The sequence below is a fragment of the Myotis nattereri genome (assembly GCF_964212035.1).
Source record: "Myotis nattereri genome assembly, chromosome: 9".
Classification (NCBI taxonomy): domain Eukaryota; kingdom Metazoa; phylum Chordata; class Mammalia; order Chiroptera; family Vespertilionidae; genus Myotis; species Myotis nattereri.
The window spans coordinates 76,040,992-76,178,105 of record NC_138084.1 but is presented as its reverse complement, the minus strand read 5'-3'; the positions used below and the strand labels follow the sequence as shown (position 1 = coordinate 76,178,105).

General features: G+C 43.1%; 4 protein-coding genes across 5 annotated transcripts; 3 read left to right on the top strand and 1 right to left on the bottom strand.

The window, feature by feature from the left end:
* Nucleotides 1-3,813: 3,813 nt before the first annotated feature.
* On the top strand, nt 3,814-8,078 carry TEX12 (testis expressed 12; the record flags this gene model as incomplete). The annotated part of the gene is made up of 4 exons (XM_081099516.1): nt 3,814-3,885; nt 4,647-4,758; nt 4,848-4,899; nt 7,934-8,078. Exons 1-4 carry the CDS (start codon nt 3,823-3,825, stop codon nt 8,076-8,078), a joined length of 372 nt encoding a protein of 123 aa, XP_080955642.1. The 5' UTR covers nt 3,814-3,822.
* Nucleotides 8,079-17,368: 9,290 nt separating this feature from the next.
* Nucleotides 17,369-66,021, top strand: BCO2 (beta-carotene oxygenase 2). Its single transcript, XM_081099517.1, has 11 exons — nt 17,369-17,568; nt 28,553-28,764; nt 28,940-29,055; nt 30,269-30,371; nt 44,817-44,945; nt 46,109-46,269; nt 47,503-47,670; nt 62,198-62,335; nt 62,923-63,105; nt 63,617-63,727; nt 64,801-66,021. Exons 1-11 carry the CDS (start codon nt 17,378-17,380, stop codon nt 64,912-64,914), a joined length of 1,626 nt encoding a protein of 541 aa, XP_080955643.1. The 5' UTR covers nt 17,369-17,377; the 3' UTR covers nt 64,915-66,021.
* Nucleotides 66,022-69,044: 3,023 nt separating this feature from the next.
* On the top strand, nt 69,045-77,101 carry PTS (6-pyruvoyltetrahydropterin synthase). 2 transcript variants are annotated; one of them, XM_081100409.1, is made up of 6 exons: nt 69,045-69,165; nt 71,202-71,281; nt 73,184-73,206; nt 73,571-73,627; nt 74,576-74,646; nt 75,604-77,101. In XM_081100409.1, exons 1-6 carry the CDS (start codon nt 69,083-69,085, stop codon nt 75,725-75,727), a joined length of 438 nt encoding a protein of 145 aa, XP_080956535.1. In that variant the 5' UTR covers nt 69,045-69,082; the 3' UTR covers nt 75,728-77,101. The 2 variants fall into 2 exon arrangements, with proteins under 2 accessions (XP_080956535.1, XP_080956536.1); XM_081100410.1 differs by lacking the exon at nt 73,184-73,206 and having other exon boundaries at nt 69,048-69,165; nt 75,604-77,095.
* A 7,652-nt stretch (nt 77,102-84,753) lies between these two features.
* PLET1 (placenta expressed transcript 1) lies at nt 84,754-96,526 on the bottom strand. The gene is made up of 4 exons (XM_081099885.1): nt 96,330-96,526; nt 91,693-91,915; nt 88,074-88,135; nt 84,754-85,698 (listed from the first exon to the last, which is right to left on the bottom strand). Exons 1-4 carry the CDS (start codon nt 96,499-96,501, stop codon nt 85,463-85,465), a joined length of 693 nt encoding a protein of 230 aa, XP_080956011.1. The 5' UTR covers nt 96,502-96,526; the 3' UTR covers nt 84,754-85,462.
* Between the last annotated feature and the right edge of the window lie 40,588 nt (nt 96,527-137,114).

The window sequence follows — 137,114 nt, the reverse complement described above, 5'->3', positions numbered from 1 at the left end:
CACTTTACCACAGATGGGGAAAATTTCAACGTAGGTGGTTATCAGCTCTCAGACGATGACTGGGATCCTTTCAAGACTGTCAGTGACTGCACCACACTTATGTAGCCTAGTTTTACTGAGTGACTGATATTTCACAATATTAGCAAATAAAGTTAGACACATTGAGTATGTGTGTTCTAGGAACTTATTTAAAACATTGTCTTTCCCACAGACAGCCAACAAACAAACATACACACGTAATACTGACAAGTCTGTATGACAACTACCATTTAAATAAGCCAAAGGGGGAAAACATTAAAATGTATGTGTTAAATATAATTTGCCAAGGTGTGTCAATTATTAACAAAAGTCGGGTCGGTATCCCCTCACAGAAAAGTATTTATTCAGGAAAAAGAAAGGTCACAATCCCAAACGCGCAGCCATGGCTCACCACGGAGCTTGTCACCCGGATGAAGAAGAGGAGATAGCCCTAGCCGGTTTGGCTCAGTGGATAGAGCCTCCGCCTGCGGACTGAAGGGTCCCAGGTTCCATTCCGACCAAGGGCACATGCCCAGGTTGTGGGCTCGATCCCCAGTAGCGGGCGTGCAGGAGGCAGCCGATCAATGATTCTCTTATCATTGATGTTTCTATGTCTCTCTCCCTCTTCCTTCCTCTCTGAAATCCATAAAGAAATATATATATATATATTTTTTTTTTTTAAAAAAAGAAGAGGAGGTACTTGACCGAGGGGAAGAGGAAGTCACGCGAGGGGCTGCCAGTGCCATGGAGTTCTGCGGTAAACAAACACAGCTCTTCCTGCAGGGCTTGTTGAAGACACAGGAGGCGAGGACTCCTCCTGCAAGTCCTCCCTGTGCCAGTCCAGGGTAAAGCGTGGGCCATAAATTTTGACAGGTGTAAGATCGGGCACCCGGAATTTATGGGGGGGAGGGTGTCAGTGACCTTTGTTTTACGAGCTGATATCCTTTTTTCCCCTTCCACATCAGCTAACTGGGCATGTTTAGAATGCCTATCTTTGAAATTGCAGGGCAAAGTCGCCACATTAAAGCGCCCAATAGACTAAGCTTCAAGGATGTGGGGCATGCATGCTACAAAACATATATTTTTGAAAGCTGTCAATTAAGTGAACTAAACTCGTTTACACACCAAGAAAGTGATTTCCGAAGATCCCGTGATTCTCGAAGTTCTGTTGCCCCAAAGAAAAAGGGGTCAAGGGATGAAGGCTCTGGTCAAGAAGTCTTGCTCGCAGCCAGGGGAACTCAGTATAAACCCTTCCGTCACCCCAACCACCTGGAATCGGATGTGGCGGTGGGTGTCCTGTTTTGTGCTCCTTTACTGCGACTCAGGCGGCTGGGCACAGTCTGGCCTGGTTCTGACAATTCTTCCATGTTTTTTGGGGGGAGAACAGTCTCAGATTTGTCTCTCTTCCTCACAGTGGAAAGCGGGCAGAGATCTTTGTTTTATGGAGAGTCCATGTCGAAGGGATGAGTGGGAGAGAAGCGGAGGGAAAAAGCCGCTTTCGGTGACTGAGCGCCCAGCCAGCGGGGCTCCAGAGGCGGTGGCTGCCGGTCACGTGACTGGCACGCGCTGACTGCCGGGAACGCCTAGCTCCCGCTGCCCACGGAGTCTGCGCACTCGCGCCCGGGGCTCTGGTTCCCGTGGTCTGGCAGCTGCTGGCGGGAGAGCAGCTGGCGCGGAGAGGTCCTGTGCACCCGGTGGACTGGTTTGGGCGGGGCTGGCGGGATGGCGGCCTGTGCTTGTGGGAGGGCAGGGGAGAGGGTGCGGGCCTCGCCAGGAGGGAGGGGAGAGGGGCGGCCTGAGGAGAAGAGGAGGCAGGGAAGACAGGGCGTGTGAGGCGGCCTTAGGCTGCGCAGCGGACCCAGGCCTCGAACGCCTGTCACCCGCCGAGGCCGTCCCTGTGTGGTGACAGGACATTTATTTTCTCCAGAAGGAGAATGACCTAGTTGTAAAGTTTTCAGTTGACAAGCGTGCGCGTGCAGTTACTCTGAGAGAGGAGAAGAGAGATGGAAGAGGAAAGGGCGGATAAAGGGGAAGGAGGAGGAGAACCACTGTCAGTGGGCTTCTGGGAGCCCTCAGACTCCCGGGCGGAGCCTGCGGGGCCGGTGGTATTTTCTGCGTGTTATTGTGGTGGCGCCGAGGCCTGTTAGCGGGAAGCTGGCAGGAAGCGGTGCCCCGGTGGTTTTTCTGCATGTTATTGTGGTGGCGCCGAGGCCTGTTGACCGGAGGCTGACAGGAACCGGGGCCCAGTGGTATTTTCTGCGTGTTATTGTGGTGGCGCCGAGGCCTGTTAGCGGGAAGCTGGCAGGAAGCGGTGCCCCGGTGGTATTATTTGCGTGTTGCGGAGGCGGCGCTGAGGCGAGGCTGGCAGGAACCGGAAGCTGGCAGGAAGCGGGGCCGGTGGTATTTTTTGCGTGTTGCTGAGGTGGCACCGAGGCCTGTTAGCGGGAAGCTGGCAGGAAGCGGTGCCCCGGTGGTATTTTTTGCGTGTTATTGTGGTGGCGCCGAGGCCTGTTAGCGGGAAGCTGGCAGGAAGCGGTGCCCCGGTGGTATTTTTTGCGTGTTGCAGAGGCGGCGCTGAGGCGAGGCTGGCAGGAACCGGAAGCTGGCAGGAAGTGGGGCTCGGTGGTATTTTCTGCGTGTTGCTGAGGTGGCACCGAGGCCTGTTAGCGGGAAGCTGGCAGGAAGCGGGGCTCGGTGGTATTTTCTGCGTGTTGCTGAGGTGGCACCGAGGCCTGTTAGCGGGAAGCTGGCAGGAACGGGAGCCCCGGTGGTATTTTCTACGTGTTGCTGAGGTGGCACCGAGTCCTGTTAGCGGGAAGCTGGCAGGAACGGGAGCCCCGGTGGTATTTTCTACGTGTTGCTGTGGTGGCGCCAAGGCCTGTTAACTGGAGGCTGGCAGGAAGGCGGCAGCATTGTAGGGAATTCACCGAACAGACATATTTATTACTAGTTGTTGCTGGCTTATATAAATGAAGATTATACGTGACTAGTCAAGCCGATTACAGTTAGCCACATCAGCATACTTTCTCGAAATCAAGCTAAATGCTGTACATTGATGACTTGAGATGTAGGGACTATACCATTTTAGGCTTCCAACAGTTTTTCTTTAGTCAACATAATCTTTCGGATTCGTAGGGAAATTATCTTCAGAACTAGTAGAAAAGTTACTTAGAGGTAAAATTTGATGCTCTATGAAAACAGAAGAAGACCATGGAAGTGACCTCAGGCTAGAAGAGATCTGGTCCAGTCCCAGTTTTACCTGGTTGAGGTTGGGCAGCTGTCTTCGCCCCGGTTTTCATGTCTGTCAGAGATGAGATAGACTCAGATGAGCAATGATATCTGCTTGGACACTGAGACATTGTGAAGGTAGAAGCATCTTAGATGAATCCGGAAACGAGGCGGAAGTGCCAGACACCAGTTTGGCTGACTGTACACAGAGGGAGTCAACGAAAATCAGGGGAATGGTAGGTTAGCCCCAGGTGATGTAGGACTTTGGATGGAATTTGAACTTATTCTGGAGCAGTGAGTACGCAAGCACACGTTTTTTGAGATAAGGGAATGCAGTAATTACTGTTTTGAAAGTTCAGGGAGTATGGTAATCAGTTTTGAAAGACTGCCCAAACAGCAGTTGGTAGGATGACTTAGAGAAAGGAGAGATTGTGAAGTTTAGGCAAGTGACCGGTAATGAGAGCCTAAATGAACAGTGGCAGTGGGTGGGAAGATTCAAGAGATCTGTGTGTGTAGCTTGGAGTTTGTACTTAAGTTTGGTGTTGCTCAAAATTTTGCAGCTCTTGCCTCCAGGTTATGATGGCAAATCACCTTGTAAAATCTGATACTAGAAATTGCAAGAGACCAAGAGAGTTGGAGGTAATCTCTATGCTCCCAGAGCCTTAATACTTTATTTTATATACTTCTCAAATATCTTCCATTTAAGAAAGTTCTGTTGATAAATGGAATTTAAGTTTTCGTATTCCCAGAGCTGGGATTGTCCCAGCAGGAACTATATTGGCTCCAGCTGCTTTTTTACTAAGTATATGGGGAAACCTCCAAGAAACTACCAGGAGATTTCTTCGTGGTAATTTGTATCTAGAGACACAAGTGGGTTCATATCTTTATGATATCTAGGACTTCAAATACTTATTTTGCTATAATAAGTAGGAGTACTGGAGTTGCTGATCTTTTAAAATTAGAACACTATTCTGCCTTTCTTCACTGCTGTTTCCACCAATTGATGTTTGCATTTGGGACATTGTTATCTTGCAAAAATTTTCAAGCATTTGGCTATTGTCTAAATGGAAAGTTTGCTATATAGCTATGGAAACATCTACTGGTTCAAGGTACAGGAAACTTTTTCATCAGGGGGTTAATAACATATTCAAAAAAGTAAAAATAAAATTTAGTATATTGAACCAGGTGCTTGTTGGGACTAAAAGTTTCCTTGGTAATAAAATTTCAAACTAATTAGCATTTAATTTCAAATATAATTAACCAATGACAAGAGCATATAGTTTCTAGCATGTTTTCTTTTTTTATGAAAGGTGTTTTATTTGCTTTTAAAAAAATAGAATGTATATATCCTAAGGATCCTGTTAACTGTTTACCTATTTTCTTTTACTTTCTTGTATTAGCCTCAAATGCCAGATAGTCCACAACTGTCTTCTCTTGGAAAATCAGATTCACCTTTCTCTGAAAGCTCTGGACTATTTGATAAAGATGAATCCCTGGAGAAAGATTTGAATGGTGTTGTATAAAATGCTTATATTTCTATATACTTATTTTTATAATACAGAAGCTTTGTTATATTTCGTAACTCAGTGTTTTTTTAATAGATATGAGCAAGGAAATTAATCTAATGTTGTCTACATATGCAAAGATTTTAAGGTAAGTACTTATATTTTTGAGTCTTGATCTTAGAAGTTTTCTTCAGGAAATTCCATATGGGAACTTTATGTTCAGTGACTGCAGAACCTATCCAGTTACTATAATTTTGGAATTTTTAAATTCGACCTCAATTTCTTATAATAATTTAGTTTGTTATTTTCAAAGAATAACCCCAACTTTTTTGTTGTCCTTAGTTCTCACCCAAGGGTATTTTTTCCATTGATTTTTAGAGAGAGTGGAAGAGAGGGAGAGAGGGGAGAGAAATAAGTGAGAAAAGAGAAACATTGATGTGAGAGAGATTCATGGGTTGGTTGCTTCCCGCATATGCCCTGACAGGCTGGGGGATCTAACCTGCAACCGAGGTGCGTGCATTGACCAGGAATCAAACCCTGAGACCCTTCAGTGCATGGGCTGACACTCTAACCACTGAGGACACTGGCAGGAGCCTAACTTTTTCACTAAGTATCCTGTTTTGCTATTACCACTACGAATACTAGGCTGGATATATTTTGGTTTCTAATTAAATGATATAACATTTAAAATTTTATGATAAAACCTCTTTGAGAAAACTACCATTTGGTGAAGTTAATGATAAAAATGGAGTGATATTAAAGATAAATAAATATATTTATGAAATATTTAAATACCCATATGTATTTGAAGGATGAATTTTAATATTTTATTGATCTGAGATTATCATGTTTTATAAGGTATTTTTTAATTTATGTATTTATTCATTTTTAAAAGATTTTTTAGAAAGCAAGGAAGGGAGAGGGAGAGAGAGAGAGGGGAATGTCAATGTGAGAGCAAAACATCAATCAACTGCCTCCTGTATGACCCCTACCAGGGATCAAGCCCGAAACCCTGGGCATGTGCCCTGACTGGGAATAGAACTGGCAACCCTTCACTGCATGGGATGGTGCCCAACCAACTGAGCCACACCAGCCAGGGCTGTAAGGTGTTTTTTTAAAAACTACTGGACAGTCATTGTATTTAAATAATGGTTGTGTGGCTGTTAAAATAATGTGTAATCATGTACCATATAATGTTTCGGTCAACAATAGATCATAAGTACGACAATGGTCCCATAAAATTCTAATGGAGCAGAATTTCCTGTAAGAAATGAAAGAATATGTGGCTCAGGAGGGATTATTTTTCCTCAGATGGGCCCAGTATCTGTGGGGCTTGGCAATAGATTCCCTGTCACTGACAGAACCTCAATTAAAAAAAAATCAATCCTTTTTTATTGATTAATTATGTGGAGAGAGATTGAGAGAGAGAGAGAGAGAAGAGAGAGGAGAGAAACATCGATTTGCTGTTCCACTTAGTTATGGTGATTCTTGTATGTGCCCTGACTGGGGATCAAACCCACAACCTTGGTATATGATCTAACCAGCTGAGCTACCAGACCAGGGCCATGGCGCCTCAATTTTGAGTGCACAGGTTATATCCCAATCAGTCAGGCACTGCCTGATTCAGCACAGAGGAGCCTGCTCCCCCTGTTCCAGCGCTACATATAGCGCTGGGTGCTATAGTCCTCCCAGATGTAGGTTTATAGTCTTCAGAGTACTTTGCTATAAATTCTTTGTTGGAAACCTAAGATCCTATAAAATGACACAGTTCTCTGGGAGCCATCTTAAATATTAAGTGCCACTGTCACGTTAGTGAAAATTTTCTGTGGCAGTATGGAGGCAGCCTATCCCTGTACTTTGGGAATATTTTCAGGTTATAATGATGTAAACATAGATAAACTTTGTCTTCCATCAATTCAGTGCCAAAGAGAGTTCTTTATGTCAGAAGAAGTCAATGGAACTAAAAATATTGAGTCCTCAGTTCTATATCCTCTCCATATTAAACATGCTCTTTTTTTTTTTTTTTTTTAATATAGTTCACTGAACCTTTACAGAGAGGAAGGGAGAGAGATAGAGAGCTAGAAACATCGATGAGAGAGAAACATCGATCAGCTGCCTCCTGCACATCTCCCACTGGGGATGTGCCCGCAACCCAGGTACATGCCCCTGACCGGAATCGAACCTGGGACCCTTCAGTCCGCAGGCCGACGCTCTATCCACTGAGCCAAACCGGCTTCGGCTAAACATGCTCTTTTAAAAACAAACAGAGTATCACAGAGTTCCTTAATATGACCACTACTCCAACATGCAGTTGCCCTGTGCTCCTGTATCATTCCATCTTGATTTTTTATTCTTGCTGACCCTCAGGCCACCTTTCAGTCCCTCCTGGTAGTCACTATTATGGTGATTTTTACACCTTGCCAAGCCAGTTTCTCCTTGATAATTTCAGTCAGTCCAGCCCACATTCCTGTTCATGGAGTAGCACTGGCAGCTTTCTTGTTCTGTTCCTGATCAGTAGCGGGGAGGGCTTGTGGGACAGTGTTTATAAAGCCTATAGTAGTGAATGCCCTAGGCCTCACATTCACTCACAACCACGCACGAGAGCAACTTTCAGTTCTGTAAACTCTGTTCATGGTAAGTGCTCTATACAGGTGTACCATTTTAAAATTTTTTATATGGTATATTTACCTTTTTAATGTTTAGATAAATGCTTACCTTTGTGTTATAATTCCCTATAGTATTCAGTACAGTAATATGCTGTACAGGCTTGTAGAGTAGGAGCAATAGAATATACTGCATAGCCTAGGTGTGTACTAGGCTATCTATTGTCTAGGTTTGTATAAGTGTACTCTGTGATGTTCACACATGATCAAATCACCTGAAGACACATTTCTGCAAACATATCCCTGTCGTTAAGTGAAGCATGACTGCATATAGTTTGATATTAGAATTATAATATATAAGGTACACATTCTGCTGTGTCAGGAGAATTTGAGTAGTCAAAAATATTTGTGAGATTAATATAACTTGTATCAAAGTGTTTGTAAATTATTGAAGCTTTCTGATGTTCAAAGCTATTTAAATGAAATAGCTAAAAAATATAGCATAAAAGAGAACATCATTTGATAGTGTTTTTGATGTTATAACTATTTAGTGTAACATTAACCTTTTTTCCCCATTAGTGAGAGAGCAGCAGTAGATGCTTCTTATATCGACGAGATAGAAGGACTCTTCAAAGAAGCCAATGCTATTGAAAACTTTCTAGTACAAAAAAGAGAGTTCCTGAGACAGAGATTTATAGTTATTGCAAATACACTACACAGTTAAAAGTTGTGTACTTAAAATAAGCTGATAATTTAAACCCATTATTGTTGTAAGGGAAGAATGACATTTGTGTTCTGAAAGCTGTAGAAAATGTATACCTTAAACATAGAAGGGGAAACACCTTGAATTTCTTTTCTAGACTTAAAGGGAGCTTTAAACTGGATATTAATATGTTTTCTTTTGAGGGTCAACTCTTTGGTGTAGTTTATAAAAGTGTAAGTTATTTAAATTATTATTGATTCTTTTTTTTTTTAAAAAAACTCCTAGTCTTCAACTTCTAAAAGAGGATGCAATGAGTTAATTTGATAATGTTTAACAATATTGTACTTTTTTGGGGAATATTTTATTTAAGTGGAAGATGGCATTGGAGATAGTTGTAAAATGTTTTTCATGGTTAGTATTATAAAAAAATTAAAACCTAAATGTGATTTGTCCAGTTTCTCAATATGTAGAAAACTATATGTGCTCTTGCTATTTAAAATAATCATTTGATTATTTCACTATTAGTTATTATACATGATTAATAAAAGTTTTTTTGTTTAAAATTATTTTCTTGTGCTAAAATAAAAACCAGAAATAACCAGACCTTATATGAGTTGGCTTTTTAAAAAAAGTAATTTTATTGATTTTTTACAGAGAGGAAGGAAGAGGGATAGAGAGTAAGAAACATCGATCAGCTGCCTCCTGCACACTCCCTACTGGGGATGTGCCCACAACCAAGGTACATGCCCTTGACAGGAATCGAACCTGGGACCCTTGAGTCTGCAGGCTGACACTCTATCCACTGAGCCAAACCGGTTAGGGCAAGTTGGCTTTTTTTATACAACCATATTGATGAATTGTACTTAGTAGAAGCATTAGCAATTGTGTGGTATGGGATAAAATTAGTGATCCAAATGTAAAGAGATTGGGTAAGCAACAAGGTGACTGTTGAGTCATTTCAATCCTATTATAATTCAGAAATTGAATTTGGACTAGCAGATCTCTAATACTTATCTAGCTAAAATAATTTCTCCCTTTATTGGAAGGTACTGCTATGATTTTAGTACAAATTTCTAATATGTTATATAATTATATGTCATGACTATATTAATCAGATTTTTAATAATCATAGCATACATTTTAAAAACATATAGATAATTTAATCTATTGTATATATACTTTGCTGATATATAAGCAATCACAAATTTGGACATATTTATAAACAATACCACAAGGAATTTGATATTTTTTAAGTGGTTAGCATGTTTACCTTGCTGCCTTGTAAATGTTAAAATAAACTCTCATTTCATGAAATGACTATTTGAAGGTATATATACTTACCATATAGCATAAATACTCATACAAGGAAGGATTAAAAACAGTAAGAACATTTTCTAAAAATATTGTTTATTATGAAGTGGGAAAATTTTTAGGTTTCTATAGGGGTACACTAATGGAGGTCAATGAAGTAACTAATAGAAATGGGATTTTTAAATATTAAATGCAGCCAGAAGACTATATTTGAATTATATGCCTTATCACCTGGATTTTGAGTTATTCTGTTACCTTATAGAGTTCTTGAATGTTCTAAATACAAAGATGACTATACTGGCCCATCATTAGAAGTCTTGAGTTATTTCTTTCCTAAGCATTTATTATTAATGTGAAAGCCAAGGCTAACAGAATGTTTCAGAACAGATTTCATAATATACTTGTTATATCTTGATGGTGTTACCATTCTTCAGCATCTGATTCTTCCCTGTGCAGGTTCAGAGTATTGATTTGATTATTTGGTATGATTAAGACTGAAACTGTAAGGACACATATGTAATACCCTAATAAAGAAAAAAAATAAAACGGGGGGAAAAAAAGACTGAAACTGATTTTTAGTGAAAAAATGTGTTTACTGGTCAGAACAAAAGGCAAAAGTTCCTGAATGCCTAATTAAGGCTTATTTTTTTTAATCAAATTTTGATGTCTTTGGTACCATCCACATAAACAAGAATAACTATCTCACCTCTGGAGATATGCTATTGTAGGCATACCATTGCCCTTTAATTTACACTTCTAATATTTCAATAAAATTTTGCAAGTTTATACTTTTCACTGATTATAAGCCAAAATATATATTGAATATCTTTGTGCATCATATTGTGCTAGGCACTGTGGGAAATACAGAATAGTTTAAGATACTTTTTTTTCTCCCTTCTGACAATTTTAACCACTCCTTTCTTGAAATACACTTACATACCTTTGCTGGGAAAACATGATATGTAAATGTTAAAAGTATCTCTGTGGCAGTGGTAGTAACTCCTAGTGGGAGCAGAGGGTCAGAGGGGTAGGTTTTGAAATAGGTTTTTGTAAAGGAAAGAAGGAGGATATTTCAGGCAGGGAAAAGTTTCTTCAAAGGCCCAGAAGAACAAAAATGTGGTATATTTAGAATTATTTTATTGGACTGAGAATTTACAAAGGGGAATAAAGTAGAAACTGCTAGAGAGTAGGGATTAAATTTTGTTTCTTGGTATCTTCAATTTGTAGCACAGTATTTGATACATTGGTGCTCAAAAATGTTTGTCAAATTAACAAAATTATGTATGGTTATAACTTTTTAAAAGGACATACCTTCACAGGGCTTTATTTATACTAGATCATGAGAAAATGCTTTGTAAATTAAATGAATACAAAAGAAAAGGAAGAATGAAATGCTAGAAAGGCAGAGAGACAAAGGATTAAAGGTAGGTTGTGGCCAGATTGTAGAGTCCCTTGTTGACAGATTACATTTGGACTTTATTCTCTAAGGAAAGAGGAGATCTGAATCTTTCAGAGGGGAGGAGTGGCTTAATGAAATCCATTCCTGGATCAACTGCTTAATTATAGTGCAAGGACAGATTTGAAAAGGAGAGTTAGGGAGGGAGACCAGTATTTCAAACAGCTGCTTAGTATAGATAGGTTGTTGGGATACTTGTCTTGGAATTGAGCGGAAGAGAGATTGCCTGTGTTTTGAAGCCTTGCCTCTGTCCCCTCCCCCCAACTTTCCCGCCTGTTCTGTCAGTGAGCCAGGGACAGTCCAGGAAGCGTATTTTGCCACACTGCTAATGAGAGAGGATTTGGAAACCACAGGATCTGCTGCTACTTAACAATATAAAAATATTTTTTCAACTCTCCGTTTCATCAGCAATCTTCCATTGCAGTGGGTTTCAGATCTGTGATAGTACATTGGAACCCAGGTAGGAGATTTACTGCCCCCTCCTCTTCCTTCCAGCAGGAACGTAGAATTCTGTGCCTTTTCTGAAGAATACTGGCAGCTTCTAAAGTTTTCCACTCTTTTTGGAGCAGATACAGGCAGCAAGTGCAGAGCTGCGAGTTAAGACAGAGTCAGGATTTGTTTACTTGTCAGGGAAACAGCCTTTCCATTTGTATGTTTTATACGACATATAGGGACAAGATTCAGGGTTTCAGGATTCTCTTGAATCTGTAATAGGAAGACTATTCACTATTTAGACCTTTCTCAATTGAAAATCACTGCTATATCCTCTAATGTAAATGTTTGGTTCTTTTATTTGCATTCTGGGGAATCCCTTAAAACCTTTGTTGTTGTTTTTTCTAGCTTTCTATTATAGCTACTATTGTTACATGCTTTTATTTATTGAAATTGGCTGATATAGAGCTATGAGAAATATTACTGATGTGCACTATACATTTTAAAATTATTTAATTCAATAATTTAATGCAAGGCAATGTGTAAGGTGTGGGGGTGAAGGCAAAACCAAGACCCTATACCAGGGTGGGCAACCCCTGGCACGCGTGCCAAACATGACACACCAGTAACTTTAGCTGGCACGCGAAACCCTCTCTTATAATCTTCCATTTACAATTTTTGTGAACATTTGAATGACTTAAATGTTAAATTACAAGGAACTGGCAAGACACTTGATGTTATGTTTGGTTACATAATGGCTTTTGAAAAGAAACTGGAAGTCTAAGAGGGATGTGGATGGTGAGAGATTTAGATATTTCCCAAACCTCAAGAGGCACATCAAAGACCTCCCAAAAGATGATAGAACAGATTGTCAAAGCCTTCAAAAGCTGTTTTTAAACATCATCGAGCCAACTATTGAGCAGTTCTTCTCAAGATTTGCAAAATTCAGAGAACTGGAAGAGACAGCAAAATTCATGAGGTTTCCAGACAGCATGAAACTGCAGGAACTAAACTTACAAATGTTTTCATGCATAGACATGGCTGACTTTGAAATGCAGTTGATTGAATTTCAGAGTAGCTCAATTTGGAAGCAGAAATTTATTGACCTTAGAGTTGACTTGGAAAACATTGAAAAAAAGCGATTAGAGACAGGAGTACCAGAGAGAAGTGTCGAAAATGAACTATTGAGGACTTGGAATGCCATTCCAGAAATTTTTTTCTGTTTAAAAAACTTTGCAGCAGCGTTACTCTCCATGTTTTCATCCACATACGCTTGTGAATCTTTGTTCTCAGTGATGAATTTTGTTAAGTCTCGTAATAGGAGTAGCCTGATGGATGAAAGTAGTAGCTCGTGCATATCTCTGAAGGTCACGAAATATAAACCTGATGTAAAATCTCTGTCATCAGTGATGCAGCAGCAAAAGTCCCACTGATAATATCAAACAGAGTCAGAAAGTTTTCTGTCGGACTATCAGTGTACATGTATACATTAAAAAATAAATGTATTTTTCATCATCATATACTGTGTTTTTATCGCTCGAATGAATTTTATTATTTCTTCAAGGTTCTTCACATACGTACACCTTAAGAGATATCAAGTAGGCGTAGCATGTTCTCAAAAAGTTAGGGTTGGCACGCAGACGAATTTTGAGTCAGAGATTTTGCTGGTTTTGGCATGCACTCACAAAAAGGTTGCCCACCCCTGCCCTGTACTCAAGGAGTACTGGCAGTAGAGGTTATAAAGTATGTTCATCTTTATTGCACAAAATAGGATATGATAGGTGCCATAAGAGCTAAAACAGATGGGATGTGAGGCCAGACTAAGGAGAATCAGTTCTTGCTATAGGAAATAAGAACGTTGTATTTATAAAACAGGTGACATGGGCACTGGATCATGAAGGATGAGTGAGGCAAGTGAATTTCACGTGAAGGATATGGGAAATACCCTAGGTGAAGAGAAGGGTACAGTTATGATGAGAAGAGAATGGGAATGGTCCAGATTGGCTGGGGTGGAAGGCATTAGTGAGAGGCAGAACTGGACAGGTAAGTTGCTGTGAGAGTATACAGTGCCTTCATCACAGTTTAGACTTTACTTGGTAGACAATGAGGAGTCATTTGTGAAAGTTTTATGGAACAATATGTGCTATAATAAAATCTGTATTTAGGAAGATTAAGTAGCAGTGCTTCCCAACCTTTCCCCCATCACAGCACACAGAAAATGATAAAATTTTTCTCACACTAGCGTAAATTGGATGGGAACTGCTTAGAGCAGGAGGCTACTGGCCTGGGGCCTTGGGCCATCCCAATAGATAAAGCAGCGGTTCTCAACCTGTGGGTCGCGACCCCTTTGGCAGTTGAATGACCCTTTCACAGGGGTCGCCTAAGACCATCCTGCATATCAGATATTTACATTATGATTCATGACAGTAGCAACATTACAGTTATGAAGTAGCAACGAAAATAATTTTATGATTGGGTCACAACATGAGGAACTGTATTTAAAGGGCCAGAAGGTTGAGAACCACTGGCCTACAGGGATCAAAAGGCCCACACATTAGGAAGCTCTGGTTTAGAAGATAGCTTCCTTATCTAGTTTGTCCTTTCAAGTAGGAGGCTGTGATAATATCCACCTAACAGGTGTGAGGGCCTAAATTAGGATAGTAAAGAAAGGAACTGACTGATAGGCAAGAAGAGTTGAAGCATCAGTGCTGATGAAGACAGGTTCAAGCCAGAAGAAAAATGTGTGAGGTTGCCCATGACGGCTGGACTGGTAAAAATTTTTGCGAAAGATTTGCTTCATGCACCTTGCAAACTTCTGAACCCTAGTAATTTATACTGACTGCCCTATATCATCCCCTTAGCATCCTCTTTCTAGCCCTATGTGGGTATAGTCAGCAGAATTTAACCACTTAGTGAATGTGAAAAGGAATTCAAGGCCCACAGAGAGTTTGCAGCTAGGTGATTTAGCAGATGGGAAATTGATTTGGTAGGAGGAAAGTGAAGAATTCTCTTTTGACATGTTGGGCCACTTGCAAAAAGTAATTGGTAAAATTAAGGGTCTAGATGAGACTTCCAAGGAAGACTGGTGAGATTAAAGAGTAAAGGTCCAAGATCAGACCTTAGGAATACATTCATGAGGTGATAAGGGGAAAAGGAGCTAATGAAGGGAATTAACATTTGAAAATTAGGACTGTCATTATATTTGGTTATGATTATAGACATGAATGGGAGGTATTATTTTCCATTTATCTCCATTATCCTTGTTTAGCATTAAAAATCCTATGGTTCAAAGTGATGAGTAACTTGTCCAAAGTGTCAGCTAGTGGTTATAAAGCTGGCATAAAGCAAACAAGAGGAAACAGGAATGTTTGAAAAGTGCAATGTCTGGGAAGGCAACATTTTAGAAAGGGGTTCATGGAGGTGTTGACCACAATAGCAAGTACCATAGCAAGTTTGAAGAGCATGCTATAGAATACAGAACATATAGACATTTAATATTTTCTAAAACATAAAATGTTTTAAATTCATGAATCTCTATTCAGACAAATGCCCTATCAGGGTATCCAATTTAATTCTACTTAAATACTAGGAGTAAAATACCTGATCTCAGGGAATTTATTTTAATCTAAGAGGAGAATAAGACAAGTATACATATATTAATAAAAATAGTAAGACAAATACTTGAGGGTTTCCTCCTCCAAGTTTTCAAAGCATCCTCTTTATACCTCTAATTTTGTGGTTCTCAAATTTTAGTATGCCTAAGATACCTGCTTACGCTACCCCAGAAATTCTGATTTGTTAGGTCCAAAGTGGAGTCCATGAATCTGCATGTTAGCCATAGAACCAGATATTTCTGTTTCAAATAGGCCTCAGATTATACTTTGAGAAATAGTGTTCAAACAAAACACTGATTGCAGTGTAAACGACCTCTTTGTATGTCTGTTTACTAGGTGGTGAGTTCCTTTACATCAGGGCTCTAGTACTTTTTTATCTCTCAGCAGTGCCCAACACTTTGTTGATTGATCATCAAAAGTTACATGAATAGTCCTGGTCAGGTTGGCTTAGTTGGTTGGAACATTGTCCTGTACACGAAAGATTGTGGGTTTGATTCCCAGTCAGGGCACATACCTGGTTTGTGGGTTCCATCCCTGGTCAGGGCAACTGATGTTTCTCTCTCTCCCTCCCTTCCTTCCTCTCTCTCTAAAAATCAATAAAACATATCTTGGGGTAAGGCTTAAAAAAAGCTACATGAATAATAGCTAACTTTTTAAAAAATATTTACAATTTCTAAAACTTTACATAACCTAATTCATTTATTATTTGTATCCTTAGGAGCAATAAGAATTATTATTATTCCCATCTTAGAAAGGAAAGAATAGCACAAAGAGGTTAATTATCTAGCTCAGGCTATTTATTTGGAAAATGATAGGCTAAGATTTGAACCCAAGCATTCTGGAGCCAGGCAGAGACTGGTTCCACACTCAAGTATTACAATATGCTGCCCTTTTTTTTTTTTTTTTTCTTCAAAGTGGTATTTAAAAATAGGCTTTGAGCAATAGATGAAATTTCCTTAGGGATAGATTATCGGGAAGGGCATTCAGGGTAAAAGTAAATTTTATTTTGGAAGTCAGGAACCAGTCGGGTTTAACTGAATTGTTACATATGGTGAAGCAGGTTTCATGTGCTTTAAACTAATTTTTAAAAATTCTTTATTGATTAAAGTATTACATATGCCTCCTTTTCCCCCCACTGACCTTTCCCCAGCCACTCCCACCCCCCAGCACATGTCCTCACCCCCTAGTGTCTGTGTCCATTGGTTATGCTTATATGCATGCATACAAATCCTTTGGTTGATCTCTTACCCACTCCCCTCAGCTTCCCCTGCCTTCCCTCTGAGGTTTGGTGGTCTGTTTGATGCTTCTCTGTCTCTGGATCTATTTTTGTTCATCAGTTTATGTTGAACAAAACTCACATATTCCACAAATGAGCGAGATCATGTGATATTTATCTTTCTTCTACTGGCTTATTTCGCTTAGCATAGTGCTCTCCAGGTCCATCCATGCTGATGCAAATGGTAAGAGCTCCTTCTTTTTTATAGCAGTGTAGTATTCCATTGTGTAGATGTACCACTGTTTTTAATCCACTCATCTGCTGATGGGCACTTAGGTTGTTTCCAGATCTTAGCTAGTGTAAATTGTGCTGCTATGAACATAGGGGGACATATATCCTTTCTGATAGGTGTTTCTGTAAACTAAATTTTTGAACGATTTGAAAGAAATGGGATAATAGATATAATACTGCAAAAGAGTTTGCTAAAAGAATGCAAATCTCACTTCAGAGGAATAGTGTCTGTATGTATATTCTAGTTTAGATTTTTATATCACTATTCCAGTTTCATGAAATAAAATAAAGGACTGTGTTTCCAAGTACATAGTTAGGTATATATTTGGCCACCCCTCTGTGTGAGGCAATGCTGCCTTGTGAACACTAAGTAAATATGAAATAATAGGAACAATTTTCAGCTCTTTGTTATATATTAATGATTTTTTCTCGTGGTTTACGAACTTTAGGTAATTTTAGACCAGATATCACTGCATAGTTTGTTTTATGACACCCTTCTCCTAGAAAATGCCATGTACATTTATGTGTACGTTAAAATAGAAGAAATTAAATTGTAGATCCTACTAAATGCTCCATAAATCCCTATGAATTTTTTGGGATCGCATTCTGATGTATATGAAGTACTGAGGTCAATATAATTATGATAATATTGAATAGTGGTCATTTTTATCATTATAATGAGGTTGCTATTAGTCCATCTTGGGTTAGATTCCGCCTTGTGAAAAGATGATCATTGTTCAACTATGACAAATGATAATAATTAAAGTCCTGAGTTAATTCTCAAGCAGATTTGTACTGCAAGAATACAAAAAGGATTGTCAAAAAATGGTGAATCAAAGAATTGAACTGAGAATGAGGAAGGAGAGGGAGGGATTTGGAGACTATATTTGGTGTTGGTTTTACATTTCCCTGACCAGGAGGGAGAAATAGGCATGTTTATAGAAGATTGGTAAATATTTGTTGTGCTTTTGATGTTCTCTTCACAGTTTTAAAGAAGTACATGGACAACAGTCATCAGACAAAAGCTGTTTCCTGTAAGCAGGAGGGTCTTCCCTGTATTGCGCCCCTAATAGCCACAGTGGAGGAGACTCCACAGACCATCTCTGCCCAAGTCCGAGGACATTTCCCCAAGTGGCTCAATGGCTCTCTACTTCGAATTGGACCTGGGAAGTTTGAGTTTGGGAAGGACAAGTAAGCCTTGATTTTTGGAAGAGTTTGGATTTCTTAGCATGAACTTGTTCTATGGAATATGCATTAATATCTGCTTCCTCTCTGAGGCTAACATTGCCATGCAATCTCTTTGGCTCCAGAAGAGGAAACCAGCCTATAGGGAAAGAAATGGAGACTTACTTCTGTTTAAAATGTTGACATTTTTACTCAGTAGGTATAACGAATTTGAAGTTCTCTGAAGGTTTATGCCAAAGGAGAAGTGTCAGAACTGTCTGTGCTGAGCTCTACTTCACCACAAGTTCCTGAAGGAAGGGGCAGTGTCTTCACTTCAGAAGTGCCCTCACCAATGCCTCCCAGACACGTTGGCTCTTTCAGTTCCTCAAATCAGGCATGTTTATTTTCGCTCAGGGTCTTTACTTTAGCTAGGCATATCTCTCTTCCAAAGTCTGATTCTTATCATTCAGATATCAGCTCAGATTTCATGTCCTTTGAGCCTTCCCTGATTTCCCAATCTAAAAAGGCTGTTTTTTATTATATAACCTATAACATAACAGGTATTTTAATTCTTTGCTTAGTACTACCAATGTTGTTTTTATTTGTTTATTATTGTTTGTTTCTCCACTAGAAAGTAAGTTCCATGAGGGCAGAGACTTTTTCTTGTTCACCCCATATGCCCAATATCTAGGATAGTGCCCTGAACTTAAATAGCTCTCAGTAAATATCCTATATAATAAAGAGGTAATATGCAAATTAACCTTCACGCCCTCACAAGATGGCTGCCTATGACCAGGCTGGCAGGGGGTTAGTGAGGGACAACCAAATGATTGAACAAGCAGGCTGTGTGGGGCGACCAGGCCAGCAGGGGGGTTAGTGAGGGGTGACCAGGCCAGCAGGAAGGGCAGTTGGGGGCAACCAGCTGGCATGGGGGCAGTAAAGGGTGACCAGGCTGGTGGGGAGGGGCAGTTGGGGGCGACCTGGCTGGCAGCAGGGTGTAGTTAGGGGTGACCAGGCTAGCAGGGGGGCAGTTAGGGGTGATCAGGCCAGCACGCAGAGGCAGTGAGGGGCAATCAGGCCAGAAGGGGCAATCAGGGGCAGTTAGGGTTGACCAGGCAGGCAAACAGGTAAGCGATTAGGAGCCAGTGGTCCAGGATTGTGAGAGGGATCCTGGATTGGAGAGGGTGCAGGCTGGGCTGAGGGGACAGGCCTCTAGTATATATATATCTCCTACATAATAAAGGGGTAATATGCAAATAGACCGAACGGCAGAACAACTGAACAACCAATCAAAGTGAAATATGCTAATGATATGCTAAGGCTGTTCAACTGCTCACTATGACATGCACTGATAACCAGGGGGCAGACAGTCAACTGGTTGACCAGTCGCTATGATGTGCACTGACCACCAGGGGACAGATGCTCCAACCGGTAGGTTAGCTTGCTTGGAATGACTTCAAGATCCATGATGAAGATAGTCAAGTCCAGTTCCTTGACCATCCCCACAGCAATGATTGTCCCCCTCTGTGATGCTACAACAATGCCACATAGTGAGGCTGTATCCTGGAACTTACTGCACAGAATTGCCCTGCCCTTGAAATCTTGAACTCTGAACGTTTACTCTCTGCTTAACACCCCAATCTCCACACACCTCCATTCCTATTAAACTTATGTTGAGGAGCATCAAGTTCTCTACTCTTCTCTGTCCTCTCAGTTTATCAGCTCTCCTTAATTTCTTCTATCTGGTGCAGATTCCACAATCAGTCACTTCAAATGTATTCTCACACCACCCTCACTTCCTGGTGATCACTGTATTTCCTCTGACCAATTCCAGTCCTAAGTTAGCCCATATTGGTTTCCTCCACTCACCCCCCAGGTCTGCTGAGACCTTCTAGAGCAGCGGTTCTCAACCTGTGGGTTGCGACCCCTTTGGGGGTCGAACGACCATTTCACAGGGGTTGCCTAAGACTATCAGAAAACACATATATAATTACATACTGTTTTTGTGATTAATCACTTTGCTTTAATTATGTTCAATTTGTTCAATGAAAATACATCCTGCATATCAGATATTTACATTACAATTCATAACAGTAGTAAAATTACAGTTATGAAGTATCAACAAAAATAACTTTATGGTTGGGGGTTACCACAACATGAGGAACTGTATTAAAGGGTCACGGCATTAGGAAGGTTGAGAACCACTGTTCTAGAGGAAATCACATAGCCTTGCTGATTGACTCAGTGGCACAATTATGATTTCCAGCCCTATTGAGTCCTTGGTGCCATCATTGTTCTTTCCAGTCTCCCACAGGGTTCCTTTCTAGAAGCCTCCTCCCGTTCCTTTCACTCTCAGCAGATAAACTGCCTACTTCATAATGAATGAAGGGGCATTTATTTAGATTTTGGGCTCCTTCAACTTCCTTCTTCCCCCTCTCCACATTCCCCAGGTCTGTACCTATTTGTAGGTATGTATTCCTGCCTCCTCACAATCAGAGCAGGAAGTGGCCTCTTCCTCTCTCCTGGAACCTTGCTGCATTGTTCACACCCCTCCCTTTGTATCTGTTCCTCCTTACTAACCCCACACCCCAGCCAACAAGTTTCCTGTCATCCTAAAACACCCTCATTCTCTATTCATCTTCCTCTCTAGCTACCCTTTCTCCTCCCCTCACTGCTGGTTATATGCTCTCTGAGGTCTTCTTAGTTCATTGACATCTGACTTTTAACCCCACCATGCTACAGCATCTGTTCTCAAAGGTTATCAAAACCTGTTAATTATTAAATGAAATGGGCTTCTTAGTCCTCAGCTGGACTGTTTACAGCATTTGACCTAACTGATCACCTGTCTTAAAATTCTCTCATCCCTGGATTCCCATATTTCCTCTACCCACTGGTTACATGTCCTAGAATCATTTTTTTGTTGCTCAATTCACTTCACTTGTTTCTTTACTGTTGCTATATCCCATCCTCTGCACTGAATTTTCACTTCTTTTCTCTCATTGTATGCTTTCTTTGGTATTGTAGAAATACTAAATTATTTGGAGTATGGTGCAGTGGGTTCAAATCCCATTTCACCAGTTATCAGTGCTATGACCTTGAGTAAGGTTTCCCATATGGAAAATGGGGATTAATATCAATTTTAATGGCTGGGTATGAAGAGTAAAGGAGACAGGCATGTATAAAGTCTCTTTTAGTAGCTGACAAAAATTGCCACTTAGTACATTGTTAATCTCTTCTTTCCTTTCCGTCTCCTCCCTTTCCTGCCAAATAACTTCTCATAGTTCACTTGTAAGCCCAGGATTTGGAGTCAACATTGAGTTCAGATTCTTGTCCTGACAGTTAGCAGCCTTGTGACTGGGGTTTTTGTTGTTTTGAACCTTGGTTTCCATGTGTATGACATGAGAAAGATAGTTTCTCACAGGATTAATGTGTGTGTGTGTGTGTGTGTGAAAGAGAGAGAGAGAGAGACAGAGAGAGAGAGAGAGAGGGGAGAGAGAGAGAGAAAACAAACAAATGAAAAGATGTGGTGAAGTCCTTAGCACAGTTCTGGTGTGTAGTCAGTGCTCAGTAGATGGTAGTTATTATATCTCACACCTATGGCTATACCTACCACACATACATACTCTCAAACATGTACCTCCCACCTCGCTCCCATCTCTTGTGCTCTAGACATGGATTTTGCCTTTTTTATGTTTTACAAAGAGCTCAGACTCTTATTCAAAACCAAACTATTTCTTTTTCCCAATACTTCCTCTTCACATATTCCCTTTCTCAGTTAATGTAGTGTCATCAGCCAGTCATTCAGGCATGACTTTTTGGAGCCTCTCTTTTTGTCACTGCCCACATCCTATCATTCGCCTCTGATTTGTTTCTGGAATTTGTGCTTTTCTAACTATGCTGCTTCAATTCAGGCTCCCATCTTCTCTCACGGGAGTTGTTGCCTCGTCTTCTCATTGGTTTCTGCAGATCTGGATGCTCCTCTTTCTACCCCATGTTCTCCTCTGTGTCTGGAGTGACTTTTCTAAGGTGCGAGTCTCACAGTTTCACTCTCCTGTTTCAAAGCTCCAGGCTTTGCTGCTGAAGATCTTAAGCCCTAAGTCTAAGTGCTGGTAGGTTTGTGCTGACCTATTTCTCTACCCTCATTGCCTGCCACTGATGGCTCTGCCCACACACTAATTTATTAACTGGCTATTCCTCCAAGATACCGCATGCCTTCACAGCTCTTTCCTTCCTTCCTTCCTTCCTTCCTTCCTTCCTTCCTTCCTTCCTTCCTTCCTTCCTTCCTCCCTCCCTCCCTCCCTCCCTCCCTCCCTCCCTCCCTCCCTCCCTCCCTCCCTCTCTCCCTCCTCCCGCTCTCGCTCTCCTGTCCCTAGGATGCCCTTCTCTTCTTCATGGCTTTGCAAACATCCTTAACAAACCAACCAAATGTTTTGAGCCTTTTGATCCCTCCTGACGCCGACATCCTTCCATCCTGTTGTTCCTTCTGTGCATGAATAGCATTTTTAACATTTCCCCATTGCTGCAGCAATCACTTTGTGCCATAGTTATTTATGTGCCTGTAAGCGCTGGGTTTGGAACAGTTCCTGCCTGTATTGGTTGATTTGAATAAATGAATGCATGAAAGGACAGGGTTTGCAGGGGCTTTGGGAGATGGAATCTAAAAAGTTGAGCACTTCTAGAGGAAATCATTATTAAATGTAAATATGGACGAGGAAAACAAATTTTACAAGCACAAGGATGAAAGAGATGTGGTTTAACAGCAGAATGTTTAAAAATTACTGAGGGATTTTGGTTGACAGCTCAATGTGGGTCAAAAATATGAGATTGTAACAAAGAAAACTAAGAAGGAAAGAAAAGAATATGAAATATGTTAAATGAGAAAGCTAAGTGTCTGGTTTTATACCCAAAATATTTTGATTCTATATATTGTGGTTTTAGAGGGATTTAGACCAGAATAGCAAGAATTATTGAAACTTTTGTTTTTAATGTTTTTGAAAAATATTGCCAAAATAGAAAAATTACTAGCTCACATGATAAAGAAAAAGGGAGAAAGCACAAATGCACAAAAATAAGAAATGACAATGAGAAAGAAACCGTTGAAACATTAAAAATTACAAAAGACTTTTCAGGCCTCTTTGCAAATACATATGAAAATCTTGATGAAATAGCTAGTTTCCCAGGGAAATACAGATGATCAAAATTGACAGAGACAGAAAATTCAAACCAATCAATTTTTGTAGAGGAAAAAGAGAAACTCATTAAGGAACTATTTCTCAAAAAAAGCACCAGGGAAATATTTCACAGGGAAATTCTCCTAAATCTTCAAATATTAGATAATCCCAGTGCTCCAAACATTACTTTAGAGAATTGAAAATGAAGGGAAACTACCCATTTGTTTTTATGGAGTAAGGATAATTTTGATGTCTATATACTATAAAGATGATGCAAAAAAGAAAACCATTGCCTGGTTGGTGTGGCTCAGTGGTTGAGCATCGACCTATGAACCAGGAGGTCATAGTTCGATTTGTGTCAGGGCACATATCCAGGTTGTGGGCTCAATCCCCAGTGTGGGATGTGCAGGAGGCAGCCAATTAATGATTCTCTCTTATCCTTGATGTTTCTATCTCTCTTTCCTTCTCTGAAATCAATAAAAATACATTAAGAAAGAAAACCATTATTTATTCATATTTTTATGAATATCCTTGAAAACATACAAAATATATAGTACTACCATAGTACTAATAAATATTTTATTAATAAACAGAATCCAACAATACATTACAAATATAATTCACTAGGTAGGATTAATTCTAAGAATGCAAGGTACATTATTATCTCTTATTATCATATCCCATATTATTAGAGATCCCTTAATATTATATGCCATATTAATAGGTTTCAGGAAAACTAATCATAGGATTAACTCCATAAATACTGACAAAATTTTTGTCAAAATTCAACATCCATTCCTTATAACAATACTCAAGAAAATAGAACTTGATGAATACTTTAACATATATCTATACACACATATTTTCATATATACATATGTTTATATAAGTATTGTGTGTATGGATATATATATATATATAGTCATATTACAAGTATTTTTCTAAGACAGGAACAAGGCAGGGATAGTCACTTCACTGATATTCTACCAGATGTAACCAATAAAATTAGACTATAGGAAATTGATTATAGGCACAAGGTTTAGTAAAATAAAATTATCTTTCTTTGTGGTTGATATCATGGGAAACCTGGAAAACCATAGAGCATCAATGACTAACTCAAACAATGAATGGTAAGGTAGCAGGATGTAAAATTAACATACTGAAATCAATAACTTTCATATACACAAACCATAGCAAGTTAGGGGACATATTGGTAAGAAAAAAAAACCTCAAATACAATAGCAACAAAAAACATTAAATACTTAAAAGTGAACTTAATAAGAAATGTGCAAATTAAAATACTTCTGAAGGACACAATTAAATGTAAAGATATCTTCTTTCCATTTTTATTTATATTTATTTATTTTTTAAAATTAAATCTTTATTGTTCAGATTATTACAGTTGTTCCTCTTTTTTCCCACCCGGTTCCCACCCCACCCTCTGCCCCTACCCGCCCCCCCCAACTGTCCTCATCCATAGGTGTACGATTTTTCTCCAGTCTCTTCCTGCGCCCCCACACTCCTTTCCCCTCCAAGAATAGTCTGTCCACTCCCTTTCTATGCCCCTGATTCTATTATATTCACCAGTTTATTCTGTTCATCAGATTATTTATTCACTTGATTTTTAGATTCACTTGTTGATAGATGTGTATTTGTTGTTCATAATTTGTATCTTTACCTTTTTCTTCTTCTTCCTCTTCTTAAAGGATATCTTTCAGCATTTCATATAAGACTGGTTTGGTGATGATGAACTCCTTTAGCTTTTTCTTATCTATGAAGCTCTTTATCTGACCTTCAATTCTGAATGATAGCTTTACTGGGTAAAGTAATCTTGGTTGTAGGTTCTTGCTGTTCATCACTTTGAATATTTCTTGCCACTCCCTTCTGGCCTGCATAGTTTCTGTTGAGAAATCAGCTGACAGTCGTATGGGTACTCCCTTGTAGGTAACTGACTGTTTTTCTCTCGCTGCTTTTAAGATTCTCTCTTTGTCTTTTGCTCTTGGCATTTTAATTATGATGTGTCTTGGTGTGGTCCTCTTTGGATTCCTTTTGTTTGGGGTTCTCTGCGCTTCCTGGACTTGTAAGTCTATTTCTTTCACCAGTTAGGGGAAGTTTTCTGTCATTATTTCTTCAAATAGGTTTTCAATATCTTGCTCTCTCTCTTCTTCTGGCACCCCCATAATTCGGATGTTGGTACGCTTGATGTTGTCCCAGAGGCTCCTTACACTATCTTCATATTTTTGGATTCTTTTTTCTTTTTGTTTTTCTGGTTGGGTGTTTTTTGCTTCTTCGTATTTCAAATCTTTGACTTGATTCTTGTGATCCTCTAGTCTGCTGTTGGGAGTCTGTATAATATTCTTTATTTCAGTCAGTGTATGCTTAATTTCTAGTTGATCTTTTTTCATAACCTTGAGGGTCTCACTAGATTTCTTGAGGGTCTCACTAAATTTATCAGTGGTTTCTAGAAAATTCTTGAAGAACCTTATAAGTGTGGTTTTGAACTCTATATCCAGTAGTTTGCTTTCCTCCATTTCTGTCATTTGTGACCTGTTTCTTTGTCTCCGCATTTTGGCTGCTTCCCTGTGTTGATAGAGTGGCTTTCTGTGCTAGGTGTCCTATAGGGCCCAGTGGCTCAGCCTCCCCAATTACCTGAGGTGAACACTCTTGGTGCACCCCTTTATGGGCTTTGTGCACAGTCTTGTTGTAGTTAAGCCTTGATTGCTATAGGTATCACTGGGAAGAATTGACCTCCAGGCCAATTGGCTGTGAGAATCAGCTGTGTCTGCAGTGGGAGAACTTCTGTCCTGGAGACACCCTTATGGGGCAAGACTTGCTTCAGTGGGGCTTTGGTACTCACTGAGTCTGCTCCCTGAGTGTGTCCCTTATGGATCTGAGGAGTTGTAATCTGGATGGCCCCACTCTGACCTCTGGGTACACTGGCTCTTGGATCTCTAAGGGGGTGCTAATTTAGCCTCTGTCTGAGGCTACCCAACAGGAGCTATGGAGAGATCTGCAGATTCCTCTTCTTTGTTTGGGGTTTGGAGGTGCCCAGATGAGGCCTAGCTGTGAAGCAGTGCAAGCTGCTGTGGGGCCTTTGGCCTTCTTTTGGAAGTTCTGGGTCTCTCTGACCCAGCTTCAGTTTGTTAGGTAATTTTCAGATTGCAAAGGGCCAGGCCTTTCAGATGCAAAAGACTCTGTGCACACCTTGGGTGGGGTGGGGTCTCAGGGGATCTACAGGGCGGAGCAAGCAGCTAGTACTGCTCCTCACTCCTACCCTAAGAGGCCCCACTTCTCAGTGTCCCGTGGTAAGCGCTGCAAGCACCTCTGAGAGAAAGCCGCCCTCGAGTTCCGCCCGCTGCCAGACAGTCCAGTTTCTCCCCGTATGAGTCTGGGTCCCCAGAGACTCACCTGGAACTGGAGTTCAGAGCAGTCGGGAGCTTGAGACTCCCTCCCGATTGAAAAAGACAACCGTGTCCTCAGTTGCCAGCCCTTTCCACGTGCACCTCCGTACCTCTGCACTTTACTTCCGTACCTCCTCTGAGTCTCAGTGTGCTTTTCTCTTTCCTCCTAGTTGTAGAATTTCCACTCAGCCAGCCTTCCTGTGGTTCTGGATGATGTCCGTTTTGTCTTTTAGTTGTATTTTTGAAGTGGTTGGATGAGGCAGCAATTTGCGGTGTTTACCTATGCTGCCATCTTGGTTTCTCCAGACATCTTCTGTCCTTGAATAGCATGATTCAACATCATAAAGATATCAGTTCTTCATAAATTAATTTTTAAAATTTGATATAATCTTAATAAAAATTCCAACAGTTTTTTAAGGAAGTAAACAAATTGATACTAAAGTTCATATGGAAAAATAAATATGCAAGAACATCAAGAAAACACTAACAAGAGAATTTTCAGTGGTGGAATTATCTCTACCAGACATTAAAATATACTATAAAGCCTCTATAATTAAAACATTGTGATATTGGTGCATGAATAGACAAATAGTGATTTAGACCAGAAAGCCCAGACATAGATCCAAGAACTTATGGAAATGTAGTTTATGATAAATATGGCATGTGAAATCATTGGGTAAAGAGGGCTTTGCTTCCCCCCCTTTCTTTCTTATATCCTATTTTTTTTTTATTGTGATAAACAACTCATAACACAAAATTTGCCACCTTAGCATTTTTAAGTGTACAGGTTAGTGTTAAATTTATTCACATCGTTGTGAAACTGATCTTCAGAACTTTTACATTTTGTAAAAATGGAAATTCTATACCCATTAAACAATAGCTACCCATTTCCCCCTGCCCCCAGCCCTTGGTACCAACCATTCTACTTTCTTTTTCTATGAATTTGACTACTTTAGATACCTCATATAACTCTTATTTCTCATTATTTGTCATTTTGTGAGTGTCTTGTTGAATTTAGCATAATGTCCTCAAGTTTCATCCATGTTGTAACATGTAAGAGAATTTCCTTCCTTTTACTTTTGTTTTATATTTTTATTTTTTGGAGAATTTCCTTCTTTTTAAAGGCTGAATAGTATTACATTGTATGTAAACATTTTGCTTATCCATTCATTCATTGATGGATACTTGGATTGCTTTCACCTTTAGGTTATTGTAAATAATGATACTGTAAACACTTTGAATCTCTTTGAATCCCTGCTTTCAGGACCATTGCCATTTAAGACAATGATGTTTGCCTTGCTTATCCATGCTGAAGACATTAAGAATTCAAATGGTCAAGCATATGAAAGAAAAGACTATATGATGTTAAACCCTTTTAAAAGCAAAACCACAAACTTTTCCTTAGAGTTTTTCAATGTTCCCTCTTTAAAATAGATAATTTCTAGTGTTTACTTTTGCATAATTTTGATAAATTTAAAGTACATGGACAATGTAATGCATGTAAGATAAGAAGATAAAGATTTCTAAAAGCTTAGAATCCCATTTGAATTTGAGAGATGTCAAGCATTCCATATCCTCTTATGCTCTTCTCTTGGCTATAGGGTGTAAAACAAAGAACCTCCACTGCTGAAAGCCTTTTTAAACTAAAGGATTCATCGGACCATTGCTAGTGAGAAAGACTAGGTGCTGGGGCGTGAAGTCTAAACAACCAGCACAGCTAGTGGGAAAGACAAGTATACCCGCTGTCCTGGCGTTGAAGGGCTTTTTATACATCAGGTAGGGGGAAGAAAGATGTACATTGGAAAGAATTTACGTTGGCTACAGACAAGGTGGGTTGGATATGATGAAGGAGGCTCAGTTCTGGGATAGATGCAGAGTCTGTTTGCTCCTTTGGGTCGGTTGTAGAAAGTTCCTGTGTAAGCAAGAAGCACAGGCTCCTCCAGTGGGCGATGCCTGGTAGTCTCTTTCAGATAGTGATGGGAATAGCCACCTGGAGGTTAATTCAAAGTTCCCACTTACACTCAGGAATGAAAGCAGTCTTTTGTTGGTTGTGCCCTGAAGTTAGCTGACTAACCCCTTCTCGTCTCTTCCTTCTACACTCTGGCCTGCTATAATTCAACTTAGAACATCTCAGAATTGTCTCCTTGTCAACGGTAAAGATCAGAATTATTTTAGGAGGCACCAGCTTAGGATTTTTCTTCAGCCTTCTGAAGTGTGAGGTTTTTGACAGAGGGTAAGGGTCAGGAGAAGGTAAGTTGCTCTGTCCTGTTGTACTCCAGGATGTACTCAAGCTATCATCCTTTAATTTCAGGTTCTCTGACTAATCGGGCTGTGCTGGGAACCCATTCCATTTCGTTATCTCTATATTTGAAATCTCTCATTCTGACCCCATGTTTTTCTTATTAACATTTGTTTTTCTATTTTTGCTCCCATTTGAAGGTACAATCACTGGTTTGATGGGATGGCGTTGCTTCACCAGTTTAGGATGGAGAAGGGCACCGTCACATATAGGAGCAAGTTTCTACAGAGTGATACATACAAGGCCAACAGTGCTCAGAATCGAATTGTGATCTCAGAATTTGGCACACTGGCTCTCCCTGATCCATGCAGGAATGTTTTTGAACGTTTCATGTCCAAATTTGAGCTACCTGGTAAGCAGCTATTACTTGGCCCAGAATTTGCAGGTGATAATGGTGCTTATTTAGATTGTTATGTGATATGACATTCTATATAGAGTTTGACATAGATTTTTCAGTGTGAGAGGATGTTTGCACTGCTTTCTCCCTCCTCTTGTGGTGCTTCAATAACTCTGGGGTTTGGTTTCAGCAATAACTGACAACACCAGTGTCAACTATGTGCGGTACAAGGGTGATTACTACCTGAGCACTGAGACCAACTTTATGAATAAAGTGGACATTGAAACCCTGGAAAAAACAGAAAAGGTAAAATGTAGGTTAAAAAATGAATAAAATGGACCCCCAAATTTCTTTTCATTCAAAATACTTTTCAGCATAGTAGATATCTGAATAAGAAATTGGAACCGTAGCCAAACATAACCAAATACCCACTGTGCACTCTCTGTCCTGATTAGAATGACCTTGGGTTGGTTTTCCATACTTTTAGACTTCTTTCTTAGTCCCTGCAGACTAGGGTAAGGGAGAAACAGAATAACATTTACGCCCTAGCTGGTTTGGCTTAGTGGATAAAGTGTCAGTCTGTGGACTTAAGGGTCCCGGGTTCTATTCCAGTCAAGGGTGCTTGGGTTGCGGGCTCGATCCCCAGTAGGGGGCATGCAGGAGGCAGCCTATCAGTGATTATCTCTCATCATTGCTGTTTCTCTCTCTCTCTCTCTCTCTCTCTCTCTCTCTCTCTCTCTCTCTCTCCCTTCCTCTCTGAAATAAAAAAATAAAAAATATAAAGAAAAACAAAACAAAACAAAAACGTTTACTGTGGTCAGCTCATGTTCTTCTTAGCTACAGGTAGAATTGGACTGGAGATTGTCTAGACCCATACTACTTTCACTTAACACATTAATTAAAAGTTAAATAAAAAATTGGACCAGATTTTTAATTTAACTTAATTTTTTAAATAAGAGAAAGCTTATTTAGAAAGTTACAGAGGTAGTAGAAGTGAGCCAATTGGGTGGCGTAGACTCAGGAAACAAGTTACAGAGACAGAAGAAGGGTCCTTGGAGCTTAGGAGAGAGAAAGGCAAAGGTAACTGCACCTGGGGGAAGACAAAGGGGAAGGGAAAGGAGTAGGGGTGTGTGTGTGTGTGTGTGTGTGTGTGTGTGTGAGAGAGAGAGAGAGAGAGAGAGAGAGAGAGAGAGAGAGAGACCAGAACTTTAATTTTAATTCTTACTCTTTGAGCTTTCCTGTGATCTTGGGGGGAAATTTACCCTTATTGGGTAATACTTTTTGTACATTTTTTATTTGTTAGTGGTGGGGTTTTTTTCTTTATTTTGGGGGTGTTTTGTTTATTTTTCTGTAGGAGGGAAAATGATTTTGATTTCTCAGAGGTGCGATATTAGGACTTAGGGCTATTGTTTTCATATCTTATTTTAAAAGTATTTGACACATCTCTACTGTTTACGCATCTAAATAGAGATCTGCCCATGTTAACATTTAAAATTTTCTGATGGTCTTCAATTTGCAGGTAGACTGGAGCAAATTCATTGCTGTGAATGGAGCAACTGCACATCCTCATTATGACCCAGACGGAACTGCATACAACATGGGGAACTCCTATGGGCCACATGGTAAAGTGGGATGGAAGTCTTTTTAAAAATAATTCGAAGTTAATATCTTCCTGGGGTTCCATTGTGGTTAAGATGTAAACCTATGAAACTTCATTTGAAAAGTTCAGAAAAAATCTTCGAAATGGCATTACTGAACTTAAAGTACATAATTTATCATTGAGTACGTACTCTGCGGTCCTTTTGCACATATGCTTAGCAGCTGATTTTCTATTTGACCTTCTCAGCATCACTCACATTTTTATGTTCCATTGTGCTTTTTGGCTCACAAGCATTGTAGGGATTTTCTGTATGTATTTCTCAAACTTGAATTTTGATAAAGTACCATATTGTAAGTATATGCAATTTAGAATTCTGCAGCAAAGATGTAGACAAGATACATTGTCTATCACATAGGAAGGAATTTATTTTTATAATGGGATTAATACAGTACAAAGTAAGTTAAAGTTACAGTGCAGTTGCATTTACAACCACATACATCACACCTCTTTCCTGGTCACCCACTTCCCCAACTGCCTACCTATCTGCTCCAGAAAGTTCTCATAGCTAATGATGATAGCTAACATTTACTGAATGCTTAGTATGTGCTGGCATTAAACATTTTTCTAGGTATTTTCTCATTTAATCCTTTAACACTTATCTGAGAAAGGTGTTATTATTTCTTTTTAAATATGTTTTTATTGACTTTTTAGAGAGAGAGGAGTGGAGAGGTTTAGAGAGATAAAAACATCAATGAAAGAGGAATATCATTGATTGGCTGCCTCCTGCACAGCCCCCACTGGGGATCGAGCCCACAACTGAAATATGTGCCCTTTACCAGATTCGAACCTGAGTCCCTTCAGTCCGCAGGCTGATGCTCTATCCACTGAGCCAAACCAACTAGGGCTTATTACTTCTTTTTATAGATAGTGGGCCTTGACAAGGTTTAAGATACTTGCTTAGGCAAGCTTCTAAGTGTCTAAAACCAGACTTGGCACCAAGTCTGAAACACACACACTCTAGACCACCTTAATAATTATTCACCTCTGAGTACAGAAGGGTCTCAGGACATGCAAATTCATGTTCCTATATCTGAGCACACATATCTGTGTTTGAATGAAACGTGTATTAGATATTTCTGACTAGCTTATCTGTCAATCAGTCTTCTATAACCTATAAAACTTTTGTATAGGTTAATGTGTAACTTTGGTAAACAATTGGCATTGTGAGTTGTTCATCTGTTCCTCTCCATATTTACACATGGGTTTATGTGAAGATGAATACTGCGGGCTTGTTTTTTACTGGCTCAAGTAGAGATGGGATACCCAGCTCTCTCTTCTTTATTATCTGACTTCAGGTAGGAATGTATTCTTCACAGTTGTAATAGGAAGCAGCAAACATCCCTTTTAAGTACCGTTTAACCATTCTGAATTATATATTCTAAAACAGTCGTTAGATCAGTCATTCTCAGCCTGTAGTATGTCTAAGAATCATCTGGAATGCTTCTTAGCAATGTAGGTTACTGAGCTTCATCTTCCGAGATAGTGGTTCAGTAGACCCAAAAAGGGGCCAAGAATTTAACAGCTCCTCATCTCTTGGTGCATTTTAACAAGGTTCCCGATGATTTTGGCTCAAGCAGCCCCTAGATCTTTGAGAAACCCTTCTGGCACTTACCAGACGCTATGCTTGTTACTTTGCCTCAGTTTGCTGTTTAAAGAGTCCTGAAGCATTCCCAGGTTAGATGAACTGTATTGGGCAAGTCATTCCTCTGCTGGGTGTTTCCTGGGTGTCTCTGCCTCGCTTATGCATGCCATCATGACTTGCAGATAGAACAGTTCATGACTAGTTGTGTTTAAATGTAGTGACTTGAGTAATCATTAATTATCCGAATGCCGAGACAGGAAATTGTTTTATCTTCCAATCTCAACTGAAACTAAATTTACTTTTTTTTTCTTAATTATTTGATTCAGTGAGAAGTTTAAGAACTGGCACTCAAGAGAAGGCGCGTGGGTGCGCGTCTGTGTGTGCGCATCTGTGTGTGCCCCTCGAGCAAAGGTGGAACCAGAGCCTGTCGCTGGCCCCCACCGAGCTGTGGCCGCTTAAAACTCTCAAGGCTCCACTTAGCCCCAGGAAGGTGACAATGTGGCTGCCTGTGTCGCCTCAGCCATACAGACGAAACTTGGCTCATTCAGTTTGTGGAGAGTGTTGACTGGAAGCTGATACAAAATTTTTCAACCAGGCAAGAATCATTAATGGGATCACCACACCCTCTGTCTGAGGAACAGCAGCTGTGTGTGAAGCCTCCCCCCACCAGCCAGAGGAGCCACCACAACTGTGAACCACACCCACCAGAGGAGCTGCTACCACAACTGCCTGAGGAGCAACCACAGCCCGAGGAGCTACTGCCACCCAAGGAGCAGCCACTGAATGACTCAACATCTAGATATGGCAGTACGATCAAACATGGGTAGACAAAGAAACCCCCAAAGGAAAGAAAAGGAGGACTTGCCAGAAAAGCTGCTAAGTGATACAGAGGCATGCAACATGACAGAAAAAGAATTCAGATTAAGGGTCCTAGAGTGCATAAACCAGATGGAGGAAAAAATCAACAACTTATGCAAGAAGCAAGAACAAACAGATGAAAAAAATCAATGAATTATGTAAGAACCAAGAAGAAATGAAGAGTGATATAGCTGCAATAAAAAACACCATTGAAAGTTTCAACAGTAGACTAGGAGAAGTGGAGGACCGAATTAGCGAATTAGAAGACAGGGAAACAAAACACACCCAAACTGAACAGCAATTGGAGAAAAAAAATTAAAAGACAGGAGGAGAGCCTAAGGGAGCTATGGAGCAACATGAAACAAAACAACATATGAATAATAGGGGTGCCAGAACAACAGAAAGAGGAACAAGGGTTAGAAAACCTATTTGAAGAAATAATATCAGAAAACTTCCCAGAGGTGGGGAAGAAAAAAATCACACAAGCACAGAGAGTCCCAAACAAGGTGAACCCAAAAAGACCCACACCAAGACACATCATGATTACCATGGCAAATGTTCAGGACAAAGAGAGAATCTTAAAGGCTGCAAGAGAGAGACGGAAAGTTACATTCAAGGGATCTCCCATTAGATTATCAAATGATTTCTCAACAGAAACACATCAGGCCAGAAAAGAATGGACAGAAATTTACAAAGTAATGCAAAGCAAAGGACTGAATCCAAGAATACTCCAAACAGCAAGGCTATTGTTCAAAATTGACGGGGAAATAAGAAGCTTCACAGACAAAAAAAGGCTAAGGGAGTTTACCACCACCAAGCCAGCAATGCAAGAAATGCTAAAGGGACTGGTGTAAAAAGAAGAAATAAAAAGCTCAGAAAGAAAACGGCCACAAAAAAATAGAAATGGCTACAAACAAGTACCTTTCAATAATAACTTTAAACGTAAAAGGACTAAATGCTCCAACCAAAAGACATCGAGTGGCTGAGTGGATAAAAAAACATGACCCATACATTTGCTGTCTACAAGAGACCCACCTCAGAAGAAGGGACTCACACAGACTGAAAGTGAAGGGATGGAAAAATATGTTTCAGGCAAATGGAAATGAAAAGAAAGCTGGGGTAGCAATACTTATATCGGACAAAATAGACGTCAAAGTGAAGGCCATAACAAGAGATAAGGAAGGCCACTTCATAATACTAAAGGGATCAATACAACAAGAAGATATAACCCTGATAAACATATATGCACCAATGCAAGAGCACCCAAATACATAAAAAAACTCCTGGAAGATATCAAAGGAGTGATCAACAACAATAAAATCATAGTAGGGGACTTTAATACATCGCTGACATCACTGGATAAATCCTCTAGACAAACAATCAGCAAAGAAACAGCAATCCTAAATGACTCACTAGATCAGATGGACTTAATTGACATCTTCAGAACACTTCACCCAAAGCCATGGAATATACATTCTTCACAAGGGCTCAAGGGACATATTCAAAAATAGACCACATATTGGGTCACAAACAAAGTCTCCCCAAATTCAAGAAGATTGAAATCATACCAAGCATCTTTTCAGACCATGATGGCATAATATTAGAAATAAACTATAATAAAAACAACCCAAAGTACTCAAACATTTGGAAGCTGAATAACATGTTATTAAATATTGATTGGGTTACCAATGAGATCAAAGAAGAAATTAAGAACATCCTGGAAACTAATGACAATGAAAACACAACAATCCAAAACCTATGGGACACAATGAAAGCAATCCTGAGAGGGAAGTTTATAGCTCTACAGGCCTATCTCAAAAAACAAGAAAAAATGATAGTAAATCATCTAACTCTACAACTCAAAGAATTAGAAAGAGAGCAACAAGAAAAACCCAGAGTGAGCAGAAGGAAGGAGATAATAAAGATTAGAGCAGAAATAAATGACAGAGACCAAAAAACCAATACAGAAAATCAATGAAACCTAGAGTTGGTTCTTTGAAAGGATAAACAAGATTGATGAACCTCTAGCCAGGCTCAACAAGAAGCAAAGAGAGAGGACCCAAAAAAACGAAATCAGAAATGATAGAGGCGAAATAACAACAGACCCCACAGAAATACAAATGATTGTTAAACAATACTATGGACAACTCTACTCCAACAAATTAGACAACCTGGAGGAAATGGACATATTCCTAGAAAAATACAACATTCCAAAACTCAATCAGGAAGAATCTAAAAATCTCAATAGGCCAATAACTAGGGAAGAAATTGAAGCAGCCATCAAAAAGCTTCCAGCAAACAAAAGCCCAGGACCAGACGGCTTCACAGGGGAGTTTTACCAAACATTCAAGGAAGAACTAAAACCTATCCTCCTCAGACTACTACAAAAAATCCAAGAGGAAGGAACACTTCCAAGCTCATTCTATGAAGCCAGCATCACCCTAATACCAAAACCAGGTAAAGACAACACAATGAAAGAGAATTAGAGGCCAATATCCCTCATGAACATAGATGCCAAAATCCTCAATAAAATCTTAACAAATCTGATCCAGCAGTACATCAGAAAGATCATACACCATGACCAAGTAGGATTTATCCCAGGGATGCAAGGATGGTACAATATCTGAAAATCAATAAACGTGATACATCACATAAACAAATTGAAAGAAAAAAAACCACATAGTCATATCAATTGATGCAGAAAAAGCATTTGACAAAATTCAACACCCATTTTTGATAAAAACTCTCAGCAAGGTGGGAATAGAAGGATCATACCTCAACATAATAAAAGCCATATATGACAAACCCACAGCCAACATCATACTCAATGGACAAAAACTAACACCATTTCCCCTAAGAACAGGAACAAGACACGGATGCCCACTCTCACCACTCCTGTTCGATATAGTACTGGAAGTATTAGCCATTGCAATTAAACAAGAAGAAGAAATAAAAGGCATCCAAATTGGAAAAGAAGAAGTAAAACTGTCCTTATTTGCAGATGACATGATATTATACATAAAAAACCCTAAAGACTACATCAAAAAACTATTAGATTTAATAAATGAATTCGGCAATGTAGCAGGATACAAAATTAACGCCAAGAAATCTATGGCATTTCTATACACCAATAGTGAACTTACAGAAAGAGAGACTAAAAAAACAATCCATTTACCATCGCACCAAAAAAATTAAGCTACCTAGGAATAAACTTAAACTAAGGAGGTAAAAGACCTCTACTCAGAAAACTACAGGACGTTGAAAAAAGAGGTAGAGGAAGACATAAACAGATGGAAGAACATATCATGTTCTTGGATTGGTAGAATCAACATCATTAAAATGTCCATACTACCCAAAGCAATCTATAAATTCAACGCACTTCCCATTAAAATACCAATGGCATATTTCACAGGCCTAGAATGAACTCTCCAAAAATTCATCTGGAATAAAAAAAGACCCTGAATAGCTGCAGCAATCCTGAGAAAGAACAAAGTAGGTGGGATCTCAATACCAGATATCAAGATGTATTACAAAGCCACTGTTCTCAAAACTGCCTGGTATTGGCACAAGAACAGACATATAGATCAATGGAATAGAATAGAGAGCCCAGAAATTGGCCCGAACCAATATGCTCAATTAATATTTGACAAAGTAGGCAAGAACATACAATGGAGTCAAGATAGTCTCTTCAATAAATGGTGTTGGGAAAATTGGACGGATACATGCAAGAAAATGAAACTAGACCACCAACTTACACCATACACAAAAATAAACTCAAAATGGATAAAGGACTTAAATGTATGACAGGAAACCATAAAAACTCTAGAAGAATCCAAAGGCAACAAAATCTCAGACATATGCTGAAGCAATTTCTTCACTGATACAGCTCCTAGGGCATTAGAAACTAAAGAGAAAATGAACAAATGGGACTACATCAAAATAAAAAGCTTTTGCACAGCAAAAGAAACCATCAACAAAACAACAAGAAAGCCTACTGTGTGGGACAACATATTTGCCAATGTTATATCTGATAAGGGCCTAATCTCCAAAATTTATAGGGAACTCATACAACTTAACAAAAGGAAGATAAACAATCCAATAAAAAAATGGGCAAAGGACCTAAATAGACACCTTTCAAAAGAGGACATTCAGAAAGCCAAGAGACATATGAAAACTTGCTCAAAGTCACTAATCATCCGAGAGATGCAAATCAAAACAACAATGAGGTACCATCTCACACCTGTCAGAATGGCTATCATCAACAAATCCACAAATGACAAGTGCTGGGGAGGATGTGGAGAAAAAGGAACACTTGTGCACTGCTGGTAGGAATGCAGACTGGTGCAGCCACTATGGAAGACAGTATGGAGTTTCCTCAAAAAACTACAAATGGAACTCCCATTTGACCCTGTGATCTCACTTCTAGGAATATATCCCAAGAAACCAGAAACACCAATCAGAAAGGATATATGCACCCCTATGTTCATAGCAGCACAATTCACCATAGCTAAGATCTGGAAACAGCCTAAGTGCCCATCAGTAGATGAATGGATTAGAAAACTGTGGTACATCTACACGATGGAATACTATGCTGCTGTAAAAAAGAAGGAACTCTTACCATTTGCAACAGCATGGATGGAACTGGAGAGCATTATGCTAAGTGAAATAAGCCAGTCAATGAAGGAAAAACACCACATGATCTCACTCACTCATCCTATCTAATAAAAGAGAAACATGGTAATTAGTGTACGACCGCTACCCTTCCCATTGGCTAATCAGGGCGATATGCAAATTAACTGCCAGCCAAGATGGCGGCCAGCAGCCAGGCAGCTGGAAGCTAACATGAGGCTTGCTTGCTTCAGTGATGGAGGACTCCAACGTTTCCGCCTGCCTTGCCGGCCTCTGAGCCTGCAGTTTGAAACATTGTAACAAATATAGAAGCTAAACAAAACCCCAGAAACCTGCTTTCAGCGAGTGGGATCTCAGAGCTGGAGTTGATACAGAGTTTCGATTATAGAACCCAAACAAACCAGATACCTGCTTTTAGCAGCAGAGGCCTCAGAGCTGGAGCCAGAGCTAAAGCATGCCCAGAATAAAAAAAAAAGGAAAAAAAGGAGCAGTTGGGAGCTTCAGTCACCTCTATCCTATATAGTAAAAGGATAATATGCCTCCCAGCACCAGGATCAGTGGAGCCGCGAGGCCTCCCGTCACTGGGTTCAGCGTGACGGGGCAGCGCCCAAACCCCCTGATCGGCCCTGCTCTGTGTGTGACAGGGTGCGGCGCCCCAATCCCCCCCAACGGGCCCTACTCTGTGTGTGATGGGGTAGAGCCATAACCTCCCCATCGGCCCTGCCCTGAGTGTGACAGTGGCAGCGCCCCAACCCCTTGATCGGCCCTGCTCTGTGCGTGACAGGGGGTGGTGCCACAACCTCCCCATCGACCCTGCCTTGAGTGTGACAGGGCGGTGCCCCAACCCCCCAATCGGCCCTACCCTGAGCATGACTGAGGGTGGCATCACAACCTCCCGATCTGCCCTGCTCTGTGCATGACAGGGGGCGGTGTCCCAACTCCCCAATCGGCCCTGCTCTGAGCCCGACCAGGGGCTGCACCTAGGGATTGGGCCTGCCCTCTGCCACCTGGGAGCAGGCCTAAGCCAGCAGGTCGTTATCTCCAGAAGGGCCCCAGACTGCGAGAGGGCACAGGCCATGCTGAGGGACCCCCCCTCCCCCCCGAGTGCACAAATTTTTGTGCACCGGGCCTCTAGTGGATAATAAAGACCATTATAAACTTATGAACAAAAATAGATACAGAGGCAGAGCTGCCTTGAACAGACTGTCAAACTACAGCGGGAAAGCCGGGGAAGGTTGAGTGGTGGGGGGTAAGAGATCAACCGAAGGACTTGTATGCATGTATATAAGCATAACCAATGGACATAAGACACTGGGGGGTAGGGGAAGCCGGGCTTTTTAAGGGCGGGGAAAAAAGGAGACATATGTAATACTCTTTGTAATACTTTAAGCAATAAAACAATAAAAAAAAAGAACTGGCACTCTATTGTACATATGATTGCAGGGAGTTCAACAACCTAAGACAGGGGTGGGCAACCTTTTTGTGAGTGCATGCCAAAACCAGCAAAATCTCTGACTCAAAATTCTTCTGCGTGCAAACCCTAATTTTTTGAAAACATGTTATGCCTACTTGATATCACTTAAGGTGTACGTATGTGAAGAAACTTGAAGAAATAATAAAATTCATTCGAGTGACAAAAACACAGTATATGATGATGAAAAATACATTTATTTTTTAATGTATACATGTACACTGATAGTCCGACAGAAAACTTTCTGACTCTGTTTGATATTATCAGTGGCACTTTTGCTGCTGCATCACTGATGACAGATTTTACATCAGGTTTATATTTCGTGACCTTCAGAGATATGCACGAGCTACTACTTTCATCCATCAGGCTACTCCTATTACGAGACTTAACAAAATTCATCACTGAGAACAAAGATTCACAAGCGTATGTGGATGAAAACATGGAGAGTAACGCTGCTGCAAAGTTTTTAAACAGAAAAAATTTTCTGGAATGGCATTCCAATTCCTCAATAGTTCGTTTTCGACACTTCTCTCTGGAACTCCTGTCTCTAATCGCTTTTTTTTCAATGTTTTTCAAGTCAACTCTAAGGTCAATAAATTTCTGCTTCCAAATTGAGCTACTCTGAAATTCAATCAACTGCATTTCGAAGTCAGCCATGTCTATGCATGAAAACATTTGTAAGTTTAGTTCCTGCAGTTTCATGCTGTCTGGAAACCTCATGAATTTTGCTATCTCTTCCAGTTCTCTGAATTTTGCAAATCTTGAGAAGAACTGCTCAATAGTTGACTCGATGATGTTTAAAAACAGCTTTTGAAGGCTTTGATAGTCTGTTCTGTCATCTTTTGGGAGGTCTTTGATGTGATGTGCCTCTTGAGGTTTGGGAAATATCTAAATCTCTCACCATCCACATCCCTCTTAAAGACTTCCAGTTTCTTTTCAAAAGCCTTTATGTAACCAAACATAACATCAAGTGTCTTGCCAGTTCCTTGTAACTTAACATTTAAGTCATTCAAATGTTCACAAAAATTGTAAATGGAAGATTATAAGAGAGGGTTTCGCGTGCCAGCAAAAGTTACTGGCATGCCATGTTTGGCACGCATGCTAAGGGTTGCCCACCCCTGACCTAGGATGTGTTTGGGGGAAATTTAGAGATTCAGGTTATATTAAAGTGCTTGTTTAGTGATTTCTAACTCTAGTAAGTAACAGGCTTTTAACTGTTTTAGCTTTTACAGATATTTCAAAAGATGTTTTAAAAATAACAAAAGTTTTCTAAAACATTAATCAATCCAACTAGTTCTTAATAATATTGTAAAATTATATGACACTAGAGGCCCAGTGCACAAATTCATGCACAGGTAGGGTCTGGCCGGCCCAACCCGATCAGTCCGTTAGGGCCGGGGTTGTCCAGCTGGCCCTGACCTCTGGTTGAACTCCTGGTCAAACCTAGTCGAACTCCCGGTCTAGGGGTCAATTTGCATATTAGCCTTTTATTATAAAGGATTATTATTATTATTACTTTTGTGTGTGAAAATAAAATTACATATTTCTTTTGGAGAGAAGGGTTTATGTAGGATAATTTATGCATCTGAATATAAACCTGTTATTTCTACAAAATAATTTAGAATTATGATATGATTTATTATTTGAATAGGTTTTGGCCAATAGTCAATAAAAGAGTGCTCTGTGGTTGTGAAGGGCCACAAAAACAAAGAAATAAAGACAACAACACAGAATAAAGAATAAAGTCAATGGAACTCTTGCAAAACATTAAGCAAATTTTAGTGTTCAAATAAAAAACTCTCCCTTTTTAAAAGTATCTATGATAACTGGGTAACTAATCAGGGTGCCTGGGATTAGACCTAATGCTTTGGTGAATCTAGGACAGAGACAAAGAGAGGGTATGGTGTATAATTTTTGTTATTTTGAACAAAAGAGAAAAAAGTGAACCTCTTTACTTGTGAAATTGTTCACTTTGTGTGTGAGGAAACGCCATAACTATAATCAATCAGAGCCTTTGTCCAAGTAAAAGATTATAGAGAATTATTGTCAGATGCTGAATTTTTCCTTCCAGAGGAATAACAACCCTATATAGACCTTGAAAATTTCAAGAGCAGTCTTCCAAAACCTCTATAAAATATTAAACTAATATACTTGCAATTTTAGTACAAATCAGGAAATGCAGAAATTGCAGTACTCATAATTATTATTAGCTAAGTTCACAGGGCACACATGTAGGACTTTTTATTCCAAAGCAGCCCAGTGTGAGGAGTTAATATTTCTTTGGGGACTGAATATTTGTACTTTCCATTTTTTCTGAACTAAGATTAGAAAACAAAAATAAGAGTTTGCATACTTCACTTAAAGTATAATATCTTAGAATTGCCAAGATGTTTGGCTGACTTCTGATTTTGTATCAATATTTAAGAGAAAGTATTAAATGAGATATCTTCTTGAGGCAAATTCAAAGACCGTGTCATGTACTAGGGCTTTTAACTTTTTTATATACTTATAATGCAGCAATTTTGTGACTAGTTTCCATAGCATGTTTCCATCAGCTAAAGAGAGAAAAATATTTAATTTCTAAGGGCAAATCTCCAGTTTTTCACTTTTTAAAAAAATTTTGTTTTATTGCTTAAAGTATTGCAAAGAGTATTACATATGTCTCCTTAGGATTATTATATTTGATTACTTAGTACTCTTGGAACTATAGAGCTTATCTTAATCCTTTTATAACTCATCAGTGTATAAAATCATGATGTTTTATATACAATGAGCTCTCAAAACACATCTATATACCCAACCTAGACCTCCCCAGTATTTTATATCTAACTAGAGGCCCGGTGCACAAATTTGTGCACAGTTGGGGTCCCAAAGGGGGGGGGGCAGCTGGGACACCATTGGTCCTCAGGGTGGGCTGTGGGATGTCCTTGTTGGCCTGGGATCTGGATCTGTCCCGCTGACTGGTTGTTGGAAGCTACCTGGCAGCCGCTTTTATATTATTTCTTCCTTGTGGAGTGTCTAGGGAGGGGAAGCAGTCACAGTGCCCAAGGCCAACTTCCAGGAGGCCGGCAGCACTGTCAGAATTGTGCTGGCAGCACTGTTCCGTTGGTACTTGGCCTGTTCTCTGGAGATTGGACCTGTTAGGACTACTGAGGGAGTGAGTGGCTGCCGCTGGGCTGGTGGGCCGCCAGGACAGGTCAGACAGCTGAGTGGTGTTCCCGCTGTGGGAGTGCACTGACCACCAGGGGGTAGCTTCTGCATTGAGCATCATAGTGACCAGTCATTCCGGTCATTCAGTCATTCGGTTGTTTGGTCGCTTAGGCTTTTAAATATATGTAGATTGTTTACTCACTGTTTTTACTAGATGTCTACTAGGCATTACCAAATTAACTTGTCTAAAACCAAACTCCTGATTTTTCCCCCTAAACTTTCTCTGCTTAAAATATTTCCCACCACCCTGGCTGGTATGGCTCATTTGATTGAGTGTTGTCTCATGCACCAAAAGGTTGCTGGTTCCATTCCCCATTAAGGCATATACTATATACCTAGGTTGCAGGCTTGATGCCGGGTAGAGGGCATGAAAGAGGCAGCCAGGGAATTGATACTTAGCTCTTGCATGCATGTTTCTCTCTACCTTTCCCTTCTTCTCTCTCTCTCTCAAAAAAAAAAAAAAAAAAAAAGCAATAAAAAAAACTTCGCAACTCAGTTGATGGTAACTCCATCTTTCCAGTTGCTCAAGATGATAACTTTGGAATCATCCTTCACACCTGTGTCTCTCACATCAACATCCAATAGGTCAAAAATTATTTCAGCAATGCCTTCAAAATATATTCCAAACCTGCCCGGCCAGAATGGCTCAATGGTTGAGTGTCAGCCTATGAACCAGGAGGTCATGGCTTGATTCCCGGTCAGGGCCCATGCTTGGGTTGTGGGCTTGATCTCCAGTGTGGAGTGTGGAGGAGGTAGCCCATCAATGATTATCTCTCTCATCATTGATGTTTCCATTTCTGTCTCCTCCTCCCTTCCTCTCTGAAATCTATAAAAATATTTATATATCTAAAATCCAATCACCTTATATCACCTTCACTTGCACAACTCTGGTCCACTTGCACAACTCTCTCATTTGAATTATTATAATAGTTTCTTAACTAGTCTCCTTGCTTCTGCCCTTACCCTGTTTAAGTTTATTTACTTTTTTAAAAAATTATTTTTAATCCTCACTGTAGAATATGTTTTTATTGATGTTAGAGAGTGAGGAAGGAAGAGGGAGAGAGAGAGAGAAACATTGATCAGCAGCCCTCATCTTTGAACCGACAGGGGATGGTACCCATCACCCTTTGGTGCCTGGGACAATGCTCCAACCAACTGAGCTACCTGGCCAGAGCCAGACAGTCATTTTTTTTTTTTAACTCACTCTACCTCATCTAGACTATTCTTGCTCACGATAACAGGCCACACTAGCCTCCTTGCTATTATGTACTTGAACACTGTAAACTAACTCCTGGCTGAGATTCTTTGCATTTGTTCTTCTCTCCTCTTGGAAGGCGTTTCTCCAAGATATCACCAAACTCTCTTCCTCACCTCCTTCATAATTTTATTCAAATGCCATTTTCTTATGAAGCCTTCCCAGACCACCATATTTAAAATTGTAAATAGTAGCACCCATCCTTGTACACTTACTCCAGATCCCCATTTTCTGGTTTATTTTCCATTACAGCTCTTATCATCATCTGAAGCATTATATTTTTATTAATGTATGATTTATTAGAATTTGAGCTTTATAAAAGAAGAGTCTTTTGTCAGTTTTGTACACTGGTATATACAAGTGTATAGAATAGGGTATTTATGACACGAAGAAGAGTGCCTGCAATATAATTGGCACTCAACAAATACTTGTTGAATAAACTAATAGAGAACTGTATGGTTATCTTGTTCCAAAAAAATTTTAGTGGTTGCAAAATACTACAAGTTACCCAAGTTCTTTAGGACCTACATTGGCAATTCTAATATTACCAGGAAGATCATTTAATATGACCTCAATATTTGTTCACTCATTGAATGATTTAACAAGCATGTTGTTAGTCAATCCACTAATAGCTATTTATAGTGTACTCACTAAATGTATGTCTTTGTTTGGTACTGAGGATGCAAAGGTGGAGCAAATAAATCTGCTCTTGAAAAGCTCTAGTTGTTTATCTGCTTCTCCCAGTAGAAGCAGACAAGCAAGTAGATAATTATAATACAGTGAGATAAGTGCTATGACTATATAAGAGATAATGAGGGCCTAGAGGAGGGGCACCAAATGACTTGGGTGGGGAAGACTCAGGGAAGGCTTCTTGAGTGGATGGGTACCTGAGTTGATTCTTGAAGTAGTAGTAATAGTCAGATGAATGATTGCATGAATGAATGTTGATGAGACGGGATGAGGTGGGGCCTAAAGCAACCCCAAGGACCCAGAGAACTGGAGGGAAGGATTTGGACATGGTTGCAACTAGAGATTATAGTTGCTGGGTTTGGGTAGTGGGGAGAGCGACGAATTGAATTTGATAGGATTCCTGTCTGCTAAGCTTATTTTTTTCCTATGAAGTAGAAAGTGAGTTCATTTTCAGGGTGTGAGAGGATAACTATTTGAGAATATTACAATATAATAAACTTGGTGGATTACTTTGGGTGTGGTGTTTGAAAATCTTAGCTAATGACTTTCATAAAGTTCATACGTTTTTGATATCTAAGTCTGTTTGAAATATGGGTGTCATGCACATTGCATAAATCTCTTAACTGCTCTTGCCTAGTCCATAAGTGCAAGGGTTATCTTTTATTCTTAGGATATATGTAAAATTGTTAAGACAGAATTTTCCATTTTCCAGGTTCTTGCTATAATATTATTCGGATTCCTCCAGAAAAGGGGGATCTTGGGGATACAATCCATGGAGCCCAAGTGATATGTTCGATTGCTTCTGCACAGAGTTTTAAACCTTCTTATTACCATAGTTTCGGTGAGTCCAAAGATGAAGCAAATTCCAATGGGGCCTGCTTTAGTGTTACAGTACCTGAGGCAAATACTATGTTAATACAGTTTATCAGAGTATAGTAACATTTTGAATCAAGGTTGCATTTTAAGGCCACTTAAATTTATTCTGGTTAGTAATATACTTCTTTCCCTAACCAACTGACTGCTTGAAAAGATAGTTATTTTAGTACAAGCAATCACTAAAAAATTAATTGACAACATCAAGAGTGAACCATAATGTAAACAATGAACTTTGGGTGATTATGATGAGTCAATGTAGGTTCATTTATAATAACAAAAACATAATATGCTAATTAGACCAGTCATCCTTCTGGATGAAGCCAGGGCTTCGAGGGAAGCCCGAGTCCTGGGTGCCAGAGGGAAGCCAGTGCTGGCAGCCAGGGGATGGAAGGCCTACTCTTGCACGAATTTTGTGCATCAGGTCTCTAGTCAATTATAAGAAATGTACTACTCTGGTGGGGGATGTTGATAATGCAGAGGCTATGCATGTGTGGGGGACAAGAGGTATATGGGAAATCTCTGTACTTTTCCCTCAGTTTTATTCCAAACCTAAAACTGTTCTAAAAAGTTGAAGTCTTAATTTAAAAAAACATTTGACCATAAAAAATTAATTGACAGGATTCAAAATTTTAGATAACTTTTAAGACCACAAATAAAGGTCTTGACTATATTTTGGGGGGAAATTCATATTCTATATAGATTGCTTTAGCTTTTTCTCAGAAGATTTATCTTCTGTATTCTAAACCTTTATAGACAATCTGCTCCTGGGTCCTTACCCCTGGTATAAATAGCAAAAGGATTATGGAATAAAAGTTCAGATCATAAATCACACTTTCATATTATGCTCCTTTACTTGTTCTTAAACCACAACAATTTTTTAAAAAAGAGAAAAAGAAAAAAAGTGAATATAGTGCACTCAACCAAACTATTCTAAGCACTTCCTTTTTTAAAGTAGGAACAGGAAATCTGTGTAACAAAGCTGGGAAACAGGGAAGAATTACTTTTGGCCCGCCTTTGTCTGGGTCAGCAGTCATGTGTGCCAGCATTCAGACATGTTCCCTTAACTGTCATGTTGCAGACAACTCTAGTTTACCAAATAACACTTTAATGTTTCCTGGAACCTTTTAGGAATGACGAAGAACTACATAATCTTCATTGAACAACCTCTAAAAATGAATCTGTGGAAAATAGTAACTTCTAAAATTCGGGGAAAGGCCTTCTCAGATGGAATAAGCTGGGAGCCCCAGTATAACACACGGTTTCATGTGGTGAATAAACACACTGGACAGGTGGAGTATTTTGAATATATTTATCATGAAAATTATTGGAAACAAAGGCACATTTCCACTTGCTTGAATTTTACTTTCATTGGGCATTACTTGCATGACTCTTAATCAAGGATAGTACCTTCTTTCATAGGTAGGACTAGCTACTTATTAATTAACACAGTGGATTTAGCATATTAGAACATTGTAGGAAATGGCTTTATCCTTTAAATTATCTGATTTAATTAAAATGGCATCTAGAAACCCTCTTAGCATGGACTTTTCCATATCATATTTGCAAAAGAGGATATTGTTCATGCAAAGTTCCTCTGTAACTTTTGCAATGATACTTTAATTAGTTGCTTTTACAACTTCTTGGTGCACAAATATGATAGTCCTACTAAAGTCTAATATCTTTCTATTAATAGCACTATTATATCTGTTTATTTTTCCCCTCTCTAAAGAGATAGTATCCTAAATTTACTGTACTGTCATTTTATTATGAAAATTCCATGTTAATAATGAATGATTTTTTCAAAGAATTAACCACTTAAATTTATCATGTTACTTAATAGCAGTGTTTTTTTTTATTTCCATGTCTTTTAAAAATATTCTTTATTGTTTAAAGTATTACATATAGTATTACATATGTCTCATTTTTTCCCCATTGACCTCTCCCTGGCCACTCTCACACCCCCACACATGTCCTCACCTAGCAGTGTTTTTTTTGTTGTTTTTTTTTTTTTAAAATGTTTTTATTGATTTGTAGAGAGAGAGGAAGGGAGAGGAAGAGAGAGAGAAACATCAATGTGAGAGCAGAACATCAATTGACTGCCTCCTGCCCGCTCCCTACCTGGGATTGAGCCTGCAACTTAGGCATGTGTCCTGACTGGGAATCAAACTGGCAACCTTTTGGTGCATGGGACGATGCCCAGACAACTGAGCCACACCAGCCAGGGCAGCAGTGTTTTCTATTTAACCATGTAGAGTTCAGGATCAAAACACTGGAGTTAGTGGTAATAGTCAATTGGTCTGTATTAAACAGCCCCAGTTTGTTGATTAATATGAGGTGAGATGGCTTAAGCAAGCAATGGTTAAATCAAAGCATATTTGCTTCTACATTGCAAATTTTACCTTTTGCACCTATTTGGCCTGTCACATAACAGGGAGAAATATTAATTCGAGCTTGGTGCATCTGTTCTCTAAAGAAAAAAAGAAAAGAAAAGGTCTCTTTCATTGTTTATATTTTCCCTGCAGCTTCTTCCAGGGATGTACTACAGTAAGCCTTTTGTTACTTTTCATCAAATCAATGCTTTTGAGGACCAGGACTGTGTTGTAATTGATTTGTGCTGTCAAGATAATGGAAGAAACCTAGAAGTTTACCAACTACAGAATCTTAGGAAAGCTGGGGAAGGGCTTGATCAGGTAAACATCTTTGATTTTCAGGTGTCATCAAAATAATTTTGAACTAATCAAGTCCTGGTTTTGGCTATGTAACCTTAGAAATAGCTATTTCTCTTATCTCTATGGCAAATATGGGAGGAGAATGGTTTAAAGGACACAGCTTTGTCACTTATTCATTTAATACTTGTAAATAATTTGAAGTACTTACTTAATACCTTATAGAAAGCACGTAAAAAAAACCCCAAGAGATGTTTTGAAGCTGTGATTAGTTGCTGATTACACTTGACCACTAAATGTATTTAATACTGGAAGGGACAGCAAAATGGACCATAACTTTAATTCTCTGATAAAGTGTATCAGTTCATCTACCCGAAGGATTTAACCTTTTTTTCTGGTATTAAATCCAATGTAAGATTTTTCCTGGGGTATGTACTACAAACTATTTTTAGCTAGAGTTTTTTTTTTAAATTTTGTTTTATTGCTTAAAGTATTACAAAGAGTATTACATATGTCTCCTTTCCCACAGCCCCCTTGACATTCCCACGGCCTCCCCTACCCCCCAGTGTCTTATGTCCATTGGTTATGCTTATATGCATGCATACAAGCCCTTCGGTTGTTCTCTTACCACCCCCCCAACCCTCCCCAGCCTTCCCGCTGTAGTTTGACAGTTTGTTCGATGCTGCTCTGCCTCTGTATCTATTTTTGTTCATCAGTTTATAATGGTCTTTATTATCCAGAAATGAGTGAGATCATGTGGTATTTTTCCTTCATTGACTGGCTTAATCACTTAGCATAATGCTCTCCAGTTCCATCCATGCCGTTGCAAATGGTAAGAGTTCCTTCTTTTTTGCAGCAGCATAGTATTCCATTGTGTAGATGTACCACAGTTTTCTAATCCATTCATCTGCTGATGGGCACTTAGGCTGTTTCCAGATCTTAGCTATGGTAAATTGTGCTGCTATGAACATAGGGGTGCATATATCCTTTCTGATTGGTGTTTCTGGTTTCTTGGGATATATTCCTAGAAGTGGGATCACAGGGTCAAATGGGAGTTCCATTTGTAGTTTTTTGAGGAAACTCCATACTGTCTTCCATAGTGGCTGCACCAGTCTGCATTCCCACCAGCAGTGCACGAGTGTTCCTTTTTCTCCACATCCTCTCCAGCACTTGTCGTTTGTTGATTTGTTGATGATAGCCAGTCTGACAGGTGTGAGATGGTACCTCATTGTTGTTTTGATTTGCATCTCTCGGATGATTAGTGACTTTGAGCATGTTTTCATATGTCTCTTGGCTTTCTGAATGTCCTCTTTTGAAAGGTGTCTATTTAGGTCCTTTGCCCATTTTTTTATTGGATTGTTTATCTTCCTTTTGTTAATTTGTATGAGTTCCTATAAATGTTGGAGATTAATAGCTAGAGTTTTATTTTGAAATCTTTTAAAAACATTGCTTTTAAAATTTACTTATACTTACTAATCTTATTTATGTTATTATAGCTGTTTGATAGGTCTTGAAAGCTGTAGTATAAGCCTGCTAACTCTTTTCTTTTTAAAAGGGTGCCTAAGTTTTTCTTGGCCTTTTGCATTTCCATAAATTCAATATATCAATCTTTTACTTTATGAATAAAACATTGTGTAACCTATTTCAGACATCTTCCTATGCTAAAGTCATAAAAATATTCTTTTATATTATTTTCCAGAGGAAGTTTTAATTCTAAAAATTAAGTATCCATATAGGTATTATTGCTCTGGACTCTATATTCAGTTCCACTGGTGTCTTGTGCCAGTACGACATTGTTCTAATTACTATCCCTGTATTAAAAAATCTTGATGTTTAGTAGATCAAGTCCTCCTAATTTTTTTCTGTAGTGAGTGTTATGGTCATTCCTGGCCCTTTACAATTTTGTGTAAATTTTAGAGTCAACTTCACACACACACACACACACACACACACACACACACACACCATAAAAACAAAAAACTTGTCAGATTTTAATGTATTTGTTGGTTTTCTTTTTCTTGCCTATTTACTGGACTTCTAGTACAGTGTTGAATGTAAGTGGCATCTTTATCTACTTCCCAGTTTAACAGGAAAACATTTCAACATTTTACCATTAAGAATGCTGTTTGCTGTAGATTAAAAAACACCTAATAGATTGGCTGGTTTGGCTCAGTGGCTGAGCATCGACCCATGAACCAGGAGGTCACTGCTTCAATTCCAGGTCAGGGCACATGCCCGGGTTTGGACTTGATCATCAGTCAGGGGCATGCAGGAGGCAGCCAATCAATGATGTTTCTCTATCACCAATGTTTCTCTCTCTCTCTCTCTCTCTCTCTCTCTCTCTCTCTCTCTCTCTCAATAAAATCACATTAAAAACACCCCAACACTAACAGACTTTGCTTTCTAGAGAAGTTTTAGGTTTAAAGGAAAATAAAAAAGAAAATACAGCGAGTTTTCCATATAATCCCTTCCTTTTATCTCCCCAGTTTCTCCTGTCATTAATATCTGCCTTGGTGTGGTTCGTTTTTTATAACTGATGAACTAATATTGATACTCTATTACTAAAGTCCATAGTTTACATTAGAGTCACTCTGTCTGCGGTGCATTCTATAGGTTTTGACAAATGCATATTGTCATGTATCCACCTTTATAGTATAATTTCAGCACCCTGAAATGACCGTATTCCACCTATTCTTTTTTTTAAATTTTAAATTCTTTATTGTTTAAAGTATTACATATAGTATTACAATGTCTTCTTTTTCCCCCATTGAGCTCTTCCCAGCCACCCCCACCCCCCAGCACATGCCCTCACCCCCCCCCCCTAGTGTCTGTGTCCATTGATTATGCTTATATGCATGCATACAAGTCCTTTGGTTGATCTCTTATCCCCCCACCCCCAAACCTATTCTTTTTTAAAAAATTATTATCGACGGTATTGCAGATATCTCCCATTTCCCCTCCTCTCTTTTCCCACCTCCACCCAGCCTTCCCTTTTTCCAGGTATTTCAAAATAATTTTTATTGTTATTCTACCTATTCTTACCTCCTCAGTTCCTTCACCCCTTGGCAACTACTAATCTTTTTACTGTCTCTATAGTTTTTCCTTTTCCAGAATGTCATATAGTTGGATTATACAGTATGTAGCCTTTTCAGACTGGCTTCTTTCACCTAACAGTATGCCTTTAAGGTTTCTCCATGTCTTTTAGCGGCTTCATAGCTAATTCCTTTTCATTGCTAAATAATATTCTAGTGTATGGATGTACCACACCTTGTCCATTTACCTGTGGAAAAAATATCTTGGTTGATTTCAATTTTTGGCACTTATGAATAAAATTGCTATAAACATTTATCTGCAGGTTTCAACTGTGTCTATTCTGCTCTTAAACCTAGCCACCAAGTTCTTCAACTCATTGCATTTTTCAGTTCTAGAATTTTGATTTTGTTTTCTTTGATAATTTCTAGTTCTGTGCTATAATTCTTGATGTAAAAGATTTTCCTTAAACATATTTAGAATAAAGTCTGATAAACTCTATTATCTGGATTCCCTGTGGCTTTGTTTCTATCATCTGTTGTTTACTCTTTTTTTTCTATCATGCTCTCTTGCTTTCTCATAGGTTGGTTAATTTTTATCATATACAGAATATTGTGTTTAAAAATTGTAGAAATATTTTGAGATCCAGGATTTTGTTATCTTCCTTTAGAGATTTTCATTTGTTTCTGGCAGATGGCTAGGGTACATTATCAATTCCAGATATTCTTTTTGTTTTAATTTTATTTTTTGATTATAGTTTACATTCAACACTTTTTTGTATTAGTTTCAGGAGTACAACACAGTGGATAGACATTCATATAGGTTACAAAGTGATCCCTCTGATAATTCAAGTGCCCACCTGGCACCATAGTTATTATAATACTAGAGGCCCAGTGCACGAAATTCCTGCACTGGTACGGTCCCTAATAGCTGCCGGCTGCTGGGCAGGTACTCCCTCCCTTCCCTTGGCTGGCCCCACCCCCTGGTCGAACTTCCAGAGGAACTCCTGGTCGAGGGGACAATTTGCATACTATGCTTTTATTATATAGGATTGTTAACTATATTCCCTGTGCCTTACCTGACATCATATACCTATTTTGTGGCTACCAATTAGTACTTCTTAATCTTATCACCCTTTTTTACCCCATCCTCAAAATGGCCTCCATTAGTTTGTTTTCTGTAACTATAAATCTGTTTCTCTTTTGTTTTTTAGATTCTACATATAAGTAATATCTTACAGTATTTGTCTCTGTCTGGCTTATTTCACTTAGTATAATACCTAGGTCCATCCATGCTATCACAAATGGTAAGATTTCATTATTTATTTATCTATTTATAAGATTTCATTATTTTTTCATGGCTGAGTAATATTTCATTATATATATACCATAACTTAAAAAATATTTTTATTGATTTTTAGAGAGAGGGGAAGGGAGAGAAAGAGAGAGAAAAACATTGATCGGCTGCCTCCTGCATGCCCCCTACTGGGTCATAAGGAAGTTCCATTTTCAATTTTTTGAGGAGCCGTCACACTTTTTTCCATAGTGGTTGTATCAAACTGCATTCCTACGAACAGTGCACTAGGGTTCTCTTTTCTCAACACCTTCACCAACATTTGTTGTGTGTTGATTTATGGATGATCACCATTCTGACAGGTGTGAGGTGATATCTCATTATCATTTTAATTTGCATTTCTCTGATGATTAGTGATGTTGAGAGCAACTTTCATATGTTTATTGGCCATCTGTGTGTCCTTTTGGAAGTGTCTATTCAGGTCTTCTGCCCATATTTTAATTGGGTTGTGTGTTTTTCTGGTTTGAGTTGTCTGAATTCTTTATATATTTTGGATACACTCTTAACCCCTTATCAAATGTTTTATTAGTGAATACCTTCTCCCATTTAGTAGGTTTTCTTTGTTTTGTTGTTAATTCTAGATATTCTTTTTTTAAAAAACAGCTTCATTCGAGGATAGGAAGGGGGGGGGGAGAGAGAGAGAGAGAGAGAGAGAGAGAGAGAGAGAGAGAGAGAGAGAGGAGAGAGAGAGAGAAGAGAGAGAGAGAGAGAGAGAGAGAGAGAGAGAGAGAGAGAGAAACATTTAATGGTTGCCTCCAGTATGCATTTCAACAGGAGTTCAAACCTGAAACCTAGGTATTTGCCCTGACCAGGAATTGAACCCAGAACTTTTTGGTGAAAGGGAAGATGTGCTAACCAACTGAACCACCTGGATAGGGCCCAGATATTCTTCTTCTTTTTTTTAAATCCTCACCTGAGGATATTTTTCCATTGATTTCTAGAGAGTGGAAAGGAGGGAGGGAGAAAAGGTGGGGAGAGAGAGAGAGAGAGAGAGAGAAACATCAATGTGAGAAAGACACATCAATTGGTTGCCTCCCGCATGCGCCTCTACTGGGGCTGGGGAACTTGCAACTGAGGTATGTTCCCTTGATGGGAATTGAACCCATACTCTTCAGTTCACAGGCTGATGCTCTAATCACTCAGCAAACCGACCAGGGCAGGCCCAGATATTCTTCTTTTTAAAAAATCTTTATTGATGAAAGTATTTCAGATGTCCCCCTTACCCCCCCCCCCCCATTTTCCCCTTCCATCCAGTTCCTGCCCCACCCCAGGCCTTTACCACCCTATTGTCTGTGTCCATAAGTAAGATCTTTGGTTAATCTCTTCCTGTATGCCTGCTCCCCTTCTCTCTGGGATTTGTCAGTCTGTCCCACGTGTCCATGCCTCTAATTCTGTTTTATTCACCAATTTATGTGTTCATTAAGTTTCTTGTTTGTTTATTCTGATTTTTAGATTCTATTGTTGATGGATATGTATTTGTTGCCATTTTATTTTTTATATTTCCCCCCTTTCCTCCTCCTCCTCCTCCTCCTCCTCCTCCTCCTCCTCCTCCTCCTCCTCCTCCTCCCCCTCCTCCTCCCCCTCCTCCTCCTCCTCTTCCTTTTTCTTCAATAATATGCTTCAACATTTCATGTAATGCTGGTTTGGTGGTGATGAACTCCTTTAGCTTTTTTGTTTTGTTTGTGAAGCTCTTTATCTGACCCTCCATTCTAAATGAGAGCTTGCTGGCTAGTATAATCTTTGTTGTAGATCCTTGCTATTCATCACTTTGAGTATTTCTTCCCGTTTCCTTCTGGCCTGCCAAGTTTCTGTTGAGAAATCAGCTGACAGTGATATGGGCGTTTCCTTGTATGCAACTGATTTTCTCTTGCTGCTTTTCAGATTCTCTCTGTCTTTAACCCTTGGAAGTTTATTTATTTATCTGTTTGTTTGTTTGTTTATTATTTATTTATTTATTTATTTGTTTATATCTTTATTGATTTCAGATAGGAAGGGAGAGGGAGAGAGAGATAGAAACATCAATGATGAGAGAGAATCATTGATTGGCTGCTTCCCACATGACCCCTACTGGGGATTGAGCCACAACCTGGGCATATGCCCTTGACCAGAATCTACCTGGGACCCATCAGTCTGCAGACTGACACTCTATCCACTGAGCCAAACTGGCTAGGGCTAACTTTGGCATTTTAATTATGATGTGTCTTACTGTGGGCCTCTTTGGGTTCCTCTTGTTTGGGACTCTCTGGGCTTCCTGGACTTGTAAGTCTATTCCTTTTACTAGGTAGGGGAAGTATTCTGTCATTATTTCTTCAAATAGGTTTTCAATAACTTGCTCTCTTTCTTCCCCTTCTGGCAACCTATAATGTGAATGTTGGTATGCTTGAAGTTGTCCCAGGGGCCCCTTACGCTTTCTTCATATTTATAAAAAGAATCCATTTTTAAAAAAATTCTTTATTGTTCAAAGTACAATACATATGTCTCCTTCCCCCCCCGCCCATTGACCTCTCCCAGCCTGCTCTCACCCCTCAGCACAGGCCCCTGCCCCCACTGTCTGTGTCCATTGGTTACGCTTATATGTATGCATACAAGTCCTTTGGTTGATCTCTCACCCCTTTTGCACCCCCCTCCCCCAATCCCCTGCTTTCCCTCTGTAGTTTGATAGTCTGTTCGATGCTTCTATGTCTCTGGATCTATTTTTGTTCATCAATTTATGTTGTTCATTATATTCCACAAATGAGTGAGATCATGTGATACTTATCTTTCTCCAACTGGCTTATTTCGCTTTAGCATAGTGCCCTCCAGATCCATCCATGCTGTTGTAAATGGTAAGGGTTCTTTCTTTTTTACAGCAGTGTAGTTGTCCATTCTGTAGATGTACCACCGTTTTTTAATCCACTCATCTGCTGATGGGCACTTAGGCTGTTTACAATAATTAAGATTTATTAGAACAAAGTAGGTGGGATCTCAATACCAGATATCAAGATGTATTACAAAGCCACTGTTCTCAAAACTGCCTGGTACTGGCACAAGAACAGGCATATATATCAATGGAATAGAACAGAGAGCCCAGAAATCGGCCGGAACCAATATGCTCAATTAATATTTGACAAAGGAGGCAAGAACATACAATGGAGTCAAGATAGTCTCTTCAATAAATGGTGTTGGGAAAATTGGACAGATATATGCAAGAAAATGAAACTAGACCACCAACTTACACCATACACAAAAATAAACTCAAAATGGATAAAGGACTTAAATGTACGACAGGAAACCATAAAAACTCTAGAAGAATCCAAAGGCAACAAAATCTCAGACATATGCCGAAGCAATTTCTTCACTGATACAGCTCCTAGGGCATTGGAAACTAAAGAGAAAATGAACAAATGGGACTACATCAAAATAAAAAGCTTCTGCACAGCAAAAGAAACCATCAACAAAACGACGAGAAAACCCACTACGTGGGAAAACATATTTGCCAATGTCATATCTGATAAGGGCCTAATCTCCAAAATTTATAGGGAACTCATACAACTTAACAAAAGGAAGATAAACAATCCAATAAAAAAATGGGCAAAGGACCTAAATAGACACCTTTCAAAAGAGGACATTCAGAAAGCCAAGAGACATATGAAAACATGCTCAAAGTCGCTAATCATCCGAGAGATGCAAATCAAAACAACAATGAGGTACCATCTCACACCTGTCAGACTGGCTATCATCAACAAATCAACAAACGACAAGTGCTGGAGAGGATGTGGAGAAAAAGGAACACTCGTGCACTGCTGGTGGGAATGCAGACTGGTGCAGCCACTATGGAAGACAGTATGGAGTTTCCTCAAAAAACTACAAATGGAACTCCCATTTGACCCTGTGATCCCACTTCTAGGAATATATCCCAAGAAACCAGAAACACCAATCAGAAAGGATATATGCACCCCTATGTTCATAGCAGCACAATTTACCATAGCTAAGATCTGGAAACAGCCTAAGTGCCCATCAGTAGATGAATGGATTAGAAAACTGTGATACATCTACACGATGGAATACTATGCTGCTGTAAAAAAGAAGGAACTCTTACCATTTGCAACGGCATGGATGGAACTGGAGAGCATTATGCTAAGTGAAATAAGCCAGTCAATGAAAGAAAAATACCACATGATCTCACTCATTCATGGATAATAGAGACCATTATAAACTTTTGAACAATAATAGATACAGAGGCAGAGCTGCCTCAAACAGATTGTCAAACTGCAGCGGGAAGGCCGGGGAGGGTTGGGGGGCAGGAGGGAGGGGGTTAAGAGATCAACCGAAGGACTTGTATGCATGCATATAAGCATAACCAATGGACATAAGACACTGGGGGGTAGGGGAGGCCAGGGAATTGTCAAGGGCGGGGGGAAAAAAGGACACATATGTAATACCCTTTGTAATACTTTAAGCAATAAAAAATAAAAAAAATAAAAATAAAAATAAAAAAAAAGATTTATTGTAAATTGTGCTGCTATGAACATAGGAGTGCACATATTCTTCCTGATTGGTGTTTCTGATTTCTTGGGATATATTCCTAGGAGTGGGATTACTGGGTCAAATTGGAGTTCTATTTTAATTTCTTGAGTAAACTCTATACTGTTTTCCACAGTGGCTGCACCAGTCTTTATTCCCACCAGCAGTCCACGAGGGTTCCTTTTTCTCCACATCCTCGCTACCGCTTTTGTTTGTTAATTTGTGATGATAGTCATTCTGACAGGTGTGAGATGATACCTCATTGTCGTTTTGATTTGCATTTCTCGGATAGTGACTTTAAGAATTTTTTCATGTGCCTCTTGGCCTCCTGTATGTCCACTTTTGAAAAGTGTCTATTTAGATCCTTTGTCCATTTTAAAATAGAGTTTTATTGATTTCAAAGAGGAAGGGTGAGGGAGAGAGAGATGGGAACATCAATGATGAGAGAGAAGCATTGGTTGGCTGCCTCCTGTTCACTGCACACGGGGGATCGAGCCCATAACCTAGGCCTGTGCCCTGACCAGGAATTTAACCTCCTGGTTCCTAGGTTGATGCTCAACCACTGAGCCACGCAGGCCGGGCTCTTTTGTCCATTTTTTGATTGGATTGTTTATCTTCCTTTTGTTAAGTTTTATGAGTTCCCTATAAATTTTGGAGATTAAACCCTTATCGGATGTAACGTTGGCAAATATGTTCTCCCATGTAGTGGGCTCTCTTGTTTAGTTGATGGTTTCTTTTGCTGTGCATAAGCTTTTTATTTTGATGTAGTCCCATTTGTTTATTTTCTCCATAGTTTCTTTTATCCTAGGACCATGGTCGGCAAACTGTGGCTCACGAGCCACATGCGGCTCTTTGGCCCCTTGAGTGTGTCTCTTCCTAAGCCTTAGGAGTACCCTAATTAAGTTAATAACAATGTACCTACCTATATAGTTTAAGTTTAAGAAATTTGGCTCTCAAAAGAAATTTCAATCGTTGTACTGTTGATATTTGGCTCTGTTGACTAATGAGTTTGCCGACCACTGTCTAGGAGAGTGATGGCGAACCTATGACACGCAAACTCATTTTTTTGGTTGATTTTTCTTTGTTAAATGACATTTAAATATATAAAACAAATATCAAAAATATAAATCTTTGTTTTACTATGATTGAAAATATAAAAAAATTTCTATATGTGACATGGCACCAGAGTTAAGTTAGGGTTTTTCAAAATGCTGACACACTGAGCTCAAAAGGTTCACCATCACTGGTCTAGGAGATGTATCGGTAAATTGGATTCTTTTTTCTTTTTGCTCTTCTGATTGGGTGCTTTTTGCTTCCTCATATTCCAAATCATTGATTTGATCCTCAGAGTTCTTTAGTCTATAGTTGAATCCCTGTAAATTGTTCTTTATTTCAGTTAGTGTATGCTTAATTTCTCACTGGTCCTTTTTCATGTCTTTAACATTTTCACTAAGAACCTTGGAAGTCTCATCAAGATCTCATCAAGATCCTTGATGAGACTTTCAACTATGGGTTTGAACTCTGTATCCAGTAGTTTTCTTTCTTCTATTTCTTTCATTTGTGACATGTTTTTTTGTCTCCCCATTTTGGCTGCTTCCCTGTGTTTGTTTCTATATACTAGGTAGAATTGCTGTGTCTCCTGGAATTGGTAGAGTGGCCTTGTGTAGTCGATGTCCTGTAGGGGCCAGTGGCTCAGCCTTGCCAGTCACCTGAGCTGGGCACTCTAAGTGCGTCCCTGTGTGGGCTGTGTGTACAGTCTTGTAGTTGAGCATTGATTGCTGTTGGTGTCTCTGGGAGGAGTTGACCTCCAGACCAATTATGTGAGGGCCAGCTGCAACTACAGTGGGAGAGCTGCTATGCAGGAGGTGAGGCCCAGCTGTGAAGCAAGGCAGGCTGGTGCTAGTGGGGATCTTGGGCCTTTTATTGATAGTTTGGTGCACGCTGACACAAGCTGCAGCTTGTTTGAGAGATTTAGCAAAGTCTGAAGCCTGAGCCAAGACAGGCCATTCATATGGAAAACCCACTGTAAACAGCTTGGGTGGGGCTGCAAATTGGATGGGACAGGTCTCAGGGAATCCCCAGGATGGAATAAACAGTGTGGGCCAGGCTGATGGAAACTCAGATATGGCTGCCAGTCAGCCCTGTGACAGGGGACGTCTCAGCACAGGAACAATGACCCTTACTAGCACCCCTGTCTAGGAGAAAGCTGCCACCAAGTTCCTGCCCTGATGCAAGACAGCTCACTTTCTCCCTGTATGTGACTGGGTCCCTCAGAGTCACCTGCTGGAGCTCAGTGGAAGTGAGTCTGAGTATGTTCATGTGTTGGTTCTTTAAAAGGAACATCTGGGTCTCCAGCAGCCTCTGTGTCTCTCAGCCACAATTCCTACTGGTTTTTACAGCCTGTAGTTAACGAGGACTTCTCTTCCCAGGTCTGGAACCCTGGTCTGGGGGTCTGGAGTGGGGCTGGGACCTCTTGTTCCTCATGGGCAGCCTCCATAGAGATGATCTCCCTCCCAATTAAAAAATGATACATGTGGGTGTTGGACCAGCCTATTTGGCACCTCTGCCCCTCCTACTCCTCTCAGTGTGCTTTCTTCTTTACTTCTCCAGTTGTAAGACTTCCATTCAGCCAGCTTTCAGGCAGTTCTGAATGATGGTGGTTCTGTATTTCAGTTGTAATTTTGATGTGGTTGTGGGAGGTGGCAAGTACAGGCATTTACCTACGCTGCCATCTTGGTTCTCTCTGGGTCTAGCCCAGCCGTGGGCAAACTACGGCCTGCGGGCCGGATCTGACCTGTTCGGCTGTTCTATCCGGCCTGCGGAGCCAAAAGAGCGGAGGGTTCTCTTGCTCTCCCCTCTGCTCCTTCACCAGCAGCAGTGTTAACATGGCAACATCGGGAAACACGACCGCAGCTCCTTCTTCTGAGTCCAGTTTAAGAACCCATTGTGGCCCTCGAGTCAAAAAGTTTGCCCACCCCTGGTCTAGAGAGTCTTAATCTTAATTTGAAGCATGATATAATCCCTGCAAGAGCCAGTGCATGGTAACTGGTGAAATCGGAATAAAGTTAGTAGATTATGTCAAAGCAAATTTCCCAGTTGTGATATTGTTCTGTAGTTATGTAAGACATTGTAATTGGTGAAAATGGATGAAGGATGCATTGTTTCTTTTTTCATGTGATAAAATATACATAACATAATATTTACTATTTTAACTGTTTTAGGTGTACAATTCAGTGGCATGAAGTATTTTAACAATGTTGTGCAACCATCACCACTATCCATTTCCAGAACTGTTTCATCATTGCAAACAGAAATTCTGTACCCCTTAAATAACAGCTCTCTGTTCCCCCCTCTCCCCTTCTACTTTTTGTTTATACAAATCTGCCTGTTTTAGTTACTTCATATAAGTGGAATCATACACGAATTATTCTTTTGTGTCTGGCTTATTTCATTTAGCATAACCTTTTCAAGGTCATCCATGTTGTAACATGTATCAGAATCTCATTCCTTTTAAAGGTTGAATAATATATATACACATACCACATTTTATTTAATCTGTTGGTGGACATTTGAGTTGTTTTTACTTTCTGGCTACTGTGAATAATACTGTTAAGAACATTGGAAAATAGTCCAGCTGGTGTGGTTCAATGGTTGAACATCGACCTATGAACCAGAAGGTCATGGATCGATTCCAGGTCAGGGCACATATCTGGGTTGTGTGCTTGATCCCCATTAGGGGGCAGGTGATCAATGATTCTCTTTCATCACTGATGTTTCTCTTTTTCCCTCTCCCTTCCTCTCTGAAATCAATAAAAATATATTTTTAAAAAGGAACATTGGCATACAAGTATCTATTTTAGCCCCTGTTTTCAATTCCCTTTGGTATTTACCTAGAATTGCTGGGTCATATGATAATTCTATGTTTAACTTTTTGAGGAACTGCCAAATGGTTTTCCATAGCAGCTGCACAATTTTACATTCCTACCAGCAATGTACAAGTGTTTCAATTTCTCCACGTTCTCACCAACACTATTATTTTTTTTTTTTACATTTTTATAATAGCCATTCTAATAAGTATGAAGTGTTATCTCATTGTGGCTTTGATACACATTTTCCTAATGACCAATTCTGTTGAGCATCTTTTCATGTATTTATTGCCCATTTGTTTATCTTTGGTGAAAGATATTTCTTTCAGTCCTTTGCCCATTTTAAAATCAATTGTTTTTCTGTATTCTTACAACTGCATGTGAATCTGCAATTATCTCAAAATAAAAAGTATGATAAAGAAATTGCTTGATTTTTCTCAGCCTTTAGCTGTCTTTTCCTAAAAGCATCTTATGCCCTTTGGGGAAAAAGTACCCCCAATATCTAGTTTATCTCCTCCCAAATCTCCACCCCATTTTTCTTCACTGCTTTTTAGCTCAACAGTGCCTTTAAGCAGCTGTTTTAAACATTTTTGTCCAGCTTTTCTGTCTCTCCACATGACCTCATCTACCATTATTGGGAGTCTCTTTTTGTTCAGTTATGGTTTTGTAAAAGAAAAAAATATTTAAATAAATTTAAAAGTAATAAAAAAAACCCCAAACTCTTCATGTAGTTTAAACATAACACTAAGTCTTTACTCAGTAAAAACATTTCTGCATGAGATGGAGATAATATGGACTAGGTATATGGGAGAAATGGCAGTTCGTTCTCCATCTTACAATATTTTATGGGAGAAAAATGTACTTAAAGCATTCTTACTACCAGAAAAAATACACTTATTTTATTAGAGTCTCTTACTTAAACATCACCTCTGCAGAGAGGCTATGTTGGGGGTCCCTCTTGATAATTCACTAGGAGGATTCACAGGCCCCCAAAAAATCAGCAAAAGAAAGAGGTGCAGGTGTGAAGTCTGGAGGAAACTGAATCCTTGGAGGCATGCATCTGGTTGTCCAGGGTTTTTTATTGGGTATCTTCACATAGACATATAGCCCCTCCATGGGCAATCTCAGTTACTGAAGCTCCAGACCCCACAGAGAAAGCAGGGGCTCGTTATAAATCACATTTCAGCATAAACTATCTGGATAAATAAGTACAGTGTGACCCAAGGCCTCAGGTATGCAACATACTTTTATCAGACAGGTCAGTCCAAGGAAGAGCTTGGCTCCCAGGTGCCAGACAAGGGCCAGACAGGAAAACGGGCCTTTCTTGAGAGTGTGCAGAGTCTGAGCAACCTATGCCTGCTATATTAACCCTTTTCCGCCCAGAAGTCTATCCTGACCAAACCTGAAGAAGGAAGCAGCCCTTGTTACTCGCTAGTTCTCCACCCTGCAATATGTTTCTTAATGGCATTTACCACTGTCAGAACCTGGGCTATATAATCGTTTGTTTATTTGACACTAATTAAACAACATATATTATTTACTATCATTCTTTCTCCACTAGACAATAAGTTCCATGAGGCCAGAGGCTTTGTTTTGTTCACTGCGGCATTCCCAGTGTCTAAAACGGTACCTGTAGTAGGTACTCAACAGGTATTTGTTGTATAAATAAATGAGTAAAAATGATCATGTGTGCAATTACTTAGGAATGACAATAATGTTGCCTGGATCTAAATTTTGGGACGTGCTGTCATTGTATGAATGACAAGTTCCTCATCCATTTACTTCTCTCTCCTGAACAGGTCTACAATTCAGTAGCCACATCTTTCCCTCGAAGGTTTGTTTTGCCCTTACGTGTCAGTTTGAACGCCCCTGAGGGAGAGAACCTCAGCCCGTTGTCCTACTCCTCGGCCAGTGCTGTGAAACAGGCTGATGGCAAGGTAGGCTCTGAGCAGATATTAGACGAAGACATTGGATGCTAGTGTCGTTTTTACTCACTGGCCATTTCCCACAGTGTTTGACGGACAGTAGGTTTCATAACATTCAGCTGAGCAGGCTCAGGTCCAGGTACATCGCTTGCACAAGAACCGCAGAATTCGGTTTGGGAGTGACCACTGTGTTTACTGCTCTCTTCTGTGTTTTGAAACAGATATACGCAACTTTCGAATGGTTGTAAAATATTTAAATATTTGAGGTTGGTATTGACCACCCCTGCCTTTTAGATAATTTGTGCTTATCACAGGCATCTTATTGGGTAGCTATCAATATCTTAGCTTTAGTAGAATAAAAAGCCCACTTGTACCTCCTATCAGCTTAGTCACAAAACCAGATAATCTTTTTATGCATTTTTACCCATGATGGAAAGGAGAACAATATAAAAAATTACATAGGACCTCCATTTTCAAGTCCTTTCAGAAACTCGTACAGAGTGTTATCTGCACCCCCCCCCCCCACCCCTCCAGACCTACACGGAAGAAAATAAGTGAGGATTAAGCAATCACTTACAAATCTTTTGGAACCTTTTCAGATTTGGTGCTCTTATGAAAATCTACACCCTGAGAACTTAGAACAGGAAGGAGGTGTTGAATTTCCCCAGATCAACTATGGCCAATTCTGTGGCAAAAAATATCGTTTCTTCTATGGCTGTGGCTTTCGGCATTTGGTAGGGGATTCTCTGATCAAGGTTGATGTGGTGAACAAGACACTAAAGGTAATGAAAATCTCTTTTGTTTTCTAAACCCTGAAAGGACCTGCTCTGCCCTTGGAATGAGTTTCTGTTTAGATTAAGGTAGCTTTTGAGCTTCTCTAATATTTAAGCGGCTCAGCTACTTACTTTTATTAAGTTTGAGAACCATGGAGTCACCTAGGTAGGGGTATGTTCCCTCCAGGGAATCTAAATGAGCCACAAACCCAGAAATAGAATCCTGAGCTTGATGTTATTTTGAGAGAAATCATGGGGCTAAGGTTGTTGGCATAACTATATTTCAGGTTGATGGGAAATTATAATTTCACAAATTGTGTTTGATGATGATAGAATGTGCAGCTGCAAAAGCTCCCTCTCTCATATATTCAACTCAGTAAGTCTGTTTTTGTGTGTGTTTTTTGTTGTTGTTGGAATATTATATTGACAGCCAAATTCATGCTGGGAGGGGAAAAAAGCTATTGAAAGCTTCCAGCTCATAACTAACCTTCTATCAAATACTTTTTTGGGGGAGTTACAGGTTTGGAGAGAAGATGACTTTTATCCTTCAGAACCTGTTTTTGTTCCAGTACCAGAGGCCAGTGAAGAAGATGGTGGGGTTATTCTTTCTGTAGTGATCACCCCCAACCAGGTAAATGTATTTCCCTGTCACCAATCAGAAAGAAAAGTAATTCTGGGCCTTTTGAGGGCTATATGAGGGATATATTCAGTGAAGCTGTCGATAGTGTATTTTTATTCCAGTGTGGCACCTTCTCTTTTCTTCCCGTCCTTACCATTTTTGTACCCTTTTATGATAATCCATACTTTTTATTGGTTTAAGTTTCTATTTGTAGAACTATGGTAATTTATATTCGCATAGGAATGCAGTTACAAACTACTTTCAGACATATTACTTTATTTACCCATTAAAACAACTTTGTGGGATACCATTTACATATGTGGCATTTGTAACTTAAGAAAGCTGAGAGAGATTTGTATCAGATCTCATCGTAGTAAAGCCAGTATGTAACCCCAGTCTTCTGACTTCCAGTCTAATATTCATACCATCTGTGCTGCCAGTTTCAATTGGGTGACCCTAAAGTCTAGTGTGGTGAAGCCCGGATCTGGTGTCTCAGTCATGTCTAACCTCTCCTCTGGGGCAATCTTGTGGCAAGCAGGCTCCCCTTGAATACCAGTTCTGATGAATCCATAGAGGCTTCCTGGGAGGTAGGACTCTAACCCTTTCAAAGGGCTTGGTGAGGAATGTTCTCTGATCAGTGAGTCAGGCCTGCCGTGGTTTAGGAGGGGTTAGTCCTAATACCATGTACTTGCCACTCCAGTATTCATACCAGGCAAGTCTCAGTCTGCCTTGCAGTGATATGTTTGGTCAGCTCCCAAGTAACACAAGATGGAGGGAGGCAATTCTAATTCGGAAGAAAGAATTTCTGTGAAACAGGTAAAAAGATCCTTAAACAATCACCTATGAAGGTGATTGATATAAACAATGTAATTTTTCCACTCTAGGTATGAGCTTCCCATTCACTCCAGTTCAGCAATTCAGCAAACATTTAGTGACTGGGCAGGCAAGGCGCTCTTCTAGGTACTGAGGATAGCTATGAGACGAGCAATACATGATCTCCCTCTTAGGAATTTTATAGCCTAGTGGAGGAGAGAGATATATTTTTAATAGAAATAAAGGAATTTTTAATATTGTTTCTTTTCTAGAATAAAAGCAACTTTCTCCTAGTCTTGGATGCCAAGAACTTTGAAGAACTGGGCCGAGCAGAGGTGCCTGTGCAAATGCCTTATGGGTTTCATGGCACCTTTATAGCCACCTGATGGAAGAACCACGCGGTCTGGGGACCAGGTTTAAAATGAACGTGCTCTGTACAAAAGGGAGACCGAAAAGGGCACCTTACTTTCCAAACCATAGACACCTGGTTTCTAAATTTCTATTTAAAAAAAGCATTTAAGAAATAATTATGGTTTTATATTTTCTTAGGACTCTTCCTTGAAAACACTGAGCAAGTGTTGATAACACTTTTTGAAGAGTTTTACATTTGTATTTACTTGATATATCTTCCTCTTGGCAACGAAAATGCATGAAAGGAAAACTAGAAGTGGGTCATCACCACCACCAGATAGGTAGGTGACAGAGACCCTCACACTTGGCAGAAGAAATCTGAATACTCATAGGTAGTGGGATATGAATATAAATCTGAAAAGCACCGGGTTTTTCTATCACGGCCTGCCTGTTACCACTGGCCCCAGGTGCTCAAACAGACAGGAAGCCAGCGGTGTCACCCTGATGGCTTCCTTTAGACTGGCTGCTTCTCTGCAGTCCACAGCAGATGCCACTGCACTTGGACCACCCGTGACCACCTCCCACCCTGCTCCTAGTTTGGCCTTGGCAGGGTGTTGTTTTGAAGTGTTACAGGATTCCACGGCAGGAGGAATGGGGGAAGCTGAGAGAGGAAAATTAGGACAAGGCCAAACATTGTGAGTAATTTGCAACTGGCCTGCAAACAACAAACTGGTATCTTCCCCAGGACACTCTGGGAGCAAACAGTTAAAGACCTCCCTGCTGAGAGAATGCAGAAAGGGAGAGGGAAAGGGAAAGGAAAAAATGGCACTTTCACTCCCGAAGCAAAGCCAGCAGTCTCAGGACTCAGCAAGAGAGACTTGCCAGGATCCTGGGAAGGCCACAACAGGAAAACCTTGAGACTTAACCCATGCCAAGATACTCAGCAACAGAGTCTTCTGAAACCTACAGACAGGAGGAGGGCATATTACTCCCGAACTTGCTCCAGACACTCGCTTTTCCGGATTCGCTGGTAAAGCCCATCTGTGCTCCAAGCCAAATGAGATAGAGTTGCTTGCTTTGCTTTGCTTTTTCAATAAAGGTGCATGCTTTAATCACTTTAATAAACTGGCTTTTCACAATGCAGTCAAGATCTCTCCTATGAACTCATTTACATGAGAAGACAAGGATCGAGGTTAGGGACAGCCCCCTCCCACTAGCTCAGGGGCTGTCCTGTCTGATAACACCTTTCTGGAGTCAGTGAGAGGTGCCTTAACAGAAGGACATTGCTAAAATCAGGCATTTATTCTAACCTCCAGGTGTCTAGTTCTTCAGAGATTAATGAAAAACCATTAGTTCTTCATTTATTTGGGCAACAGGTTGTCCTAGAGACCATGTAATTTCCACATTTCTAAACCCCACCAGTTTTCACTAATAGCCCAAATTGGCCTAGGTTTGGCACTTAAGCCACACTCTTGCCAACACCCTCAAAATCCCTTTCCCTTCAGTTATACTTCTTCTCTCTGCTGAATTCCAGTCCTGGGCCAGCTCAACCTTCCATGCTCCCTCTGCCTGTTGAGCATCACTGGAATAGACCCCCAAACATGTCTTTTGGGAGCAATTGTGAATTCATGATTAGGCTCACTGCACAGTCCTGGACCAACATAGTCAGTTTCTTCTTAATTTTCTTTCTTTTTTATAAATCCTCACCCAAGGATATTGTTATTGATTTTAGAGGGAGGGGGGTGGGGGGAGAGGGAGGGAAGAGATGATAGATAGATAGATAGATAGATAGATAGATAGAGGAGAGAGAGAGAGAGAGAGAGAGAGAGAGAGAGAGAGAGAGAACAATCAATGTGTGAGAGAACATTGATTGGTCGCCTTCCGAATGTGCCCTGACCAGGGATCGAACCCACAACCTTTCAGTATATGGATAATGCTCCAACCAACTGAGCCACATGGCAGGGCTGAGTTTTCTTTAAGAGTTATTGTAAATGCCACAAACCCTACCTCTTTAGTTCCATACATACAGATGCCACATGTGAGAGTTTACAAAGTAAAAGTTCTAAGTTTTGTGTTTGTGTTAGTGAGATACAGAACAACAGTAGCAGGCGCACAACGGCAAGAAGAAACCTAAGCAGAACAGCTGTATCAGATGTGGGAGCTCAGAGGCTGAGGTAACCATAAGAACATAAATCTCCTGATGCTTCTCCAGACAGGACATGGAGGTTTATCTTCTCTGGATCTGAAGGTTGAAGGAGCCACTAGTTGACATCCAGGAAATATACAGGTGTGATCATGTCTTTCCTCTGTTTATAAACCTTTACTCCGTCCACCTACACAGGCGGGGGGGAGGGGGGGAGTTTAAACATATAAATGTTAGTAGCGTAATCATAAGATTTTGACCCATGGACGCCTGGATTCTGGCTTGGCCCTGCCATCTATGAGGTTCTTGAAGAAGAGGACAGAAAGGGGTCAGTGATGTTTTGTAATCTACGTACACATGCCTGGTAATCCAGTGCAGAAAGTTTCGGTAAAACCGGGTGAGCATCTGACTAATGTTGAAAGCCTAGGCAGGGCCTCTTCCTCTCCCTAAGCCCAACTCATCACTGGCCAGTGTCCAGAGACTCAAGGAAAGGGCGGTGTGATCCACAAGTGAGGGGGAAAGGAAGTAGTGTCCACCCTCGTGACCTTCTCTCAACTAATCATATCTGTAAAGACCTATTTCCAAATAAAGTTATATTGTGAGGTACTGGGGATTAGGGCTTCAACCCATTAATTTGGGGGATACAATAATTGGATCACTGAGGGTGAATTTTGTGAGTACCTTTATATTGAACTAGAGGCCCGATGCATGAAATTCATGCAAGGGGCTCAGCCCTCGCAGCCCTGGCTGGCCCTGGCTTGTCTGGAAGGTCATCCCGACCGTCGTTCTGCTGTTCAGTTTAATTAGCATATTAGCTCTTTATTATATAGGATTAGCTTTAATAAAAAAATTTTAGAGCAAGAATTCAAATTCAATGACATACTTTACTAAAGCAAATAGATAAAATGATTTCCCAGAAATGTCTTACCTTTTATTAGATTCTTCAAACTATTTTTGGAATAAGTGTCTGTGTTAAACACTGTCTGTTTGAGTATCACTGATATATAGTCAGTGTCTGGGAAATATTGTTTGTATTATACGTGATCTTGGTTAAGTACTTAACTATTCTGGGCCTGTGTTTTCTTACCTGTCAAGTGGGAGGACTGAACTAGATAATCTATATTAAAAAAAAATCTCTGAAGCTTATAATTCTTTGAAGTTTTTTTTCTTTGCAGCACAAGGGGGAGATGAGAAACATTTTTGGAAAAATGTGTGAAGAATGTTTGGTACATAGCATGTTAATAATTTAATGCAGAACCAACAATATATAGCTGGAGACCTGAGGCACTTGAGAGAAGTCACCATTGGGGCTTATATATCAGCCACACCCATGATTTTATCTGTCTTTCCCAGTGCAGAGGGGGGGGCGGGAGTGGGGGGGGGGGAATGCCTCCTAGTAGATATTCAATAACTCTTTGAGGAAAGCATGAATGCAAGCAAGACCTGGTACGGTACTGGGCATGTAAGTTGTTTGCATGAGGAAACGAGAGGTGATGCCTTCGACATAGAATCGCTGGTGTGGGTGCTCATGGGTGCGCGTACTCGCACGGTGCCAGCCCAGGGTGACACACGGTTTCACAGTCCAAAGGTAGTCTACTCTCCGAAAGCCGCGTGGTCCTGCACGTGCCCTCGAATTCCTGCCTCCTTTACCATAGGAGACGGGCCCTGCGGTAAACCAGACACTGGAAGTTTCTATTGTAATCCAGGGCATGTAGAAGCGACTGGGAGGGGCGGCTCAAAGAAGTCCCTTCGGGGCCCGAAGTGTGCCCAGACTGACCCTGACTGCGTGGCATGGCCTCAGGCTGAGCAGACATAAAAATCGGCATTGAACCCATTCATTTGACCAGTGCTAGGTATGCCCAGCTACCTAAATTCCGGCTATCCCGAGATCCAATCAGCAAGGGGCAGTGCTGCAGCCTCCAGGCCGGCAGAGGGAGCCCAGCCCCAGGGCGCAGCGCCGAAACTTCCGCGCGCAGCGCGCATGCGCAGCCCTGGCGGGAGGCTCCGCCCACCCCAGCCACCGTCACCAAGGGAGGTGCCCGGCGCGGAACTGCCAGGCGATGAGCGAGGTGGCTCCCCGTCGGGTCCGCTGGGCGCGAGTATCCCGTCTCGTCTCCTTCAGCGCCACCCACCGGCTCCACTGGTGGGTTGTGCCCCCAGCGCGGGTGGTGGGGCGGGCCCGGCGGGGGGCGCGGGGCGCGGGTGTGCGCTCGGAGGTGGGGGCGGCGCGCCCGCTCGTCCCTTGGGCGTCAGGCCCTTTCGGCGACACCGTTAGGAGCCTAGTCCAGAGACCGGGCTCCGGAGGAGGCGGTGCACGTGGTGGGCAGTGGAGCCGACTGCGAGGGAGAAGGCGCTGGCTCCTGACCTCGTGATCTCGAGCGAGGCGGTAACGGCCAGCGGGGCTCACCTCGTCCGGATCACACCGTGCCCCGCGCGTAGTATACGCTCTATAGGTGTCAGCTACCGTAACTCATCTAAATACAGCGCGTGTTATCCTCTCGGCACCTAAGAGAAAATGAACCAGGATGTTCACTTTCCTAAGGCAGCTCTGAGAGCAAGCAGCACAGTTGCAATTCGATCCCACAGTTTGATGGCACTAGAGTTGTTTTTTTTATTGATTTCAGAGGGGAAGGGAAAGGGAGAGAGAGAGAGAGAAACATCAGTGATGAGAGAGAATCATCCATCGGCTGCCTCCTGCAGGCCTCCTACTGGGGATCCAGCCCACAACCCGGGCACGTGCCCCCACCAGGCGTGGAACCAGGATCGGGCCCACAGGTTGGCGCCTAAGACTGAGCCAGGCCTGCGGGGCTAAAGTTGATTTTAAGAGTTTTGTCCCTCATGAGCAAGCCCCACTCTGAGCACCCACTACCCCATCTGTGAAATGAGGATAATTTCTACCTAGCAAGGTCCAAACGTCGTTTACTGGAGAGGTATCTTGCGTGCTTGTCAGGCCTTGTGCCAGGTAACGGTGCAGCCCTGAGCAGTGCGCACCCGTCACTGCCTTCTGGGTGGAGTGTGCCATCTGGTCACTACTGTGGAAGGTACAGTGAGATAATTGTGTGCAAAAGCTTTGTGAACTGTAGCATTTTAAGCGTAAGAAGTGCAGGAGCAGGAGAAGGTGGGGGAACTAATAAAGAGGGTCTCAACCAGAAAGGGGATGTATAATGGAAAGCTTGAACATATGAGGGTAGTAAGGACTCATTAAAGATGCAATGACTGGACAGGTATAGGCATACAACTCCATTAAGCAAGGTGCTCTCTGCCTGGAACAACAGTTGAGTATTGTAAAGTGTCCCCTGATTTGAATGCCCCTCAATGGACTGGTGAAGTTATCAGAGGAGGCATGATAAAGCATGATTGTTATAGAAGAGACTAATAGGTCATGTAATTATTTTTCAGGATTAATGAGAATTTATTTTTTAAAAATTGTTATTGATTTCAGAGAGAGGAAGGGAGCGGGAGAGAGAGATAGAAACATCAATTATGAGAGAGAATCATTGATTGGCTGCCTCCTGAATGCCCCCACTGGGGATCGAACCCACAACCTGGACATATGCCTTGACGGGAATCGAACCCGGGACCCTTCAGTCTGCAGGCCGACGCTCTATCCACTGAGCCAAACCACCTAGGGCAGCAATGAGAATTTAAAATATATTTTATTTATTTTTCTTTACAGAGAGGAAGGGAGAGGGATAGAGAGTTAGAAACATCAATGAAAGAGAAACATTCATCAGTTGCCTCCTGCACACCCCCTACTGGGAATGTGTCCTCTACCAAGGTACATGCCCTTGACCAGAATCAAACCTGGGACCCTTCAGTCCGCAGGCTGACACTCTATCCACTGAGCCAAACCAGTCAGGGCAAGCAATGAGAATTTAAACCACTTGACGACAGGCATCTTTTATCATTCAGCTGTGTCTAATACGTAGTAGGTACTCAGTAAATGTTGAGAAATGGAAGGGCCTTGAGCAGATCAGGTTTTGGAGTCTTGCTGTGGAACAAGGGGGTTGAATTTGCTTATGCTAATTTGTATGGTGTGATAGTCTAATTGGGGGGCATACAGTGGTTCCTGACATAAAGCTGAATAATGAAACCCAGTTGATTTATGATTCTCCACTTGATGAGCTAAAGTATTAATAAATTGTGAAGCTTATATTGACTTTTGTTTTTCCTGGTCAGCAAATCTCTGAGTAATGAAGAAAACTTGAAACTGTTTGGAAAATGCAACAATCCAAATGGTCATGGGCACAATTACAAAGGTGAGAGAAAAACTGATGAAATTTTAGCCCTTTCAATAAGAGTGGAAAAATCTTTAGCAGATACAATCTTAATGAGTAAAAAAAAACTTACAGGAAGAGCAGTAGTGCTTTGAGACGTGAATGAAAAGTTAAGTGGAAGTTAGAATGAAAAGAGCTGTTGCCTTGGTGGGATGTATTTAGCTTTTACCTTGCAGTTAATCGTCTGCTATTATAGATAATCCAGTGAATGGTTTAAATACATTTTTTTTGGCTTTAGTGCACATATTGAGATTTTTTGGGCACATGTTTCATTCTAATTAGGTGTTGCTGAGGCTAATGTTAAAATTAGATTGTACATTTGAATAAGTAATGACTGACAAAAGGGGGATGTTGGTTGGGAGTATGCTGTATGGAAGAAAGTAGGTTGAGTTGAAAACTTTGCCAGCAGTGTTCAAGAAAGTAATTCATTTATATCAGAACTAGAGACCCAGTGCACAAAATTCATGCGGGGGGCGGGGGTGTGTGTGTCCCTCAGCCCAGCCTGCACCCTCTCCAGTCTGGACCCCTTGGGGGATGTCTGACTGTCAGTTTAGACCCGATCCTTGAGGCAGTCAGACATACCTCTCACGATCTGGGACTGCTGGCTCCTAACCACTCGCCTGCCTGCCTGCCTGATTGCCCCTAACCGCTTTTGCCTGCCAGCCTGATCGCCCCCTAACCACTCCCCTGCTGGCCTGATTGACACCTAACTGCTCCCCTGCTTGCCCGATCACCCCAACTGCCCTCCCCTGCTGGCCTGGTTGCCCACAACTGCCCTCCCCTGCTGGCCTGGTTGCCCCCAACTGCCCTCCTCTGCCGGCCTGATCGCCCCCAATATCCCTCCCCTGCTGGCCTGGTCTCGCCCCCAACTAACCTCCCCTGCTGGCCTAATCGCCTGCCCTCCCCTGCAGGCCTGGTTGCCCCCAGCTGCCCTCCCCTGCAGGCCTGGTTGCCCCCAGCTACCCTCCCCTGCAGGCCTAGTTGCCCACAACTGCCCTCCCTGCTGGCCTGTTCGCCCACAACTGCCCTTCCCTGCCGGCCATCTTATGGGGGCCATCTTGTGGCGACGTCGCGCGTGACCCCCACCTAGGCTTTTATTATATAGGATAAGAGAGTTGATTGTTTGAAATATAGCTGATGTCTCAAAAAACAGGTACGTAAGCCATCGAGTATCACAGCATACAGTATGGTGGAGTAAGACCAGGAGAGGTATCAGAAGATCAGGATTTCCAGTTTAATTACTGCCTCTTACTGGTACTTGATCTATGATACCTCTCATTCTTAGTTTGTTCATTTATCATATAATATCACATGGTGTTTGTATGGAGCTGAAAAAAATATAAAAGTTTTTAATTTGTAAAGTATTCTATTATCATGATTTTTCAAGTGCTTCATACAAGCACTTGTTAATTTACAAAGCATTACTGTAAACTGTATACATTCATCTAAGTAAAGGGATAAGAGTTTTAGTTAGTAGGTTTGCTTGCTTAGAAAGGTACTGCCCAAAAGGTACTGGCAGGTGTGCAGCCGGACTTCTTCCTCTGCATTTCCTACTTTTACAGGTAGCGATTGGGCAGCACCTTGATCCTTTCTCGTGGAGATTTCTAACTAGTGCCATCAGCATCATCAGCAGAATTTATACCCTTCTTGGCTTTGGCTGAGCTCTTCTGCTTAGCTAAAGCTCCTACTAAGCTCTTCTGTCTTGGTTGACACTTGCTTTGGTTGATAAACAACCTTAACTAAGAGGACAGATGTTTTTTGGGGAAATAGAAGTATAGCTTTGTGGGGGCAGAGATCTAATAATTTATGTTGCTAACTTGTGCTTGGATGTTAATCTGTTGAAATTCATGTTGGTCTTTTGGTATTTTTTTTTCTTTCCCGTAGTTGTGGTGACAGTACATGGAAAGGTATGTGCTGAATATATCTGTGTGGGCCCTCTTTCTGCCAATGTGACAGATTCAGTGTGAAAAATTCTGTTCAAATCATTATTGCTTCACTGTTGTCCTTTGTGTCTGGCGAGCTGCTGCCATTCCAGGCCTTTCCTCTCCCTACGTCTCACCTTTAATGTGCTGTGTGTGGGCAGGTAGAAGAGCAATACAGTGAAAGGATGCTGGGAGCACTTGGTGTTCCCATGCCGAGACTGATGATTGTGCTGGGGGTGAAGGCAAATGTGGGCACAATTTCTGCACGTTGTACAGCCTTTAATAATTTACCAGAGGTTTAAATCTGAAGAGCATGTTATAGTAATATTCTCCTCTATTTATTCTCTAGGTCGATCCTGTTACAGGCATGGTTATGAATTTGACTGACCTCAAAGGGTATATGGAGGTAATGGCATGTTTGGTGCTTATTATGTGCTGTCCCCTAAGTAACTCCCATCAGTTACTTGCGTTTCACTTTCCCAACCAAGTAACTCCAGAGTTCCATGATGGGGTGAGTGGAATTGGGTGTGGGAGTAGGGGAGTAGTTGGAAGAACTGCTTTCATGTTCTTCTAATGGTGTGTTTGGGTGACTTAATGGATATTAGTCACCATTGTATTACAGTGATGGAGATAAATGTAGCGTGCTCATCTTGTATTCCTTGCTGCCATTCCTGATTTCCTACATTTAACAATTTCTACTGTTCTTTCAAGATACAGATTTCTTTTTGAAGTTTTCTTTTTTTCCTCTGAATTTTCCTTATGCCTTTGATCATATATTTTAACAATTATAATTCTTGACATTGATAAGGGAAACCATGTTAATATATAAGCATTAGGAAGAAATGCATTTATGTTTTATATTTTTTCTTCTAAGGGCTCAAGATCATTTTTAAATTACTCCTTATAGCAGAAATTTAGAACTCTTAATGTAATATGAGTTTTAGTCTGCCTTGTAAAATGTAGTACTCACTGAATCTTTCTCCTAGTGACACTGTGGCATTGTCTTGAAGGTGAGACTCTATGGAGTAGTATTTTTGGTAACTTTTTGGACAGAATGCAAGAATGTTAAACCAAATTCTGGATCACAGTGGCTGTTATGAGAAAACTCCAGTGAATCCTCTACTTATTGGTTTCTTAACCTCTTTGCACTCAGTAAGGAGGATAAACAGTCATTATGGAGAGCTTATGTTATTTCATAATTTTAAACTTTCTGAAATGGCTTTGTAAGACAGATAAAGTATACAATAAAAGTATCGAGTTAGTGGCTGAATGATAAGTTTTAGAGGAAAGGGTGGAACACTTTGGAATCTGAGTCATAAATGGAATTGATATTTTTCCTCTCTTTTGTCTGTAGGAGGCAATCATGAAACCCCTTGATCATAAGAATCTGGATTTAGATGTACCATACTTTGCAGATGTTGTAAGGTGAGTGTGATTATCTTACCTAATCCTATATAATAAAGAAGTGATATGCAAATTGACTGTCATGCCCTCGCACAAGATGGCCACCACAAGATGGTTGGCAGGGAAGGGCAGTTAGGGGCGACCAGGCTGGCCGGGGAGGGCAGTTGGGGTGACCAGGCCTGCAGGGGAGGGCAGTTAGGGGTGACTGGGCCTGCAGAGGAGGGCAGTTAGGGGGGACCAGGCCTGCAGGGGAGGGCAGTTGGGGCGACCAGGTCTGTAGGGCATGGCAGTTAGGGGCAGCCAGGCCAGCAGGGGAGGGTAGTTAGGGGTGATCAGGCCAGCAGGGGAGGGCAGTTAAGGGGGGACCACGCCTGCAGGGGAGGGCAGTTAGGGGCAACCAGGCTGGCAGGGAAGGGAGGGCAGTTGGGGGGGACCAGTAAGGGGCGACTGGGCCGGCAGGGGAGGGCAGTTAGGGGGGACCAGGCCTGCAGGGGAGGGCATTTGGGGGAGACCGGGCCAGCAGGGGAGTAGTTAGGTGTCAATTAGGCTGGCAGGGGAGTGGTTAGGGGGCAATCAGGTTGGCAGGCAAAAGTGGTTAGGGGCAATCAGGCAGGTAGGCAGGTGAGTGGTTGGGAGCCAGCAGTCCCGGATTGTGAGAGGGATGTCCGACTGCCGGTTTAGGCCCGATCCCATAAGGATCGGGCCTAAACCGGCAGTCGGACTTCCCCTGAGGGGTCAGATTGGAGAGGGTGCAGGTTGGGCTGAGGAACAACCTCCCCCCTAGTGCACGAATTTTGTGTACCAGGCCTCTAGTATAGAGAATAAGAAAGAAGAATGTTAACATTTTATTTGATTGCTGTGTGATTTCTAAAGTTTTTGTTTAATGACACCTTTTAAAAATAGAATTTCTGTTCTTTGTAAATATTAAACATGAAATTTATATATTTGTCTTTTGATCTTCTCTCCTTTTCTCTACAGCACAACAGAAAATGTAGCTGTGTATATCTGGGATAACCTCCAGAAATTTATTCCTATGGGAATTCTTTATAAAGTAAAAGTATATGAAACTGATAATAATATTGTAGTCTATAAAGGAGAATAGCCCTCAGGAGTTCATACTATAGAAATACTCAGTTTCTATCCATATTTGAAAAATATCTTTAGCCCCTCGGACTATTAAGATGCCATCACATAATTACTGTACCTCTACATTGTTCTGGAGTGCCTGATTCATTGTAATCATTATAAGACTTGTATTAAGTTCACATCTATTTTAAAACCAAATTTGTAATGTATCATGAGTATCATTTAGAGAGCCTGTTTTGTATAGATTAAAAATCACTTCACTGCAATTGTTACTTTACTTTTTTGACTTTCACCACCCTGGATTCCTTGTGGGCAAAGTCTCTGTTCTAAGCAGAGTACCTAGTGATTTTTGTTGATTAAGTCAATGGCATATTGATGGAAACTTAAAATTTATAGTGCCTTAGACATGATGAATACTTGGTGAATATTTTTAGAATTGAATAACATGAAAGTTTTGAGGCTTCAATTCTAGTCCCAGTGCTGTTACTGTTCATTTGTGCCACTTCTATCTCAGAGCCTCAGAGATGACTGTTTGGACCAGAGGCTATCGGAAGCTGCTTCTGCCTGTTCTCAGAGTTTATATCTCCATGATTTTAAATACCAAATGAGTATATACTAATTTAGAGAAGGGAGAAGATTGTTATGGGATTTTGTGGGGGCCCTGACCAGAGTACACTGGAGGTTAAAGGCCCTCTTGCCGTATGCATGCGTGCAGGCACTGACACGGCAGCATTGCTATGTTAAAGGCCCCCCTACGCATGTGCCAGGGCAGTGACTCAGCAGTAGCACTATACATACTGCGCAAGCGCATCCTTATATAACCTGCTCATGTTAAGATAGCATGGACGTCACTAATTGGCACGAGGCCTCCTTTGTTTGAGCATATATCTAAGGTAAAGAACTTCCCAGACAAGAAAAAGCTAAAGGAGTCCATCATCCCCAAATCAGCATTAAATGAAATGTTAAAGGGTCTTCTTTTAGAAGAAGATAAAAAATATGAACAATAAAATATAAATACATAGCTATCAACAATTGAATCTAAATACAAGATAAATAGAAAACAACAAAACAAAACAAGATAAGCAGAACAGAAACATTCATAGATACAGAGAACATGTTGATGGTTGCTAGATGGGAGGGTGGTTAGGGAAATGGGAGAAAAGGTGAAGGGGTTAAGAAGTACAAATGGGTTGTTACAGAATAGTCATGGGGATGTAAAGTGCAGAATAGGGAATATAGTAAATAACTGTTTGGTGTCAGGTGGGTGCAAGATTTGTTGGGATGATCACTTAAGTTATGTAATGTCTAATCACTGGCGCATACACTCAAAACAATATTGTAGGTCAACTGTAATTGAAAATAAAAATGATAAAATGTTATAAATAAATGTAAAAAAAAAAAGGGCTAGTTTTGTCTGTTACTTTTGAGTTTTAGTTGCTCTCAGGTAGAGCAACAGATGGGCAGTGGGGTGTCGCGTGGGCATCTCAAGCTTAACATTTCCAAAGTTAAGTTCTGAATTCTCCTTTAAAATTTATTTTCCCATCAGTCTTCCCTAAAAATGATACTACCATCCATTTATTTTTTTTCAAGCCAGAAACCTGGGAATGGTCTTGATTCCTACCTCTTACTTCTGATCTATCAGTTCTGCAGGCCTTACCTTTAAAATATATAATTATCTTTACATTTTCAATGCCACCATCCAGTCCAACCGCCACACTTTCTTGCCTGGGTTACTGACATGGCCTCTTCCCTGGTCTGCTTCACTTTGGTTCTCCTCCACACTCCTGTCACCACCTCTCCTCCCTCTATCATGTTACTCCTTGAAAGCTTCCGCTAGCCTGCTGTAATTTAATATGACATGCCAGAATTTTGCTCTTGTCATGCTCCCCTGCCTGGAATGCTGTCCCTATCCCCTGCCCCATCCTTTTCATAAAACCTATTTTTCTTCAGATCTCAGCCTAAATTTCACCCTCTTGATCACCCAGTATATGTAGACGTCCTCTGTTATTTTCTATTATAATACCTCCATACTCCCCTACCTTGCAGTCTTAAAATGTATATGTTTTCTTTGTCTTATTTATTTGCTTATTAGTTTATTGTCCCAACCCCAAGGATGTCAATGTCATGAGGGCCAGAGCCTTGTCTGCCTTATTCACTCTGGTTGCGCCAGGACCTAGACCAGTGCTTGCTACATAGCAGGTGCTGAATAATTAGTTATTGAATGAGTGACAGTGCCTGCCATCTCCAAAGAACTGGTTGAACCCGGTTTGGTAAAAGTTTTGAGATTTAACACCACACATTTTAAACATACTTCAGAAAGGGTTATTTTTTATGTGTGTCAGCTTAGAGAACAGCCACCACAACATGGAGTAAATCCCCTGAGTATTTCTCCAAACCGGTGTATCTAGCTAACTTTACCTTCCTGGAAATTTTCCATTTCCATTTTTGGGTAAGATTTGGTTTAGTCCCCAACTACTAATTTAAGTAAAGATGAACTGGAATTCAGACTCAAGGATCTTTCAGTGAACTCCTGCCCCCCAAACTACACTATCATTTGTTAGCAGCCCAGACTCAGGACTCGGGCTCACTGACGGCTCACTGACGGCTCACTGACAGGTACTCCCTGTATAACAGGATAACAGTAGTTCATAATTACTGTTCTGGCTTGTGGGGAGTAGATTTGACGCAGGCAGAGAGGGCTCAGCTGGTCATGCAGAGAATGCTTTTTGTCATGCCACCTGTTTGGCCTCTGAGAACAGGGTCCACGTAGAACTGGCAGATCTGTGGCAATACTGAGGCAACATGTGTTTTTCAGCAAACAAGGGCCAAATTTGTTGCTGTACTAATCCTCAATAATTCCCAAAGCACTAGGGGGAAAGCCAAGGCTCCATTCCTAAGGGGAGAACTATATATAGAAGAGGAAAAAAATGCACCCTAACCAGATTGTGGGGTATAACATTCCACCCACATTTGAGACTGTGTTGATGTCTGTGCAATTAACTAACTTCTGTTTTTTCGGCATTTATTGGCTTGTGAATGAATATCATGCCAGCGACTACATGTCTGGTGTCTTAGTCACCATGTTCTTAAGGCAGGAGTTAGCTCTGGTTCACCAATCAGCAATCTGGGGTTGTATTGTTCAAAGTCACTCAGTAAGTGGGAGAGCTGGGATTTGAACCTATGTCTGTTTGGCTTAAAAAGAAAACCATGTTCACCAATTAAAATAATGATTTCAAAAATTTCCCAAGCTCTTTAAATGTGCTTTGTCTTCATATTTAGTTATTTTAGCCAATGGCTTTTTGAGTTTGTTGGATTCAAGCAGCTGGTCTAAAATTATTGTTAAATATATGTATGCCTAGACAAACATGCAGATGTTTTGGCATATGTTAAATTATTCCCGCATATCAGGAATATATATTTAACTTCATTCTACCTATTTTTATGGATGTAACTTACATAAAAGCAGGGTAGGGGCAGTCCATATGTCCTAGAATCCTAGATTCACTGCTGAGCCCATTCAAAGACATACATACAGTCCAGCAATCAGAAGTAAAATAATTCTAATTTTCACTTTCCTGATTCAACTATTTTGTAGAATAATTTAAGACTTTTATCCATTATTTAGATTCTCTAGGAAAAGAGAGCATAGGAGCTGACACTAAAGGCTAGAGTACCTTCTGCTTAGAAACTTGAAGGGTAGAGGTGAAGGCAGGGCTGGAGGGAGATTGTGAAAAGCCAGACATCAGCCATTTATAACAGTTAAAATGCGTAATTTCAGTCCTTGTTATAGACACCATTTTATTTGCACATATTTATATTATTATAATACTTAGCTTTCTTGCTCAGCTGGTGTGGCTCAGTGGTTGAGCATTGATCCATGAAGCAAGAGGTCACTGGTTCGATTCCTGGTCAGAACACATACCTGGGTTGCTGGCTAGATCCCCAGTGGGGGGCCATGCAGGAGGCGATGATTCATGTTTCTCTCTCTTGGATGTTTCTATCTCTCTACCCCTCTCCCTTCCTCTCTAAAATCATATTTAAAAAACACACACAACTAGACTTAAAAAGATACTTGGATATAATGAAAGTGGTGCACAGCCACTTATGTTATCCCGGTGGGAGCTGCTGGAATCCGGACCTCCGCCAGAGTTTGGAGGCCACGCAGTTCTGTGCAGAGGCTCACTTGGCTCTGAGTCATGGCTCACAACAAGATCCCCCCGCGATGGCTCAACTGTGGCAGGAAGATTCTTACCTCTGAAGACAATGTTAGGACCAAGATATGATAGTCAACTTGCTGAAGAAAATCGGTTCTACCCCAGTATGCTCTCAAATTATCTAAAGAGTTTGAAGTTTCCTAGGGCTGCTGTAACAACTTACCATAAACTGGGTGGCTTAAAACAATAGAACTTTAGATTAAAGACAAACAGAGAATCTTAAAAGCAGCCAGAGAAAAGCAGTTAGTTACCTAGCAGGAAGCTCCCATAAGACTGTCAGCTGATTTCTCAGCAGAAACTTTGCAGACCAGAAGGTTGTGGCATGAAATATTCAAAGTGATGAAAATTAAAAACCTACAACCAAGATTACTCTACCCAGCAAAGTTATAGGACAGATAAGGAGGTTCCCAGACAAGGAAAATCTAAAAAAGTTCATTACCACCAAACCAGTATTATAAGAAGTGCTAAAAGGGTCGTCTTTTAGAAGAAGAATAAAAAATAAAAAATATGAATAATAAAATGCCAATAAATACATATTTATCAACAATTTCTTTAAAGGCAAGTGGATTAAATGCTCCAATCAAAAGACATGGTGCTGAAACCGGTTTGGCTTAGTGGATAGAGCGTCGGCCTGCGGACTGAAAGGTCCCAGGTTCGATTCCAGTCAAGGGCATGTACCTGGGTTGCGGGCACATCCCCAGTAGGAGATGTGCAAGAGGCAGCTAATCGATGTTTCTCTCTCATCGATGTTTCTAACTATCTCTCTCCCTTCCTCTCTGTAAAAAATCAATAAAATATATTTAAAAAAAAAAAGACATGGTGACTGAATGGATAACAAATTAAGACCCTTATATATGTCTACAAGAGACTCAATTCAGATAAAAAGACACACAAATTGAAAGTAAAGGGATGAAAAAAGGTATTTCATGAAAATGAAAACAAAACAAAATAAAAATATGGGGTAGTAATACTTATACCAGACAAAAAAGACTTTGAAACAAAGGCTATAACAAGAGATAAAGAAGGACCCGGCAACTCCAATTCTGGTTATTTACCCAAAGAAACTCAAAACGCTAAATTGAAAAGACATACACATCCATATATTTATTGCAACATTACTTACTATAACCAAAATATGGAAGCAATGTAAATGGTCAACAATAAATGAATGGCTAAAGAAGTGGTACATATATACAATGAAATACGATTCAGCCATAAAAAAGTGAAATCTTGCCAATCTGCAACAACGTGGATAGACCTAGAGCAGCGGTTCTCAACTGTGAGTCGCGACCTCTTTGGGGGTCGAACGACCCATTCATAGGGTTCACCTAAATACATCCTGCATATCAGATATTTACATTACGATTCATAACAGTAGAAAAATTACAGTTATGAAGTAGCAACGAAAATAATTTTATGGTTGGGGGTCACCACAACATGAGGAACTGTATTTAAGGGTCATGGCATTAGGAAGGTTGAGAACCACTGACCTAGAGGGTATTATGCTAAGTGAAATAAGTCAGAGAAAGACAAATGCCAGATGATTTCACTTATATGTGGAATCTAAAAAACAAACAAGCAAAAATAAAAAAAAAATAAAAATAAAAACCTAACAAGCAGAACAAAAACAGACTCATAGATATGGAAAACATTTTGGGGGTTGGAATCAGTGAAAAAGGTTAAGGAATTGAGAAGTACAAATTGGTAGGTATAGAATAGTCATGGGGATATAAAGTACAGCATAGGAAATATAATCATCCTATATAATAAAGAGGTAATATGCAAATTAACCCTCATGCCCTCACAAGATGGCTGCCTACAACCAGGCTGGCAGGGGGGTTAGTGAGGGACGACCAAATGACTGAACAAGCAGGCTGCGTGGGGCGACCAGGACGGCAGGGGGGTTAGTGAGGGACGACCAAACGACTGAACAGCAGGCTGCGTTGGGCGACCTGGCCGGTGGGGGGGCCGTGAGGGGTAGGGAGACAGTTGGGGGTGACCAGGCCAGAGGGGGGGGGCCGTTGGGGGTGACCAGTTTGGCAGGGGGGCCAGTTAGGGGTGACCAGGCTGGTAGAGGGGGGCAGTTGGGGGCAACCTGGTTGGCAGGAGGGGCAGTAGGGGGCGACCAGGCCAGCAGGGGTGGTGCAGTTGGAGGCAACCAGGCTGATGGGGGAGCAGTTGGGGGTGATTAGGCTGGCAGGGGGGGCAGTGAGGGGCAACTAGGCCCATAGGGGGGCAGTTGAGGGCGACCAGACCAGCAGGGGGGGCAGTAAGGGGTGACCAGGCTGGCGGGGCGGGGGGGGGGGGGGCGGCAGTTAGGAGCGACCAGGCTGGCAGAGAGGAGGCAGTTGGGGACGACCTGGCCGGCAGTGGGGGGCAGTTAGGGGTGACCAGGCAGGCAGGCAGGTGAGCGATTAGGATCCCGTGGTCCAGGATTGTGAGAGGGATGTCCGACTGCCGGTTTAGGCCAGGGATCGGGGCTAAACCGGCGGTCGGACATCCCCCGAGGGGTCCTGGATTGGAGAGGGTGCAGGCTGGGCTGAGAGGACCCAGCCCCCCTGCCGCCCATGCACAAATTTCATGCACCGGGCCTCTAGTTGATAATATAATAACTATGGTGTCAGAATGGGTAGTAGATTTATTGGGGCAATCACTTCATAAGTTATATAAATGTTTAAGCACTGGGTTGTACACCTTAAACTAATATTGTATGTTAACTGCAATTGAAAAATTAAAAATTATTTAAAAAAGATACTTGGCTTTCTTATATATCAATGTATCATTTGTGATAGTTTTTTAGTCATTCAGTAGTTATATAGTGTTTACTTTGTGCCAGGTGTTGTTCTAAGTACTTTACATATAGCAACTGATTTAATGTCAACACAATAACATATGAGGCGCCTACTGTCTTTCTCCCTATTTTATAGACAAGGAAACCAAGGTACACGGAAATTAAGCAACTGGTGTCAGGTCCCACAACCAGTAAGAGACAAAATCTAATGAAATTGAACCCCAGGCAGTCTAACTTGAGTTTATGCTTTAAGACAATTGCCTAACTAATGCTCTTATGAAATAATAAAGCTTTACTTCATTATTAATATTTTCAACATCTGCTTTACAGAGTAAAGTGGGTGTTGGCAGACAATATACATACTGTCTAAATTTTCTGCCTCCTCTGAATGGCTGGTGTTACAGTTGGCCATTGACCAGGTTGGGACTCTTTCTGTGAAGGTCTTTGAGGTCATGGGATTCCCAAGGCATCGGTTTTCTTTCCTATTTTCTCAAAGTGCGTTATGCTGGGCAGGCGGTCGCTGTTTCTATCACAGAATGAAAATGCACTGAATTTACAGAGCATGATGCTACAAGCAAGAAAAGTAGAAGAACAAGGTTGGGCAAGTGAGTGTGGGAGTGATGAACAGTCCACCTATTGTCCATCTCTTTTTACTGTGCGTGAGGTGAGCCTGTGGGCTTCCTTGCCGTTGCTTGTGTGTATTCTTTTCCTGTTGGTGTATCACAGTTTCCTGTCAGGATCGGGAGGTTAATTACAAAGATGAGGATCAGGATTAGCTATTCCCGAGAGTGAGAACGGGTGGACTTCTGGAGCCCTTTCTCTTATTCCTCTATCCCAGCTGCTTAAGGAGAGACCAGGAAGGCCAGCCATCTGTTGGCTGTGCTGCTTTAATTCCTGTCTCCTGAGCCCGCGGAGGAGATCACTTGTTGAGCACAACACTCTATTTCTGAGCCTGGATTTCGCTCCAGAATCCTCCTCAACAGTGCTCCCGGCAGCCTCTGTCAGCCAGTCAGATACGGCAGAAGATCACGCCTTCTTACCGTCTCTGACTACCTTACCAACGGCGTCTGGCTATGACAGAGAACTAAAAACCGAGACCTGTACGTACCCCTCCCCTACAGATAAGAAAACCACGGTGGGAGACTGTGGCGCCACTTGTTAAAGGTTCCCTTTCTGCTCGCAGCAGAAGTGGACCTCACAGGCGTCCTGCCTGCGGGGCCAGCCCCCTTGCTCAGCTCCTCTGAGTTCACCCAGGTTTCTTGGAGTCTAAAAGTTTCCCAGCTTCAGAGAGCATCTTTCCTGGATATTTGCCACACCTTCCACACTGAAACTGGGATGGGGCCAGGTTGGGCCGTGATAGTTAAATGTGAAACTTGTTCCTAGCCCGCAGGCTCAGGACTCGCTGCTGTTAATATCTAGAATTTAATTTAAAAAAAAACACAAAAAAACCCACACAAACAAACACACCAAAAAACAAACCTCACATCTTCTGGGGAATGCTTACTGAAGAAAGGCTGTCAGATTTGACACTTAAAATCTGCCGGGTCACTGTCTGACTGCTGCGACAGCAGGAGAGAGACTGGTGACCCCACGAGAAGGCAGTCTTGGCAGAAGTCGTTTGGAAAAGCCACGGAACAGATAGATGACTCAACAAGCAGCAACCATGGGGAGAAGGGAGAATCTGATTCCAGAGTCACTGCGTTATAATATTCAAAACGTCCAGTTTTCAAAAATATAAAAGACCGACGAAATAGGAAAGTATGGCCTGTTCACAGGGGAAAAGGAGGAATTGAAAGGAACTGTTCTTGAGAAAGGCCGGTCATTAGATGCTGGCATTCTGGAACTCAACATAATCACTAAAAGAAAACTTTGTTGGCTGTTACTGGGAAATACCATGCTTTCTTTGGGCTTCACATTGTATTGTGAATATTATAAGTATTTTGCCCATTTCTCCTAGTGGACAGCACTGTTAGGGGAAAAATGACCAGTTTGCACTTGAGGAATATTAAAATTGAGAAAATTTTACCCGTAGATCTGGCCTTGAAAACATACATACTCCCATCACTTTATTAATTTTTTAATGCTTGCACAAATGAATAAAATTAGATAACATTTTCTGTATTTCAAGATAATCACTTATTAAAGAATTTGAATTTAACACATTGTTCTTGTTTGGAATATAGTTTTTTTTGGTATGACAGAAAATAATGCCTTTATCCCATAATCTGTCCCTATTTTTGGCTGCTCAGACATGGTACATTCCTGTTTCCTTGCCCTTCTAATGCTACTGGTGTTGCCAGCAGAATGAGGGCTGTTTCTCCTTTCCCGTGGAGTCACATGAGTCAACACACTCTGTTATCTGGGTGGGTTTGGTCAGAAATCGAAGATCATCTTGAAAGTGAGGAAAGATTCTTCCCACAGAGACTCGGGGGAATCATCTGGCAATGAACAAAAGTTTAGACTGGCGATGGAACTGGCTGTCACCATGTTAAACCTACAGCCAGAATTCCAGGTTACTCCCAGACCAGCTCTAAGTAGTTACAAAAAGCCTGAAAGATTTAGTTGAACATCTGAGTGCCCCAACTCCACCAGTGAGTGAACTGGCTACTCTCAACCAAGTCTCTTTGGTCCATAGCGGTGGCAGGAGAGCTGTACATTTGAGAACATGAGGCCTTCCTTCACACACATGATGGAGCCCTGGCTTGGAACTGAACGCAGGAGGATGTAGCAGAGGCAGGAACAGCTTTTAGAAGAGGAGTTTGCTGGTGAGGAAGACGAGCAGGATCTGGATGGCATCTGCGATGGGGCTGAGGAAGATTCTGTTGGCGAAGCTTTTGGTTGTGGTTAGAGTTGAGGTTGCGGTTTTGGCTGTGGTTGGGAATCGGTTTGTCGTTGGGCTTCGGGTTGTGGTCGACCTGGTCATGGAGGTCATGGAGGTCATGGAAGTCGTGGAGGTCATGGAGGGTGATGTTGTGATCATTGCTGGGGAAAAAAAGGACATCAGAACCTACGTTGGAAAATGAGGCTAATCTGATGCGACGCTGGAGCAGAGTTCATGAGCAGAATTCAATCAGCATGTCTCAAGGGCCAAGTGTATGTAGCGGAAGGGAAAGCTATGGTGTACAGAATGTCATGGAGCGAAAGAACACTATCTACCTCTAAGGTTTATGTAGTCCCCCAGGGCCGTGGTCGGCAAACTGCGGCTCGCGAGCCACATGCGGCTCTTTGGTCCCTTGAGTGTGACTCTTCCACAAAATACCACGTGTGGGCGTGCACATACAGTGCGATTGAAACTTCGTGGCCCATGCACAAAAGTCGGTATTTTGTGGAAGAGCCACACTCAAGGGGCCAAAGAGCCACATGTGGCTCGCAAGCCACGGTTTGCCGACCACGGCCCCAGGAGATGGAACTTACATAACTGCTGAATTTGTTGTGGGTAGGTTGTTGGTCCTCAAGCGTCCTTAATATTGTATTAGATACATCAGTGCAAATATGATCCAGAATGGCACAATTTTATTTTTTGTTGCTAATTTCAAAGGTTGCATGCAAAGCTTGTAAGAACTAGTTACCATCAGACCTGCGGATGGCTACTCCTGCTTTAAGTAAATGGAAAGAAGTGCTGTCCAAACCCCTGAACTTCTTTCTGTGGTTGCTGAGGCACCGGCCATTCCCTGTGCAGGGATCTGACCACACACTGGTTCTCTGAGGTTGCCTTGCTGAGAAGCAGAAGAAGCCAGGCCTGTAGCCCTGGGGGTGGGGTAGGGGTAGGGGTGGAGTGAGGTGAATGGGATGTCTGATCTTGGAAAAACTAGAGTTTGGCAACGATACCTGCAAAGGTCTGAGTGGACCACAGAGGGGACTATAGAGAAGAAGGGACAGCCCGACCTGTGCTGCTCAGTTGTAGAGGTCATGGTTTGATTCCTAGTCAGGGCGCATGCTCGGTTGTGGGCTTTATTCCCCAGTGAAGGGCATGCAGGAGTCAGACAATCAATGACTCTCTCTCATCATTGATGCTTCTCTCTCTCTCTCTCTCTCTCTCCCCCTCTCTCTCTCTCTCCCTCTCCCTTCCTCTCTGAAATCAATAAAAATACATTAAAACAATAAAGAAGAAGACGGGACATGTCCAGTGACTTGCTTAGGCCCATGCACTCTTCTGCTTCCTGGAGGGACCTGTGAGTCTGTGGCCTTGTCTTATCTCACTTAGTATTTACCCAGGGCGCATGTTTCTCTAGCATCTCACTGAGCCAGAAAGTCTGACACAACCACTTTATTTTTATTTTTTTTAACTGGGTTTTATTAGCGTGGAGGTAAGGAGTCCTGACTAGAAACACACTTTTTTTTTTTTCTCCTTCTTAGCATTTACACTCATACTCATCTCAAAAATGTCCTCGAGGAAGAAAGTAACACCCAGTCTTCTCACAGAGGGGAAACCACCAAGGCAACAGGTAAGGCTTTCATATAGTAGTTTGTTAGGCATAATCACATCAAAATTTGTTTTGAAAATGGATATCCCTTTGACCGCATTTGCAGCATATGACGGGTGAGTAACCAGCAGGGGGATCCCGAGGAAGACTAGTTATCTGGACACTAGAGAGGCTGATGGTCCTTGTTCTTAGTTGAACCTTGTATTTAAAAGCTTCATTTAAAAAAGGGATTGTCTTTATAGTTTTGATGTAACTCTAAGAAAAGTGTAAAAAGTAGGAGGTGGGATTTGAGCCCTGGTTTTTCCATTTACTTTCTGAACCTCAATTTCTTGAATTTGTGTTAGCTCCCTAGCGGGGAGTGAGAGATCGCAGGGGACAGAGAGGGGGAAGGAGGGCGAAAAGCCTCAGGATGGTTTGAGGTTGAGGACCACACCCTGTGGACGGGCAGTGGAAATTCCTGGTGGTAGTGGTGGTGGCCAAGGCCATTCTGAGAATGAATGAATGTTTGTTATTCTGATGCTGTCAACCTGTTTTTGTGCACATCTGCCCCCTCATTCCTGTAAAGCCTGTAGTACTGTGAAGGTTTTATGTGAGTGGGAAGTCTTGGTGGAAACTAAGGAAGGGGCTGACTAAGTGGTGTCTACGTGGTGCTGAACAGGAATGGGTCCCGAGGAAGCAGGATTCTGCAGACACAGGTGACTCTGAGAACATAAGGCCCCTAGGAATTGGCAGAAATCTTGGGGATGGCTTTTGTTTTCTATGGGGCAGAGGAAAAAGGCTTGAGCCAATCTTATGTGGGTATCTAGGTGCTAGAAGGCTCAACTGATATCTGGGTAACACATGACTAGGAGACTTTTCCAGGGCCCCACGAAGTAACTTTCATGCTGACTGTGCTCACTGCCAGACATGTAAAGGGGCTGCACAGGAACTTACCTTGGTTTTCCAGTTTCAGAGAAGAAAGGGTGGCCACTCTGTTGACATTGATTACAAACGCTCTGTGGAGGGCAAATCAATGAAAGATAATGGTGAGGACCTCAGCCGTGGCGTCCAAAGTTCAGCTCACATTTCTGCCTTCCCAGATGACCCCAACCTCTAAATTCCTTTTGTGCTTACTTTCCCTACAGATCATTGAATGCTGGTCTGCTCTGTATTGTCTTTTTTTCTTTTAATTAAAAATTGATTGACTGATTGATTGATTTGAGAGTGATAGAAACATCGACTTCTTGTTCCACCTATCCATGCAGTCATTGGTTGCCTTCTGTATGTAGCCTGACCTTGTCCTATCCGGATGACGTTCTAACTAACTGAGCTACTTGGCCAGGGCCTCTGTATTGTCTTAACTAAGATCCATGTTCTTGCTTCAGAGAAGATCATGTCTACCCACCCCCCCCAACCCAACCAACTTCACCCCCCTAAACTCCCCATAGGCTGGTATAACCTTTAGTCTTTGTTCAAGCCAGTCCTTCTGCTTGTGATGTCCATCCAGACCATGTCTGCCCACAGATGTAGCAGTAACTCTATGAAGCTGTTGTCCCTGTTGCCCTTAACCCAGACAGATCTCCATCAGAGGGACGGGCCCTCTATGCATTGTCCTGCTGTGAGCCTCTCCCCCCACTAGAGGGCCAGCTCTTTGAGAGCAGGTTCTGTTGTCAACAATGATTGATACATAGTAGGTGCTTAATGTTCATGAAATGATCTGTAGAGCTTGGTCTGTTGTTCTTCTATTAGTGGGTCCATTATTATATCAGCCTCTTGTTCACACATTCGACAGTTAATTAACGAGAGTGTACAACATGCCAATCACTGTGCATGGTGCTGAGGGGCAGCAGGGAATCAGTTAGGCATGGTCTTACCCTTGTGGTGCTTAAAATCCCTTCAGAGAGACAGATTTTAAATGAATAATCAACTAACAGATTAAGTAATTGATCTCAGTGGTGACATGTGCACTGACAAAGTAGTGGAAGTTGAGAGAGTGGAAACGGCTCTGGAACTTATCCGGGAGCTTAGGGACGCTTTCTTGAGCAAGTGATGTTTAACCTCAGTAATCACTTCTGTACAGGCCTTGCCTCACCAAACCTTACTGTAAGCAAAGCTCCTGGCCAGGGACCTCTTCCCTTCGCTTCTGTGCCCTGCCCAGCACGGGGGACCCCTCACAGAGCTGTGCTGCTCCCCTCTCTTTATCCGCTTTGCTGATCGAGGCCGTGTGTGTACATTGCCAACAAGCAGCAAAGCCAGTGCATCCCAGCCGCCCGAGTCAGGAAGGTCTGGAGACCGCGCTGTCGGCGGGAAGGTGCTGCTTCTATTGCAGAGTGTCACTGCTTTGTCTTTTATCTGTTGTTGCATGGAGTGCGGAGGCTTTAACGAGGAGAGATGGAGGGACCATTGTCTTAATTAGCCTGGCCTGGCCTCTAAGGGACAGCGCTCAGGCAAGGCTGGATTTTCGGAGCTCCTTCAGGATTCTACTCCTGCAAGTACCTCTGTGGGAGCCAGCGAGGTCCAAGGGCAGGGCAGGGGAGGTGGCATGGCGGTGAGGTGGGATGGCGGTGAGGTGGGATGGCGGTGAGGTGGGATGGCGGTGAGGTGCAGTGGGATGGTGGCAGGTGAGGTGGGATGGCGGTGAGGTGGGATGGTGGCAGGTGAGGTGGGATGGCGGTGAGGTGGGATGGCGGTGAGGTGAGGAGGGATGGCGGTGAGGTGAGGAGGGATGGCGGTGAGGTGAGGTGGGATGGCGGTGAGGTGAGGAGGGATGGCGGTGAGGTGAGGAGGGATGGCGGTGAGGTGAGGAGGGATGGCGGTGAGGTGAGGAGGGATGGCGGTGAGGTGAGGAGGGATGGCGGTGAGGTGAGGTGGGATGGCGGTGAGGTGAGGTGGGATGGCGGTGAGGTGAGGTGGGATGGCGGTGAGGTGAGGTGGGATGGTGGCAGGTGAGGTGGGATGGCGGTGAGGTGAGGTGGGATGGCGGTGAGGTGGGATGGCGGTGAGGTGGGATGGAGGTGAGGTGCGGTGGGATGGTGGCAGCGGAGGTGGGATGGCGGTGAGGTGGGATGGTGGTGAGGTGGGATGGCGGTGAGGTGGGATGGCGGTGAGGTGGGATGGCGGTGAGGTGGGATGGAGGTGAGGTGGGATGGCGGTGAGGTGGGATGGCGGTGAGGTGAGATGGTGGCAGGTGAGGTGGGATGGAGGTGAGGTGGGATGGAGGTGAGGTGGGATGGCGGTGAGGTGGGATGGCGGTGAGGTGAGATGGTGGCAGGTGAGGTGGGATGGAGGTGAGGTGGGATGGCGGTGAGGTGGGATGGCGGTGAGGTGGGATGGCGGTGAGGTGGGATGGTGGCAGGTGAGGTGGGATGGAGGTGAGGTGGGATGGCGGTGAGGTGGGATGGCGGTGAGGTGGGATGGCGGTGAGGTGGGATGGCGGTGAGGTGGGATGGTGGCAGGTGAGATGGTGGCAGGTGAGATGGTGGCGGTGAGGTGGGATGGCGGTGAGGTGGGATAGTGGCAGGTGAGGTGGGATGGCGTGGTGGCATCCTCACCACCATGCCCATGGAGCCTCGGTGGCTGTTCACACTGGGCACGCCCTGCTGGACAGCCTTTTCCTTTCAGCCCAGAACGAGTCCAGGCCCGCAAGGACTCTCAGCACTGGGGTTTTGAAGCGAGCTTGGCAGCCATCCCTGGCTGCGAGGAAGGTTTTTGTTAACGCACCTCCGAAGGAGCCTGTGCCCCTTTGGTGTGACACTAGGAGGCGAGTTATTACACAAGCAGCACACTTTCTGTTAGAGGCCATTTCTAAAATGAATCTGTGTTTTGAAAAATGACCCTCCAGTTTGAGTATAGAGAATCTGAAGCAAACAGGGTGCCAGTGACACAGATTCTCGGCTTGCCTTCCTTCACGCAGGCTCCAGTGCCTCCTCCTGGCCCATCTCTGCACTGGCTTGTAAAATCCAGCTTTACCAAGAACGCTGCTAAGTCTGTTTAGCAAGAACCTCTTACCTGGATATCTGATAACCCTCAATGTCTGATTGAGTTCCTCATTTGCTGCCATCCCCACATGATATCTGATCACCTGGGCTTGCCCTCAGCAGCAATCCTGTTAGGCCAGTTTAGCCAGAATCCCCCTATAGGCCTTGATGTTTCCTCTCGGGAACTTTCCATCCACTGACCCCTCTCTGCTATAAATTTCCCCTTGCTCATGTTGTGTTCAGAATTGAGCCTGGTTCTGTACTGAGGTCTCTTTTCTCCTATTGCAGTAGTCCTGAATAAAATCTTTATTTATGTATTATGTATTCATTCATTCATTCATTCATTTTGCTTTAACCACTGTCCAGCTCTGGTTTTCTTTACTACCAGGTTTCTATTTATGCTGAGCACTGGTGTGTGTGTGAACTATAGATAAAAGTAGGACAGAGAACAGTAAGGCAGAAAAGGAGTGAAAGTACTGACTTCTCCACATCATCTCTGTATTATATTTTGTGTCCTTCAAGATCAGTGTAAAACTGCATAAACCTAACATGCAACTGTAAAAGCCCAAGCAAATCATATATAGGTAGGTTCTTACTGTATCTCCACTGTAATGTTCGTGAAACGAGGAGATTGCCAGTTGGCCTTGAAGAAACCTTCACGTGTGTCTGGACGCTGATAGAGGACGCTGCCGTTGCAGACCGGGTCTGCTATTTGCCAGAGGCCATCTGCTCTTTGCCAGAGGCCTACTGAGCTGTTGCTGTTTGTGTCAATCGCTCGCAGGACCACTGAGTTGGTGCTGCTGTCCACGGGCACCGATACTGAGAAGAAATGATAAGGAGACAATCAGCCATCTATGTTGTAAGACAGGGGATGAGGGTCATGAAATCAAAATTAACTGTGAAAAAAGAAAGTTACAAATAGCATGTACATGTATATTTTTGTTAAAGAAGTTGAAAAACATCTGGAAGGAAAGCCATCGAGATATTAACTGTGGTCATTTCTGGGTAGTGGGATTACAGATGATTTTATTTGTGTTTTCTAAATTTTCCATGGCCAAAAGCTAGACAAAAGGAGAGTTTTGCTACCTCCCAGGGGCGAGATTCGAGGCGGGCTCCTAACTTCTGGAGCCTGGTTCTCATCTGTCAGATGAGGGATAAAGATGCTCTGTCCTTCTTTCAGGGGAGTGGGATGTGGGCAGAGCAGGGTTGGTACATGTGACGGGGTCACGTGGGCCCCTAGGAAGTGTTCCCGGAAAATCGGGAATGTTATTCCAAATCAGAGCAGAGCCCACTTCCTAGTCTTAGACATGCTGAAGCTCTTGGTGTCTGTTGATGAGGGTGGGGGAGGGGGCCTCTGAGCCCCTGGGGCTCTAATCCAGGCACCTGTTAAACGACTCTTCAGAGTCCCTAACCTCCACTCCAGTGAATCTCTTATGACCTAGCTTAGCATGCATTCACAGGAGACCCCACTGACACTTGTTAATTCCAGCATTCTGATGTGTAATGGGGAGCAAGTTTCAAGAGAACATTTCGGTGGGTTCATTTCCTCCCTTAGAAGGTCCCTTCTGAATGAATTCCTCAACGCTAAGGTGTTCTCCAGGGCCCTTTCAGACATCAGGAATTCCTTCAAGGACTTCTCCTTCACAAACCAAAGAAAATGGGTCAGGTAGTGCAATAGGATGCGACCGTGCTGGTTCTGAATTCCAGTTCTAACAAGTCATTTCACCTCTGAGACTCAGTTCCCTTATTCTTCATTATTCACTCCATAAATATTTGTTGAATTCCAACTTTGCACAAACCCGGTTCTAGGTCTGGAGATAATGACATTATCCTTTATTATATAGAGATCATGACACCTTATTTTGAAAGGTTCCTGGGAGGAGCCCGGCTGGCGTGGCTCAGTGGTTGAGCATCAACCTATGAACCAGGAGGTCATGGTTCAATTCCTGATCAGGGCATATGCCCGGGTTGCAGGCTCAATTCCCAGTAGGGGGCGTGCAGGAGGCAGCCAATCAATGGTTCTCTCTCATCATTGATGTTTCTATCTCTCTCTCCTTCTCTCTTCCTCTCTAAAATCAATAAAAATATATTTTAAAAAAGAGAAATGTTCCTGGGAGGAGTAACAAGAACAGTGCAAAGACTTTAATACACAGTGTGTGTTAAACAATTTTTTTTCCTATTTCTTTGCCATTGCCAATTAAGGTGGGTGGAGCCAGGCCCTGTGGGCCCTTACTTGCTCAGTGAGAACCTGGCATTTGTCCTAGATGTGTGCGTGATGGTGACGTGGACTGTGGCAAGCCATGGTGTGTGTCATCCAGGTGGTTGTCAAGTCTGTTGGCTCCCCCTCAGGCATGTTCTTGCCTCTGTCTTCTCTTCTGCTTTCCCTCTCTCACTCTGGCTCATATCCTCCTTTCTTCTCTCCTAGGCATCTGTATTATTTGGATTTCTGGTCTCCACTTTCTCCCCCACATTCAGCCATTTACTCAGGCTGTGGCCAGGTCAGACTTCCACACACAACCCTCCCATCTGGAGACACTCTTCTCCAAAACCATCAAAGCACCCTCATTTCTAGAGCACAAAACATTCTGCTTCTGTTCTGTTGGGTACAGTGCCCAGCACGTGGCTTTCATGACCTCATAACCTAGCTCCCCCTGCTATTTGCACACCCCCTCGTGGGGCAGCCAGTCTTCCTCTGGTTCCACAGACACACGTGACTCTCGCCTGCTCCTGGTCTCTGTTCATGTCTGTCCGTCTGTGTGGAATCCTTACTTCGTTTTCATCACATATTTCACTCCCATTTACTCTCCACGATCCTGCTATGTCCCACCTCCGGGCCAATTCACCCTTCTTTCCCTCCCGCACCTGAAACACTTATTTTTTTTTTAACTTAATTACCTTCTGGCTTAATTACATACGGTGGTTTCCTCTGTGTCAGTATCTGGCCAGCCCAGTGCTGGGCACCTGGAGGGCAGTAAATAACTTCTAACTGATTGATTTAGCAAGCTGTGCATCCCATGTTGTACAGTCAGTGCCCTTAAAGCTGAAGATGCAGGAATAAAGGCAGGCAGGTTACATCCCTCTTGCCCACAGAAGTAAAAAATGGAGGCAGATGCTGACCTGGTCCAGTCTTAACATAAATGTCACTGCTTTATGGGTTTCCTTCAGTGACATGGAGACAGACCCAGGGAACTTGTTCTAAGATACTGCCTGAGCTGCCACTGTGTCTTGGGACCTGTCAAGCCATTTGTACATGACTAACCAGTGTTGACACAAACCCTGAAATTTAGAAAATTTCAAATTCAAAATAGTAAGAAGTTGGCTTGTGTGGGCATTTACTCAGTCTCACCAGCTGTCTCACAGTGACACTCTACGAGGAAATCCGGAGACTGTGGTGTAACCCAGGTGTGCAATCAGGCACTTCTCACCTCTTGAGGGCACAGGGTTTTGACTCAACTTAAATCATTCCTACAGTGAGTCAGTCAGCGCGTCACGGAACTACAGCACATCTGTGGTGAAATAGGTGGGGCAGGGGACGGACACTGCACGTGGTAGGCATTTAACGAACCTGAGACCCCTTTTCCTTCCCCTTTCCCCCTACTCTGCCCACTGCCGCTGTGGATGCTGGGATTTCCCTTTCAGCCAGCATGGTCCCTTCCAAGGGGCCTTTCCTTTGTAAGGCATCTTACTGATCACCTTTTGACTCTTCTTCCTCCTGTCTTCCTACTTTCAGAAGGCCCTCTGCACCCCAACCTTCACAAGGTAGGTTCCTATTTCTTCAATTTTAACAGCAAAATCCTTCACCTTGTGATGTGTTATCTCAAGTTAGTAGTCCCTCTGGCCCCCCAGGTCCTTTCCCACATACAAGGTCAGACACGTGCCGTCCTTATTTTCATCTTGGATTACAAGATGGTCCTCCCTGCCCTGTGGGACAAGATCCACTGCCTGAGCGAGTAGGACGTAGTGAGCCTTATCACAACTGAGGCATTTATGGTGACAGTCCCCGTGAAAAAACAGATAAAAGCACAGGCTGGCATGGGCGTGTGAAGGCAGGCTATAGTCATCTTCCTGCTGACGCCCGAATCTGTGGACCATGGTATTCTTTCAAAATGTGGTTAGAGTTCTAAGAGAGGCAGAAGGACACGGTAGATGAGGACAGGCTCTGAAGCTGGATAGCCTGGCTGCACAAAGCTGCGCTGTTATTTAGGTTCAAATATTAGCTATGTGACTAGTGATCTTGGGTAAAACTTTAACTTACCTGCCTCAGTTCTCATCTGTAAAATGGGAAGATAACAGTATTGGCCCTTAGAATAGTACCCACTGCATAGTAAGAAGTATCAGTTCTTATTACTATAACTGAAAGGCATATGTGTAGTGGTTAGGGTAGAGTCTCTGACTGCTCAGGTTCATGTCCCAACTTCACCACTCAAGTAGCTCTGTGACCTGAGCAAGTCACTAGCATTTCTACCTCTGTCTCCTCATCTACAAAACAGGAACAACAGTGACCTCTACCTAATAGGTTATGGGGGCTACATGAACTAGTACATGTAAGCCACTATATTAAATGTTGCTATGAAAGTAATTAGACAGCACTTGCCTGACTTGTAGGTTTGGCTGATCCCAAAAGGGATATTTGTAAAATATTACTAGGCACCTCTAAGAAAAGCATTGGATTAGGAATGAAAAGAACAAGATTCAACAGCCAGTTCGGCCACTAGCAGTGAGACCCCGAGCAAGTCATTTAACTCTCAGCTTCAGGCTCCTCAGAGAGAAGGTGGGAGAGCAGTACGTTCCCTGTCTAGTGAACTGGGCTTTTCACATGTGGACTAAATGAGAACAGCGCCTCCTGGAGTTGTGCAATACACAGTCATCCACAGGGGCACTGTTTTATCAAATGGATGTGAAAAGGTAACTGTGATGCAATCTGTATCACTTACCATAATAAACATGCCGACTTTAAGTCAGAACTTGCCATGGGTGTGCTCTTGCCGGGGCTCAGTTAACCTGGGCGTTGGAACTTAATGGCTCCTTGCTGCTCAGCTTGGCCCAGGGAACAGGCAGAAGCATCCCCACCCAACCCACTCTCGCCCATGTTCTCATTCTTTCTGCCCTCATTTCCCATCCTGGTCAAAAATGCATATTTTGTGTAGTTGAGAGCAGAGATGGAGAGTTATATTCTGAAATTCTGGTAGACTGCCCTTAGAGAAAAAAGACAGAGAGAAAGGCTCTTACTTACTTGTGTAGATTCTGTTGCTTTCATAGATATTTGAATTGATCTTGATGCCTCGACCGGAGGTGGGGGAGACTGTACTGAAGGACATGCATCTGTCAGGGTAATCTGCAGAGCTGGCAGAAATGAGCAGCATGCCAAAGCACAGGGGCAGCAGTGTGGAGCCCAGGACTGCCATGGTCGAGATCTGTCTGGAAACTGCTGGGCCTGGAGCTGCGTAAGATCTCACCTATTTATATGCTTCAGGGCTGGAGTTTCTGGGTGAGGTCATACATGCAAATTCCCCTCTCACCGCTCCCTAAAGTCAACTGGCTTCTAGAATTTGTCACCATGATCCTTTATCAATTCCAGTTTTGCTCAAGAAAGGGAATGTACTGACCATGAATTTACTTTGCATCTCATTCACCTCAGTACCTTGAAGAAAGCTGCCGAGAAAGGTTTAGTGCTGGCAAAGTGAAATTAGGGATGAGGAATCATCACATATCTCACTTAGAAGTTCCACTCTTCCTCCGGTAGGAAACTCAGTCACAAAAGCCATCTTTTCTGGAATGTTGCATATCCATTTCAATTCTCCTTAATTGGACATGTCTCCAATCCCAGCTACAACTACATACAACTACTAGCATACAACTAAAAACATTGTGCTCCTGGATTTATTTATTCATTTGGAAAGACACAGCATTGGCCCATGTTGCTCCTGACACTTTCATCCATAGCACCATAGAACAAGGCAACTACTAAAAAAATAAAATCAGAAAACATGTTTTTTCATATTTCTCTTCTGATGGTTAGAACTGGTAAAAAAAAAAAAAGATCAGTAAACGAAGATATTAAAATAAATTTAACAAAGACACGCAAGACTTATACACTGAAAACTATAACAAGGGACCCAGGATAGCCAAAATGATCTTGAAAAACACACCAATAAATAAGCTGGAGGACTCACACTTACCAATTTCAAAACTTACTACAAAGCTATAGTAATCAAGACAGTGTGGTATTGGCATAAGGATAGACGTATAGATTAATGTAATAGAGTTTGAGAGCTCAGAAATAAACCCATACATTTATTTATTATTATTATTTTTTGTTTGTTTTCAGATTGGGCTATATTTCACCTAGTGAGTGTTACAATGTCTCTTTTATGTCAAGGGAAAATAATAGTAAGAAATAGTGATCCATTGATTAAAAAACCCAAGAGCCACAGCATTTACCCTGATAGTAACATTGAAAACAGATGCATTTTATTACATGCAAAGAGCAGAGATGGTGCTAAGAATTGAACTTATATCATCTTACTTAATTTTCACATCCCTCTCCCGGCCAGATGGTAGGTACTGTAGTATTATCCACATTTCAACGAGGAAGAAATGAAACTTGGGGAATTTAAATAACTTGTCAAGGTCACAGATCTAGAAAATGGACAGAGAAAGGACTCACACCCCAATTCTTCAGAATCCAGTGGTTATGCCTCCTGGTTAGACCAATTTTTTTTCTTGCTTTTTAAAAAAATTCTCTATAGTTGAAAGTATTACATATGTCCCCTTTTCTCCCTACTGTTCTTTCCCAGCCCACCCCCAGCCCCCAACCCAGGCCTTCACACCCCTATTGTCTGTGTCCATTGGCTATGTCCATCTGCATAGAAGTTCTTCTAAACCCATACAGTTATGATCAATTGAATTTTCACAAGGGTGCCAGGACAATTTGATGGGGGAAAGAATAGTCTTTGCAACAAATGGTGGCAACTGGATATCCACATACAAAAGAATGACATTTGATCTCTACCTCACACCATATGAACTCAACATGGATCAAGGACCCAAATGTAAGAATTTAAACTATAAAACTCTTAGAAGAAAATATAGGTATATATTTTCATGGCCTTGGATTAGGCAACAGTTTAATAGATATAATGCCTAAAGCAAAAGCACCCAAAGGAAAAAATAGATAAGTTGGATTTCATCAATACTAAAATCTTTTGTTCTTCAAAGGACACTACCAAGAAAGTGCAGACAACCCAAATAATGGGAAAAAATATTTTCAAATCATATATTTGATTAGGACCTAATATCTGGAATATATAAAGAATACTTACAACTCAACAATTAGAAGACAAATATCCCAAGAGAAACAAAGAAAAAATAAGCAAATGTGACTACTTCAAATTAAAAAACTTTAAAAACAGGCAAATGATTTGAATACTTGTCCAAAGAAGACATATAAATAGCCAATATATACATGAAAAGATGCTCAACATCATTAGTCATTAGGAAAGTGTAAGTCAAAATTAGAGATACCAACCACAGCCTCCCGGGAAGCTATGCTAGAAATGACAGGATGTGTTGGCAAGGACATAGTGAAATTGGAATCCTCATGTACTGCTGGTGGGAATGTATAATAAGTAGGCCACTTTGGAAAACAGTTTGGCATTTCTTAAAAAAAATTAAATATAGAGTTACTATTATATGGCAACTCCATTCCTAGGTGTATATACTCAAGAGAATTAAAAACACATGCCCACACAAAAACTTGTACATAAATGTTTTAGGAGCATTATTCATAATAGTCAAGAAGTGGAAACAACCCAAATATCCAACTTCTGCATAGATAAAAAAGTGTGGCATTTCCATTCAATGGAAATTATTCAACTAGAGAAAGGAATGAGGTGCTGATAGCTGCTACAACATGGATGAACCTTGAAAACATGCTAAGCAAAGAAGCCAGACACAAAAGGCTACATGTTATATGATTCACTTATATAAATCTCTAGAATAGGAAAATTTGTAGACAGAAAGTGGTTGCCAGGGTAAAGGGAGAATGGAAAGTGACTGCTACTTGGTTTAAGGGTTTCTCTTTGGAGCGATGGGAATGCTCTGGAATTATTTAGTAGTGATAGTTTCATAATCTTGTGAATATACTGAAAACACTGAATTGAATCTGATGGTTTGTGAATTATATTTCACGAAAAATGTTTCTTACATAATGTTCTGTATAGGCAAGTTGGGATAGTAGAAAGAATGCAGCAGAACTTGAGAGTTACTAGTAGATCTGGCTTAGAATCCAGGCTTTGGTAGAGTTTTGACCTATCTGAGCTCTAGTTTCCACTTCCGAAAATTGGGGCATTAACAGCAATCTTACATCGTTTTATGTATATTAAGTGAGAGATATTTGTTAGCTGGTTTGGGGGTGGGGTGGGATGGACATATAGTAGGTTTATAACACATGTTAATTAATGTTTCCTTCTAGCCTTTCCTCCTTACCGCCCTCCCGTCCTCCCTTTCTTAGTTTGTACCAGGTTCTAACAGAATCCCAAGGTCAATGACCACTGGTGGATCCAGGGATCCAGGTGTCAAAGGTGTGAGGGTTGCAACATGGCCTCCACGGGGACAAGTGCACAGGCTTTCACAGGGAGAAGCCTCTGTCTGAATCCCACCCCTCATGCTGTGACCTGGACTGTGCTTAACTAGCCTGAGCCTCAGTTTTTGTATTCATCTTAAAAAAGTAATAACGCCAGCATTGCGGGATTGTGTCCAGGTTTAAGTGATAACGCAGGTGACAGTAATTGGTGGTTCCTACCCACCAACGGTGGGACGCGGTGCAACTCTAGGAGGACGGGCCTGGAGAGTGTTCACGTTCATTCGTTTGCCCAGAGTAGATTCTTAAGTCAACATGTGTGGATTTCGGGACTGACTAGGTTGTACCCTTCAGCTCTGTAGTTCAGAGCTGAACCTTAATGTGGATCCTTATGTTTTAGAGAATAATCTAGTGGTCAGCTTTTTAGAAGGTGTGCACCGTCCTTCTCATTCCCTGAGGTCTTATACATTCTCAGAGAGATGACATGCTATTGCACGTGTAAGAGTTTTCAAGTTGAACTGGCCCTAAGAGATCATTTTAATGGAACTGAACACAGAAAGACTAAACTTGCCTAAGGCTATAGACCCACTTAGTGGCATGTGCAGGGCTAGCCCCGGCCTCCTGCCTCCTGCCTCCTGCCTCCTGCCTCCTGCCTCCTGCCCCCTGCCTCCTGCCTCCTGCCTCCTGCCTCCTGCCTCCTGCCTCCTGCCTCCTGCCCCCTGCCCCCTGCCCCCTGCCCCCTGACCCCTGCCTCCTGCCCCCTGCCTCCTGCCCCCTGCCTCCTGCCTCCTGCCTCCTGCCTCCTGCCTCCTGCCTCCTGGATGGGTATGTCCTCCACTCTACAGTTCTACTATTTAGTTAATACACACCAGCTTGACAGAGCATTTTATTTTATTATTTTTTATTATTTTGTTTTCAACGTAGTATTTTAGATTCAAGTGAGTCAAAGTCAAGATATGGTACATGTTAATTTTAATAGGCCATATGTACACTTCATAGTACATTTGGGACTCTTGCCCAGTCAATATGCATTTTATAGAACGTGGGGAGAAGTTTACTATCGCAATAGTTATATCTTTGCTCAGGACTTTTTGCTGATCTTGTCTGTGACTGAATTTGATCCTAAATTGTGTCAGGGGCACAGTCAGATGGCACAGTGCTCCTCCCACAGGGCCTTGTTTGTATGCAGTGGTCAGTGGGCTCGGTCTGGGGGCACTGAGTAAGCTGCTCAGGGGGCCACAGCTTTAGGAAAAAATAACTCCTGCTTTATAAGCCATTGTTACCAGACTCCAGCCTGTGAGAGTCTTCATCGACTGCTCACAGGTCTTCATGGAATGAGAACAAATGGAGAGATTTTAAAAAAGAAAGCAAACATTTATCCAGTTTAAAGGACTTCCTTTTATTCTGATAGTACAGCTTTTTGAAAATTTATTTGTAACATATCCTTTCTTTTATGAAATTATGGTCATTGTAGAGTATAGATAGTAGATTCTTCCCAGCTGTTAATTTTTTAATGTCATCATTTGGGAAAATGAAACACTGACACCCTCTGGTTTACTTTCTATCCAAACTCCTAGAAATGCCTTGCGTGGTGTGGCAGGAAGCAGGGTTCGCTAGCGGTTAAGTAGAGCTGGAGAGCTGATGTAGGAAGCCCGTTCAAGACCCCTTCATAATTGAGTGGGAGGTTGGATCTCTTAGCTCTCCTTCCAACATTAGCAAATTGGAAATTGATTCCATTCATTTTTAGGCAGAAACAAAAGTGTTAAAGACACTTGGGGCTTTAGCAGAGAGTATTAGCTGAGGAATTGAAATGAGACAAGAAGGGAAGCCAGGATTCAGAGCTTCCCAATCCCCACATAGAAGAGGAACTAGAAAAGGCACCCCAAGCAGAGGGAGGAGGGAGGTTTGGACACCCTCTTCATGGGACCAGCCAGCCTGGGTTCCTCCATGGAGAGGCAAGCGCTCCCTGCCTGAGTGGAAGTGCATTGCAGGTGCCCGAGGAGAGCCTAGCAAGCCTGGTCACTTACCTCTGCAAAGAGTGGCTCTCCTTAGTTCCTGTTAGCTACACTCTAACATTTCTTTGGAGGACATACTATTTGATCAAGCCATTCAAATGCATTGTCTCTACCATTTAACCAGACAATTCAACAGTGAAAAAATATGGTGCAGTTTAACTAGCTGGGCACGAATGGGAACTCCTAGGATCAGAGGCTATCAGTGTGTGCTCTGACCAGAATGTGATGGAGACATTGCTCCATGGACAAAGCCAAGGAAATTGCCACTCATGGGAACTCCCTTACATCCAATTCTTAAAGTGTGTTGGTTTTCTAATGTCCTGTCTTAGTCACATGGGTCTTCAGGTAGCTCCCAGAAGTATAGGAGTTGGAAAGTAAGACATTAAGGATATAGGGAAAATAAGGATAGAAAGACTAAGGCAGCTGTTCTCAACCTGTGGGTTGCGACCCCTTTGGGGATCGAACGACCCTTTCACAGGGTTTGCCTAAGACCATCGGAAAACACATACATAATTACATACTGTTTTTGTGATTAATCACTATGCTTTAATTATGTTCAATTTGTAACAATGAAATTGGGGGACACCACAACATGAGGAACTGTATTAAAGGGTCGCGGCATTAGGAAGGTTGAGAACCACTGGACTAAGGTAATATGAGGGCGGCAGGTTCATTATTTCAGAAATGTTTGTTGAGTGTCTCTGTGAGTTTGGTACTGCTGTGGGCATGGGGAGAAGGAGACCAACCCCTGATGCCATGGGGCCATGACGTGCTACTGTAGTGAACACTTTCCCGGGGTGATCTAATATGTTACAGCAAGGCTACAAATACAAACTGAATCCAGCCCATGCCTTTCCCTTTTCAGTAACATTCCATTAGTTGAGTCACAGGAACATCCTTTAATTCATGTAATTCCCTTAAATGCTACTCACTTTAGCCTTCAGTTGCAAACTATGATTTTTTTCCTTTGTACTGATCTGATACTATATAGTAGCACTTAAATTCATTACTGTATACTACAGCATCTTATCATCCTTAAAAATAAAACAAATGACAGCACCTACTCTCCTGGTGACAAGTAGGCTTTATTCCTGGCCTTGTGTACAAATTTTGTCACTAATGTAACTTGTTATTGATATGTTAACTTCTGAATTATTTGAGGCTCTGTTTCCTAAATTTGAAAAGCACTGACTTGTGCCTCATTCTATGAACATATCCTTCATTTGAGGATTATCACTTCAAAGATTAAAAAAAGAAAACACCATGAGAAGCCCATTTTTAAATGGTCATTGAAATTAAAACATAAAATCTAAAAATTCCTAATGGGACTTGTGGATCCTAAGAATACAATAGATGCCATTTGGAGATATACTGATTTAGTTATAAGTTATTAATTATTAGTGATTAATATACAATTAGTGTATTTAAAGAACTGGTTCAAATATTACTGTTTTATTTTTGGCATTAATAAAGTTATGGGAAAGATAGTATAGTACTTATGTCATGAATAAGTACTTGAAAAATTTCAATATGTACTTTCAAGCCAGAGATTCTGATCAGTCCTTGTGCAGTGGGGCCCAGACGTTGGCATTTTGAAGGCTCTGCAGGTCTTCTCAGAGGCAGTCAGGGGTGAGAATTGCTCTGCTGGACCTGGTGGAGAAAACAAAACCCAGTCAGACATTTATGATGCTCTCAAAGGCCTGAGACAAGTGAGGACAGGAAAAGGGGAGACTATTTCTGAGCCCTGTAAAGCCCAACCTTGCTAGATAGTTGCTTTCTTGCTAGATAGTTGTATTTACTTCTCACAATAATCCTGAGCTGGGCACTGTCACCCATTGTACAGAACCTGAGGCCCAGTGACATGAAGTAGAGAAATTGAGATTTATGTCTGCTCCCTGCTATTAACAGCAATGATTTTAGGCCTGTGAGCTGGGATTTGAACCCGGTCCTATCCTGTTTTGGCCATGGGCTACCTCCAGCCTATGACATAGTCCTACAAAAACTCTATAGGCAGGAAGTGATTGGTTCAGGCAGAACAGGAACATTATCTTGATTTCCTGCTATTGGTGCCCTGGGGCTTTGACTTTATAAGTAGTTTCAGGATCTCTCATATTTATTAACTATCTCTATATATAAAAGCCCAGTGACCGAATGGTGGAATGACTGGAACGACCAGTCACTATGATGTACACTGCAGCGGCCAACAGGCCCAATCAGGCCCCAATCAGTCCTGCCCAACTTCCCGTGGCCCCTCTCCCAGGCTGGCCCTGCCCCCAATTGGGCCCCCCACCCCATTGGGGGTGGGCCAACTGGCCAACTGCCTGCAGCCTCTCCCCCGTTGCCGGCCCCACCCCCAATTGGCCCCCATCGGGGTGTGCCAGCCAGACCCCACGAATTTGTGCACCAGGCTTCTAGTAAGTAATAAGAGTGCTGTTCTATTGTAAGTAGAAATAAGCTTTCTTGCTGTTTTACTTTCAGGAAATAAGCACTATTAGTTCTACTTGGTTACTCTAGAGCCGTGGTCAGCAAACTGTGGCTCGCGAGCCACATGTGGCTCTTTGGCTTCTTGAGTGTGGCTCTTCCACAAAATACCACGTGCAGGCGCACACGTACAGTGCGATTGAAACTTCGTGGCCCATGTGCAGAAGTCGGTTTTCGGCCTGGGTGAGTCTATTTTGAAGAAGTACTGTTGATATTTGGCTCTGTTGACTAAGGAGTTTGCTGACCACTGCTAGAGCAATAGATCCCAAATGAGGGTGACTGGCTACCCAGGGATGTCTGGAGGCATTTTTGACTGTCACACTGGTGGGGGTTCAGTAGTGAGTAGAGATGAGGGGTCAAACACCCTACAAGGCATAGGACTGCCCCTGCAACACAGAATTATCCAGCCCCAAATGTCTATGGGGCCGAGGTGGTCAAACCCTGTTTGAGAGGAAAGGAATTGAATTATCTGGTGTATGGAACATTACTGGTTTTAATAACAACCAATAAATAGCATTTATTAAACATCCATGGTGTTTAGAACCTTCAGTTGGCCAGTCAGCATTTGTGTTGTTGGTGTCACTCCCAAAGTACCATTGAAAATGATTTTGAACCTCAGGAAGCTTACACTCCAGCATAAAAGTTGAGCAGCTGTGAAAAGGGAAAAGTCAGACTTGGTGCAGTGAGAAGAAGATAAGCACAGAGGCAAGGAAGCTGGCCCCTTCTGTGGTGCTTGAGAGCAGGATCTCTGACATCAGGAAGACAGATCTGTGATTGTCCTGCTTCTCTATCTGCTACCCAGGTGCCCTCAGACCAGCATGGAGCTGCTCTATTCCCTCGTCCATACAATGGGGATAATGTTAGCACCTGCCTCAAAAGTTTGTTGGAAGCTTTTAATGAAATAGTACAAATAAGATACGAAGCCCAACATAGAGTAAGCGCTCAATAAGTGCTTGTCTTTTTTGTTGTTATCACTGGAGCGATTCCACCGAGGTGCTGCCTGGGAGCTGCCCACACCTCCTCCAGAGGGGAATTGCAAGATGCCCAGGCTTCTCCCATCCTTGAGCAATGCAAGGTGAGTCACGGCTGTAAGCGCCTCACTCCGGCTCCAGGACGGCATGTCCAACTGGTAATGAGCCTCCACTGCAGCTGGGTTGGGGTGGAGCTGGGAGTGGTTGGCTATGGGGAGGTGGGAAAAGAGGACAGCCAATTTCTTTTTCTTGCGAATCTTTGTAAACTGAAGGCCTTTAGTGCAGTCTACAGAGCAGGTGTGTGAGTCCCCATTTGGAAGGTCCAGTGTCCTCTGCCCAGCCCCTTCCCCAGGCAGGAAATATGCTCTCCTGCTCCTACAACCAGTTAGGGGAGGTGACAGGTTGGCTTGGCCCCCAGAGATTCAGCTGAAGACAGAGGGTGGGGTATTCTTGCCCTGGACACCTACCAGATTCTCTGCGAATGAGGTCATTCTGGTTCTTCATGGTTGTCTGATATGGAGTTTATCAGAAAAGGGCGCCCTATCTTTACCCTTTGTTAACCATACCATAGCTGCCCTTTTCTGTGCTTTGTCAACACTAGATGGTATTTTTAGTTTTCTGTCCCTGGTATTATTCCAACCCTATGTCCTTGTTCCTTTCTTTAGAGCAGTCTTCCAGCCTACGAACCCAGAGGGAGGTGTGCAGGGGAGGCCATATTCGGACGCACGCAGCTATGGGGCCTTTAGCTACCTGTACAGTCCCCCCTGGTTGCTGCTGTCACAGAATGTTCCCTTCGCTCTGTGGGCTCCTGAGCTTTCCCTGGCTGGTCTCATGCCCCTGCCTCTTAACTCCTGTTGGCTGCCTTCTGTATGTCAGGTGGTAGGGGAAGGCTGCTGGAGGGTGGGTGGGAGAAGGTAGGGACCTCCAGCACTTGCAGCTCTCATTCACACAGGTCCATGTTTACTTCTCCTCTAATATCCTTTGGCTATTCCTTGTTGGTCTCTACTAGGGACTTCTGGAGGCTTGTTTCTAGGGGAGGAATATGTGCAGGTCTCAGAAAATAGTGAGAAGCAGAGTGTGAGGGTCTGGGGACGTTGGCTGCTTCAGACCCAGCATCTGGATTTAGCTCAGGCCGGGTACTGCCAGCAGGTTTTCATATCAGGGCTCTGCTTAGAACCAACAGTGCCTGGGCTCCAAGCCCACACTCTTCTGCCCCCAGCATCGTCCCCACCTCCATTTCCCTAGATTGCTCACACACCATCACCCTTAGGCTGGTGCCCTGACATGTCATTCTTATCTCCATCTCCACGCCTAGCCTGTTTCCCAGGTTATACTTGAAAGATGACAAGCCTTTGTGCTGGTTTCATGCAGCTGCTTTTCTTTCCATCTACTAGTGTAACCTGTTATCTGAGTGAGCTTTTTCATTTAAAATACTTGCCTTGTAGCCCACTGTGACAATCAATTCAGTAATTACTTTTTGAGTACCTAATATGTGTTAGGCACTGTGCTCAGCATGGGGGGAGGGCACGTATGGACAGAGCACAAAGATTCCTGCTTTTGAATTTGGTTAAAGTTTTGGGAGGTTAAATGTAGGTCATTTCAAAATGATGGTAAATGCTAAGATAAAGGTGAACACTGGTGTCTTAGGAATACAAAGGAAGGGCAGGAATGCTATTTGTAATAAATGGTGGATGAGCTGTTCTGAAGGCTGGGGGAGATGACCCATACCAATGGGGGGGCGAGGACGGGGGGTGGGTGGGGGGGAGGTTTCCTGGACGAGAGCAGTGTGGAGGTGTGAAACTGCATGATGTGAGCAGGGCATAGCTAAAATGTAATGTTCAAGACAAGGAAAGATGGGCTGATGCTGGAGAGTGACTAGGAAGGCCTTGTAGAGTTTGCCTGCCAAGAATTTAAAACTATCTTACAACGCAACAGGCCTTTCAAGCAGAAGATTGACATGCCAAATCTGGGTTTAGATGAATCACTTTAGTGATTATGTGGGGAGTAGATATGAGAGAGAAAAATTAGGAGTCCAATTAGGAAGCTCTTGCAATAGTCCAGGTGGGTGATGATGAATTATCACAAAACAGTCAGCAGGTGTAGGGCTAGAAGGGAGTGAAAAGATTTTAAAAATGAGGGCAGTCAAAAGAGCCAATCCTAGAGGTAGATTGAAGGAGAGGGTGGAGTTAAGGATGACTTCAGGTGTCTGACTTGCCTGGGTGGGTGGATGATGGTGCCGGTGATTAACATGGGGATCACAGGAGGAGCAAGTTTGGGGCAAGGGTGGAGACGACGAGTTCAGTTTTAGACAGGTACAGTGTGAGGTGCCTGGGTAATGTGCTAAAGGAGATGTCTAGCATGCAGTTGTATACACAACTCTGATGTTCAGGAAGGAGTCCGGGCTAGAGGATAAGCTTGTTAGTTGTCAGAATATAGGTGAAAGTGAGCACTTCAATGGCAGATGCTTTTGCCCAGGAACCCCATGTGGAATGTGAAAAGCAGCAGTTTAAGGACTGATTGATAGGGAACAACTATGAAAAAGTGGTGCGTGGAAGAGGAATCAAGGTGGAGACCACACTGATCTAAAGAGGGTGGCATTACAGTCACGAGGGAGTAGACAGTTTCAAGAAAGAGAGAGTGAGGAATAGGATCAGATGCAACAGAAAAAAAGGATAGGAAATTATCCACTGAATTTGGCAATGGGAAGGTATTGATGATTCTTGACGGAGGGATGGGAATAGGGGAGTCAGAATGCAGTGGATTGGATTAGGAAGGAGAAGGTGAGGAAGTGGGGAGAGCAGGTATAGGCTTTAGTAGAGAAGAAAAAAAGGAAGATAAGGTGGGACTGGGAGGACCAGGAAGGAAGGTTTTTGTGTGTTTTTAAATGTTGCAAAACTTGAGCTTGCATACAACTATAGGCTTCATCGGTAAGGTTATAGGATAAAAAGTGAAAACTGGCGGAGACACGTTGCAAAGATGGAGAACACAGATGGAGGGGCTTGCCAGGGGTAGGAAGAAGCCCTTCATCCTGGGAGATTGGGGAGAAGGAAATAGGAGGAGCCAAACATTGCCAGGCCATGTAGGGGGCGGGGCCAGAAAGTTAAGGTCGTTCTCATTTTATGGGTTCAATTTTCTCATTGAAATAGGAAGAGAAGTTGTCTGCTGAGTTGGAAGGGCTTTGGGTTGGGGGAGAGGGGTGCTGAAGAAGGCTGTGGAGATTGGAAGGCTTTCTGAGGCGGTGGGAGCGGTGGCCTACAGGTTCCTTGATGTGCAGCACTCAGATGCAGAGGAGTCAGGAGACCGTGGTGCCAGCATAGAATTACATGCTTTTCTTCAGCAGCACTCAGGGCCTGGGCAGAGGTGGGAGAAAGTGGATCATGGAGTTCACTAGGGCTGGATTTTCTCAGAAAATGAGTTTGAAGGTAGATGCTTGTAAGATGGTTCAGGCGGTCAACTGTGTGGTCTAGGCTGGGCAGGCTGAAAATGAAGGGCTCGGGGATGGGGTTCCATGATGCCAGGGAGCAGATGTGGCAGGAGTGAGCGCAGGAGAGGAATGCACAAGAGTGGATCGTTGCTTGGGGCTGGGCTGCTGGAATTTGAGGTTTCTCATGAGGGGCAGTTCTGACAAGGTTCCTGGATGTGAGGGAATAGGAAGGGAGTGGAGAGGAAGACCACTGGATTGAGGAGGTTGTGAGCTGTGAGGCTCCAGTGTTGGACAAGTTATGGGCATCCCGGTCACACAGCAGGATGGAGACTGTAGGCGAGAGGAAGGCTATCAGTCTTCAGGGACGAGATTGGAAGTTGGTCTTTGTGAGGGACGTTAGTGGTTCATACAATCACTTGGCTGAGGCTCAGAACAGTGGCGGCTTTTACAGGAAGGAGAAGAGTAAAGGTTTGGAAATGGCACTGGGAGTGAAGGTAGCAACAACCTCTCTTTGACCTGTTGGCAAGGGGAGTGGGAGGTTGAGCAATGTCCATGGAAGGTTACCAGGAAGTGGTTAGGCTGCAATTTGTATAGTTCCTGCACTGTCTGAGGAGGGGAGGGGCTGAAATCTGAGCTTTCCCCACACTTGGGTCCTTAGGGACTGGATTGTTGGGGGCGAGGAGGGGGGGCACTTTTAGCTGATGTGATCTCCCATCCAGAAGAGCCACCTTTCTCTAATTTACAGAAGCACTGTAGAGGCCAGTGATGGCCTGGGAAGTGGTACCCTCTGCAGAGCTGAGTGCAGGAAAAGGGTCAAAAATATTAGGGAAGCCAGGCTGGTGTGGCTTAGTGGTTGAGCGTTGAACCATGAGGTCATGGTTTGATTCTGGGTCGGACATATGCCCGGGTTGCGGGCTTGATCCCCAATTGTGCAGGAGGCATCCATCAATGATTCTCTCATCATTGATGTTTCTATCACTCTCTCCCTCTCCCTTCCTCTCTGAAAGGAGACTAGGTACTATGGGCACGTTAGTAAAAGTTTTTTAGAAGTTCTTTTATGGTGTCACCTATTTGGTTCTCTAACCACAGACAGGCAATCAAAACTGCACTCAGAAGAATACATTCAATTAGCTCTAATGCAACTTATTAACTAGATATGAATGACTCCATACCTCATATACATAGATATAGATATAGATATAGATATTAGGGGAGTTTATGACACAGTGGGGGCCTCAAGTGACACAGCAGGAAGGTTGGTGAGAGAGAAACAGGGGGAGCAGTACTGAAGTGTATGGAGGAGGAATGACTGGAGGGGAAGTCATTGTCCACAGACACTGTGGATGGTGGGCTCCGAGGCTGATTCTAAAGGTATGACAGGGAGCCTCTAGCTCCCAGGGCCAGGTGGGAGCTGCATAGAGACCCCATTTGGGTGGACTACGGTGGTGCTTGGATATCTGCATCACTCTCACAGGATGCTTATTAAAAATGCCTGTTCCTGGACCCCACTCCAGATCTAAGAAAATGAACTTCTGGGTGACATTAGTCAGATCCATGGTGATTCTTATGTACCCTGAAGTCTGGGAATGTCTTACTGGGAGTCTTGGTGGTCTTGGGCATGTAGTTGGTGATGTCCAATGAGGTGACATAGATACAGAATCCAACATAGGGACTGCCTGGTCGATTATTAGTTGTTATACACACTGCATTCCCTTGATCATACCAGTGACATATAGGAGGGTGTATAGGTGCAGGCACAGTCTGTTACCAGTGTAAACCAAAATTAATTTTAGACTGTATTAGAGAATAAAAAATATTTGAGCACAAAGGAGCTGCAGGCCTGGAGTCACAGAGTCAGGTAGCAATTTAAATTGCGTTCCACTGAGACAAAGGAGAGGTACCTTTTATAGCAAAAGTTCCCACCAGGTTCTCAATGAGGTCCGTTTTATGTAAATGAGGTGTCCAAATTGTGCAGTTCTTATGGCACAGGGCAGGTCTTAGTCCATTAGTAGAAAGACAACCAGTGCTGCCCTGCAGTGGTTGACTCAGACAGCGCAAACAGTGGGGCATAGTGTGGAAAGCAGGGAGTTCAGTCTGAGGTTCTTCCTAGTATACACAGTATGACAGGAGCCCCTGTCAGCAAATGGCCACTAGGCTCTTATTATTTATAAAACTTGGGCCCTCAGTTGACCATAGGGCATCATCTCAACAGATAAATTCCTTCTTGGGGTCCACATCAATGAATCTTTCTTCTCGGGATCCACATGCTATCCCAGAAGGTGGGGCAAATATGACATCACTTTTCCCCTTACAATACCTCTCAGTCACGCTTCTGGGAATCCCCTTATTGCTCTTGTCTCTCCTCTCGCCTTTCACAAGCCTTGTAATCTTTCCATCTGCCAGTCTCTCAGGGCCCTGTTGCATGTTTGAGGGCCAGGTTCATCCTTGCGGCATGTGTAGCACCTGGACAGATAGCACTGACTGCCTCTCCTCACTCCCTTCAGTATTTTGCTAACAATTTACCTCTTTTCTGTATCTCATTGAAGGCTCTTAAGAAGTGGGTAGAGGGAAAAAGGGAAGAAAGGGGTGGATGAAGGGACAAGGCCCCCTGCCCACCTTGTCCCCTAAATCTTTCTCATACTTTGGGCTGGTTCATGTCCCACCTTTGGCAGCCAACCCCTCCAACCCACACCAATTGGAAACTCTTTTGAAATTTGAATTAATTCAACTCACATTCAAAATCAGAATTTGAATGAAGCAAATGTGTATTTAGCTGAGCTGGCCCTAGATGCTTTGGGCTATACAGATAAAATATATCAATGAATCGTAAAGGGAAAACTCAGAGCACATTCCTTCCTGGTATCAATCATGGTATCAATCTTCAGCAGACAATCATGGGGTGTGCAGGTCCCGGAGGGCAGGAAGTCCATGCAAATGTCAGTAAGGTATGAGAACGAGTAACAAGCAAATAACCCCAAACTCTTGACCCCCTTTAGGTGTTCAGCCATGTAAATGAAGTGACATGAAATCCTAGGGCTCGGGCAGTTGAAGGGAGTGTGGTGGGGGTTTAAGGAAACCAATGTTAATATTGTTAATGCTAATTTAATGGAGACCCCTAAAACCTGCATTTGAGTGCCCACCTGTGGTTCTGATGCTCTCAGGCACGCAGTGGGCTAATGTGGGGGTGGGGTGGGACTGGGTAGAGGACATGGCAACCTGCCACCATTTTACAACACTGAGTGACTGTGAAGAAATCATGAAGTCATTGGCCTTTACATGATGGGACAAGAGTCTGAGTAAGACACCATCCTGTTCTTTGGGGCTCTCAGGTGACCTGGAAGAGAGGCATGTTTAAGGTTGACTCACAAATCCACAATGGAGATAAGAAAGGCAGGTCCATGAAAGAACAGGGAAGGGAGAAATTAAGTTCAAAACACCTTCTGGGCATTGGTTTTCCCCTCCCCAACTAGATTACAAGTTTTGGGAGGATAAATATTGTACCTTCTCCCGCCCCCTCCTCCCCCGGCCTTTTTGTCTGTCATGATACTTAAGATGCCTGCTGTTGAGCATAGAGTAGGTGCATAATACCTGTTCACTCTTACTAATTTAAATTCCTGCAGGGCTTATAACATACTCTGTGTATATTAGGTACATGGTTTTTGTTAAATGAATAAAATTAATTTTCTCTTTCTTTCATTCCAATACTTTATTTCTCTCATATCTACCAAGGATTTGTATAAGAAATTTTTATTAGAATGAATCATGTGATGATCCATGACATTAGAAAGAAGTTCAACTTTATAGACAAGAAATTTCATTTACAAAATCTGCAAAGATGAGCCCTAACCGGTTTGGCTCAGTGGATAGAGCGTCGGCCTGCAGACTGAAAGGTCCCGGGTTCGATTCCGGTCAAGGGCATGTACCTGGGTTGCGGGCACATCCCCAGTAGGAGATGTGCAGGAGGCAGATGATCGATGTTTCTCTCTCATCGATGTTTCTAACTCTCTATCTCTCTCCCTTCCTCTCTGTAAAAAAAATCAATAAAATATATTTTTTAAAAAAATCAGCAAAGATGAATAAAAATAAGGTAATTCCCAATGTTAATGAGGTCACAAGTAAATGTAACGTTTATAAACTGTTAAAGGGTGAAGAATAGTTCAATTTTGGGGGAGGGCAACCTGATACTATTTGTTAATAGCCTTAAGAATACACATATCCTTTGACCTAGATATTTGACCTCTATGAATTTACCCTAAGGAAACAATTATGACTGAGTGGAAAGAATGACATGGGAGGAAGATAATCATAGCATTGTCCATGACAGTGACAATGGAAAATATCGTCAATGCTAGCAGTAAGGGACTGTATGTTGAGTATCTTGAAGCAACTTAGATAATGTGGTAGGAAAGTATTTGAAAAATGGGAACATGTTAAAGGTGAATTAAGTGAAAAAGAAATTACACACAAAATAAAGCAGCTCAGAAAGCTAGTCTGGTAGGAATTCTGGAATTTTTTGCCCTTTGCTTTTCTTTTCTGTAAAATGGGGACATTGTTATATGCCCTGCAGGGATTGGTCATATGTAGTCAGAGCACTTGGTTCTGAGCCTGATGTGTAACAGATGCTCCGTTAGTAGTGGATATTATTATCCAATTTCTTTAAAAAGGAAAAGACGTATGTATATTTGCACAGTAAAAGAAAGACCAGTAGAAATTACAGCAAAATATTAGTAACTAGTTTCTAACTAGTGATATTGTAATGATTTTTCCCCCTTCTTTGGGATTTTCCCTTTTGACAAATTTTCTACAATGAACACTATAAAAATGATATTAATATTACTCAGAAATGAAGTACTTAGAAAAGAAATGTTCCTGGGCTTGTATTAAAAATAAAAGAATTAATGAAATGAATTACTAATTCATATGTGTCAGGATTATAAGAAACCTTAAGGATTATTTGTTTAACCTCCTTTTATAGTTCAGGAAACTGAGGCACTGAGAGAGAAAGTGACTTGCCTAAGCTTATACATAAATTACTCACATGTTACACATTTCCAGAGCCAGTGCCTTTTCAACCACACTAGTCTGCCTTTGAGGACATGGGGCTCAAAAAGAGGGGCTCCTTTAGGTCTGGATGTGCCTAAAACCACTGGAGTCACCAGTTGTAGGGAGCGGCTCTAGGATCAAGCCTCGGGCTGACCTGTGTCAGGGCCACAAACAAGTCCCAGCCTCGGGGGCAGAGCTCTCCTAGCATAATTAAGCCTGACCTTGTAGCCCTCCTTAATTCCTTCCTAAGTAGCTAATGGGCTGTGGGAGGTGCAGCAAGTGTTGCCAAAACAAGAACATTTGTATACATGTTAATCTACCCTTGTTTTAATCTGACTATAACATAAAGCATCGGCTTGTAGGCTGGGTCTTTTGTGTCCTCATCCAGGCATGGGAGATCCACCGAGCCCCAGCTGTATTCTCTTGTCTGTATTTTCTTCAATCCTTCACCACCCCTCCTCAGGTTCACCCTTGGCCATGCTGGTGTGGCGCAACCAGTAGAACCCCAACTCTCCTAAATTTCCCCCAAGCTCCCAGGGGAAGTCTTCTGTTTCCTTTCCTCTCCCCAGGCAGGATAGTGTCAGACAGAATCCACTACTGGAATTTACTCCTTTCTGCCATATAAGTTTGAATAAGTTCTTTCTCCAAATTCTATTTCTTAATTCATTAAATGGAGACAGAAATCCTTTGCATAATTTCCAGCCCAGCTCTGTCTCCTGGGTGCCAGAACCATCTATTCATCTACATGTGGATATCTCACAGGCACCTCCAATCCCACATGTCTAACATGGATTTATTGTTTCCCCCCCCTCAAGCCCATTCCTCTTCCTGTATTTTACCTTGGAAAATGGCAGTAGTAGTGGTGAATGTGGGACCTTGGTTCTTGAGTTTGGTTAAGAAATAATTCAGTGCTCGCTTCAGCAGCACATATACTAAAATTGGAATGATAGAAAAGACTAGCATGGTCCCTGTGCAAGGATGGCACACAAATTCATGAAGCATTCTGTGCCGAGCCAGCTCAGCCAAGGGTTTGAAAGCCTGAGTGAGGGTGACAAAAGGATGAAGAAATGACAGACAAAGAGAATAAGCTGGGTCTAGGTGAATCTTCCTGTGCCTGGCTGAGGTCACAGAGAGAGATCCAGAGGCAAGCTGAGCCTTTATTTTATAGCCAGAGGTAAACAAGGTAGTGGTCACCATAGTTACAATGTTCTTGTGAGTTTCACTTCTTTTGGCAGCACTTGCTACATCTCCCTCAGCCCATTAGCTACCTAGGAAGGATCTAGGGAGCGTCTTAAGGTCAAGCCTAATTATGCTAAGAGGACTGTGCCCTCTAAGCTGGGACTTGTTTGTGGCTTTGCCAACAGGTCAGTCCGAGGCTTAACCCTATAGCCGTGCCCTACAGCATTCCATATATATATATATATATATATTAATAATTCAGAGTCAAGAGCTCTAATGCAAGAAGTTTACTTAGGAAGTCGCAGAGTAGAAGAAATGAGCCAGCTAGATTGCATGGGCTCAGGAAACAAGTTACAGAGGCAAAAGAAGGGCCCTTGGAGCTTAGGAGAAGGAAAGCAAAAGTATGTGCCTGAGAAAGAAGGCACAGGCATGTGGGAGAGATAGAGGCGGGGGGGGGGGGGGGGGGCAGGGGGTAGGGGGAATGGGTCCTATATCTAAAGGGTTTTTATCTGTTTTCTAAAGGTGGGGATTTTAGGGGTGGTCTCAGGGGAGAATCTCAATATAATATTCATCAGCTTTCCAAGGTGGTCACTACTGATTGGTCAGCATTAGGATAGGGAGTCACTAGTCATTGCATCTGGTCCTGATGTCAGCCAAGGCCTTGCTTCATCCAGATTTGCTGCCTTTCTGGACCTGGAGCTGAAACACAACTGAGGACTAGATGGTATTTCTAGTTTCACCAACACTCGGTCTCTGTGGTCAACAGACCCAAGGTTTTGTTTCTAAGATTATTTGACGCTGGTCAGGATCTCATGGTCCTGAGGGCTTATTGCTCAAGGGAGTGGTCATGTAAGGGCTTTGTAGGGAGTCCTATAGAGCTATTCTCCGACACCTTGTTTGTCCTCTAGGAGGCTCCAAACCACATGACTAATGACACACTAGGGGAGGAAAGGTCCCAGCCTATAATAGTTGTTTTCTCTAGTTTTTCCCATTGCTAGGCACCTGGCACATTATGTCCTGGTGACGTTCTGTACCTGGCCTATATATAGTTCCTGCTCTGCTCATTCCTGTCTAACGGCCTACTCCATCAACAGCACCAGAATTCAGGATGTCATTCTCCATTTAACCCCTTACTGATTAGTTGGTAGGCCTTGCTGAATAAGGGATAGATGGGAGGAAACATGAAAATAAACCAGATTGTCTTCAAGGAGCTTATCTTGGGAGAGGGTTTGAGGAACATCAATGAGGTGAGGAGGGAGGGTCACCATAAGCAAAGGACAGCTAGGAGGCCGTGGGAGTTGAGGCGAAGGGGAGATTAGTTTTAGCGGGAGCTTGGCAGAGAAGAGGTGGCATTTGATCTGGATCTGGAGGGCAGTGTAGGATTTGGACATGCTGGGAAAAGGAATTCCAGACAAGAAGGCACAGTGGGGGAAAGGCCCAGGGATGTTCAAGGAGGAGTTGAGCCTGTGGGAGAGGGAAGGAGGGTGATAGTGGGAGACAGAAGAGGAAAGAAAGGCTGCCGTGGGCCTGGGGAAGGCTTTGACCTCCTAACTGCAGAGCCCAGGGCCAGAGCGGCCACAGGTCTGAGAAGCAGGGCACAGAGAATTTCAAGGACATCGTTTCCACTCTTTGGGGCTGTTTGTATGGAAAATAATAAATAATAAATAAGTAATTACACAAAAATGAACTCTGTTTCATGTACTCACAGCTGTAAACCTACTTTTGCCCCCCCTCTATATGTTTAATTCATTCCATGAGCCTCAGTGAGCACTACTCTGCGACAGCCTCCCAGTCATGTGGTGAGCAAGACAGGCCCTGCCCCCATAGAGACTCTAGTGGTACAGACAGACAATTACACATTTTCTTAAAGGCAGCCTTCCTCGTTGTGTAAGCTTCAGGCTTGGACTTGCCTGGAACTTGGATGTGCCTGGAGCTATGAGATCGAGCAGTGATTTCCAGCTGGTCTGCAGGCAAGAATTTTTAAGGCATGTAATACCTGACTTTTTAGTCAGGGGCACTGGCCCCCTTTCCCTTACATTGTCTAATAAAATAAATGACAACAGCCAACACAACAAGAGCTCTTTGGTGTGAAAGAATCAAAACTATACCTATGTGTTTTTTTTGTTGTTTTTTTTTATCAGATCAGCAAAAGATGCAATGTTTTTTGGCATGTAGATAAGGGCGCAGTTATTTTTCCCTCATATAGATAACCAACTACATCAACACCATTCACCGGAGAGGCCATTCTCTCTTCCCGGGTATGTAAGGCTGGTGATGTAGGGTGGGGCAGGGTATTTAGACAGAAGGATAGGGAAGCCCTCTCTGAGGAGGGGACATTTGAGCAGAGAGCTGAATGACACGAGGGATGCTCATCTGGGGGATGCTTCCGCTAGGCGGAGGGAGAAAGAAGTGCAAACGCCCGAGGTGGAGTGGCTCAGTGTCGGAGGAGCAGCCGGAGGTCAGTGCAGGGGGCTGGGCGAGGAGACTGGGATGCGAGGCAGCACTGGCCATGGGTGTGCATGCATCACAGCAACGCAGACTTCTAACTTTTCCAGGTCTAATTTTACAGGCCAGATTATTGAGAAACTTGCAGGACGTAGTAAGTAAGGCCTTTGAACTTTGTTCTAAATGGGATTGCAGCCATTGGAGGGCTTTGAGCAGGGAATGGCACAAGCAGATTCATGTTCTACCGTGACCCCGCTGGCTGCTGCATGGAGCCTGAACTGTAAGGGGCTAGAGGTCAGCTCGAAGGAGAGAGGTTGTGGCGTTTGGATCATGGTGATAGGCACAGGGAGGGAAGTTGTCAGATTCAGAGTGCATTTCAAAGGCTGAGTCACAAGAATTTGCTGATGGATTGGATGTGAAAGAAAGAGAGAAATAAACTAAGTTTTCCTCACCATTCCCTTCATTCTCTACTTCTGAAACTCCAACTGGGTGTTTATCAGATCCTCTTAATCCATCCGCCATTTCTTTTTTTTTTTTAAATCCTCACCTGAGGATATGTGTCCATTAATTTTTTAGAGAGAGAGGAAGGGGGGGGGGTGAGAAAGAGAGAGAGAGGAACGTTGATGTGAGAAAGAAACCTTGATTAGTTGCCTCTGGTACACACCCTGAGGCCCTGACCAGGGATCAAAATCCCAACCTAGGTATTCGGCCTGACGGGAAATCAAACCCCACCCTGGCCAGGGCCCCATGTGCCATCTTAAGTAATCTTTCATGCCTTTGATCTCTTCGTGCCCTGGCTGCATTCTTTCTAATTCCCTCTCTGCCTGTGACCAGGGTAGAGACTTTTGTGAGTATTGAGTTTTTAAATTTAATGACTCTATTTCCAAGATTAAAAAATTTTCTCATGTCTACCTGTTGTTTTGTTTCTTTTGAAAATGTTATTGAGAGGTCACTGTTGACCTCTCTAGGACTGATCCTCTATGGGTGGTCCTCCCAGAAAAGGAGTGGGCTTCCTGCAGGGACCCACAGGAGCGGTGCCCATCAGGCCTGGACCGGGCCGATGCTGCCCCAGCCACGGGTCCCTGCCGCTAGGTTGCTAGGTCATATACTTGCAACCACCCAGCTTGGACCCCAGCCTTGTTCACACCCAGGAGTACTGGTGTACCTCCCACCCAGGACATGGATGCCAGGTTCTGCCACATCCTTCTGCCATGACACACATCGCAGCCTCTGGTTGTCCCAGGAAGAAGCTGGTGTATACCTAGTCAATAGCTTCAAGGCCCCTCGGTCTGAGAGTCACTGTCCCTCTGATGTCTGATGTCTGGCTGCTGTACCTCTGGGTGCTGCCCTAGGAGAAAAGGGTCATGGGGGCCTTCACATGCCCTCATGTTCCTCTCTGTGAGCTCCCAGTGGGTGCTGATCTTTGGGCCTCTGCGTGTGCTGCTTGGCCATTGCCCTAGTTTGCACCGCAGACGTTATGCCTTCATTTCTCTCTGGAACATCCTCACTGTACTTCTGTATATCTATTATGCTGCTTCCTAGAATTAATGTCATCTGGATTGCTTCATGTTCAGATTGCGAATGTTTTTGTCTGTTATGCTTTGCCCTTGATTTCTTCATGTGTTTTGTAATTTTAAATATGCAGGTTCATTTTGAATGGGATGATTTTGGATTTTTTTTTCTTCCCTTACGTCCAACTCCACCTGCCTAGGGTTGCTCCTCTTGGCCCCCTGAACCCTTTGCTTGGAAACAGTCCTTATGCTGTTGGCTGGTGATTGGAGATAATGTATCTCTCGGTTTCCCCTTTTTATATTTTTCCTGCCGATGCAATGTGCTTGGAGCAGCGGGGTACAACAAAACCAGACCCATTGTGCTATCCTGACCTAACAGATAGTCTTTTAATCCAGGGTGGGCACTGAACTCTCAAGCTGTGGCTCTGAAAACCTCATTGATAAGGCTTCTTCCAGAGCAACCACGCCCTCTGGTGGCAGGTAGGGATAAGGCTGGCAAAGAGCCACCCAGAGGGCCAGGGGCATGACCACTTGTCTCTTTCTGTGGACTCAGAGCTGGAAGCAATCTGAGTCCACGAGACCAACCTCTCACACAGTACGGCGTCTCATCTCCAACACACCCAGGAGATGGTCAAGGTCAGTTCCCTGTCCAGCAACCCACTCCATGGCTAGACAGCTGTTTTTAAGGGGCCTTTCTTGTATTGAGCAATTAAGTTTCTCCCTGTAGCTCTCACCCACGGCCCCCCTCCCTGTTTCTCTCAGCTGTTTGAGGGCAGCATTAGACTTCTCTTCTCCTGGCTCCCTCCTTCCGCCTCCCCATCCAGTCGGCTGCTTTGTTCTGCATGAACTCTGGGATATCACGAGAACTTTGTAAACACGGCTTTATTTTGACCAGGGTGGAGAAAGACTCCATTTGGTTACTGAGAGGGTACTGCCTCCTCAGGTCTCTAAGTGGAAGAAGAGGAACAGGTCCCTTCACATCTTCTGGTCTCAGCTTAAGAATTCTCCCTGGTAGGTTACCGGGTGCGGCATGTTTCACACGGAAGCATCTCCCTCTAGTGGCAACAAGGGTGTATTTCAAGATGTTTTTCTCCCTTCCGAGCTCTTTGCTCCAGAATTTCATTGCAGCTCAAGAAGGTCACCCCAATAAATTAAGAAAGAAAAAAAGAAAAAAGAAGATCCACTGAGAAGTAGGTGGGAGAGCTGTAAATTGCAAAGCTCCCCATCTGGCTTTCTGATTAAAATGAATTGGTTTTGCAGTGGTGACTGGTGAGAGAGCGAGAGAGCGAGAGTGCAAGTGAGCGAGCTTGGCTTCAATTTCCATGTTTCTCATAAGTTTTCCAAGCTGAAATGTGCAAATGGTTACACACATGTCAATTCGTCTTGTTCCCAGAAACGCCAGGATAGTTGTTCTTTTAGGTGGTTCCCTTATTAATTGGCTCCTTTTATTATTTTCTCTGTCTGTCTCTACTTGCTAACCGATTGAGTGGCGTTCTTTTAGTTGCAGTAAACAGACTTTTTCAGACCAGTGGAGGGAAGTTAGGAGGAAGTGGCACAACCGGGAGAAAGAATGCCCACAGAGGTCACACTGGAGCAGGAGCCCAGATCTTGTCCGGTTGTCCCCAACAAGGTACCCGCCTTCTCTCTGCAGGTCCCCATTCTCTGCTTGCTGCTGACCCGCTCCCTGGCCTGGAATTCTCGCTTGCCTTTTCTCTCCATCACAGCTTCTGCTGATTCATAATTTAGATTTATCCTTAGCTCATTGTGGTCCCTCTGGCACCTCTCGACTCTCTTCATCTCAAGACATATCAGCGTTGGCGCCTGCCACCAACTGCCTTATTTGTTGTGAGTGGCATTTCCCAGTTCTGTTTCCTGAGACAGAAATCGAACACCACCCCCACCTCCTTTTTAAAAAAATGGTCGGCCACATCAACAGTCTCTGGCCAGCCAGTGAATTGGCCCTTTGGGGTCTGCTTCCTGTTACAATCATCTGGGCAGGGGGGCGAGCGCACAGGCCCAGGGCAGGCAGCCCCCTTCGGAAGGGCAGGGGAGTGTGGCTCACCCTAGGGCTGTCCCACTGGAAGCTCCTGGGCAGCGGCTGTGAGTGGAGCCCTGCGGGGAGCTGGGTGCTTTGGTCTGCAGTGCAGGGGGCTGGCAGCTCCCACAGAATGGAAGCTTCAGGACATCTCTTGGTGGGATCTATCCTCTCCATCTGTCCTGCTCGTTCCCATTCCCATTGTGTGGCCAGTGTTGAGGGCGGGGGTGGGGGACACAGAGAATGGTGTGTGTGTCCCTGGGGTGGCACCACTAGGAATCACCTTGTGGGCTGGTTGACTGGTTGCTGATGGGGGACTATGCCACCTTAGGCCAGGGGAGATCGGGGGTGGGGGTGGCACCCCGCTGCTGGTTGATAGAACAAATTTGATCGAATTTAGAAAAAGGTACCATTTTCTCAAGACACTTCATTGGCATTTTCCAGAAAACTGACATAGCAACCGGACAGACCTGTGATGCCTCGGAGGGAGAGGAGCCCTCGGGAGCGGTGGAGCGCAGAGCTTGCTGCCTCAGCTGCCTCTCAGCCTGCCAGCTCGAGAGGTGTCCTTGCAAGACTGCATGTGGCCGTGGAATAGTGGCTCTCCCACTCAGGGGACATAAATGCATGGGTTTGGGAATATGGAAAACTTTCGGGGGGAGAGCGGAAGAAGATGAGCATTTGTTGAGAACTTCCCACATGCTAGGTGCTACGTATACTGTTTGACATACAGTATTCGCAATTTTGCATCAAATCTGTGTTGTGACTATCGTTACTTCCATGTTACACCGAAGGACACGGGCTCAGAGGCGCAGCCAGGGCTGCTGCAAGTGGGATGTGTGCATTGCTCCAAGAGGTGCTCTTTGCTTTGTGGTTACAGTGGCCAGAGGTGGGGCCAGTAAGTCCCTTGCCCAGGCCACACAGCAAGAGAAGGCAGAGCTGGGATTGGAGGCCATGCTCTTTCTGCTGCACCAATCTTTGGAGACCCCACAGCAACTGAACTACTTTCCCCCCTCTCCTTAGAGAAAGTTCCATTTGTGTATTCTGAAATCAAATGCAGGAAACATGGAGTTTTATCCAAAATGACAGTGACCTCTCAGAAGGAAAAGTGAGAATCTGCTATGTGTGACACCCGCTGCTGTCCCAGGCGTCGGGCTATTATCAATGAGACACAGAGTCCACGGAAGTCTGGGCTGGACTGTGACCCGAACCAGGTGGCTTTGTTTGGGATGACGTCAATCTGAAGACTGAGTTCAACACTCAGTTAGAGATGTCCTACCCACAGAAGTTTGGTTTCAGGTTTGGCATGGGACCTACCGAGCATCTCAATTTTTAAAAGCTCCCTGGTGATGCTAATGACAGCCAGGGCCGAGAAGCCCTCAGCAATCAGCCCTTCCTCCTGGGGAGGGAGGGGAAGCCGGAGGAGGCAGGTGGCTCGCTCAGCACCCAGCTGGTTAGAGTGGCTACTGAGAGTGTGATTCCCATTGGATCCTCTGTTGTGCCTCAGAGGGGCAGGAAAAGGTGAAGCAGGGGAAGGAGAAAGAGGTGGATAACTGTTGGAAGAGAGAGAGATGCCATGCGTGTCTCTTAGGGTAGGTGGTGGGGGCAGTGAGGAGGCAGCTAGCTGTTCCCTGGGCCTGCTCAGCACGCGCTTACCCACCACGTCACAGTGAGCTGATCCCTGGAGGATATCACTGTTGTGAGCAGAAACCAGATATGACTCAGGCCAGGAAATTGCCTGCTCCTGTTACTAGTGAGGGTGAGAGGCAAAGCTGTTGTAAGACAAACACCTAAGAATACAGCGGCTTAAAGAACCTCATGGCGGGCGGGGCCCGGAAGGAGGTTTGTTTCTCTCATTCAGCAGTGTGGTGAGTAGCTGAGCTCATTTGTCCACAAGGGCAAGCGGGTCCCAGCACCGCCCTGGCATCAAACCGCCGACTAAGCGGGGGCCGGAAAGAACATGCGGGCACTTAGGTGACCGAGGCCACTTCTGCTCACTTCCCAGCGATGAAAACGGAGTCCCCTGGAAGCAAGGGGCACTGAGGAATGAGGCCCTTCCTGGCAGCCAGTGCCCAGCCACAGCTGTTCCGCTCGAAGGAGAAGACAGATTTTGGAAGCCCTCAAAGGAACTTACGCCTGGTGCCTCTCCACCCATTCTTCCAGTCAAGAAGCATTTTGAGCACCGCCTGGAGTTGGCCCGGCCTGGGAGTGGGCACACAGCAGGGTGCTTTAAGACAGGGAACACTCCCCAGAGGCTGTTTGGACTGAGTTGTGAAGATGAATAGGCATGCGAAGAAGGGCACGCCAGGCAGGAGACAGCTAGCTGTGCAAAGGTTGGGAGGTGGATGGGATGAGGGAAGGATTGAATGTGACAAAGTGCCTGGTGGTGGCCAGAGAGAACGGTGGGGCCAGACCGTGTGCGGACTCTCTCATGAAGCTAGAACATCTGCATGTGAAAGGAAACTTTGCGGGGATCGACTCCGAAATTTTAACCTTCATTGAAAAGAAAGTTACATCTCCTAGGACAATGCAAACGAAGGAGAAAATAAACAAATGGGACTATATCAAAATAAAAAAGCTTCTGCACAGCAACAAAACAAAACAAAAACAAACAACAACAAAAAACCCATCAACAAAACAACTAGAGACCGCACTACATGGGAGAACATATTTGCCAATGACACATCCAATAAGGGGTTAATCTCCAAAATATATAAGGAACTCATACAACTTATCAAAAGGAAGACAAACAATTCAATCAAAAAATGGACAAAGGGCCTAAATAGACACTTCTCCAAAGAGGACATACAGAAGACCAAGAGACATATGAAAAAATGCTGTCACTGATCATCTGAGAGATGCAAATCAAAACGACAATGAGGTACCATCTCACACCTGTCAGAATGGCTGTCATCAACAAATCAACCAACGACAAGTGCTGGCGAGGTTGTGGAGAAAAGGGAACCCACATGCACTGCTGGTGGGAATGCAGCCCGGTGCAGCCACTATGGAAGACAGTATGGAGTCTCCTCAAGAAATTAAACATGAAACTTTGCCATGGAGAGCGCCTCCTTTGTTCCTACGTGCTGCTGTTTCCTCATGTCAGTAATTTTTGAGGAAGGTGAGTTGCTGTCGGGAGGCTGGGGTGGCTGCTGCATGTGGAGGTGCTGGCACAGCCAGGAGGGAGCAATCCCGGACCGATGCAGAGCTCAGGGATTCCCGGGCCCCAGGGCAGAGATCGTGAAGCCGAGTCTGAACAGTTTCTTCTAAACAGTCTCGCAGGCTCAGAGCTGAAGAAGCAACAGTAGCCTGTGGGCAAGTTGTTCCCAGGGCCATTCTCTTGCGGGCTGTGATTTCAGCAGGCCACCTGACCAGGGCCGGGCCCTCAGGTTGCACATTGGGCTAGATGACCTCCAAGGTCTTTTCCAAGATCCTCTGGATGCTGACAGCACAGAGACTAGAATTATGGTGACTGTGTCTTCCCAACCAAATGTTAGGACACGTGGCCTGGCAATTCAGGAACTCATTCATCACAAAGATTTAGTAAACTCCTACTATGTGTCAGGCGTGGTGCTGAAGGGACAGCAGTGAAATAAGTCATGGCTCCCACCTCAAAGCAGCTCCCAGTCTGGTTGGGGAGACACCCACACATATAATTATCATGCGGTGTGTGGTGAGAAGCAGAATCCTGTTGTATGTGCACAGAGGAGACGTACCCATCCCCAACTGTGGGGCTAGGGAGGAGGAACCAAGGGACTTGAGGCTTAGAGAATGAGCAGGGGCTCGCTGGGCCAGGCAAAGGGAGTGCAAAGATGGGGCGAGGACAGGCGGATGGTTTTCCTGCCTGACCCACCAGGTTAAGGTAAGGCCTAAAGGCAAGCCATATGAAGAGGGGACAATGACAAAGCACAGGTCCCTTGACTTCATGCCCCAAATTCAAATGAAGGAGAAGGGCCTTCTCCTTCATATGAGGGTCTCAAACTCAGTGTCCAGCCACCCAAAGTCTGACCTGTGTGACCCCTTCAGAGTTCCTCCTGGGGGTCATGGCAACCTAAAACTCCCTGGGGCTGCAGGTGAGAACCCCTGCTTCATTGGAGGACTGTGAAACGTGGGCCTCTTAATACCCAGTGCAGTGCTGAGAGCAGGAGGTGGTGGGGCAGCCTGTGTGTGTGCGATCCTACCCGTTGGAGAGATCAGCAGGGACTTGGCAGTGAGAGGTGTCATTAAGTTTACAGCGGGCACAGGCCAGGCCAGGCCAGAAGACATGTCTCAGGAGGCCCCTCTATGCCGGGCTGGAGGCGTCCGGGAGGCAGGGCCTTCCCAGGGAGGACACCGCCGCTGGTTCTGCTGGAGGTGGGCGGCGGGGCCTCCAGAAAGTGAATTCCAACCTGCCCATTTCCTCTTCTAAGACTGGGAATCAGCCCGCAGGCTCTGTTTCCTGGCTGCTGCTGGCCTCAGCCTCCTGAGCAGATAATGAAAGTCCGTGGAAGGCACAGAGGTTTTCCGAAAAGCAGCCTTGGGGTCAGCCGGACCGGAATTTAAACCTTAGCCCTGCCATCTCCAGGTGTGCAGTCCTGAATGCTTAACTTCTCCGAATCTTGATTTCCTCACCCATGAAATGAGGTTAATCATATCTATTTTTAAACAGCTGTTGAGAGAAGCAAAGGGACTAACATGTAAAGCTCATTCTTCATACCTTTAGTTCTCTGGTAGCGGCTGCATTCATCCATCCATCAACAGTTATTGATTGCTACTTACTGCTAAGCATTTTCTCAACCTCTGTGCTGAGGGGTCCCGGGCCCGCAGTGAATTCACAGGGCGCCACGGGACATATTAAATGTTTAAGCCACTCTTGACACCTGTCCAACTCTAAGCGGACTATAACTCGCTGGGGATAGTCCGCATTTTCACTATTAGATTGCCGACCGTGCTTTCTGATGACATCATATCTTTGGGAAGCTGGCTTTGTTCGGTCGCTGTAATAAACATCAGGTACCTGTAATAAACAAGTACCTGTAATAAACATCAGGTACTTGGGAAAATCAATATACAATAGGAAATGAGGGTGGTGGTGTCTACTCTGAGTCCCAGGTTTGAGATGCTGTGCAGTATCCAACCAGCACACACTTCCCATTAGTAAGTAGTTGTGGTTATTTAAGAATAAATTAGAAATATCCCCCCCCCCATTTATATGTATTATTTTTTTGTAATAGTCACTCGGTTATTAGGACCTAAATGCTTGTTACATTACTTGGGCTTTAATGAACAGAACCCGTAGGTATTTCTTTTGGCCCAGGAGGCTGTGACAAGAATTCCGGAGCCCCTAAGGCACTCTGAGAGGAGCAGGCTGGGAACCCTCCGTGGGCTGGGGATGAGCTCCGGGTGAAATCATTCCCGGTGAAATCTTTCATTTCCAAGCGCTGGGCCCACTCTGGGTGTTTGTCTTTTCACAGACTCAGGAGCGTGTGTGCGCGCGGGTAACGCTGCGGATCCTGCAGATTTTCTAACTGGTGGTCCCGCCTGCCTGACCTGAGCGTCACCTGGGGACTTTGCAAATCAGCTTCCTGTCTCGCCCTGGAGATTCTAATTCAGTGGGTCTGACAAAGGATCTGAGTTTAAAAACCTCTGCTCTCTCATTCCTTTAGGCGGCCAGGATGGCCCAGATGTGGGGGGCCCGGTTGTTAACCCGGGGATAGCAGGGGAGGGGGAGGGGGGCGGGACAGGCTGTGGTCCGGGAACTGTGCGTTTCGGGATCTCCAAGTGGGTAAGGGGCGCGGGCACCTGCCGCCGCACTCCTGCCCACGTCCATTCGGGGTGCGCAGCGGCAGTGGCCCGGAAGGAAGCCCCGGCGCGGGGAGGGTCACCCGCACCCCTGCCCGGGCCCTGTGATCGCGTACCTCCGGCCGAGCGCCCACAGACCCCCAGCCGCCTGGGGAGGGCTTGGGGCGGGGCGCGAGGCGGGCGTGGGAGACGACTGGGTGCAGCCGAAGCGGCGGCCGACAGGTGGCAGCAGCGGCCCGCCGGCAGCCCCGAGCCCGGGCGGGCGGGGGTGCAGGGCGGCTCGGACCCGGCTCAGAGGCTGGTGGGGGGCGGGGACCCCGAGGGGAGGAGCCGCGGAGCACGACAGACGCCCAGGGATGGGCTGGTCTGGGGGTTGGGCCGTCTCCTTGGCGAGCTACGCCCGGTTTGTTCTCTGCACACGATTTTGGGGGAGCAAGACGCTGAGCTCGGTAACACCCAGCTGAGCCGAGGCCTTCGGTACCCACCGGAACCATGGTCTCAATGTGGTGCGATGTGGAGAGTTAGTTTTTATTTTTTGGTTGGTGGGTGAGGGTGCGGGGATTAAAAATAACTCCCTTGGTGGTGTCTAAAATTCTATTGAAGATGCGTTCTTTTGTCTTTTTTGGGGGTGGGGGGGTGGGTGGTGTTATATTTTTTAAAATTTAATTTTTTCCATCACCCTCTATGCCTCTTCCACCCCCACCTGCATTCATTTGCCTTAAGTACTGTCCCCTCTTCAAGGCCCTGGGAAGGAGCAATGCATTAGGACTTAAACTCTGTAGAGTAAATCAATGACTTAATCTAATCTTCCTTTCTGGCAAGAGAAAGGGTAGCTCAGGAAACACAGAGCACGGAAAGCACATTAATTGGTGCTTGCTGATGGAGCCTGGGGGACCAGGGCCTCCTGGGGAATGTCTCAGACGGCGGGCGGCGCTAGGGAAAAAGCAGCCAGCCAGCTGTGACTGTTCTAGGGAGGACTACGGAGGGGCTGTTCAGTGCACTGCAGCACTGTTATTATTATACTAGAGGCTCGATGCATGAAATTCATGCAAGGGGCTTGGCCCTCGCAGCCCCTCACAGCCCCTCGCAGCCCCGGATTCATCTGGAAAGTCATCTGGATGGTCATTTCTGCTGTTCGGTCTAATTAGTATATTAGCTCTTTATTATATAGGACTAGAGGCCTAGTGCATGGGGGGGGGGGGTCCCTTGGCCTGGCCTGCATGTGCCTATGGGGAGGATGGGGGGGTGGGGCGGGGGGAGGGGGCGGGGGCGGGAAGGGGAGACAGCAGGGGTGGGTGGGGGAGGAGGGGCCCGGAATGACTGTGGGAGGCTGGCTGTGGGAGTGCACTGACCACCAGAGGGCAGCTCCTGCATTAAGCCTCTGCTCCCTGGTGGTCAGTGCATTGTCATAGCGACTGGTCCACTGGTCCTAATGGTTGCTTAGGCTTTTGTATATGTAGACAAGAGTATTAATACTTAAATAAGTTATAAAATTTACCCCCTTGCCTTCTACGTTCTCTCTTTGAATTAGGGATGTGGTATGGCTTGATAAACTTTTGAGTCAGGCATTCCTGGCGTGGAGATCCTCCCTGCCACCCGGGTGGTTACTGGCTGTGTAATTGTGGAAAACACTACTTCGGAGCCTGTTTTCTCATCTGTAAAAATGGGAAAACGGTAGCTACTTGTGTGAATGTTAAATTAAACAGTGGATGGAAAACACCTGGTATATGCACTGACTTCGAGTCCAAGTGCCGTGTGTGTAATGACAGTTACTGCGGAGAGCGTCCCTGTGATATGAATTTTTGTGTCTTTCTTTCTTGGTGACACCAGGGATGCTGTTGAACATGGCCAGTCTGTAAACAAGAACTCTGCATCCTTTCCTTCCAGACTGTAGGAATCTTACACCAAGGAATAGAAAATACTCATATGCAGTAAGGTCCAAACATAATCTGAAGACTTCTCCCAGGAATTTAACATTTGTTTATTCTTGTAACAAGCTAAAAGCTATCCTGTGTGTTGGCTATAGGTCTTCACAGTAAATACCTTGAGACAGCTGGAGGAGGTCAGTGGGGGAAAAAGGAGACATATGTAATACTTTCAACAATAAAGAGTTATTAAAAAAATAAATGCCTCGAGACAGGGGTGAAGTTCTGTTTATCTTTTTAAAGTCAGCCCCCCTACTCTCATGTGTAATGGGTTTCTTTACTTTAAAAAATATTTTTTATTGATTTTTAGAGAGAGAGAAAGGGAGAGGGACACACAGAAGCACTGATGTGAGAGTAGAACACTGATCTGCTGCCTCCTGCTCACCAACCACCTGAGGGGATTGAACCCCAGCCTGTGCCCGGACTGGGAATGGGACCGGTATCTTTTTGGTATATGGGATGATGCTCTACCAACTGAGCCGCACTGGCCAGGGCTATAATGGGTTTCTAAAAAAATGTTTGTGAACACCAGTCCATATTTCTCTAATTGGTAAAGTCAAGAATAAAATGGTGTTTTTAGGTTCAAAACTGTGTAGAATGAAGACTTTTGTGTACTTTTATTTCCCTCTGTTTTTCCTTCTTATTTGAAAGTTGTCTAATACATGGGTTTGAGATCTGGGTTATTATTAAGTTATTTTTTTGATGTTGTATGTCTCCTGGTTCTTTTTTTTTTTTTTTAAAACACATTTTGTCTTTTTAACTATTGTACAATTTAAACAATGATTTTATACCTTTCTCGATGTCTAATTGGTTTCAGGGCTCACTGCTAGTCCTTTTATATTTTGAGTTTCCCAATTTTGAGATCCAATTTTAAATCATCACTTGGGCAGTTGAATATATTTTAAAATGAAGAATACAAGAGTGGCAGACATTTTGAACTCTTTTTTAAAAAAAGAAAAAGAAAAATATTTTTATTGTTTTCAGAGAGGAAGGGAGAGGGAGCGAGAGAGAGAGAGACAGAAACATTAAAGGTGAGAGAGAATCATTGATTGGCTGCCTCCTGCAGGCCCCACACAGGTCCCACACTGGGGATCGAACCTGCAACCCGGCAATGTGCTCTGGCCAGGAACCGTGGCCTCCTGGTTCACAGGTCGATGCTCAACCGCTGAGCCACACCAGCCAGCTTGAGCTCCTTCTGCTGTCTCCTCTCAAAAACTAAAACTTACTGGTTAGTAAAATACTTGAGTCTAAATCTTTTCCGTGTGAAAAGTCTGCATATATTGCTGTATGGTTGTAGAGGAAAATACCAAGGTCAGCCTGTTTTTTATCCATTTATAGATAACCCATCTCCTTTATTTTTTTGGTCTGGATGTATACATAAAACACATTATTTATTTTTTTTTTATTTTTTATTTTTAAATATATTTTATTGATTTTTTACAGAGAAGAAGGGGGAGAGATAGTCAGAAACATCGATGAGAGAGAAACATCGATCAGCTGCCTCCTGCACATCTCCCACTGGGGATATGCCCGCAACCCAGGTACATGCCCTTGACCGGAATCGAACCTGGGACCTTTCAGTCCGCAGGCCGACGCTCTACCCGCTGAGCCAAACCGGTTTCGGCAAAACACATTATTAATTTATAATCTAAACACCTGGGAAGATATTTCTGGGTATGAGTCCTTCTTAGTTATGTGTACCTGGGACTCAGTAGTGAACCCATTTCATTCACCTCAAATCCCCTTCTGCCCACCCCTTTTGGAAAGTTTTCTTTAATTTAACTCCAGTGATTGCTTCTCTTTTGATCACTCTGGATTCTTCTTCAGAAACATAATTCTTACACTGGATCTCTAGTCCTTGTCTTTTAAAGCTGTCATCTTTTTAAATGACTGTATTTTAGTGAATCTAAGACAGTATTGATTATATGTAAGAAGCACTATTGTTTTATGTGCAACCAAGTAAGAAAAATGCTGCTAATTAAACTATGCTGTAGTGCCATGATTAGAGTCCTGTGAAATTGGTAAGTTGATCACACCAGCTTCTTTCTTGTTTTAAATGTATCTATTTTGAGAGATTTGGCAGTTTCTCCTGCTATCAACTGCATTGTTTGGCATGTGGCAAGCCATCCTTTTTGCACACATATCAGTTACAAAACATAACACAACTTCTACTTAAGGATAACTTCTTTTTCCTTTCTTGGGATCTGTAAAGCACTTGTTTTCTTTTTTTCTAAAAAATAAAATAAAAATTCAGTCATTCTCCAATAACAGATATTTGTGTCAATAATAAAAAATTGCATCCCGCTGCTCGAATTCCACGCCTTTCTGCATACACAGTGCTTCTTGTTTCAATGCCAAATCACAATGTAATCTTTTAAAAGATGTTTGCAATGGCAATTAAGCTCACATGTAATCACTTACAACATGAACAGCTGAGCCCAGGTTCCCCATGCTCAGGCTTGACAACCCACCAGGACAGCTCTCTGGTCCACAGTGATTGTGAGATGCCACTGACTGTAAGGCTTATCTTGATTTCCAAAGTGTTAACATGTGGAAAAATGGGTGTCTTACAATAGATAAAATATGATAGTTTCAATTCTTGTTCTCTTTCTTGGCATCTTGAAAGTGTTTCTCAAGGTTTCCATCCATAATTATTTGTTTGATTTTTCTGCCATGTCAATTCAACTCATTTATTGCTTCCTATATATGGCTCTTAATTACTGTTTAATAATTTTATCTTCTTGGAAATTTTAAAAAATCAAAACCAGCTTCCTTTCCATGTTTCCTGGGAGACCAACATTGTTCTTCATAGTCCCGAAGCCCCTTGATATTTACCCGGTAATTGAGTTCTAGTCAGTGGAATGGGAATCTGAGTGATGTCTGTGACTTACAAGACTTCCCCAGAACAGCATTCAACGAGCTCTCCTCCATCTCTTTTGCCCCCATTCTAGCTGAGGGCCAGGAGATGACAACAACAACCTCGGAGGTCACATGATGAAGATGGCAGAACTTTGCTTACCCTGGATGCCCAATGGTGAAGAGCTGTTCTTGGGTTATTTTGTCAGTGACAGATCAACTTGTATTCTATTTCTTCCAATATACAAGTGTTGGGTGTATTTGTACAGCAGCTGAAATTACTGTAATAATACAGATTCGGAAACCATCATGTATCTTTTCTAAAATATTCTCACAAAATTCTTGCAAAATGCCTATGAGAACCGCCCTGGATTTTACTTTCTTAGTTGTTTATTGATGCTACAAAAAAAGAGACTAACTTGGATAATGAAATGTAGCTTGATCAATGAAATTATCTCAAATGAGATAATAAAGTTATTATTAGATTTTAACATTCCCATCATTTCTGCTAAAAAAATAAAGTTTCAGAATACCATCTTTCCCCATTGGGTGTGTAGTGTTCTTTTGCTCAGACATTTGATAAAGGAAGAACTCTCACAAGCAAGGGGTTGAGACCCGGGTGGATAATAACTGACGATTGTTTAATGTTGTTTCTAAGGAACTATTTTTAAAAACTCCACTTCTTAAATTAACTTCTCTATCCTTGTCCTGAAAGTTCTATCTCGCTGTTTATTTTAAAAGAATGACAGTGAGGCTTCGCATAAACAAAGAAGCTCTCCCTATCACATTGTCGTTGGAAATTAAAATGTCATCCCAGGTAACAGTCTTTGAAGCTTATCCTGGTATCAGTTTATCTCAGCTGTTTTCCATATAGTTTTCAGTTTCAACTTCATAGGACCACATAATGTTTTTTTATATTAGAGATGTCAATTTCCTAAAATTGTCTTCTGGTTTCTATAGCAAATCTTCTTCAGAGGTGTGTTCTTTATTTTAGTCTTCTGGGCAATGCTCCTTTTCCTGTGTGTAACATTGTTTTTCTGTAGATCCCATGAGGGTTCCCTCACCCCCTCACTTTATTTACCTTGAAGCAAGTGGAGCTCTCTGGAGACTTGGTGTGTGCTAACGGAGAGGAAGTATGGATTGTCACTGGTTTTGCTCACTGTCCTATTCTTTAGGTCTGTAGCTGGAGGGCCAGTTGAGGTGCACAGATCTTCAGCAGTTCCCCGAATTGATAGGATTCACCTTGTGTAGCCCTGCTGATCAGATGTGGGATCTGCTACCTGTTCTCTGTCACACAGAACTGACCGCGTAGGTGAAATATTGACTCTCTTGTACCAACTGCCTCTGTCCTGCCTGTGAAGCATCACCTGTGGAAAAAGTATCTTCCAAAATGTGATGTGCCATCGCCAGTTCTCTTCCACTTCCTGCTTCATGGTTTTCCAGGACTAGGAGCTCTGAAGCTGTTAGGAGCCCAGACCCTTCATTTACTCTTGTCCTCTGCTCCCCTCTGGAAGAAACATTCATTGTAAACGAAGGCCCGGTCAGGACTTACATGGGACTTCGCTTCTCCATGTGCATGGGGTAAAGGGGATGCCTCATAGCTCCTGAGCCCCCCTCTTCTTCACTTGAGGAAGCCAGCTCGGATGGATGGATGCCTCCCCTTGGCTGGGTGTATATATGTATGTGAAGATACAAGCACGTCTGCTGGTTCCATCTAAGGAATGGGAGGCAGTTCTCAGAGAAAGAGGCTCACAGTGACCTGGGCAGACTCCCTAAATGTGTTTACCATCCCCAGCCTTTGGGACAAAGCCCATTAGGTCATGTCCTGAGGGGAGCGGGAGTGCCTGCCAAGATCGTCCTCTGGGCTTATGCGTGACTTGGGTGGAATGGAGACCAGTCTTCCCATTGAGCTGAGGGTCTTGGGGGCTCTTGTGCGGAGCTGCTGAGTAATTTATAAGTCGGCACACCTGCATCTCCAGCTGTTTCCCATTACATTTTCCTTGGTGTTGGTCCCACTTTCCTCTAATCAGAAAGACGCTTTAATATGAAATCCACATTTTGCAAACCTTCTTTTTGGCAGTGACTTTATTTGGAAACTAACTCTCCCGTTGATTCTAAAACAGGCCCAGTCACAACTGGACATGGCACACTTGCCACCATTGCTTTTCTTATTTTGGAGGTAGAAATGGAAACATGTTTCTCATGGACACATTCAGTGGAATGTAGCTGAAGTTGGCAGTGTGGAGGAGATTGGCCTAGGAGCCAGAGGTCCTGGATTTTATTCTTCTTTTTTAAAAATATATCTTTTATTGTTTTCAGAGACTAAGGGAGAGGGAGAGAGAGACAGAAACATCAATGATGAGAGAAAATCACTGACCAGCTGCCTCCTGCACACCCCACACTGGGGATCTAGCCTGCAACCTGGGCATATGCCCCGACCAGGGATTGAATAGTGACTGCCAGGTTCATAGGTCCACGCCCAACCACTGAGCCATGCCAGCTGGGCTGGATTTTATTCTTGACACTGCCTTTTACATAAAACGTCCAAGACTTCGGGCAATTTTATCAGTGCACCCAAATCTCAGTTTTTAAATTTATAAAATGGGGATAATAACACTTTACCATCTATCAAGTGCTTTAAATATAATAAAATCTCTCTAAATATAAGGCATATTTATTTCATGACATTGGATGGACTATTCATAACTTTCCAACAATATTTCAACTGTTAGGAGAGATTTGTAGTGTGACATCGGGAGGAGAGGTAGGAACTTAGAGTGTTAACTCATCTAATGGTAGAGGTAAGTCTGAGGCAGAGCTGGGGCTAAGCATAACATTCTGGACCTGATCCTCACCCACCTGAGGTCTTACACTCAAACACAGATCTCCTCCGCATCCATTTTCTTTCTAGCAAAACTTCTAGGAATTTCTGCAGCTGGGCGCCAGGAAGAGACTGCAAGTTGAGGTTGAAGCAGTGCTCCCCCAGCACACATGATGAGCACACGTATGTGTGCATCCTGGACAAGACTTTGGAGCTGTAAGTGCTCACTGGTTGTCAGAGTGTAAGCCTGGGGGTCATATCTGGTTGTCTTTTCTCCTCTTCCTTTATTGAGTCACATGCTTGGGTAGTGAGGGACTCAGTAACACCGAGTGAGGCAAAACCAGTGGACAGTTTTCTCTTTCTGTGCCGTCTAGGGACTTTGTGAGGATGAATCAGGGTAATATTAAGTGATAAAACCAAGAGAAATGAGGCCTCACTTCCTTCGGTTTGAGCTGTGGAGGAAATGTGACATGAAAAGCGGAATGAGTAAGTCCCTCATCATAGCACTTGACAGTTTGCGAAGGCATCATGGTTCCTGAATCATAGGCCCTTGCAAACAGCCTCAGGGACTGGGTGCTGTTATTGCCACTGCTCTACAGTTGAGGACTCTGGGGTTCAGAGACCTGAGGTCCCATGCCCAAGGTTACATGGTCAGTAAATACTGTCAGAATTGGGACCTGATTCTGGATTTCTTCCTCTTGACAACCATACTCTCATGCCCACCTGGGGCATTTTAAAACGCTGATTCCTGCGTCCAGCCCCCATAGACTCTGAGTTATCTGTCATTGGCCCTGGCAGTGTGACTTTTAAAAGCTCGATATCCAGTCAAGGTGGCGATCCCCTGCTCTGTGTTTCCCCCAGTGCAGTGATGAGGACCAGCTACCTTCCAGTGCTTCTCAAGCTTTCATGTGAATAGGAAACACCTGTGAGTATTGTTTAGCATCAGATTCTGGTTCAGGAGCACTGGGAGGGCCTGCAGTTCTGCATTTATAATGAGCTCCTGAGTGATGGTCTGGTCCCAGAACCACACGTTGAATAGCAAGGTAATCTGACCAGCATACCTTCCTAATCCCAACCAGGCAGGGCTCTGAGTGTCACCGCCCAGGTTCCCCACCTTGCTGTTGGCCAGTTGGACTCGTGGTCCCCCTGCTCCCCAACCTAGCTGGTAGACTCCGTCAGTTTGTGGGATTGTACTCAGCTGTGTTGCTCCTTCCCTCAGGGTCTGCAGCAACGGATTTTGGATGGGCTTCCTTCCTGCACCTGCTCCTGGTTCTAGGCCAGGGGTGGGCAAACTTTTTGACTCGAGGGCCACAATGGGTTCTTAAACTGGACCGGAGGGCCGGAACAAAAGCATGGATGGAGTGTTTGTGTGAACTAATATAAATTCAAAGTAAACACATTTTTTTTTTTTAGTTTTATTCATTTCAAACGGGCCGCATCCAGCCCGCGGGCCATAGTTTGCCCACGGCTGCTCTAGGCTCTGGTGCCTCCTAGTTGCTTCACTCATTGACATCAGCCCATTCCTAACGTGTGGAAAAGCAGGAGGGAGTCCATGCTGTGAAGACCAGAACGCCTGGTGTTTGGGGTCAGAAACTGAGAGGTTTATGATGACATTCCACGGGAAGATGTAGGTGGGGTGCCCACGTCTGAGACTGGTTTGTTCAATTAACAATAATTATATTATTAAGGAGGTTGGCACCAAACATTTACTGACTGTCCGGTGTATGCCGTACCCTATGCAAGGTGATTTGTAGATATCATTTTGTGTGAGCCTCAGAACAACCCTGCAAGGTACCTGTTAGGTCGGAGAGAGCCCAGGATCGGATACATGTGATGAGACAATGGACTTCCCCTGGAATTTCTCACAGATCAGCGTGCCAGACACAGACACAGGCTTCTCCCTGAATCCACAACGACCCCCACACAGATACTGACTCCTTCCTGAATACCTGGCTGACCCCTGCAGCTGAAACTTCTTCAACTGAATACCTCAGCTCATGTCCCTGCCCCTCACCCAACCGCAGTATAAAAAAAGCGCCCCCCTCCCTGTTGGTGTGAATCCACGTGCCCTGTCCTTGGGGTACGTGGGTCTCCCGGGGACGCAGAAATAAACCTTATCCTTTCCTTTCTTTTCTGATTCACTGGACTCTCTATTTCTTGCGCCGCCTCCTGAGCCACCTAACCTAACAGTACCCCCCATTTTCTCTACTGCACAGAGGAGGTAACTGAAATCAGAAAGGGTAGTGACTCAAGCAAGGATGCATAGTGAGCTCGAGGGCCAGAGCTGACATCCCACTGTGACTTCGAAGCCTTTTGCAGACCCTCTGGACAGCTGTGGCGTGTGTGACAGACAGCAGGGCCCCGCAAACACTTGTGGGCTTAGCTGTTTGGGAGAGGAAGAGCAGCCCCTGTGGGCTGGGAAGCAGCCTGGTCACTCTCCACTTGCTCTCAGAGGACAGGCTGGCGGAGAGGAGAAGGAGCTAAGAGGTGGAACAGCCAGGTGAGAAGGTGACTCAGAGGGGCAGACAGGAACACATGCTGCCTGCCTGGGCCTGCCCTGTGAACCAGGCAACGCGGGGGCCAGAGGAGCTGTGCTTTCCTCAAGAGTGAGATGCATTTGTGTGTGTGTGTGTGCTCTAGGGCAGTGGTTCTCAACCTTCCTAATGCTGCGGCCCTTTAATAGGGCTCCTCATGTTGTGGTGACCCCCAATTTCACTGTTACAAATTGAACATAATTAAAGCATAGTGATTAACCACAAAAACAATATGTAATTATATATGTGTTTTCTGATGGTCTTAGGCGGCCCCTGTGAAAGGGTCATTCGACCCCCAAAGAGGTCGCGACCCACAGGTTGAGAACCGCCGCTCTAGGGGACTGAGAATGAGTGGGTGGCAGCAGGTGTGAGCCCAGTGAGTGGGGAGTAAATGAGATCTCTCCGGTGAGGCCCAGGCC

What these genes read in the sequence shown, in the direction of transcription:
- PTS (XM_081100409.1), top strand. Translation starts at nt 69,083, where the DNA reads ATGAGCGAGGTGGCTCCCCGTCGGGTCCGCTGGGCGCGAGTATCCCGT. An exon ending in GCCACCCACCGGCTCCACTG is followed by an intron (nt 69,166 to 71,201) that starts GTGGGTTGTGCC and finishes TTTCCTGGTCAG; the next exon opens with CAAATCTCTGAGTAATGAAG. An exon ending in TGGTGACAGTACATGGAAAG is followed by an intron (nt 73,207 to 73,570) that starts GTATGTGCTGAA and finishes TTTATTCTCTAG; the next exon opens with GTCGATCCTGTTACAGGCAT.
- BCO2 (XM_081099517.1), top strand. Translation starts at nt 17,378, where the DNA reads ATGGACAACAGTCATCAGACAAAAGCTGTTTCCTGTAAGCAGGAGGGT. An exon ending in CTGGGGAAGGGCTTGATCAG is followed by an intron (nt 47,671 to 62,197) that starts GTAAACATCTTT and finishes TCTCCTGAACAG; the next exon opens with GTCTACAATTCAGTAGCCAC. An exon ending in TAGTGATCACCCCCAACCAG is followed by an intron (nt 63,728 to 64,800) that starts GTAAATGTATTT and finishes TTTCTTTTCTAG; the next exon opens with AATAAAAGCAACTTTCTCCT.
- PLET1 (XM_081099885.1), bottom strand. Translation starts at nt 96,501, where the DNA reads ATGGCAGTCCTGGGCTCCACACTGCTGCCCCTGTGCTTTGGCATGCTG. An exon ending in AAGCAACAGAATCTACACAA is followed by an intron (nt 91,916 to 96,329) that starts GTAAGTAAGAGC and finishes ATTTCTTCTCAG; the next exon opens with TATCGGTGCCCGTGGACAGC. An exon ending in TCTGAAACTGGAAAACCAAG is followed by an intron (nt 85,699 to 88,073) that starts GTAAGTTCCTGT and finishes TTTTTTCCCCAG; the next exon opens with CAATGATCACAACATCACCC.